General features: G+C 41.0%; 1 protein-coding gene across 2 annotated transcripts; it reads left to right on the forward strand.

The window, feature by feature from the left end:
• The first annotated feature begins 19,613 nt into the window (after window positions 1–19,613).
• mybl1 (v-myb avian myeloblastosis viral oncogene homolog-like 1) lies at window positions 19,614–82,379 on the forward strand. 2 transcript variants are annotated; one of them, XM_072254493.1, is made up of 16 exons: window positions 19,614–19,863; window positions 28,265–28,370; window positions 28,697–28,768; window positions 31,995–32,087; window positions 41,371–41,591; window positions 46,806–46,992; window positions 47,110–47,178; window positions 47,780–47,884; window positions 59,464–59,706; window positions 65,468–65,842; window positions 68,600–68,742; window positions 70,275–70,389; window positions 71,915–72,031; window positions 72,175–72,282; window positions 74,104–74,253; window positions 81,699–82,379. In XM_072254493.1, the coding sequence occupies exons 1-16, from the start codon at window positions 19,844–19,846 to the stop codon at window positions 81,822–81,824; spliced, it is 2,250 nt and encodes a 749-aa protein (XP_072110594.1). In that variant the 5' UTR covers window positions 19,614–19,843; the 3' UTR covers window positions 81,825–82,379. The 2 variants fall into 2 exon arrangements, with proteins under 2 accessions (XP_072110594.1, XP_072110668.1); XM_072254567.1 differs by lacking the exon at window positions 47,780–47,884.
• Window positions 82,380–144,179: the final 61,800 nt, after the last annotated feature.

The following is a 144,179-nucleotide window of genomic DNA, read 5'->3' on the forward strand; positions in this document are numbered from 1 at the left end:
ATCAAATGTTGAAAGGACTAGATAGGGTAGATGTGGAGAGAATGTTTCCTATGGTGGGGTATCCAGAACTAGAGGGCACAGCCTCAAAATTGAGGAACGAACCTTTCGAACAGAGGTAAGGAGGAATTTATTAAGCGAGAGAGTAGTACATATGTTGAATGCTCTGCCCCAGACTGTGGTAGAGGCCAAGTCCATGGGTATATTTAAGGTGCAAGTTCATCATTTCCTGATTGGTCAGAGCATCAAAGGATATGGCAAAAAGGTGGGTGTATGAGTGGGATCTGGCATCAGCCATGATGGAATGGCAGAGTAGATTTGATGGGCTGAAGAGCTTAATTCTGCTCCTATGCCTTATGGTCTTATCTCCTCAAACTCATAATGAAATAGAGCTGCTGATGTGCTGCCTTTGTGCATCAATTATATTGGGCTCAGGATAGATCTTCAAAGACGTTGACACCCAGGAACTTGAAACTGCTCACCCTTTCTACTGCTGACCCCTTGATGATGACTGGCATTCCCTTTCGACTTTCCCTTACTGAAGTCCACAAACAGTTCCTTGGTCCTACAGACAAGGTCCTGCACAGGAAGTTGGTCAAGAAGATTCAGTCACGCAGCATTCAAGATGAGGTAGTAAACTGGATTAGACAATGGCTGTGTGGGAGAAGCCAGAGAGTGGTAGTAGATGATTGCCTCTCTGACTGGAGGCCTGTGACTAGTGGAGTGTTGTGGGGATTGGTGTTGGGTCCGATGTTGTTTGTCATCTATATCAATGATCTGAATGATAATGTGGTTAACTGGATCAGCAAATTTGCAGATGACACCAAAATTGGGAGTATAGTGGACAGTGAGGAAAGCTATCATGGCTTGCAGAAGGATTTGGATCAGTTGGAAAAATGTGCAAAAAATAGCAGATGGAATTTAATGCAGACAAGTGTGAGGAATGATAAATCAGGGTAGGTCTTATACAGTGAATGTTAGGCCCCTGAGGAGTGTGGTAGAACAGGGATCTGGGAATACAGGTCCATAATTTGTTGAAAGTGGTGTCACAGGTAGATAGGGTCTAAAGAAAGCTGTTGGCACATTGGCCTTCATAAATTTATTGAGTACAGGAGGTGGGATGTTACGTTGAAGTTGTATAAGACTCTAGTGAGGCCTAATTTGGAGTATAGGCGGACTGGGAGACCACTTTGCTGAACACCTACGCTCTGTCCGCCAGAGAAAGCAGGATCTCCCAGTGGCCACACATTTTAATTCCACATCCCATTCCCATTCTGACATGTCTATCCACGGCCTCCTCTACTGTAAAGATGAAGCCACACTCAGGTTGGAGGAACAACACCTTATATTCAGTCTGGGTAGCCTCCAACCTGATGGCATGAACATCGACTTGTCTAACTTCCGTTAATGCCCCACCTCCCCCTCGTACCCCATCTGTTACTTATTTTTATACACACATTCTTTCTCTCACTCTCCCTTTTCTCCCTCTGTCCCTCTGAATATACCCCTTGCCCATCCTCTGGGTTCCCCCCCCCCCCTTGTCTTTCTTCCCGGACCTCCTGTCCCCTGATCCTCTCGTATCCCTTTTGCCTATCACCTGTCCAGCTCTTGGCTCTATCCCTCCCCCTCCTGTCTTCTCCTATCATTTTGGATCTCCCCCTCCCCCTCCCCCTCCAACTTTCAAATCTCTTACTTACTCTTCCTTCAGTTAGTCCTGACGAAGGGTCTCGGCTTGAAATGTCGACTGCACCTCTTCCTAGAGATGCTGCCTGGCCTGCTGCGTTCACCAGCAACTTTTATGTGTGTTGCTTGGAGTATAGTGTGCAGTTTTGGTCACCTACCTACAAGAAAGATGTAAATATAGTTGAAAGAGTGCAGGGAAAATTTACAAAAATGTTGCTGGGTCTGGAGGACCTGAATTATAAGGAAAGGTTAAATAGGTTAGGACTTTATTTCTTAGAATGTATAAGATTGAGAGGAGATTTGATAGAGGTAAACAGAATTGTGAAGAGTAAATGTAAGCAAACTTTTTCCACTGAGGTTGGGTGGGACTACAACCAGTGGTCATGGGTTAAGGGCAAAAGGTGAAATATTTGGAAGAAACATGAGGGGAAACTTCTTCACTCAGAGAGTCGTGAGAATGTGGAACAAGATGCTGGCACATGTGGTACATGCAAGCTCAATTTCAAAGTTTAAGTGAAGTTTAAATAGGTACATGGATGGTAGGGGTATGGAAGGCTATGGTCCCATGGAGGGCAGGTCGATGGGAGAAGGCAGTTTAAATGGTTTCAGGATGGGCTGAAGGGCCTGCTTCTGTGCTGTACCACCCGATCTATCTCACTCCTGTACGCCTCCTCATTACCATCTGAGATTCTGCCAACAACAACTGCGACATCAGCAAATTTATAGATGGCGTTTGAGCTGTGCCTAGCCACACAGTTGTGGGTGTAGAGCAGTGGGCTAAGCCCACGTTCTTGAGGTGCACCTGTGGTGATTGTCAATGCGATGTTGTTTCCAATCCACACTGACTGATGAGGAAGTCAAGGATCCAGTTGCAGAGGGAGTTTTGAAGCTTTTTCATTAGTACTGAGAAGGATGATGGTGTTGAATGCTGAGCTATAATCAATAAACAGCAGCCAGACATGGGTATTGCTGTTGTCCAGGTGGTCCAAGGCCACATGGAGAGCCAATGAGATGCTGTATGCATTTATTTTCCTTTGTACTTGCTGTTCTGTGCATAAGTGTGTTAGTTCTGGAGATGTTTTATCCAAAATATTCTTCAGAAGTTAAGAATGAGGCACCAATCTTAAGGTTACAGCTCTTTATAAGACGTTCATCAGAGTACAGGCAGTATCAGCAAGGAGTCCCTTTATACAATGAGCCAGTCTGAATCAGTGCGATAGGGAGGCTCAATAGTGATAACAGAGTACGTAGAACATTCCAGGCTTTGAGGCGAAGAAAAGTACAAAAATACACAGCTAACTATGCTAAAATTATACAACAAACAGGTAATCATAACACCATATAAGGAAAACTACAACTACAAGATAAATTATCTGGACCATAATCTATCAGTCTGCGCCCCACCCCACCCCATTCTAAATTCAATAACTTGAATCAATACCTCTGAAAATTCGGAGGATGAAAAATGTGCCAGCCTCAGTAATGAAGCTTAATCATGCCCAATGGCTAGCAACTTTGCTTAGCATCTTCCGGCTGGTGAGTGATATTTTCTCACTGCAGCCTAGTGGCATAGTCACTGAGTAAGAGTACTTGCTGTCTATGTATTGTCACGTACCCTGTGACGGGAATAAAGAATGAGCAGAAATAGAAAACACTTTGGAGTCCAGTATTGCTATTAACTAATATTATTTATTAGTAACAGTAATATAAATGTAGATAAATCAAACAGGTTAGCAATGATTATATATAAGTAAGTATATCAGTAAGTGTGGAAATATATAAAAAAACGAACTTCTTCAAGTCTAGGGGTAAAAAGATACAGTCTTACGATGATTAGTAAAGTTCAGTTCAGTTCGTAGTATTGAGTTGAGTAGTGATGGAGAGAGAGAGAGAGGGAGAGATCTTAGCCTTCAGTTGAGCTGACCCCGTCAATCTTCTCATTGTCCTCTGAAATCCTTTAAAAGTCATGACTGTGACTTCAACAAAGGGGACCAGTTTTCTGTGGTGGAGCTATCACCCAGGCAAGGGTGGACACATGAACAACTCCCCACTGATCACTGCCTTTTTCTTTTCACTGCAAGAGCCACTGATCGATCTGCCTGATCGATCCTCCAAAAACCCACTTTTTCTGTGGGTACACAAAGCTCATTCAGTGTCCAAAACATGTGTCTGAGGTCTATATCATCTGACCACCTATTTATCTCATCGTACTGGGTAGCAGCTGTCATTCAAATAACTCTTCCTTCCCTTCTCTGTGTAAGAAATGCACAAGCAGGCGAATGTCCTTGAGAAGTAGAAACACGCTGCCGGAAAATCATAACTTCGATCGTCATCAAATAACGCCGCCTTCGGTCACCATAGCAACTTACAAGCTGCTCGGTGCCATCTCCAACTCAGCAGGAATCCTAAAGTTAGCCAGTTCTTTCTTGTGCCTTAAAGTGACAGTCCAAAAGTTAATCTTTGTATCTCTCTCTCTCTTTCTTTCCAAAAGCACAGTTCATAGGGGTAATTCAGGACCTCGTCACAGTATTCACTTCATGGTGCCACCTTAGCTTGCTTGCATGTATCCACTTAGTTTTTCCTTCAGTCTTTACAGCTGGATTAATAATTAATGTCACTTGATAAGGTCCTTCTCACCAGGAACCAAGGTGTGTCCTTCTGCTCTAGGCAGCAGAAACCTGTTGAGAAGCAAATGGAACAGTTCGGAAAGGTTTCATACAATAATCAACTAAGCTGTCATCAGATCAGCTTCTCTGAAGTCAATAGCTACAGGCAATGACATAGATCTTCCTGTCACCACCTCTAATAGGCTCAGTTTAGTTTTTGTTTGGAGTTGCTCTGATTCTGCACAGGACCATGATGAGGGCCGTAGGCCATGGTAACACCCTATGCGTGATACATAAGTCATCTTGGCTATTAGTTCTATTTCATTTCTTCAATTTGGCCCTGACAATTCTGGATAATGTGAACAGTAGAAGGATTATTTAATATTCATCAGTCAACATAACTCCTGACATACATTTCCAGTGAAGTGTGTCCCTTGGTCAGAGTCCATGTGGCACAGCAATCCCTATGTAGGGATGCAATTCTTGACGAGAGTTTTTGCTATGGGTGTGGCAGTAGTTTTCCTTGCTGGAATAACTTTCACCAACCTTGAGAACTTGTCCACTGTTACCAGTACATCTGAGCATCCTTGACATCTTGGTAATGTAATGTAATCCACTTGTAGGTGCCAAAATGGTAGCAGATGGAGCTGGAACACTCAATTATTGTAGCATTCTTGTTGCTCCTGGGTTTGATTTCTGGCATGTCATGCATCATTCCAGCATTTGCCAGGTTTATGACATGAACTTGGATTCCATCACCATTAGGAGAATCTATTGGTCATTCTTTACACCCTGTATGTCCGAAGTGGCGTATCTGCTATGCCAGATAAGGAAACAACATGGGCTACCAGTTTGTGACTAGTGCCATACCTTCATGATCTGTCATGTAATTTCTCACCATTCTCCATCCAGGACCACTTCCCCATGAGAGAATTGAGCTTACAATTCTTGAATATCCTGTATGTTTCTGTGTTAGAGGGAGTTTAGGTTGATCATATGACTTTAGTACAAGGATTATTCCTTCTTATACTGCCCTTTTGGTTCTTTCCTCTGTCAGTGCACTACTATGTTTCAATTCTGTCTATTTTGGAATGGCTTCGACATTTCAATACAGCTAATTCTGATGGCAATTGTAAAACATCCCTTAATTCTAGCGGTAGTGTAATCACTCAAGTCGAGTGTAATGTTCTCCTAAGGGGTTGCTGATTGGCGGGTGTTCAGGGGGCTGTAGAGGCCGAACTGGAATCCACATATGCTGGTGCAGTGTTTATGGTGGATTCCCTCAAAGGAGAATGCCTGTGTTTAATGTGGTGAGGCTGCCCCATGGGTAGCTACCACACAGTCCTTGACAAGTCGGGGTCAGGGTCCAGAGGCATGAAGTGCAAGATGTCTGGGGACCTTTTATTGCTGCAGCCTTCCTCCACCTTTATTTCTGATATGATGTGCCTTAATTTTCCGTCAGCTGCACCGTTGAGGTCTTGGTTGGATTGCTGATTGTCTGGAACCTTCTCCTTTGACCTTATTAGCAGGAGCTATGCATCCAGTAGCTAAACTCCAGACAACATCACTCTTGGGATCTCAGGAACTCTCAGACCTCTTCGTCACGACAAGGTGATGATCTTTAGAGAAGAATTTTTGTACTAAGTGGCCATTGGTTAGTGATATTTTGCATTATTGGACAATTTTTTTTAAACAAGGGGGCATTCTCTATTTTGTTGGTGGCACAGTAGTGTAGTGGTTAGCACAATGCTACACAGTACAGGTGACCCAGGTCCATTTCCCACCACAGCTTGCAAGGTTTATACGTTCTCCCCGTGGGTTTCCTCTGGATACTCCGGTTTCTTCCCTCTTTGCCAAGATGTACCAGTTGGTAGGTTAATTGGTTATAGGAAATTGTCCCGTGGTTAGGATAGGATCAAATTGGGGAATTGCTGGGCGATGTGGCTCGAGGGCCAGAAGGGGCTACTTCATGCTGCATCTCAATAAATAAATAAATACATTTTACATGGCAGCCCAACCCCAGCACGTAATAGCTTCTTTAACTTACGTCAATCGATTATATACAATCAAAAATTTTAACAAAACATGCACAGCCATGCAGAGTAAAACAATGGATTGTACAGAGCAGTACAGTAGATTCATTTAAAAATAGAGGATCCCCAGATTTTAACCTCATTCTTAGACTTCTTTACATAGTATATTGAAGTAATAACTAGATCCTTCTCTGACAATTAGGAGATCGAGGAAGGTTTTCCCTCCTGTTGAATATACATGTTGAAATGTTTATCTCACACCGGATTCTTACCTCCTTAATCCTTTCAACTGCTGACTCCAACAAGTTTATAGATCTGGAGATGTTGTTATCCCGGAGGCTCTTCGGAAGTCGAGAATGAGTACAAATCTTATGTTCATCAAAGTACAAGCCAGGCAGCATCAGCAAGAAGCAGCAAGCAGCAAACACTACCTGCCCTCCTTATATTACAAGCCAGTCCAAACCAGTGTGAAAAGGAAACTCAGTAGAGATAACAGTATTGCAGAAAAGGTACTGAATTACATTGCTGTAACACTTGAGGCTTGCAAAAAAAAAAACAGCTAAATATACTAAATGTTTATAGAAAAGCAAATCATATTATGCAAGTCTGATTATAATGACAAACATAGATTTGGATCATAATCCAACAGGTACTTTGAGTTAGTTTTGCTAAATTTGACTCCCTTAGCTATACTAATTAGAACCATAGAACCATAGAAACTACAGCACAGAAACAGGCCCTTTGGCCCTTCTTGGCTGTGCCAAACCATTTTCTGCCTAGTCCCACTGACCTGCACAGGGACCATATCCCTCCATACAGCTCCCATCCATGTATCTGTATAATTCATTTTCTTCATTCCTTTTATTGGCATTTTAGCCTGGTTTCTTTTCAAGAAGCTGGCAATTTAACTTAATTTGCTTGATGCCCCTCCATCTTTAATTAGATTTTTTTTAAATTCCTATACTCTTGAGTTTTACCAGACTTCATTAATATATTTGCCTTTGTTTCACAGAATTATTTTATTCGGCTGTTCAAATAAACTATCTATAAATCCACATAATGCAAAATTCCATATTTATTTAGTTTAGTTTGAATATCATATTTATTCAAGATATATGTAATCAAAAATCTTGTATTCTTCCTTGCCACAATTTTTTATTCCTTTGTCATAAAATTTCACATTACTCTCTACAGAGTAGCATTCATAATAATTTTTGTTATGTAATGCTAATAAGTATGAAGTATTAAAGTTCTTTATCATGAATGTTTTTTTCATTACTGTTTGTGAATGAAGTAACCAAATTATTCATGTTTTCAAAATAAAACATGCATTTTTTCATAATTTTCATTCTTTATGTTCTAAATAAAATATAAAATGAATTTCCAAAATATATTTTACAGTAACATTAAAAACAGAAAAATAGGATCAATAGTCCATGTGGTACTTTGAACTTGTTCTCCCATTCATTGTGATCATGAATAATCCTCTATCTCAATACTGTATTTCCATTTCCTCTGCAATTTTCAATGCCCTGTGGCCAGAAATTTATCCATCTTTTTAAAATATATATGGTCACTTTGCGTCCACAATGTTCAGCAGTATAGAATTTTATAAGGTCACCACTCTCATGTTTTTTTCCTTCCTTATCTCAAATATTTTATCCTATATCCTCAAATGGCGACCCCTAATTCCAGAACCACCTTCCAGTGCCAGCCAGGGTAATCATTCTTTCTGCATCTATCCTATCGAGCCTTATCATAACATTTTGTTTTGATGAGAGCTGCTCTCATTTTTCTTAACCTTTGTGGGTGTAGTTGAGTAGACAGCAGAATTTCAACCAAAGGAAGAAGCAGCCCACTAAGGAGAGGACGAGACAACCTGGCTGACAAGTGAAATCAGGGACAGGATAAAAGCAAAGGGAAGGCATATAATATGGCAGAGATTTGAGGGAAATCGAAGGATTGAGAAGTATTTTAAAAAGCTAACAGAGGACAACTATGAACAGCTATGAGGGAAGAGAAGATGAAATACAGCAGTAAACCAGTCAATATAAGATTCCAAAAGTGTGTTTTCAAGATACATAAAAAGTAAGAGAGGCCAGAGCATTTGAAATGAATGGAGAAATCATATGAGGGAACCAGGAAAAGGCAAAGAGCTAACTAATTATTTTGCATCAGTCTTCACAGCGGAAGGCATAAATAATATGCCAGAGATTCAGGAGAGTCGGGGCACAGATGAGTGCAGTGACCATTACTAAAGAGAAGGTGCTGGGAAAGCTGAAAATCCTGAAGGTGGATAAATCACCTGGACCCGGTTGGTCTACTGTCCAGAGTTCTGAAAGAGGCAGAATAACTGATTTTTCAAGAACCACCTGGAGCCAAATAACAGCGGTGAATCAGAGATCAGGAGTGAGAGAAGGACTAATACACTCCAGTCAGAAAGTGTGCATTGAAAGGCAGTGCTTCGCAGGAGTTTTGACATTTGAACAGCAGCCAATCAGAGATAGGGATTAATTTGCAAGTACAAATTAAAATAAGGCAGGCACAGTAGAACGACCTTTGTTGGAGTGGACAGTGTTAGAGTGGGGATTTTGGAGCTTTAGCTCTTCGAGACTTCAACGAGGAGAGGCTTGACTAAGAGAAGGCGTAAAGCTGCAGGTAGGTTTTTTCAGCTTATTGTTTCCTTTTTTACAATTGCTCAGTTAGAGCAATAGGGATGATAGGCAGGAGAGTTGACTTCTCCTCTTACAAGATGGGGGATGCAGGCAGACTCTCCCTGACAACTTCACCTGCAAAAAGTGCAATCGGCTGCAGCTTGTAACACTCCGCGTTAAGGAGTTGGAGCTGGAACTCGATGACTATTGAACATTTGAAAGTCTGAGGGGCTGATAGACAGGACATATAGAGAGGTAGTTATACCCAAGGATCAGGACATAGGAGGGAGAAAGGGGTTAAACAGTCAGTGTGGAGTATCCCTGTGGCCAACCCCCTCAACAACAGGTATATCACTTTGGATACTGTTGGGAGTGGGGTGGATGACCTAGCAAAGGAAAGTCACAGTGGTCAGGTCTCTGACACTTAGCCTGGCTTTGTGGCTTAGAAGGGAAGTGGGGAGAAGAGGCGAGATGTGGTGATAGGGGATTTGTTAGTTAGGGCAACAGAATGAAGGTTCCGTGGACGAGAGCGAGATTCCCAGATGGCATATTGCCTCCTGGGTGCCAGGGTCTGGGACATCTCAGATTGAGTCCTCAGCATTCTCAAGTGTGAAGGTGAGCAGCCCAAGGTCATGGTCCATGTCGGTACCAGTGACGTAGAAAGAGGGAGGAGGTTCTGCAAAGTGAGTTCAGAGATTTCAGTGCTAAGTTAAAGCTCAGGACCTCCAGAGTTGTGATCTTAGGATTTCTACCCATGCCATAGCAGGTATAGGCAGGTAGGAACAAACGAGGTATATATGGAATATAAGAAATGCAAGTGAACACTTAAGAAATAAATCAGGAGGGCTAAAAGAAGGTATGAGGTTGCTCTGGCAGGCAAGGTGAAAGAGAATCCCAGGGACTTCTACAGATATGTTTAGAGTAGAAGGATTGCCAAGGATAAAATTGGCTCTCTGGAAGATTGGAATGGTAATCTATGCATAGGGCCAAAAAGATGGGGAAATCTTAAATGGAATTTTTTCATCTGTATTTACTCGGGAGATGGACACAGAGTCTACAGAAGTGAGGCAAAGCAGCAGCAAGGTAATGGACCCTATACTGATTACAAAGGAGCAGGTGTTTGCTGTCTTGAGGAAAAATAGGGCGGATAAATCCCCTTGGACCCTGTGGGAGGTAAACACAGAAGTTGCAGGGACCCCAGCAGAGATATTTAAATCCTGCTTAGTGACAGGTGACATACCGGAGGACTGGAGGATAGCTAATCATGTTCCGCTGTTTAAGAAAGACTGTAAGAATAAAACAGGAAAATATAGGCTGGTGAGCCTGACATCAGTAGTGTGAAAGTTATTGGAAGGTATTCTAAGCAACTGGATATATGAGTATTTGGATAGACAGGGATTGATTAGGGATAGTCAGCATGGCTTTGTGTACAGTAGGTTGTGTTAAACCAATCTTATAGAGTTTTTCAAGCAAGTTACCATGAAAGTGGATGAAGGCAAGGCAGTGGATATTGTCTGCATGGACTCTAGCAAGACATTTGACAAGGTCCCACATGGGAGATTGGTCAAGAAGATTCAGTTGCTTGGCATTCAAGATGAGGTAACAAAGTGAATTTGTACTTTGGCTTTGTGGGAGAAGCCAGAGAGTGGTAGTAGATGGTTGCATCTGACTGGACAACTGTGACTAGTGGAGTGCCGTATGGATTGGTGCTGGGTCCATTGTTGTTTGTCATCTGTATCAATGATCTGGATGAAAATGTGGTTAACTGGATGAGCAAATTTGTGGATGAGACCAAGATTACAGGTGTAGTAGACAGGTAAGAAGACAATTAATGCTTGCTGTGGGATCTAGACCAGCTGGTAAAATGGGCTGAAAAATGGCAGATGGAATTTAATGCAGACAAGTGTGAGGTGTTGCACTTTGGGAGGACCAGCCAGAGTAGGTCTTCCACAGTAAGTGGTGGGGCACAAAGTATTGTGGAAGAACAAGGGGATCTGGGAATACAGGTCCATAATTTATTGAAAGTGGAGTAAAGCATGTAATATTAGTCACACACCTGCAGGAAAGATGTAAATAAGATTGAAAGAGTACAGGGAAAATTACAAGGATGTTGGTGGGACTGGAGGACTTGAATTATAAGGAAAGATTGAATAGGCTGGAATTTTATTCCCTAGAAAGTAGAAGAGTGAGGGAAGATTTGTTATAAGTATACAAAATTATGAGGGATATAGATAGGGTAATTGCAAGCAGGCTTTTTCCACTGAGGTTGGGTGAGACTACAACTAGAGCTCATAGGTTAAGACTGGAAGATGAGATGTTTAAGGGGAACATAAGGGGAAACTTCTTCCCTCATAGGGCTGTGAGAATGTGGAACAAGCTGCCAATGGAAGTGATAGATGTGACTTGGATTTCAATGTTTAAGAGACTTTTGGATAGGTATGCGGATGGGAGAGGTCTGGAGGGGCTACAGTCTGGGTGGAGGTCGATGCGACTAGACAGTGTAAATGATTGGACTCGGACTGAATAGGCTGAAGAGCCTGTTTCTGTGCTGTATTTTTCTATGACTCTAAATGTGTCACCACTGTTTATGAAAGGAAGGGAGCAAAGAGCCTGTTGATGGTTGGTAAGATTTTAAAATCCATTCTTAAGAATGAAAATTCTGAGTACTTGGAAGAACATGACGCAATAGGATGAAGTCAGCACAGTTTCGTTACAGAGAGATCTTTTTTTATTATTAATTTTTTATTGCAACACCAACAAATTACATTCAATACAACCAATTGCCAATTACATTTTGATTGTTTAACCCAGCCACCCCCCAACCTTCATCACCATCCCCCCTCCACCTCTCCCCCCCCATCCCTCTGCCCTCCACCAACCAACTGAATAGTAGTACATACATAGACAAAGCATTCCTATTTTAACAAAAGATCTTTTAAGTTAGATATCAAATTTGTCCACATTAAGATTGTGTTTGGTCGTGCGTCATTTACTCTTGCTGATGAAAGTTCCAGGTAAGAAATGTCCAAAAAGCTCCGAAGCCAGTGAATATATGAAATATCATGGGGAGGCTTACAACGCTTGGACTACAATCTTCTTAGCTGCAGTCAGGCCTGTCAGCCAGATTTTGCGTGTTTTTTCCGTAAGGGAAAGGTGGGAGTCATCATTTAGAAGATGTACAGTGGGGTCCATTGGTAATTGTACCCCTGTTAGTTACAGAGGGATCTTGACTAACTGTTAAAATTCTTTGGGGAGGTTCAAAATGAACTTATTATCAAAGTACATATACGTCACCATATACAACGCTGAGTTTAATTTTCTTGCAGGCATACTCAATAAATCCATAATATCCTGCCTCAGTGACTATTGTCCAGTTGCACTTACATACACAGTGATGAAGTGTTTTGAGAGGTTGGTGATGAAACATTTCAGCTCCTGCCTGAGAGGCAACTTGGATCCAATCCAATTTCCCTACTGGTGCAACAGGTCCACAGCAGATACCATCTCTTCAGCTTTTCACACAGCATTTAATACCATCTTCCCCTCAAAACTAATAAATAAGCTTCAAGACCTTGGCCTCAATTCCTTCTTGTGCAATTGAATTCTGGATTTCCTCACTTGTAGACCCCAGTCAGTTCAGGTTGGCAAAAACATCTCCACAATCTCAATCAGCACAGGTGCACCACAAGGCTGTGTGCGTAGCCCCCTGCTCTACCTGTTTTACAGCTATGACTGTGTGGCTAAGCACAGTTCCAAAACTATATTCAAGTTTGCTGATGACACCGCTGTTGTAGGCTGTATCAAAGGTGGTGATGAATCGGCCTACAGGAGAATGAAAATTTGGCTGAGTGATGTCATAACAACAACCTCTCTCTTAACGTCAGCAGGACCAAGGAACTGACTGTGGACTTCAGCAGAGGAAAACCAGAGGTCCATGAGCCAGTCCTCATTGAAGGGTGGAGAGGGTTAGCAATTTTAAATTCCTGTGTATTACTATGTCAGAGGACCTGTTCTAGACCCAGCATGTAAATGCAATTGTGAAGTAAGCACCACAGCACCTCTGTTTCCTCAGGAGTCTGCAGAGATTCAGCATGACAGCAAAAACTTCGACAAACTTCTGACCCTCTTCACCTCTGATGAGGGCTGGCTCATGGTCTTCTTCCTCCTGGTCAATATTCAGCTCTTTGGTTTTGCCAACATTGAGTAAGAGCTTGTTGTGGCACCACTCAGCCAGATTTTCAATCTCCCTCCTGTATGCTGATTTGTCACCATCTTTGATTCAGTACTTGAGGAGTTCAGAAGGATGAAAGGGAATTTCATTGAAACCATCTGGATACTTAAAGGTCGGGATAGTCAGAATCAGAATCAGGTTTATTATTGCAGGCAAGTCGTGAAATTTGTTTTGCAGTAATAGTGTAATGCAAAATGCAATAATTTCTATAGGTTTAAATAGCACAAAAGAGGAATATGAGGTAGTGTTCATGGGCTATTCAGAAATCTGATGGCAGAAGGGAATAAGTTATTCTTAAAATGTTGAGTATAGATCTTCAGGCTCTTGCACCACCTCCTGAAGATGAAGAAAGCATGTCCAAGATGATGAGGGTCTTTAATGATAGGTGCTGCCATTTTGCTTATGTTCTCAATGGCAGGGAGGGTTATGCCCATGATGGAACTGGATGGAACTACAACTCTCTATAGCCTCGTGTGATCCTATGCAATGGAGGCTCCATGTCTAGTCAAAATAAGGTAGATAAGCTTATACCATAACTAGAAATTGGGAAGTATGATGTTGTGGGCATCACAAAAGTCATGGCTGAAAGTAGATCACAGCTGGGAGCTTAATATCCAAGGATACACATCCTTTGGAAAAGACAGGCAGGTGAGATGGATGGCACTGTTTGTTAAAAAAAAGAAATCATTTCCTTAAGTGATGTAGTATCAGAAGATGTAGAATCCGTATAGATAGAGTTAAGAAACTGCAAAGGTAAAACGTGCCCCAATGGGGAATTATATACAAGCTTCTGAATAGTAGCCAGGATGAGGGATACAAATTAGAACAGCAATTAGAAAAGACATGTAAAAAGGGCGAGGTTATGATGGATTTCAATATGCAGGTAGATTGGGAAAATCAGATTGGTATGGGATCCCAAGAAGAGGAAAATGCCTATGAGATGGTTTTTAGAGCAGCCCTTAAGGGAAAATGAATTATGGGTTAGGTGTTATGGAATGAACCAGATTAGGGAACTTAAGGTAAAGGACCCCTTATGAGACAGCAATCATAAATATGATAGACTTTATCATAATATGTTAGTTTGGGGGGGTAGCTAAAATTAGATTATCAGGTATCGCAGATGAGTAAAGCAAACTACAGAGGCATGAAAGATGAGCTAGGTAAAGTTGATTTGAAAGGGACCACTACCAGGAATGACAGTAGAACAGCAATTGCAGGAGGTTTTAGGAGCAATTTGGAAAACGTGGATTGGTTCATCCCAAAGAAGAAACATTCTAAAGGAAGATGAGGCAACTGTGTCTGACAAGGGAAGTCAAAGCAGCATAAAAGCAAAAGAGATTATACAATACAGCACAAATTAGTAGAAAAATTGAAGATTGGGAAACTTTTAAAAACCAACAGAAGGCAAATGAAAAATCAATAAGGAGAAGATGAAATATGAAGATAAGCTAGCCAATAAAAGAGGATAAAAAACTTTTTTCGAATACAGTATTGTCATGGTCCGGTCCATGAAGTCCGTATTCCGGTTCATGGTCTGGTCCATCGACCCTTGCTCCAGGTTTTCCTGTCTACCCTGTTTCTGTTCCTGTTGAGCACTAATTGAGGCAGCTGATTCTCGTTGGGGCTGGCTGCATAAATACCTCCAGAGACCAGGGCACAGCTGCTGGATTGTTCTTGTCCTTATTCCTTCCCCTGCCTTCTGTTTCCTTGCCTTGTCTTGCCGGTAACTCTTGCCTCACCTGAAGTTCTTGTCTCGCTTGCATTGCCTTGTCTTGTCAGTAACTCTTGCCTTGCCTCTGGCCTCCAGCCTCGCCTCGCCTCTGGTCTCCAGCCAAGCCTGGCCTCAGGTCTTTAGCCAAGCCTGAAGACTCCAGCTTCGTCCTGCCTGCCAGCCAAGTCACGTTTTTGCCTAGTTCTGGGGTCTGAGCCAGAGGCAAGACCCAGGTTCTGGGTTCTTGTCCAGTCCCTGGCTCAGAGTCCAAGCCTGGGCTCCTAGCTCTCTTGTCCAGTCCTGTTCCGGGTTCCCGGTTTTCGTGTCCATGCCCTAGCCCTCACCCTGTACCCTAGTCCTGTCCCTAGTACTTCAGTGTCTGTGTCTTGCACTTGGGTCCGTTCCCAGCCATCACCCTATGACAGAACAATCCAGCCAACCATGGACCCAGTGACACAGACACTGTCATTTTCCTCTTGACACACGGGGTTCCCTCCTGTTAAATACCCTCCCACCTACCCGGGTCGTCCATAGTCTGGATAGCCTGTTTGGTCGCCAGGAGGCTCCCATGGGGGGTGGGGGGGCGGTGCGCGGGCACTGTCATGGTCCAGTCCGTGAAGTCCGCATTCCGGTTCACAGTCCGGTCCATCGACTCTTGCTGCTCCAGATTTTCCTGTCTACCCTGTTTCTGTTCCTGTTGAGCACTAATTGAGACAGCTGATTCTCATTGGGGCTGGCTGCATAAATACCTCCAGAGACCAGGGTGTGGCTGCTGGATTGTTCTTGTCCTTACTTCTTGTGTCCCTTCCCCTGCCTTCTGTTTCCTTGCCTGGTCTTGCCGGTAACTCTCGCCTCACCTCACCTCACCTCACCTCACCTGACCTGAAGTTCTTGTCTCGCCTTGCATTGCCGGAAGTCTTGCCCTGTCTTGCCGGTAACTCTTGCCTCGCCTGGCCTCAAGCCTGAAGACTCCAGCCTCATCCTGCCTGCCAGCCAAGTCATGTCCTTGCCTAGTTCTGGGGTCCGAGCCAGAGGCAAGACCCAGGTTCTGGGTCCTTGTCCAGTCCCTGGCTTTGAGTCCAAGCCCAGGCTCCTAGTTTTCTTGTCCAGTCCTGTTCCAGGTTCCTGGTTTTTGTGTCCATGTCCTAGCCCTCACCCTGTATCCTAGTCCTGTCCCTAGTACTTCAGTGTCTGTGTCTTTCACTGCACTTGGGTCCGTTCCCAGCCACCACCTTATGACAAGTATATAGAGTAAAGGGCAGGCAAAAGTGAACATTGGACTGGTGGAAAATGATGCTGGAGCAGTAGCAATGGAGAACAAAGAAATAGTGAATGAACCGAATAAGTATTTTGCATCGGTTTTCAGTATGGAAGACATCAGCAACATACTAGAAATTTGAGTGTCAAGGGGCAGAAGTGAGTGTATTTGTTATTACTAAAGAGAAAGCGATTGGGCAGCTGAAAAGTCTGAAAGTTGATAAGTCACCTGGACCAGATAGTTTATGCCCCAGAGTTCTGAAAGGAATTGTGGAGGCATTAGTACTGATCTTTCAAGCATTGCTAGATTCTGGAGTGACTGGAAAATTACAAATGTTATTGCACTCATTAAGAAGAGAGGGAGAAAAAAGGAAAGAAATTATAGGCCAGTTGGCCTGACTTGTGTTTTGTAAGATATTAAGAGTCCATTATTAAAGATGAGATTTTGGGGTACGTGGAGACACATGATAAAATAGGCTGAACTTAGTATTACTTTAAGGAAAAATTCTGCCTCAAAAATCTGTTGAAATTCTTCGAGGAAATTAGAAACAGGATAGACAATGGAAAGTCAGTGAATGTTGGATGTCCAGTCCTTATATACTTCCATCCCCCATCAGGAAGGTCTCAAAGCTCTACGCTTCTTTTTGGATTCCAGACCTAATCAGTTCCCCTCTACCACCACTCTGCTCCGTCTAGCGGAATTAGTCCTTACTCTTAATAATTTCTCCTTTGGCTCCTCCCACTTCCTCCAAACTAAAGGTGTAGCTATGGGCCCCTGTATGGGTCCTAGCTATGCCTGCCTTTTTGTTGGGTTTGTGTAACAATCTATGTTCCATGCCTATTCTGGTATCTGTCCCCCACTTTTCCTTCGCTACATCGACGACTGCATTGGCGCTGCTTCCTGCACGCATGCAGAACTCGTTGACTTTATTAACTTTGCCTCCAACTTTCACCCTGCCCTCAAATTTACCTGGTCCATTTCTGACACCTCCCTCCCCTTTCTAGACCTTTCTGTCTCTGTCTCTGGAGACAGCTTATCCACTGATGTCTACTATAAGCCTACTGACTCTCACAGCTATCTGGACTATTCCTCTTCTCACCTTGTCTCTTGCAAAAACGCCATCCCCTTCTCGCAATTCCTCCGTCTCCGCTGCATCTGCTCTCAGGATGAGGCTTTTCATTCTAGGATGAGGGAGATGTCTTCATTTTTTAAAGAAAGGGGCTTCCCTTCCTCCACTATCAACTCTGCTCTTAAACGCATCTCCCCCATTTCACGTACATATGCTCTCACTCCATCCTCCCACCACCCCACTAGGAATAGGGTTCCCCTGGTCCTCACCTACCACCCCACCAGCCTCCGGGTCCAACATATTATTCTCCGTAACTTCCGCCACCTCCAACGGGATCCCACCACTAAGCACATCTTTCCCTCCCCCCCCCTCTCTGCATTCCCTACACAACTCCCTTGTCCATTCGTCCCCCCCCATCCCTCCCCACTGATCTCCCTCCTGGCACTTATCTGTGTAAGCGGAACAAGTGCTACACATGCCCTTACACTTCCTCCCTTACCACCATTCAGGGCCCCAAACAGTCCTTCCAGGTGAGGCAACACTTCACCTGTGAGTTGACTGGGGGGATATACTGCATCCGGTGCTCCCGATGTGGCCTTTTATATATTGGCGAGACCCGACGCAGACTGGGAGACCGCTTTGCTGAACATCTACGCTCTGTCCGCCAGAGAAAGGAGGATCTCCCAGTGGCCACACATTTTAATTCCACATCCCATTCCCATTCTGACATGTCTATCCACGGCCTCCTCTACTGTAAAGATGAAGCCACACTCAGGTTGGAGGAACAACACCTTATATTCCGTCTGGGTAGCCTCCAACCTGATGGCATGAACATTGACTTCTCTATCTTCCGCTAGGCCCCACCTCCCCCTCGTACCCCATCTGTTACTTATTTTTATGCACACATTCTTTCTCTCTCATTCCTTTTTCTCCCTCTGTCCCTCTGAATATACCTCTTGCCCATCCTCTGGGTCCCCCCCCCCCTTGTCTTTCTTCCCAGACCTCCTGTCCCATGATCCTCTTGTATCCCCTTTTGCCTATCACCTGTCCAGCTCTTGGCTCCATCCCTCCCCCTCCTGTCTTCTCCTATCATTTTGGATCTCCCCCTCCCCCTCCCCCTCCAACTTTCAAATCCCTTACTCACTCTTCCTTCAGTTAGTCCTGACGAAGGGTCTCGGCCTGAAACGTCGACTGTACCTCTTCCTAGAGATGCTGCCTGGCCTGCTGCGTTCACCAGCAACTTTGATGTGTGTTGCTTGAATTTCCAGCATCTGCAGAATTCCTGTTGTTTGAATGTTGTTTACTTTGATTTTCAGAAGGCATCTGACAAGGTGTCACATATGAGGCTGCTAAATAAGAAAGGAGCTCTTATCCTATTAGATACCTTCCTCTGAGCCCTTTACCCCTTTTATCCATCCACTCCCAGCCACAACCACCCACCTCCCCATTCACCTGGTCGCACCTATCAAATCCCAGCTTGCTCTCCTTCTCTTGTCCTCACCTTCCGCCACCAACCTTTCCTGTCTTGATGAAGGGTCTCGGCTCAACCCTTCCAGCCAGTCCTCCGCTTTTTCGCTGCTTTTCCTGAACAGTGTTAGTTAGTTCCTGAGGCATCTCTTTAGTTCCTTTTCCTGCAAATTTACCATTACGCCTCAGGCCCAGTGAATGGAACTGAATGAAATAGTGTGAAAGCAGCAGAACTGATGGTTTGGAACTAGATGGCCGTGGATTGTCGTGTATGAGCATTAGTATTTCCGGAAGATGAGAAGGAAATTGCTAAAAGTTAATTCCTTCACGATCTCATCACTGAAGCAGCTCTCTGCAACTGAGTACAGCTCCAAACATCGCTCACTTGGTAGGACGGAAAATAAAAGAAGCAACAGGATGAGAGATGTTTCGCGGGGTGGGGGGGTTATATTTTATGGAGACACAAGAGACTGGCGAATGCTGAAGCAACAAATAGCCTGACTAACACACACAAAAAACAATCTGGGGGAACTCAGTAGGTCGAGCATCTGAGGAAGGAATGAGCGGTCGACGTTGCGGTGGAAACCTTGCATTCGGAACGTATTCAATTTATGGAAAAACTTGCCCAAGTGCCGAGGACTATACGGGCAGCAGCCCACAAGATGGCACTGCTGCCGATCATTTCGCGCCCCGACAAGCAAAAGTGTGCCAAGGCGCGAATGGAACTACAATGACCAAGATGCACCGCGGCCGCAGCGCCGCTCGGTACCGCCTCCCGCCATTCACGCTCCAGTTCCTGCGAACACCCGCCCACCCGGCTGGTTTCAAGCCTATGAACGGCCGGGACGCGTGCGCACATTCAAATGCTGTTGGCGAATGTTTGAGAGGGAGGCTGGCGCGAGATTTGGCGGGACATAGAAACGGAGCCGGAGCGTGAGAGTGTCTACGGGGAGGGCTGGCGGAGACACGGCGCCCGGGAATATGTTGACTCCACTCTTGGCACTGAGTCAGCAAGCAGTGACCCTTGGCCAGCCGGTGTCCAGCGCCACAGCGAAGTGATTATTAAGCGCCGACTTCGCCGGAGACCCGGCGTGAGTGACTGTAGGTACCGGGGAGAAGTGCTTACTGACAGTGATGGCCAAGCGAGCTCGGAGGTGAGTGCGTAGCCGGCGGCTTCTCTGTGATCGGGGAGGAGTCCCTACTCCTACACCCAACGTCTCCTCTTCATTTTTATGCCAAAGGAGTTGCGCCTGCTGCCAGCTGTCTTCGGCAAGTTTTAGTGACGCTGCGACGTCTGCACAGTCAGAAAAAAAACGCAGGATTGTTTTTTGATTCTTATACCTGCTGTATTTTTTATTGCCAAAGGGGATTTTGCATTCAAAACAAATCGTTCAAGGACGCTAACCTTTGCCAGGAAAACCGCTGAAGTCAAAGGGCACTAGGTGTAACGCGCCAATTTGGTTAAATGTACTTCTGTAAACACTTTAATCTGTCACCCATATGTCCTTGTACATAAGAGTTTGCCACATCATACATGACTGGGCGTGCTGTATTACATCGTTTTGAAACCGATCAGCGGACTCCGCCAAAGTAAAATCGGGGAGAGCTGCCATTCTTCAGGGTTAGTTGAAATTGTTTCAGTTTTTAGCTTTCTGGTATATAGTCGGGTTGAACGATCGGACGTTTGCGACAAAATTAGATTAGTGGATTGGAATGAGACCAAGAGCAACTAGATGGACCATTTTCCAAGAGAAATCTCGGTGCATCCCTCTTCAGAGTTGTATCAAATGTATTTTTGAAGTTCGTTGTTTTAATAAACAACAGTTAAGTGGGATACAGTATTGCAAAATAAGTCGCAGAAATTCCATCTATTTTGATTCGCGGATGTTTGTTATCCCTCCTAAGTGATTAACTGTCCTCAGTCAAAGTTATTTATGTGAACAGTTTATACGAAATTCGCCCCAGCCCCTTCTCCATATATCCAAAGTACATAATCAATATCTGAATAAGTATGGAAACAATTGATTTTCAAAGAAATCCTTGCAAAGTCATCTTCCAAAAAGTTCATATTTTTTAACGATGAATAATCTTTTTGTTTTGTTACTAAGACGGCAATGTGATCACATGATTTTTGGTTTAAGGTTCGCTGAATTAAAATTATTTGTGTGTAATTGGCACCAAACTGTAAAGTGAGGAATCTTAAGAATTTGCCTTAAATCCACTGATTGTTTATTAAATTAAACATTAAATTATACAGTTTTTACAAGAAATAACTTTAGAACAAGGTGATCATAGTGTTGCTTAACCATAGCGATTAGGGTTTTGCTGGTTAGTTCAACAATCAAATGTTTGAAAGGAAGTAGTTGTTCTTGAACCTGATATTGGACTTAAGATACCTCCTGTCTGCTGGTAGTTCTGAAAAAAAATGGCGTGGCATGGGGATCTTTGAAAGTTGTTACTTTCTTGAGGGAGCATCTTCTGTAGACACTGTCAGTGATAGTGAGTGATGTGCCTGTGATACATTAAGCAGTGTCCACTACTCTGTAGCTTCTTACGTTTCTGTGCGTTCAAATTGCCATGCCGGATCATGATGCAACCTGTCGGTATACTTTGTATTTTTTTTCTCTCAGTGTTGCTTTTTGTGTTTACTCTGATAATATCACTTATTTTAAAACCATGTATAGAATTAAATATTTGCACTTTGTGAGCAATAGTTCTGGAAGTTCATCTCGATGGTGTAAAATGTCCGAAAAGTTGGTGTGTGGCGTAAATGTCAAGCACCTTTCAAGTACCAAATTGCGCTCTACTATTAAAATTAAAAGCGGTGTAATAACATATGTTTTCAAACTAGTTTTAAAGCTCATTGCTAAAACAGCTTGCTGGATGAACAGGTTCTATAAGTTAATTTGATCTATCAAAGCTTCGTATTAAAATTCTATTTTTTTGCACATTTTTTGAAAAGTGAATGTCTATGTATACTAATCATATATATTCATAAATTATATTAAGTCAGATGGCTTGTGTTATATTTTGTAACTCCAAGACACAAAACCATTGAAAGAAAAACACGGACCTGGGGATAAATAGTGTAAGTCGTTTCTTTTGTGAGGTGCGCAGTTATGATGTGGTAATGACATATGACATTCGTGTACTTTCACATATGAATTATATAAACAAGAACGAATATTTAATCAAACAATATTTACAATATTACTCATATTACTGAAATGTTAAATACATACACTCCTCCTTGCTTAGCTTGATTTTGAAAATGTTCCTGGTTATCCACACCAGTAACAATGATGTCATCCAGGTAACGCTGAGTAGGCAACCTTGGAGCACATGGTCCATAGCTTTCTGTCAGAGTGCAGGTACAGAGACTACTCCAAAAATCAGCCGATTATAGTGGCTTTGTGAGCATTTATCATGGGAAATGCTTCCATCTCCATCTATAGGTAGGCCTCAGCTAGTTACACTTTGCTGTAGCGTTTTTATCTATATAGATTTACAAGGATATTCTCTTTCCTGGACAGAGGGTATTGATCTACTTTCAGTACTGGGTTGATGGTGCCCTTAAAATCATCACAGATCCTGACAGACCCATTTTTCTAGGTTCCTGGGACTACTGTTGTTGCCCATGGGCTCCACTAAGCCTTGGAAAAAGTTCTTTTAACATCCATGTGATCTAGCTCACTGGCTACCTTATTATAGATCATATGAGGAACTGGACAGGTTTTGTAGATCTTGAGTGTGGCATTTTCATTGAAAACTATTTTACCCGTAATATATTTGAGTTTTGCAATGTCATTTTTGAACATTGCTGTGGCATTACTTTTATTAAATTGACTTTCACTTAACTATTGCAGGAGATGTGGGATGGATCTTCAATCAAGTCGTAGTTGTCTCAGTTAATCATGACCCCACAATACTGGCCTTTTTGTTTAATCACATACAAGCCCAATGTGGCCTGTTAGTTGTTATATTTCACCGTTACATTGTCATTCCCACAAGAGTTATATTTTCTCCGGTATAAGTTCTTAGTTGGATATCTGCAGGCTTCTGTTCAGTATCTTTGAAATGGCATTAAAATTCATTTTGTGGAATGACTGAAATTGCTGAGCCAGGGTCTAATTCCATTTTAATTAATTTGCTGTTCTCTTCTCGTGTAAGCCGAATTGCTTGTCTATTGTTAGTTTTCGCATTGTAAATCTCTTACTCCGTACTGTGTCACTCCTACCATTATCAAAATTTTCATCAACAGCATGTAGATTGTTGCTCTTTTTGAAACTGCAACTTGGCTTTTTAGATTTTTCTCTTCCCTATGCAATCCAATTATTTTTTTTCTAACCAATATGCTCTTTGTATGTGCCCTACTTCGTTGCATTTTCTGCAAGTTTTGACTTTAAACCTGCATTGATCTGGATGTGAGCCCCTGCCACAATGGCAACACAGTTTGTTCTGCCAGGCCAGTTTCTGTTTGGATGTTGCAATTTTGTTCACTTTCATTGCTGAATGCAACTCAATTTCGTCTCTGCTGGTTCCATTGATACAGCAATTTCAACTGTTCTTTTAAATGTGAGTTGTGCTTCAGTTAGGAGCCATTTTTGAATGTTTTCTTGTAAGATTCCACCAACTTAGAACTACCTAGGCTTTACCCATAGCCCTCTGCTCTTCTAAGCTCCATGTAGCCATCCAGGAGTCTCTTAGAAGACCCTTTCGTTTCCGCTTCCACCACTCCTCCGGCAGCCCATTCCACGCACTCACCACTCTCTGCGTTTTTAAAAAAAACTTACTGCTGACATCTCCTCTGTGCCTACTTCCAAGCACCTTAAAACTATGCCCTCTCATGCTAACCATTTCAGCCCTAGGGAAAAGCCTCTGACTATCCACACAATCAATGCCTGTCATCATCTTGTACACCTTTGTCAAGTCACCTCTCATCCTCCATCGTTCCAAGGAGAAAAGGCCGAGTTCACTCAACCTATTTTCATAAGGCATGCTCCCCAATCCAGGCAACATCCTTGTAAATCTGTAAAGCTTTCCGTAGCTTCTTTCGATCATATGCAGTAGATCTCCTCCCTCACCTCCCCACTTCCCACCCCCATACCAGGGTGCGGTACATCTGTAGAATTTTTCAAGTGTTTTAGGTGACAAACCAAAGCTCAAACTCCTAATGAAGTATAACCGCTGTTTTGCCTTCTTATTGATATATTGGGACCAGGTTAGGTCCTTGGAGATCTTGACACCCAGGAACTTGAAATTGCTTACTCTCTCCACTTCTGATACCTCTATGCGGATTTATTTGTGATCCCTAGGCTTGCCCTTCCTGAAGTCCACAAACAGCTCTTTGGTCTTACTGAAGTCGAGTGCAAGGTTCTTGCTGTGACATCACTTAGCTAGCTGGCAAATTTATAGATGGCATTTGAGCTATATCTAGCCACACAATCATCGGTATAGAGAGAGTAGAGCAGTGGGCTAAGCACACATCCCTGAGGTGCGTCAGTGTTGATCGTCAATGAGGAGGAGATATTATTACCAATTTGCACAGATTGTGATTTTCCGGTTAGGATGAAGAAGCTCCAATTGAAGAAAGAGATACAGGGGCCCAGGTTCTGTAGCTTATTGATCAGGATTGTAGAAATGGTGCTGAACGCTGAACTGTAGTCAATGAATAGCATCCTGACATGGCTGTTTGTATTGTCCAGGTGATCTAGAGCTGTGTGAAGAGCAATTGAAATTCTGTTTACCACAGACCTATTGTTATGATAAGCAAGTTGTTGTTATAGTGGTTAAGATGGCCTATGGGATACTTGTCTTTAATAGCCAGGGAACAGAATGTAAAAGAAAAGTTTTACATGGTGATAGTTTATGAAACATTAGTTGGATTACTGCCAGGGCACAGTGCATAGTTCTGGTTATCACATTATAAGAAAGATGGATGTGATTGCAGTGGAGGTTCACCAGGGTGTTGCCTGGTGTGGAGCATTCAGGTATGAGATGGAACTGGATAGGCTTCTTTTTCCTTAGAGTTGATGGGGCTGACAGAGGCCTCTCTTACTGTTCCTTCTCTGTGTTCTCTGCTGCTCTCCGACTCTTCAACCATGTGCTCATCTGGTCCTGCCACGATGTACTCCTTCCCCTCCCTTCATTCTGGCTTCTTCCCCCTTCCTTTCCAGTCCTGATAAAGGGACCCAGTCTGAAACATTGACTGTTTCTTCCTCTCCATTGATACACTCTAACCTGCAGAGTTCCTCCAGCATTTTGTGTGTGTTATTCTATATAACTAAAGTGACTAGGTTTGATGTCAGGTGAAGGTGACTTAAAGAAGTTTGGCAGTAGGGGGTGGGGGGATTTTTCAACCAGAAGGTTGTGAAATATGGAAAGTTAATCACTGATGTATAAAGAACATATGCTGTAATTGTTATTTGGAAGAAATGCAGTTGTGTTTTAAATCACTTTGTTCCACTTTCCTTTGCCCATTTTCACTGTTCCATTTTCCACAGGCTGTGGAAGATGAAGAAGTGAATTGATGAGAGAAATGGGGAAAGTTCAGTAAATGATTATAGAGGGATGGTTACTGTCATGGGCAGTGTGCAGTTGGAACCAGGTTATGATTATTTATAGTATGATTACATCTGTCCATCGGTGATAATTAAGTAGGAAATTGTCAGGATTCACTGATTTGCTTTTCAAGCGATCTATAATCTGTTTAAGGTTGTTACAGATTGGGAATAGACTTCTTTTGGTTCATTGGATTGTGACTGTATTGAACTCATTAAAGGAAGTTTATTTTTATATGTAATATGAATTCAAATATCTTCAGTATTTCTGGGTGTGTCTCTTGAGTGCTGTGGATCAACTTATTTCCTTAACCTCTTTTTAGATTTCAATGATACTAGGATAATAATCATGAGGGTGCTTTATGTGCTCTGCTCTTATATAAATTATCAGTGTATTTGACTTAAATCTCTCAGTCATAAATCTAGGGAATACATAAACTAAGAGCTGTCTGGTAGTCTTTCAGTTTCAACCTCTTTGCCCATCTACATCTCTTAAATTTTACAAAGATGCATTTTTTTGTGTATGATGGCTGAGATATTCTTATAAATAATCATGAAGATTGGAAACTGAATTTGTCAATATTGTTATTGGAATCATTTTAGTTGCTATAATCGGAGGAGTTCTGATTCCTAATGTTTTCAACCTTTGTATCTGTTGTCAATTTATTCCCCCTTGATTACTCCCTTTTGATGTTTTAATTTTGTTTCATTTTAATTTACTTTTGGTTTTAAATCACTCATAGACTGCTGTACTTAATTGGGGGTCTTGAGTGTATTAAATAGAACAATCTGTTTAGCAGATGAGAGAACATTTGCATCTGTCAACAGGATTAGTGTCCTGCCTGAGCAGCAAAGCAAGAGGAATTTTAAAATTGAAAAGGTGAGTTGTGCTTATATAAATTAAAACAGTAGGTCCCTGACTACTTTAATCAGGAAATCAACAGGGCTCCTCTTAAAGTCAGCTTGACTGCTAAGAGCAGAGCTTCAGTATGGAAAGTGACCTCTTTGGAAGGATCATCTGCAACTCAGTTTCAATTAACTTGATACTAATGAAAAATTTATGGACCATTGGATATTGTTGTTGCTTCTTGCAGACTTTCTGATAACCTGAGTTGCAGGTATTGAACGTTATTTTAGTCTCCTGGAGAGCTTCTTAAAAATTTAGAAATACTGAGCTTTAATAGGCCATTCCAATAGTGGAATCCTGCACAGCGCGGTGAGCCCTGCCCGCAGCAACACTGATTAACTACAGTACTAAATGTACTATGTGCAAAGTGGAAGAACTGCAGATCATTCTGCAATCTCAGAACTAATGGATCAGATCAAACCTATGCAATGCCTCTTCAAGCCATTTAAGAACTGATACGTAATGTACCAAAGAGCCTCTCAATACAATTACCCATGGTCATACGAATGATGGTGCAAGCTGTACAGGCTAAATGGCTTGCCCTTCTCCTACTTTCTGTGCAACTGTATCTTCATTGATGGGAAGGTTCAGTGAATGTCAAATGTAGTGAATCTTCAACCTAATAACTACTTGTCCACAACACTAAATCCAAATTAGCTTGAAAATGCATTTTTAAAAAAAAATGCAACTTAATAATTGTACTCACTTCTTTTCTCCCTTTACTATGCTTCCATCACTGAAGGTGATGGCAAATTTCATCATTGGGGCTACCTTTGCTCTAAGGCACCTCAGGATATAGTTCACATTTTCTAGGATAGTTTTAGGAAATGGTATGATGTGGGAATAGGTTGGAAGGGAGGCTTTTTTCCCCCATATGTTTATTGTAAACCTATTTCTCTTGTATGTTTCATTTAATAAATCACTGGCTCGGAGCTTAGCATGGACAGTCCTCAGCTTGACATATGGTTGGGTTAACCTTAGTTTTAGACAGGAAGTGGAGGCTGTACAGTTTCCAATTTGCCCTGCTGAGGTGCTCTCATCCATTGGAAATCTTGTTGGCTGTGAGGTGCAATATTGATTTTTAATAATAACTGCTTAAGTTAATGAGAAAAGACTGGGCATTTCAATGATGTAGATCACTAGGAATGATTGAAAAGATACGATCCAGAAGTTGCTCATTTGAGAAAGATTATATAGGAATGACATGTACTATAGCATATGCTAGTTTGGCCTAAAATGGTGAAGAAACTTTGTTTTTACATGCCTCTCACAATTCCATCACTTTTTCTACTCAGCTTTCAGTGATCTAAATTAAGCATTATAGTTAACAGGGAAGTAAGGTTGAAGTACATGTTCTCCCCATGTTTAAAATGCTCATGATTACGTATGTGCACTTGGGGGACTGGCAGGATGAGCTTTCTGATTGCCACTGGGTTGCAGGCATCCTCTGCCATGTGGAAGCTCAGTTCTGGCACAAGGTTGAGACCACAGTACAGTACAAGTTTTATTTTCATATAGCATGTATGAAACAGTTCAATCGTTTATTCCATTCAGAATACAGGCATTAATATGGATAATAGTTGGGTTGGCCACATTTCTGGCTTTGGAACTGTTTGGATTACAAATAGTTCTGGGGAACAGAACCTTGTCATAACCTGGGGAGGAACTCTACATAATAAGATCAGCTGGTAGTTTGAATTACGAGTAGATTATATGCGTTACTTGTTTTGTTGGGTTTTTTTTCTGTTTGAGTTTTGCATGCCTAAAGGGTTAACCTCATATTGGCAATTTTCTTGTGGATTAATTAAAGCACAATGGTATTGCTGACTTGAAATATTTGTAAATGGATGACAATTTCTATTTATACTTGGTTTGTAATTGGATTTCGACAAAAAAATACTGAGCTTGCTCTGTATAAGGACATCTTCAGAATTCTTTTTTTTTCCTGATGTACTTTCACTTCAAATGTTCTGAGGAGAGGAGGCAAAACTAAGTAAAATGGGTTTCTATTCAACACTTTTATCGTAACTTGTGCTAATTGATTTCAAGGTATAAAATAATATATCAACATCTGTCTTTTGGAAACAGTGAAGATGATGATGATGAACATCTGTTCCAAGATCGTGATTATGTCATCCCTCAACAGAAAGGTACAAAGAAGCTCTGTAAGAAAGTTAAATGGATACCTGATGAGGTAAATCTGTATATCCTAATAGAATGTGTGCATGGCTTTTTGATTTGTAACTTGTAAATTTAGTACTACATATTAAGCTCATAATATTCATTTATCATCAACTCACTACAGGAAATAATTTTATTATGAATCTAATTTGACCGCAGTGTTAAACTGTTGAAAGACTAAAGGTGTAACCTGGTTCCTTTTTGAATTATAATGTTTATCCCATTTTACAGATGCTTTTGCTGGATTTTTAAACAAATCTTGATTGTGCTAGTTTCTACCATAATCACTGTAGCTTTCATCTACTAATTGGAATTTTATTTTTACCTTGTGTTAAGCAGGATGAGAAGTTAAAGAAGTTGGTAGAAGAACATGGAACAGAAGATTGGAATTTCATTGCTAGTCATTTTCATGTAAGTGATTTTCCTCTGGAGTTGTGAGGCACCAGCTCGACTATTTATATTACTATGCAGCTAATGTGTGTTTTGTGAATTGATGTAAAAGATTAGGGATCTGGTTAAGTATTTCATGGGTGAAGGTATTTGGGGATTGGTGAGGGATAAGAAATCTTAATCAGGAGGAGGATCTGGGGCAATGTTTATTGGAATAAAAAAATATCTTTGCTTGCAATGCTTGGCATTTTAGAGTTTGGTTTTATTAAGGCTGCTGCACCTATGACCTCCTGAACAAACAAATTTTGCATCTGGAAGGCAAAAATAGATACAGTGCCTTGAAAAATTATTCAGCCCCACAAATATTTTCATATTTTCACTGTCTCAGTTTCTGAATGTAAAGTATATTGAAGTAGGAATTTTTGAGTTAATCTACAAAAACACTGCATCATGGTCAAAACAAAAAACAAATTCCAAAATCCAAAAAAAACCCAAAATTGTGAGGTTGAAAACGAATTTTATAATTCCTTTATAATTACTATGCAAACTTTCCTTGGGCACAATATATTATTACCTTATTAACTCACCCAATTTGTTGATGTAGAAAATTGGAGGATTACATGTTTTCAATGAATACATAAGAGTAAATGCCCCCTCTCTCTGTTCAACAGCATGATAGATTTCCAACAGACCAAACCAAAATGAAGAAATTATAATAGAGAAGCACAAATCTGGGGAAAGGTGTAGGACTATCTCAAGGGCGATGAGCATATCTTGGAGCTCAGTGTAGTCCATTGTGAAAAGGTGGGGAAAGGTGGGGAAAAAATATGAAGCCACATTCACACTGCCTAGGTCAGGCCATCCCTCTAATCTTAGTTGCTGGAGAAGATTGGCATTTGTAAGGGAGGCTACTGTAATGCCAACAACAGAAGTCAGTGGTTGCAACTGGAGATAAAGTTCATGGCTTTCTCAGGCAGGGGTTCACAAACTTTTTTATGCCATGAACCACTACCATTAAGCAAGGGGTCCATAGACCCCAGGTTAGGGACCCCTTCTTTAAGGCTTTGTACTAAAAGGGTTTTTATGGAGGAATGGCAAGGAAGAAGCCCTAGCCAAAAGAAAAGAAAGACATTGCAAAGTGTTGCTTAGAAGATACTGTAAAGATGTAGAAGGTCTTGTGGTCGGAAGAGACAAAAGCGAACTTTTTGGCCTCAACACTAAGTGGCATAAATCTAATACTGTGCATCAGCCAGGTTACACCAGAGCTACTGTAAAGTATGGTGGAGGTAGCAGCATGCTATGGGGATGCTTTTCAGCAGCACGACCTAGAAATCTGATCAAGATTGATGGGAAGATAAATGCTGCTAAATGTCAAGTGAAATTTATTGTCATTTAACTATATACATGTATACCAGTAAACAAGACGGCTCTCCAGACCAGGGTGTAAAGCACAGTACTACACACAGCATTTGTAATACAATAACTTGAGAAAGTAAGAATTAAAAACTGCAAATGAATTAGATAATAGATAAACGAAGTAAAGTGCATAAATTAAATATTATCAAGCACAGTACAAGTTATCCAGTGATACTTTGAATGTGGTGCAGCAGGGAGCTCAGAAGCCTAATGGTCTCAGGGAAGATGCTGTTTCCTATTCTGACTGTTCTTGTCTTTATGCAACAGAGTCTCCTGCCTGATGGTAGAATGTTAAAGAGGATGCTGGATGGATGGATGGGTGGGATCCTTGATAATGCTAAGGGCCCTGTGCATGCAGCGTTTCTGATAAATGTTCCCAATGGATGACCCTATAATTCTCTTGGCTGTTTTTAGGGACTTTCAGTTCAATTTCTGCTGCTCCCATTCCAGATGGAGATGCGGCTTGTCAGGATGCTCTCAATGGTGCTCCTGTAAAATTCAGTTAATCTGGGGGTTGGTACCTAACTTGCCTCAATCTCCTCAGGAAGTGGAGGTGCTGCTGTGCCTTCTTATTCAAGGAGGTAATATTGAGAGATCAGGTGAGGCTTGTCCGTGATCTGAACTGCCAGGAACTTGGTGCACTTAACTTTCTGTACAGAGGACCCATATATGTGCAGAGGGAGATAGTTCTTCTGCACCTTCCTAAAGTCCACAATCATTTCCTTGGTCTTCTCCCCTTTCAGACTTGCATTGTTGTTTTCACACCAGGCCACCAGATGCTCCACTTTCTCTCTGTACTCGGACGTATCATCGTTGTTGATCAGACCAACCACTGTTGTGTCATCTGCAAGTATGATTTGAGCTGAATCCTGTGACACAGTCACGCGTCAGCATTGTGCGCAGCAGCGGCTGAGCACACAGCCCTGGAGAATGTCTGTCCTCAGCATAATAGGAGAGATCCTGAATAAAAACTTACTAGCCTCTGCCAGAAAGCTTAAACTGAGGAGGAAACTCATATTTCAGCAGGGCACCAACCCAAAGCACACTGCCAGAGCAACTATTGAGTGACTTCAAATCAAGTCACTTGATGTCCTCAAGTGGCTCAGCCAGAGTCCAGACCTTAACCCGAATGAACATCTCTGGCAAGACCTCGTGATTGCTGTTCACCATCGCTTCCAACTAACTTGGTACAGCTTAAATAATTTTGGAATGGGCAAATCTTGCTCCAACACGTTGTGCAAAACTAATGGAGAGGTATCCAAAAAGACGACTGGCTGTAATAGCTGGTTCAACTAAGTAATGAGCAAAAGGGGATGAATACTTTTGAACTGCTGACATTTCAGTTTTTTAATTTTTACTTTTTCTTGCTTTACAATTTTCCCCTATTTTGTGTGTGTGTGGGGGGGGGTGAGTGGAGCATATAATCCACAAATAAAAACTCTCAGTTAAATTGAGTTTAGTAACGCTCAGTAATACTCACTTATGTGAATAAAGAGTTGGGTGCTGAATAATTTTACAAGTCACTGTATTAGCCATACAGGCAGTGTAACATCTACATCATTGGTTGGAATGACAGTGTTTGTTGCTTGCATTTATCCAGAATGGTGGTACACCTGGCTGGAAGTTATTGTGTGCATCTCTTAAGGGCATACGTCCTGCCTTAGCCCTTATATTTTCCAATTCAGGTGGTAACTAAATGGAAGATCCTCTTTTGTGCTATTAAATCCTTTGATTCTTTATTGAACTTATTTACAGATATAATCCTGAAAACTTGATTTGATTAATGAAACTACCTTTACCTATCTAATCAAGAATTTGTAAAATATTATAGAACCGAACAGATGTGCAATGTCAGCATCGATGGCAGAAAGTTTTGAATCCAGAATTAATAAAAGGACCATGGACCAAAGAAGAAGATCAAAAGGTAAGAAGAATTTAAACCTGAATTATCAGTCAACAATCAGGATGGTAATGTGGTAAACTGGATCAGCAAATTTGTGGATGACACCAAAACTGAGGGTGTAGTGGACAATGATGAAGACTATCAAAGCTTGCAGTGGCATATGGACCAGCTAGAAAAATGGGTTGAAAAATGGCAAATGGAATTTAATAGAACATAGAACAGCACAGTACAGGCCCTTTGGCCCACATTGTTGTGCCGACCCTCAAACCCTGCCTCCCATATAAGTCCCCACCTTAGATTCCTCCATATACCTGTCCAGTAGTCTCTTAAACTTCACTAGTGTATCTGCCTCCACCACTGATTCAGGCAGTGCATTCCACGCACCAACCACTCTGAGTAAAAAACCTTCCTCTAATGTCCCCCTTGAACTTCCCACCCCTTACCTTAAAGCCATGTCCTCTTGTATTGAGCAGTGGTGCCCTGGGGAAGAGGCGCTGGCTATCCACTCTATCTATTCCTCTTATTATCTTGTACACCTCTATCATGTCTCCTCTCATCCTCCTTCTCTCCAAAGAGTAAAGCCCTAGCTCCCTTAATCTCTGATCATAATGCATACTTTCTAAACCAAGCAGCATCCTGGTAAGTCTCCTCTGTACCCTTTCCAATGCTTCCACATCCTTCCTGTAGTGAGGTGACCAGAACTGGACACAATACTCCAAGTGTGGCCTAACCAGAGTTTTATAGAGCTGCATCATTACACCGCGACTCTTAAACTCTATCCCTCGACTTACGAAAGCTAACACCCCATAAGCTTTCTTAACTACCCTATCCACCTGTGAGGCAACTTTCAGGGATCTGTGGACATGTACCCCGAGATCCCTCTGCTCCTCCACACTACCAAGTATCCTGCCATTTACTTTGTACTCTGCCTTGGAGTTTGTCCTTCTAAAGTGTACCACCTCACACTTCTCCGGGTTGAACTCCATCTGCCACTTCTCAGCCCACTTCTGCATCCTATCAATGTCTCTGCAATCTTTGACAATCCTCTACACTATCTACAACACCACCAATCTTTGTGTCGTCTGCAAACTTGCCAACCCACCCTTCTACCCCCACATCCAGGTTGTTAATAAAAATCACGAAAAGTAGAGGTCCCAGAACAGATCCTTGTGGGACACCACTAGTCACAATCCTCCAATCTGAATATACTCCCTCCACCACCACCACCCTCTGCCTTCTGCAGGCAAGCCAATTCTGAATCCACCTGGCCAAACTTCCCTGGATCCCATGCCTTCTAACTTTCTGAATAAGCCTACCGTGTGGAACTTTGTCAAATGCCTTATTAAAATCCATATAGATCACATCCACTGCACTACCCTCATCTATATGCCTGGTCACCTCCTCAAAGAACTCTTTCAGGCTTGTAGACAGAGTGAGGTGTTGTACTTTGGGAGGACCAACCAGGTTAGATCTTGGGTGGTAAGTGGCAGGGCACTAAGGATTGCAGTAGAACAGAGGAATTTAGAAATACAGATCCATACTTTGAAAGTGGTGCCACTGTTTTTGGAACGTTGGCCTTCACAAGTCAATGTATTGAGTTCAGGAGCTGGGATGTTATGTTGAAATTACATAACAAGTTGGTGATGCATAATTTGGAGTATTATAACAATTTTGGTCATCAATTTACAAGGATGTCACTGGGACTTGAGGACCTGAGTTATAAAGTTGAATAGCTTAGGACTCTCTTCCCTAGAACATAGAAGATTGAGGGGAGATTTGATAGAGGTATACAAAATTATGAGGGGTATAGATAGGGTAAATGCAAGCAAATTTTTTTCACTGATGTTGGGTGAGACTACAACTAGAGGTCATGAAGGGTGAAAGGTGAAATATTTAAGGGGAACATAAGGAACTTCTTCACTCTGAGGGTGGAGGGACTGTAGAACGACCTGCCAGTGCAAATGGTGGTGCAGGGTCAATTTCAATAGTTAAGAGAAATTTGGGCAGGTATATGGATGGGTATGGAAAGTGCAGGTCGATGGGTCTAGGCAAATTAATGGTTTGGCACAGACTAGATAGGCCGAAGGGCCTATTTCTATGATGTAGTGTTCTATGACTCTATGAAACTACCATAGGTATATCATAGTTTATCAGACCAGTCAATTTGTTTCAATCTCAAATCTTTTGTACATATTTTGCCATAAGACATAGAGGCAGAATTAGGCCATTTAGCACATCACATCTGCTCTGCCATTCAATCATGGTTGATTTGCTTTCCCTCTCATCTCCATCGTCCTGTCTCCTCCGTGTAACCTTTGATGCCCATACTAATCAAACTAATCAAGAATCTATCAACCTTTACTTTAAATGTACCCAGTGACTTGCCCTCTGCTGCCGTCTGTGGTAATGAATTCCACAGATTCATCACCTTTTGGCTAAATAAATTCTCTCTCATCTCTGTAAGAGGACATTATTCCATTCTGAGGGTGTACCCTCTGGTCCTAAACAGTCTTGCTATTGGAAGCACCCTCTCCATGTCTGCTTTTCAATATTTGATTGGTAGCAGTGAGATGCTTCCTCATTCTTCTAAATTCCAGTGAGTACACACTCCATGTTCCACATACATTAACCCTTTCATTCCAAGGATCAAACTCATGAACCTCTTCTGTAACACCTCCAACACTTCCTTTCTTAGATATGGGCACAAAACTGCTCTCAATACTCCATATGCAGCCTGGCCAATGCCTTATAAAGCTTCAGCATTACATTCTCGTTTTTATATTTTAGTCCTGAAATTAATGCTAACAATGCATTTGCCTTCCTTATTACAGACTTGATATGCAAATGAACCCTTAGGGAATTGTGCACTAGGACTCCCAATTCCCTTTGCACCTCCAATTTCTGAATTCCCCTCCATGTACAAAATTATCTATGTCTTTTTCCTTCTACCAAAGTGCATAACCATACAATTCCCTGCACTGTATTTAATCTGTTCTTCCTTTCACCATTCTCCTAATCTTTCCATGTCCTTCTACAGATACTGCTGCTTCCTGAGCATTACCTGCCCCTCTACCTGTCTTTGTATCATCTGCAAGCTTGGCCACAAGCCATCAATTTTGTCATCTAGATCATTAATGTATAATGTGAAAAGCAGCAAACTCAATACTGACCCCTGTGGAACACCATTGTTATTGGCAGCCAGCCAGAAAAGGCTCCATTTATTCCCACTTTGCTTTCTGCCTATCAGCCAATCTTGTGTCCATGCTAGTATCTTTGCTGTAATACCATGGGCTCTTGTTTAGCAGTAGGTTTTGTACAACATCCACTGACACTCTTCTTGTCTATCCTGCCTGTTAAACTTACTCAAAGAATTTCAACATGCTTGTAAGGCAAGATTTCATCTTAAGGAAGCCATGCTGACTTTGGCCTATTTTATCATGTACCTAAGTGGTCTATAATTTCTTGTCTTTTGCCTCCTTCTGTGTAAAAGTGGACCCATGCCTATCTTTTTAAAAATGATGTCTCTTCTTTCCGGAAGAAGTTTTAAATATGTGAAGAAAAATATACACTTAATACTGTAGAGATTTTTCAATAATGTATCCCTGATTTCTGTATTTTTGACTAGACATACAGGTCGACACCATGTTATTTTTTATGTAAAGTTTCTAAGGGTAAATGTTACAATTTTTCATTATTATTGCAAGCTATCATTATAAAAGATAGAGGTTATTCCTTCCCTGGAAAAGAATATGCAAGCCATTTCTTCTTTTGTGCAGCTAAATTTATAGCTACATAGAGATGTAGCTCTATCCTGTATATCATGATTGTACTGGGAAAGCAGGGCTCATTAGTGCAATGCTGTTCTCTTTGGAGTGTGACCTAGCAATTGGAAGTGGTAGAACCTACTTGGGTTTGGATAGGAAGTGTATTGTAACACAGTTAAGTTTGAAACCGGTCTGAGTGCTATGCTGGTAAGTCTTGGCAATTTATCCCTGTAGGAAGATTTTTTTGTAATATTGCTGTATGTACTTTGTTTCTGTTCAATATTTTGTGTTTTGTCCTTGTCCAGATTAATAGCATGTTTGAGAATGTTATGTTTATAGAAATGATTGGATATGGGGGAAAAAGAATAATCACTTGCATTCCTTTTGAGTTTAGATTGTTTTTTTTTAATCCAATTATACATAATTGGATACGTGGCTCTGGATTCTGTCTGTAATAATAGGGTTGAAAGAAACTAATCGATGTTCATCTTTGTTACATTGTTGCAGATCAGGTATTTTCAGGATTGTGTGCATGTGTATTTCATTGTGGAGTTTCTGAAGCTGCTGCTTCTGGCTCTGCTATTTTGTATCCTACACTTCCACATTTCAGGGAAAAGAAATAAACCAATGAGAATATCAAATACTGACAAAGCAGATTTACTGTGAAATACTCTGAAAATGAATTCTTAATGGTTTTCTAAGTTACGATCACTGTAAACTGCCTGGCCATAAACAAGCTTTTCTTGGTGGTCTACAAATTCTGTAGGATAAATGTTCCAAGATATAGTATTTTATTTTCTCTCTCAATTTAAGCTTCCATCTTAATTGTGTGTATTTTCAAATGTTGATTTAATAGTATGAAATGTTTTTGTATTATAATAGCTGTTAATGAAAAATTTTCAATGTGATTGGCAGCTCAGTCAGCATGTTGACATTAGTATTGTTGAATAGCACAGGTCTTCTTAATTAATATCTGCAGTAACTTTGTTAGAAAAAAGATTCCAAAATCTTTTTGATTCAATTTTCTTCAAGGTCAGTGATGAGTGTTGTCTGTTTGCTGTCAATAGTAAAATTCAGACTGGTTAAATTGAGCTGGATTCAACTTGCTGTCTGCAGTGGCTATTTGCTTGTAATGACCTGGTCTGTATTCTAGAGCAGGGGTCCCCAACCTTTTCTGCACCGCGGACCGGCCGACTTGGTGGGGGGGGGGTTAATCACGACCAGAATATAGGTGATAAGTCAACTATAAGTCACTTACAAGTGGCTAATAGTCATAGTCATACTTTATTGATCCCGGGGGAAATTGGAAATATACTCAATTTTGTTTTTAAAAGGGTTTATCTAATGAATTTAATATTAAACACACAGCGCATATTTTCCTCGCGTGAATATAGTGATAAGTCAATAGCATCATAACATTTTAAGTAACGTTTGGATATTAAACACACAGCGCATGTTTTCCTTGTATGAACATATAAAATCATTGCAACACACCAATATCGCTGAATCAGTGGGAGCCCTGGGCTTGTTTTCCTGAAACAAGACAGACCCATCGAGGGGTGATGGGAGACAGCAATACTCGAAGGGGGTTCCTTATGTCCAGTCTATTCCGCAATTTAGTTTTTGTTGCATTCATGACAGAAAACCCCACTTCACAGAGATATGATGTTGGAAATGGAGGCAACGTTTTCAGTGCTTTTGTGGCTATCTCAGGATATTCAGCCTTGACTTTGATCCAGAATGCTGGCAGAGATCTTATGTCAAACATACTTTTCAGCCCACCGTCATTAGCTAACTTGAGGAATTTATCTTCTTCCCATGCTGACATGGATGATTCACTAGGGACATGCACAAATGGGTCACAGACCCATTCCTTTGCACGTCTTGGGTCATTTGCAGTTGGGAAGTAATGCTCGAATTCTGTCGACAGCGAAGATAGGTGATCGCGCACCAGCTGTGAGAAGGACGGTGCAGCCTCAGTCTCTCCCAAAATCCCGGCGAATGTTGGGAATATGTCAAATATGCCCCTGTCCACTCGCCGTCCCCACAGTTCCAGTTTGGCTTTGAGAGCAGACACTTTATCTGCCAACTTGAAGACAGGTGTCATTCTCCCCTGAGGTGACAAATTGAGTTCATTGAGCAAATTGAAGATGTCACACAGATAAGCGAGTTTTGCTATCCACTCCTCGTCACTGAAGTGTGCTGCCAATAGTGACTTTTTTCCTGAAAGAAATCTCTGTAGCTGCTCTCTTATCTCAAAAACCCTGGTTAGGGCTCTCCTCCTAGATAGCTACCTGACTTCAGTGTGTTTGAGAAAGCGTTTGTGCTCTGCATCCATTTCCTCGCAAAGATGCTCAAACAGACATGAGTTAAGGGGTTTTGCTTTGGTGTGATTGATAAATTCAACAACGTCACTCAATATGCTGTTAAGATCAGGTGATATTTTTTGGCTAGCCAGCATTTTCCTGTGTATGACACAGTGTGTAGGCTGGCATTCAGGAGCAACCTCTTTGACTTGGGTAGTGAAACCAGACAGCCGACCAGTCAAAGCTGCAGCCCAGTCTGTGCATATTCCAACACAGAATGACCAGTCCAGTTTGCCTGACATGTAGTCATTCAAAGACTTGAATAGTTCTGCCCCAGTTATGTTAGTTGGCAGCGGCAGTGCACACAACGTATCCTCGTGCGTGTCGTCTTGAGATATATATCGCACATAAACCAGCAGTATTGCCTTGTTGTCGACATCGGTAGACTCGCCGACCTGGATAGCATACCACGGTGACTCGTTAAGCCGTTCCAACAGCTGTGCTTCGATGTCCTCCGTTGTATCATCGATTCTCCTTGAAACTGTGGAAACTGAAAGAGAAACCTGTACCATCTTGTTAGTTGCAGCTTCTACCAGCAGTTCACGGCACATGTCCTTGGCAGCAGACAGAATCAATTCTTCACCAACAGTGAAAGGCTTCTTGGCCTTACCAATACGGCTAGCCACTAAGTACGATGCTCTCAGGGCAGCAGCATTTGTGGAGGTGGTGACTCTTGTCATGTGTGACGCCAAGCAGAGGTACCGGACGGATGATGCTAATGAGAGAGATAAGAAAGACAACGGAGAAACATTCAAAATGCTAATAAGAGAGAAGAGAGGGATTAACGGGAAAGAAACACAATTCAGATATTGACAGACCGGTTGCTTTGAACCTGAACTGTTTGAAGTTTGATGGACAGGTGATACCCCAGCAGGGGGATAAAAGGAGCAGGTTTGCTAAGGCACGAGACACACCATGAGACCCTGGAAAGAGCAGTGTGCCCCCACAAGTGGGTGGGAGTTTGGAGGACTGGTTGGCAGGAACCGACCAGGGGCTCACAGGGTGTAAAGGTACGATCGGTGGAACCTGGGGTGTGTGTTCGCCCTTGCCTGGGTGCCGGGTTCACCACAGAAGAACGATCGTATCCAGAACGGAAGGGTCACAGTCGGTGACCACAGCGGGATTAGAAGACGTCAAACGGTCTGCCCGAAACCAACTGCGAAGACATCAAAAGGTCTGCCTGAAACCAAATTGCATATCTCTCTCTCTCTTGCATATCTCTCTCTCTCTCTCTCTCTCCCCCTCCCCCAACGGTACGACAACAGCGATTACCGCGAACTGCACTAAACTGAACTGAACTGAACTCTGCTTCACTTAAGACTGATCATGTTACCCCTAGACTGCGATAGAGCTTGGTTGATTCCTATTACCCTAGTTCTGTGCATATGTGTGTATTATCATTGCCTTCCTGTTACATTTATATCCTTACGATTAGTGTACTGTATTACTTATTTTTTAATAAAACTTTATTAGTTCCTAGTAATCCAGACTCCGACGAGCATTCCATTTCTGCTAGTTTGGCAACCCAGTTACAGGGTACGTAACACTCTCAGCACTTGCTTCTGTCCCGCTTGCTCACATTTTTTCCGCTCAAAAAACTCGACGGGTTTGTCTTTAAGTGCTGGGTGCTTGGACTCAAGGTGCCGAAGCAGTTTTGAGGCCTTCATTGCCTCATTAGACAGCTTGTCTCCACATATCACACACAGGGGGCTTGGAGCGTGTGAGTCACCGTTTGCAATAAAGCCAAGTTTTATGTATGACTTGTCGTAGTTTCTGTTGAAGGAAGCTTTCTTTTTTTTTTTTTGCAGTCTTGACCTCAGCTGTCATTAGGCCTTTTATGTCCCCTACCACCTCTTCCAAAGAAACTCTCAAGCGACATTTGTTTTTTTACTCATTGAGTAGTTGTAAGTTAATGACCGACTGATGACCTCGCGTGCATTCAAGTTCAACAGTGGGCGTGACAGGGAATGAGGAAAGGTGCAGCTGACTCATATCGTTTCATATTGCCAAATCAGATTGTTTCCTCGCGGCCTGGTAGCACATGCTTTGTGGCCTGGTGGTTGGGGACCACTGTTCTAGAGGACAGGCTGGTGACTTCTGCCCAGAGGCAAGATGTGGGTTGTGACCAGGCCTCTGATGGCATACCATTGAGACCTAGAACCAAAATACCATAACTGGAGCTAAGGGGTGAAGACTTAATTTCATTTTAAAATATCCCTAGAAGCTAGAAACACTTTAAAAAAAATTATGAATTTTTTTTTAAATAATTAAGTAATCAAACTGCTTGAAAAATTGAGAATAGAGTTAATGAAGCAAATTAAAACATTTAAAGTAACCAGAAATAGTAAGAATATTCTTCATTAAAACGATGGACTGAAATAACCTTTACCAATCTTTCACGGGACAGCTGCATTGGATCCCCCAGAATAATGCCTTGAGAATCTTGGCATGTCCAATCTTCATGGCAAGGCCTGCTCTAGTCTGCACCTATCTAGGACAGCTGAAAGTTGGCAATTCCCTTAAGTTCTGATGTATACATCAACAGTTAGCATTCAATATGATCTATGTGGCAATGCTAATCCAGATGTGTATGTTTTAAGGATAAATTTAAGCTTTTGAGAAACTATTTGCATGGAATTTCCATTTAAAATTTTGAAATAACACAGAATTTAACTTGTCTTGTTTTGTGAACTGGAGAGGAAATCACATAGAAACATACGAGTAATTCATATTAATTGATCATTTGACTAAGTAAATGAGAAGCTAGACCATATAGATAAGGTATTCTCTCATTCCCATGAGACGACTAAATTTAGCTGCATTGGTAGATATTTGAATTGAGGATAGGTTTCTGAAAGTAAATTTTTCATAATTTTCTCACCTAAGCTTATAAGAAAAGAATATGTATTTGTGTAAGAGGATACCAACATTTATAGGCTGTACCTCGGGAGAGTTAATGCATTAAGGATGGAAGAAATTTGAGGATGATGAAAAAGAAAATATTCTATATATCACAAAATCTAAATGAAAATTTACATAAGATCTCCTGTTTGGGATTATCAGATAATTTTTCTTTTGCTAATCAGGCTAATTTTATTTCAAACAGTACAATGTATGGAATTGGATACTTGTGGTATAATATTTCAACTTTACTTTTGTTCTGCCTTATCACAGGTAATTGAATTAGTGCAGAAATATGGTCCAAAAAGATGGTCACTAATTGCTAAATACCTAAAAGGCAGGATTGGAAAACAGTGTCGGGAAAGGTGGCACAATCATTTAAATCCTGAAGTCAAAAAGTCTTCTTGGACAGAAGAAGAAGATAAAATAATATATGAAGCACATAAGCGTCTTGGAAATCGTTGGGCAGAGATAGCAAAATTGCTTCCTGGAAGGTATGTTAAGTGATTTATTGCAAGGTAAACAACAGGAATTCTGCAGATGCTGGAAATTCAAGCAACACACGTCAAAGTTGCTGGTGAATGCAGCAGGCCAGGCAGCATCTCTAGGAAGAGGTACAGTCGACGTTTCAGGCCGAGACCCTTCGTCAGGACGAAGGGTCTCGGCCTGAAACGTCGACTGTACCTCTTTCTAGAGATGTTGCCTGACCTGCTGTGTTCACCAGCAACTTTGATGTGTATTGCAAGGTAAATTATTTTTGATAGAAAATGTTCCAGGAAATTAGTATTTTTCTGTTGCTGTATTCAATACAAGGTCAAAAAGTTCTAAATTATTACTAATTGCATACTTTTTAATTTCTCTGAGCAGCTCCAGTGATGTGCTTTTTTAATAATATAGCAGGGCACCCCACTGGATTGCTTTTTTAGGCTTCTCAACTTTTTCAGCATCTGGGTTACATTGGCTATTTCAGAGGTTATTTAAGAATTTACTGTACGTTGGCATGTTTGAAGTCACAGACATAATAGATTTCATCCTATGAAGGGTATTAATGAACCAGATGGATTTATAAAATCAGACTGTTTTGAAGTCATTACTTTTTCTTTCCAAAATTCTAGATTATTGAATAATTCCAGTATCACAGCAGCCAGGACAGTTTTTGAATTCTATTTTATAAATTGTTAATTCAGACCTCTGAACTGCTAATCGAGAAATTTAACCATTGCAACCCATAGGTTGTTCCTTACTCTTCTTCATTATCACATCAAAAGTGTCAGTGATCACTGTTCTACAAGTTTTCTGCAACCAATATTAAGCCCACCTCTTATCTCACATCAAGCAACATCTTCACTGGGCTAAAAGACACACTGTTCAAAAGAATTCTGCATACATTTCAGATATTGTATTTCAAAGTTCAAAGTAAATTTATTATCAAAGTACATATATGTCATCATATACTGCACAACCCTGAGATTAATTTTCCTGTGGGCATACTCAATAAATCCATAATAAAATAATAACCCTAATAGAATCGATGAAAGACTGAACCAAGAGGGCAGACAAACAGTGTGCAAAAGACAACAAACTATGCAAATGCAAAAAGAAAAAAAAAGTAAAAAATAAATAAATAAGCAATAAATATCGAGAACAACGCCCTTGAAGGTTATGGGAAGTTCATTGATGGGGCGAATGAAGCTGAAATTAACTCCTCTGGTTCAAGAGCCTGATAGTTGAGGGGTAATGACTGTTCCTGAACCTGGTGGTGTGAGTCCTGAGGCTCCTGTACCCTCTGTATGACGGCAGCAGCAAGAAGAGAGAATGACCTGGATGGTGGAGGTGATCCCTGATGATGGGTGCTGCTTTCCTGTGACAGTGCTCCATGTAGATGTGCCCATTGGTAGGGAGGGTTTTGCCTATGATGGTCTAGGCTGTGTCCACTACTTTTTGTAGGTGTTTCCATACCAGGCGGCAATGCAGCTAGTCAATACTCTCCAACATACATCTACAGAAGTTTGTCAAAGTCATGTCGCATTTTCGTAAACTTGTAGAGGTGCTGCCATGCTTTCTTCATTATGGCACTTACATGCTAGGCCCAGGGCAGGTACTCGGAAACACTGAATTTAAAGTTACTGACTGTTTCCGCCTCTGATCCCTTGATGAGGACTGGCTCGTGGACCTCCGATTTCCTCTTCCTGAAGTCTAAAATCAGCTCCTCAGTCTTGCTGACATTGAGTAAGAGCTTGTTGTGGCACCACTCAGCCAGGTTTTCAATCTTCCTCCTATATGCTGATCTGTCACCACCTTTGATCCAGCCCTATTCTAACCAATATAAGGGAAGCTGATGTTCCATCCACCCCACTCAGCAATATCAAATCTCCAGGTTCTCCAATCAATCTTTATAACTGTAGTCCGTTACCCCAGGAGCTATTCTTGTAAGTCTTTTCTTGATCCTCTCTCGTGTGCATGTTCTTTCTGCAAAATAGCAATCAGAATTTACACCACACTCAGTTGAGGCCAGGCCAGTATTTTATAATATTTATAGAACATAGAATAGTACAGCACAGTACAGGCCCTTCGGCCCACAATGTTGTGCCGACCGTCAAACCCTGCCTCCCATATAACCCCCCCCCCCTTAAATTTCTCCATATACCTGTCTAGTAGTCTCCTAAATTTCACTAGTGTATCTGCCTCCACCACTGACTCAGGCAGTGCATTCCACGCACCAACTCTCTGAGTAAAAAAACTTCCTCTAATATCCCCCTTGAACTTCCCACCCCTTACCTTAAAGCCATGTCCTCTTGTATTGAGCAGTGGTGCCCTGGGGAAGAGGTGCAGGCTGTCCGCTCTATCTATTCCTCTTAATATCTTGTACACCGCTATCATGTCTCCTCTCATCCTCCTTCTCTCCAAAGAGTAAAGCCCTAGCTCCCTTAATCTCTGATCATAATGCATACTCTCTAAACCAGGCAGCATCCTGGTAAGTCTCCTCTGTACCCTTTCCAATGCTTCCACATCCTTCCTATAGTGAGGTGACCAGAACTGGACACAATACTCCAAGTGTGGCCTAACCAGAGTTTTATAGAGCTGCATCATTACCTCGCGACTGTTGAACTCTGTCCCTCAACTTATGGAGGCTAACACCCCATAAGCTTTCTTAACTACCTTATCTACCTGTGAGGCAACTTTCAGGGATCTGTGGACATGTACCCCCAGATCCCTCTGCTCCTCCACACTACCAAGTATCCTGCCATTTCCTGCATCCGGTGCTCCCGATGTGGCCTTTTATATATTGGCGAGACCCGACGCAGACTGGGAGACCGCTTTGCTGAACATCTACGCTCTGTCCGCCAGAGAAAGCAGGATCTCCCAGTGGCCACACATTTTAATTCCACATCCCATTCCCATTCTGACATGTCTATCCACGGCCTCCTCTACTGTAAAGATGAAGCCACACTCAGGTTGGAGAAACAACACCTTATATTCCGTCTGGGTAGCCTCCAACCTGATGGCATGAACCTTGACTTCTCTAACTTCCGCTAAGGCCCCACCTCCCCCTCGTACCCCATCTGTTACTCATTTTTATGCACACATTCTTTCTCTCACTCTCTTTTTTCTCCCTCTGTCCCTCTGAATATACCTCTTGCCCATCCTCTGGGTCCCCCCCCCCCGTCTTTCTTCCCGGACCTCCTGTCCCATGATCCTCTCGTATCCCCTTTTGCCTATCACCTGTCCAGCTCTTGGCTCTATCCCTCCCCCTCCTGTCTTCTCCTATCATTTTGGATCTCCCCCTCCCCCTCCAACTTTCAAATCCCTTACTCACTCTTCCTTCAGTTAGTCCTGACGAAGGGTCTCGGCCTGAAACGTCGACTGCACCTCTTCCTACAGATGCTGCTTGGCCTGCTGCGTTCACCAGCAACTTTGATGTGTGTATCCTGCCATTTACTTTGTTCTCTGCCTTGGAGTTTGTCCTTCCAAAGTGTACCACCTCGCACTTCTCTGGGTTGAACCCATCTGCCACTTCTTAGCCCATTTCTGCATCATTTCAATGTCTCTCTCTGTAATCTTCGACAATCCTCTACACTATCCACAACACCACCAACCTTTGTGTCGTCTGCAAACTTGCCAACCCACCCTTCTACCCCCACATCCAGGTTGTTAATAAATTTGAGCATAATTTCCCTGCTTTTATTAACAATGGCACAGAAAATAAAGTTCAAAATTATATATGCTTTAATTACTGCTTTCTCATCCTGCCATCCTGCATCCAGTGATACTGGCACCCATATTCTTCAGATTTTTCTGCTCCTCTTCTTTATTAGAACAGTATCCTTTATTTTATATTGTTTCCTCATTCTTATCAAAATGAGAAACCTTACATTTCTTTTTATTAACCTTTTATCTGCAATGCATTTTCCACCAACCTCTCATCATCCTGCTGCAGCCTATCAATAACTTCCTTGAAGTTCAAAATATGGCCAAGTGTTGTCATCTGAAACTTTAGAAATAGTATTTTGCACCTCCAAGTTTAGGTCAATAATATGGATCAATGAAAAAACATAGCCAGCATAATTCCCTTAAGGAACATCATTGTTTATTTTCTTCCACTCCAAAAAAAAAACTGTTCACTGTAATTCCACACAAATTGCTGGAGGAACTCAGCAGGCCAGGCAGCACCCGTGGAAAAGAGTAAGCAGTTGAAGTTTCAGGCTGAGACCCTTCATCAGGATTGGTTCTCTTGCTCACTGTAATTATCTAGTTTCTGTTACTTAGCTATTTTCATGTTAATTCGATCAATGTTCCTTTTATGTCTTGCTTTTCAGTTTACTAAGTCTATTTTGTAATACTTTATCAAAAATCTCCTAGAAGTCTATGTATGTCACGTGTTCTGAGTTGATCCATTTTTCTCTAGGTAACTATTAATACTTATAAAAGTTTTCCCACTACTGAGGTTAAGCTGACTGGCTTATCCTTGTGACCTTGTTCATAAGAGGGAGTAATATTTGCTGCTTTCTAGTCCTGTAACTCCAGCCTTTATCCAAGGAGCAAGTTTATGTGCAATGTTCTTCATTTTCTCCTGTACCTCACTCAAATCCTAGGATACACCCCACCTGGTCTGACTGACTTGCCTACTTTTTCAACTAACTTTTCTAATGCCTCCATGCTATCACTTTTTAACCTCCCTCATTTCTTGGCTATCTCTTCCTTCATCATTATTTTGAAGCACCTTGCTGAAGACAGATGGAAAGTACTTATTTAGTGCCCTGATCATTCCCATTTTTATCCTTTAATAGGCACCACTCATCCTTTTATTGTTTATATTCTTATAGAATAGAGCTCTTAGTTCTACAGTAATATTGGAAATCTGTTATAGATTCTCATTATACCTATTTACTTGTGTTGCTAACTTTATTAGATTTCACCCCTACTATTGCAATCTTCACCATCCTTTAGATGTTAGGGTAATATGAATATGGATAGAATGTTTTAATGGAACAGTTTGAATTAAATTCTATCAATACCTATGTTTAAATGGATGTATTTTAAGCTGTTGTTCATAATAAAACAATTTGATATGAATACTAGAAATTGTTCTATGAAAAGCAATGTTCTTATCCAAGTATCTAGTATTTTGTCTGCTTCTGTGTAATAATAATGTACAGAGCTTTAAGTTTATTTTTAATGCAAATACCTGTCAAATTAAATTTGTATAGAACAGATAATTCAATCAAGAACCACTGGAATTCCACAATGAAAAGGAAGGTTGAGCAAGAAGGATATCTTCAAGAGGCATCCAAGTGTGATCTGCTTCCAAGTATGCAGCAGCAGAAAGTACCACCTCGGACTCCTGTAAACCCAGTGCAGTTCCAGAATCAGCTTTTCATTCCTGTGTCTACTCAAGTAAAATATGCACTTTTTCTTGAGTAATTCATGTGCAGCAGCTTTATTGATGCTGAGTTTTGAATAGACGTTTTAATAATTATGAAATAAAATTGAGTTATCTTATTTTTTTAAAAGGGCCTGAGACATACATACTTGGCTTCAGAAGCACCTTGCATAGATAATTCCACAACAGGATTAACACAAGTAAGAACAATATTTTCTTTTGAATTAATTTACTACTTGTCAGTAAATATACAGTACTAGTCAGACATTTTTAATATCTTGCCAGGTTTCGGATGAGATACTGTTGAAAGGTTTCTGGCATTTTTATGTGATGTTACTCTGCTTTACCTATTTTCTGCTTGGGTTATCCATGATACAACATATGTCTGAATCCAGATACAGGCATTATTTTGAAAATAATTGTGACAACTTCTCATTCAACTTTATTTCAAATTATATTCCATCAATATACAGAACATCCAGCCTCTTAGATTTGTGATCCACTTCAAAGCTTTTGCTCCTTTACATTGCAGTTTAGTACTTAATCTGTTTTTAAAAATACAGTAAAAGCAGAAAAACATTTTTCTGGCCCATTCATTTGATGCTTTCATTTCATGATTCATTAATCCTGTTAAAGGATTATATTTTTTCACAGTGCCAAATTTTAAAAGTTTGTAGCATTGATAACCTTGTAAGTTTATGCACTTGAATGAAAGAGTGAACAACATATCTTCATCTCTTTGTCTGTCACTCCATTTTTGTTCTTTCTCTCTTTTTTTCTCTTGTTACATGTTCATTTCAGCAACCACATATTGATGATGATCCTGATAAAGAGAAAAGAATAAAGGAACTTGAACTACTCTTAATGTCAGCAGAGAATGAAGTCAGAAGGAAACGAGTAGGAGCTGTAAGGATTCTGTGCACTCACCCTTTAGAATTGCTTAGCCTTTTCATCTTGGACTTGCTCTTTTATCCATGCTTTTTTCTTATTTTAGCTTTAGTTGTGTTTCCACTAACCTAGATAATTAAATTTTATTGCAAATTAATATCATTTGAGCAATGGCAGTTTTGTTTTGATGCAGTTAAAGCTATTTGTTTTAATAGGATTGTCCTTTGGAATTTTTGATTTGTGTTTATTTTTGAGCTGCTTTGATTGGATACCTTAATGTGTTTTACAAGTCTAATTGTTTATTTCCGCTGAAGAAAGTGTACATATTTTAAAAGTCAATTATATATTTTAATCACATGGTGCTTTTATGCATTGCTAAAAACAAATTTCTTCAGGGTGGGCTGGGGGCTATGCCCAAGTTGAGCACACTACAGATTTTGAGGATAAGGAAATTTGTCCTGAGCCTCTAAATTTAATCTGGGTCAAAGAATTGGATGGGACCAAGGCAGGGGTGGTTACTGTTGCAGCTGTGATGTAAGAAATAATTCAAAATGTGTGATCCAAATTCTGACATGTGACCAAAATGAGAAAAAGATAATTTTGCATTTTGATCATAAAATCAGAGACCGTCTATTTACATGTACAGTGTCGTTAGGCAACCAAACATTTTGGGAACAGTTAATTAACTGTTGATGAAGGTTTTGCACAGAATAAATCACAACAGAATGTAACTTCAACTGACTACTGAAATAGCAAATTTAGTCAGCTTGGGAAAATTTTGCTTAATATTTTGTGCTCTTAATCGTTGTGGAGGTTTAGCTCAGATGAAAAGCTTGAGTTATCATGCTTGACTGATCTGATTTGAATACTTTTACTGAGAAGGATTGGGGGTTTTGCAATGATGTCATTTATCTGGATTTTCAGAATGAATTTAATAAAATGTCTACATTAGAGGTTTATAGAAGTTGAAGCCCACAGAATAGGGGTCGCTGAGTTTAAAAAAATCAGGATGGGACCAGAAAATTTGAAGTCTTGATAAATACAGTATTTTTACCAAACTGGTGATGGACAATATGCAGTATTATCTGAGAGTTGGTATTTTTAACCTATACTTCTATTTATCTATCCTGTCTATTTTTATCTTTTTATTTCTGGAGCTGCTTTTGTCAGTCTTTTAATGAGGTAGAAGTTATCGCATACTTAAGACTAAATAGATATTTGGAGAATTAAGTATTATGGTGAAAAGGCAGGTGGGTGGCACTGAGTCCACAGGCAGATCAGCCATGATCTTATTTAATGGTAGAGCAGGCTTGACAGCCAGATGGCCACCTCTTGCTCCGAATTCTTGTTTTCTCACAGCCAATAGTACGGTATTCGGAATTCTTTGCATAGTCTATCTGGACTATCCCATGTTTTGACTTTGTCTTTTTCGTGTGTGTGTGTATATAAGACATAGGAGCAGAATTTGGCCATTTGGCCCATCAAGTCTGCTGTACCATTTCTGATTTATTATCCCTCTCAACCCCATCTTCGTGCCTTCTCAACATAACCTTTAATACCCTGACTAACCAAGAACCTATCAACCTCTGCTTAAAATGTACTCCACTTGGCCTCCACAGCTGTTCTTGGCAATAAACTCTACAGGTTCGCCATCCTCTGGCTAAATGAGTGTTCCTGTATTTGAGACTGTGCTCTTTGGTCCTAGATTTCTAGGCCTTTAAACATTCAATAGGTTTCAATGAGATGAGTCTACATGAGGATTGGAGTTCCATATGCTTTATTAATCGCTTTCTCAGCTAACTCAAGCACTGTAGAAGATTTGTGTATATTTCCATCTTAGTTTCTTTCATTCTGCAGCTATTTTAAAATTGTACCATTTAGCCTATATTACTTTGTTCTCTGCAAAAATATGCCACTTGCACTTCAGTGCATTAAACATCCTTGGTGCATGTTTGCTGATTCCACCAGCCAGTGTAATTGAAGTCTTTCTTCTACCATTCTTTTCACTGGTTATTTCTAAGCTTTGTCATCTGTAAGTTTGGAAATAGTTTACAGCAAGCATGTCTGTAGTCCTTAATATATATAGTAATAAATTAAACTTGCTTAAAGCACAAAGCTGACTTATGTTTTTAGCACTGAGGAGAATAGGAGCAGACTTTGTACATTGGAGGAATGAACAGATATAAATTCTCATACATTGAAGTGAGAAGTGACAAGAAGAACAAAAGAAGCTAATAGGGACTAAATGTTACAACAGTAACTTGGCTGCAAAGTGGAAAGATTGAGATGTAAACAATCAGTGGCCACTTTACCAGGCTCCTTTACAGGAGGTATCTAATAAAGTGGCTACTGAGTACATTTGGATAGAGCATATGGTAAAATATGGTAACCAGATTTGGAAGCAATATTCCAGTTGTAGCTCAAAACTCTTTCTATAAAAGATTCAAAATGCTTTGATGGTCTTTAATTGAAATTCAAGACCATCAAAGCATTTTGAATCTTTTATAGAAACAGTTTTGAGCTACAACTGGAATATTGCTTCCAAATCTGGTTACCATATTTTAGGAAGGCTATGAAGAGAAGCTAGGATAATTCCAGGAATGAGAGATTTCAGTTATAAGGATACTTGGAGAAGCTGGTTTTGTTCTCTTTTGACAGGTAGATTGAAAAAGTGTGTTCAGAATTGTGACCTGCTAAATAGGATAAACTACTTCCCTTCAGTAGAGGGACGAGATTCAAATTAGTAAAAATTTCAGGAGTGACATTTGGGTGGAAAACTAGTGTGTCTCCAGTTAAGATATAGGAAGAAGACTGCAGATGCTGGGATTGGGTAAAGAGACAAACTGCTGAAGGAATTCAGTGGGGGAGGGGTGATAGCACACAGGGCCTTTTTGGGTTAAGGCTCTACATCAGGACGTTGGAGAGGACAGATAGGCATTATGAAGAAGAGGGGGGTAGTGGTAAAATAGAGACCCATATGTTATGGGAGGGGTGAAGGATGATAGACTGATGCCAGATGAGGAAGGTGTGGAGGGGGAAGTAGAGGCAAGTGAGTTGTACGTGGAAGCAGATGTTTTTTCTAAAAAAATAAAAAAGGCAAGTTGAGGCTGCACAAAGTATTTTCTTAAGTTTTGCTTGCCCTGTGATGGAAACATCTCTCCATGTCCGCTTGTTACAGGCCTTGCAGTTTCTGGTAGGTGTCACTGAAATCCCCCTTCATCCTTCTGAACTCCACCAGGTCCAGGCTCAGAAGCATCAAGTGCTCCTGATGTTAAGCCTTTCATTCCTGGGATTATTCTTGTGAACTTGGCTTATTTTGTGCATTGAATCTTAATGGAGCAATCAAAAGTCTAATTTCTTTTCTTTTTCACCTAATGTAGCTTCATAAGTTTATTCCCTCTCAATTGCTTATCCAGTAGTTTTTTTTTTTGAAGACACTGATCACCTTCTAGCAGTGAATTCCAAATCATAACTTCTGTAATGTTATTTAAAAGAAAACCTGTAATCCTCTTTTATCTTTGGTTAACCTATGTTTAACAAAAAGAGCTAGGAATCCATGGAGGGTGAAGCATTACTTGAATTCTCACCTCGCATCTTCTGTTCACAGATGCTGCTGGATCAGGTGATTATTTACAGCATTGTTCAATGCTTAATTCAGATTTACAGCATTGGTTTTTGGATAGTTTTCTACAGTAACTCAATCCTTGAACGGTATTCTACCACTCTCCACTGTAAAATAAAACTTACCTGGGACTTTGGTTATTTTAGACCGACAGATTTTCCAGGTTATTGAATATTATTCATTCTCCAAAACACTTTTAATGTGTGTTTGGAGAAGATATTATACGGCAACATTTTGGGGAAGCTAATAAATTTAAGGAAAACAGGGGAGATAAAACTATGTAGATTTCAAGGGAAGACTGAACCAGATAGGTTTAAAAGAAGCACAGGAGCTGGGGGCCCAATAAGTTTCCAAGGAGTGCAGGAATTGGTGCTCCAGTGAGTATTCAGGGAGCATGGGAACTAGTGCTCCAATATGTAGTTGGGGAACACAGAAACAGAAAACGTTTCTGCATTCCAATGTGTGTCAGAGAGTGTGGGAATTGGAGACCCTACAAATAGAAATTAATCTGGTGACCCAGGATCTGAAACAGCAGAATTTCCTAATGGTTATCAGAGTTTTACCGCAGAAAGAAGAGATGTCTCCTACCTATCTTATGTAAACCATTCTTGATCATAAATAACAAAGAAATGAGAAGGAGAAAAAGAGTGCTCTTTTGCTTATAAGTGCAATTAAAATTGCATTAACTTGTATTTAAATGCATCACATCCCTAATTTTGAGTTTTTTTTTAGAAAAACGAAATTAAAGGACTGGAGGGAAAGTGTAGGGAAGTTATGAAGGAGTATGAGGTTGTGTGCAATGATAACTCTGATTCTTTGCCTCCTTTTGGAATCACCAGTGTCTCTTGGTTATGCAACTAAAACAACTTCATATGCTATCATTTGAATATAATAACAAAATGCAGAGCAAGTCAGGTGATGCATGTTTCAAACATTCATAGGAGTTAAGAAGACATAGCATTTGTGTTACTAAATGTACCCCAAGTGAGGCTAAGGAAATCACTAGGAATGCGGTGCTGCTTAAAAATTTATTTTGTTGTACAGCTCAACTTTGTCAAACACTTGTGGTAATTATTGATCCCATATATTTGGTAGCAGCATCCAGGCATACTGTTATGTTGAGACTCACACATATAATATTGTTTGCTCAGAAGTGAAATGCTTAGCATTACACAAAATAGTTTACAGAAAGTCAGACTGGAGAAATTAATACTTTATAATCAATATATTTGAAGACTAGAATTATAGTAGTGAAGTACATAAATAAACAAATTAGGAACAAGTGTAGGCTACTTAGCCTCTTCAAGCTTGTGATGTCATTTATGAGGTAATGGCTAATATTAAGGCGACCTCAACTCCTCTCTACACACAGTAATCTTTCACCCTGTTGCTTTTCAATTATCTGTCTATCTCTGCTTTAAAAATAGTCATTGACTCTGCCTCCAAATAAGACTATAAGATATAGGAGCAGAATTAGGTCATTTGGCACATCGAGCCCGCTCTGCCATTTCACCATGGCTGATCCAATTTTCTTCTCAGCCCCAATCTTTTCCCTTCTCACCATATCACTTCATGCCCTGACTAAACAAGAATCTATCAACCTCTCCCTTAAATGTACATAAAGACTTTGCCTCCACAGCTGCCTGTGCAACAAATTCCACACATTCATCACTCTGGCGAAAGGAATTCCTCCATCTCTGTTCTAAAAGGACACCCCTCTACACTGAGGCTGTGTCCTCTGGTCTTAGACTCTCCCACCATAGGAAACATCCACTCCTCATCTACTTTATCAAGGCCTTTCACCATTCAATTTGTTTCAATGACGTCACCCTTGGAATTCTAGTGAATACAGGCCTGGTGTCATCAAATGCTTTTCATGTGACAAGCCATTCAATCCTGGAATCATTTTTATGAACCTCCTTTGAACCCTCTCCAGTTTCAACACATTCTTTCTAAGGTAAAGGGCCCAAAACTGCTCATAATACTCTGAGTGAGGACTCATCAGTGCTTTATAAAGTCTCAACATTACATCCTTGCTTTTAAATTCTAGTCCTCTTGAAATGAATGCTAACATTGCATTTGCCTTCCTCACCACAGACTCAACCTGCAAATTAACCTTCAGGATATCCTGCACGAGGACTCGCAAGTCCCTTTGTGCCTCTCTTTCATTTGCTCAACCAAAGTGCATGACCAGACACTTCTCGACACTGTATTCCATCTGCCAATTCTTTGCCCATTCTTCTAATCTGTCTAAGTCCTTCTGTAGCCTCTCTACTTCCTCAAAAATACCTGCCCCTCCACCTATCTTCGTATCATCTGCAAACTTTGCAGCAAAGCCATCAATTCCATCATCGAAATTAAATGACATATAACATGAAAAGTATTGGTCCCAACACAGAACCCTGTGGAACACCATTATTCACTGGCAGCCAACCAGGAAAGGCTCTCTTTATTCTCACTCTTTACCTCCTGCCAATCAGCTACTGCTTCATCCATGCTAGAATCTTTCCTTTAATACCATGGGATTGTAACTTAAGGAACCTCATGTGTGGCAACTTGTTAAAGGGCTTCTGAAAATCCAAGTACACAAATTCAGCCGTTTCTCCTTTCTCTATCCTGCTTGTTATTTCTTCAAAGAACTCCAAAAGATTTGTCAGGCAAGATTTTCCCTTGAGGAAACCATGCTGTCTACAGCCTATTTTATCATGTGCTTCCAAGTACCCTGAGACCTCATCCTTAATAATCGACTCTAACTCAATCACTGAGGTCAGACTAACTGGCCTATAGTTTCCTTTCTTCTGCTTCTCTCCCTTCTTGAAGAGTGGAGTGACATTTTTAATTTTCTAGTTTTCCAGACATTCCAGAATCTAGTGATTCTTGAAAGATTATTTCTAATGCCTCCGTATTCTCTTCAGCCACCTCTTTCAGAACCCTGGAGTGTACACCATCTGGTTCACATGAATTGTCTACCTTCAGACCTTAGTTTCCCAAGAACCTTCTCTAGTAATGTTAACTTTACACACTTCATGACCCCTGACACCTGGAACTTTCACCATACTGCTATTGTCTTCCACAGTGAAGAGTGATGCAAAATATGTCTGCCATTTCGTTATCCCCCATTCCTACCTTTTCAGCATTGTTTTCCGATGGTCTGATATCAACTCGTGCCTCTCTTTTTTACATTTTAAGTATCTGAAGAAACTTTTGGTATCCTCTTTACCATTATTGGCTAGCTTACTTTTGTAGCCCATCTTTACCTTCTTAATAATGTTTTTAGTTGCCTTCTGTTGGTTTCTAAAAGCTTCCCAATCCTCTAACTTGTCACTAATTCTTGCTCTATTATATGCTCTCTTTGTCTTTTATGTTGGCTCTGACTTCTCTTGTTAGCCACGGTTCTGTCAGCTTTCCTTTAGAGTATTTCTTCCTCTTTGATATGTATATAATCCTGTGTCTTCCAAATTGCTTCCAGAAATTCCAGCCATTGCTGCTCTGCCGTCATCCCTGCCAGCGTTCTTTTCTATTCAATTTTGGCCAGCTCCTCCCTCATGCCTCTATAATTCTATTTACTGCACTGTAATGCTGATATATCTGACTTTAGCTTATCCTTCTCAAATTTCAAGGTGAATTTGATCATATTATGATCACTTTCCCCTAAGAGTTTTTTTCCTTTAAGCTCTCTAATTAATTCTGGTTCACTGCACAACAACACCCAATCTAGAATAGCTGATCCCCTAGTGGGCTCAAGCACAAGCTGATCTAAAAGGCCATCTGGAAGGCTGTCCAGAAATTCATCCTGGAACCCAGCACCAACTTCATTTTCCCAATTTAGCTGCATATTGAAATCCCCCATGACTAATATAACATTGCCCTTTTAGCATGCATTTTCTTTCTCTCATTGTAATTTATAGATCACATTCTTACTTCTGTTTGTGGGTCCATGTACAACTTGCATCAGCGTCTCTTTACCCTTGCAGTTCCTTACCTCTATCCACAGTGATTCAACACTTTCCAACCCTATGTCACCTCTTTCTAATAATTTGATTTCATTTTTTACCAACAGAGTAACACTGCCTCCTCTGCCTTCCTGCCTGTCCTTTCGATACAATGTGAATCCTTGGACATTGAGCTCCCAGCTATAATCTTATTTCAACCATGATTCAGTGATGCATACAACATCATACCTGCCAATCTGCAACTGTGCTACAAGTTCATTTATCTTATTCAGCATATAGTGCACATTCAAATATAATACCTTCAGTCCTGTATTCGCCCTTTTTAATTTTGTCTGCTTTTTATGTTGCAACTCATCCTGTTTGCTGCAATTTTGCCCTATCAACAGCCTCTTTTCACTACACATTGCCTCTGTAAACCGGCTGCCTCATCTTCAGCACTATCATATATCTTTCCTACAATATTTCTTGCATTGAAATATACCCAGCTCAGGACATTAGTCACACCATGCTCAACCTTTTGGTTCCTAACTTTGTCTGAGGTTTTACCAACATCTGCCTCCACAATCTCTCCACTAACTGTTTTGGCATTCTGGTTCCCAACCCCCTGCAACTATAGTTTAGTTAAACCCCACCATGCAGCATTAGCAAACCTTCCCGTTAGAATATTAGTCCTCCCCAGTGCAGGTGCAAACCGTCCCTTCTGTACAGGTCTCACCTTCCCTGGAAGAGAGCCCGATGATCCAAAAATCTTTTGCCCTTCCTCCTACACCAACTCCTTAGCCAAGTATTAAACTGTATAATCTTCCTAGTTCCATATGCCTTTGTGAAAGAGTATTTCAAAGACTCAGGGAAATTTTGCTTCATTTCTGTCTTAAATGGGTGACCCTTTTTTTTTAATCATAGAGCACTGCAGCACAGCAACAAACCATCTGGCTCTTTTATGTGCCGAACTATTATTTTGCCGAGTCCTTTCCACCTGGATCATAGCCCTTCGTAACCTCCTGTTCATGTACTTATCTCTTAAATGTTGAAATCAAACCCGCATCCACCACTTTTGCTGGCAGCTTGTTCCACACTCTCATCACCCTCTGAATGAAGAAGTTCCCTCTCATGTTCCCCTCAACATTCACACTTAACCCATGACTGCTAGTTCTAGTCTCAGCCAACGTCAGTGGAAAATGCCTGCTTACTCTATCTATGCTTTTAATAATTTTGTATATTTCTATCAAATCTCCTCTCATTCTCTAAGCTCCAGGGAATAAAGTTCTAACCCTTTTTTCAGCCTTTCCTTATAACTCTCATTCCGGGTAACATCATTGTAAATTTTGTCTGTCCTCTTTCAATGTTATTCCTGCCTTTCCTGTATGTTGGTGACCAGAACCGCACACAGTATTCTAAATTAGGCCTCACCAACATCTTGTACAACTTCAACAAGCATCACAACTGCTGTACTCAGTACTTTGATCGATGAAAACCAATGTGCCAAAAGTTCTGTTTGCCACCCTGTCTACCTGTGACATCACTTTCAAGGAACTATGGATCTGCATTCCCAGATCCCTCTGTTCTGCTGCACTAACCCTTCACTGTGTAAGTCCTATCGTGGACTGTCCTCCCAAAGTGCAACACCTCGCACTTAAATTCCATCCTGCCATTTTTCAGCCCACTTTCCTGGCTGGTCCTGTCCCTGCTGCAAGCTTTCATCGTCTTCCTTGCTGTCCATTACATCCCCACATTGATTGTCCACTCCACATTTTCCCTTTCATGGCCCACAGGATCTTTTCTGTCTCAATGATCCCTTCTTGTATATTCTTCGGAACTCCTGTGGATTCAACCTTTCCTCATGTCTACCCACTTCTGAATTGTTTTCAATGCCTTAAGTTGGCCAATACTGTACACAGTACTGCATATCTGATCTTTAAATGCTTTATATAGCAAGTATAGCTTTCTCCATCTTTAGTTTCTCATTCCCTCTATGGTTAATAATAACATTTATGTTAGTTTTCCTACTTCCTGTGTCAGCATACTTTTTACCTTTTGCACATCATGCCACAAAGCACTCAGATCCTTGTTGCATCCTGGGACTCTGCAGTCTCTCACCACTTAGATCATCTTTATTATTTTACTGCCAAATTGTTAATTTCACATTTTTACCAAATATATTCCCTTGGTCATTTCTTTGTCTATTCACTTAATCTTATCTCTTTCTTGCTTTATGGCCTCTTCACAACTTTCTTTCCAACCTGTCACTCCTACCACTAAATTTCCTACCTGCCTTTGTATACTGTTAACTTAATTACAAGTTCTTGGAGCTGTACATGTTGCAGAATGGCCATAACAGTAGCATTCAAAAGTATAAAAGCCTCAATTTTTTCAGTAATGAAACTTAAGTTATAAATATTGAGTATTTAAGTTATTAATTGCTCTATTGAGTTAGACAGGCAATACTGTTTAATGAACACACAAGAAAGTTGCTGGTGAACGCAGCAGGCCAAGCAGCATCTCTAGGAAGAGGTACAGTCGACGTTTCGTGCCGAGATCCTTCATCAGGACTAACTGAAAGAAGAGCTAGTAAGAGATTTGAAAGTGGGAGGGGGAGGGGTGATCCGAAATGATAGGAGAAGACAAGAGGGGGAGGGATGGAGCCAAGAGCTGGACAGTTGATTGGCAAAAGGGATATGAGAGGATCATGGGACAGGAGGCCTAGGGGGAAAGAAAAGGGGAGGGGGGGAACCCAGAGGATGGGCAAGGGGTATAGTGAGAGGGACAGAGGGAGAAAAAGGAGAGAGAAAAAGAATGTGTGTGTATATAGATAAATAATGGATGGGGTACAAGGGGGGCGGTGGGGCATTAGCAGAAATTAAAGAAGTCAATGTTCATGCCATCAGGTTGGAGGCTACCCAGACAGAATATAAGGTGTTGTTTCTCCAACCTGAGTGTGGCTTCATCTTTACAGTAGAGGAGGCCGTGGATAGACACATCAGAATGGGAATGGGGCGTGGAATTACAATGTGTGGCCACTGGGAGATCCTGCTTTCTCTGGCGGACAGAGCATAGGTATTCAGCGAAACGATCTCCCAGTCTGCGTCAGGTCTCGCCAATATATAGAAGGCTACATTGGGTGCACCGGACGCAGTATACCACCTCAGCTGACTCACAGGTGAAGTGTCGCCTCACCTGGAAGGACTCAAACTTCCACTAACGAACATTGACTTCTCAAACTTCCGCCTATGCCTCACCTCCCCCTCATACCCCATCCATTATTTATTTATATACACATTCTTTTTCTCCCTCTGTCCCTCTCACTATACCCCTTGCTCATCCTCTGGGTTCCCCCCTCCCCACCTCCCCCTTTTCCTTCTCCCTGGGCCTCCTGTCCCATGATCCTCTCATATCTCTTTCGCCAATCAACTGTCCAGCTCTTGGCTCCATCCCTCCCCCTCCTGCCTTCTATCATTTTGGATCTCCCCTCCCCCTCCCACTTTCAAATCTCTTACTATCTCTTCTTTCAGTTAGGGTCTCAGCCCGAAACGTTGACTGTACCTCTTCCCAGAGATGCTGCCTGGCCTGCTGCATTAACCAGCAACTTTTTTGTGGGTTGCTTGAAATTCCAGCATCTGCAGATTTCCTGGTGTTTACTGTTTAATGAAAATAGTTTATGACAACAATTGTTCAGAAATTAAAACATTTGGTTTCAACTGTGGCATTCAGCCTCATTTGCAGGAAATTTATTTGCAGTGTCGCTGAATATTAGAACCAAAAAATTAAAGATTTTAAATATAAATCTAGGTGTAAATCTAGGATTTATAGAAAGTCTAAAGGATCTAGACTTTAAATATAAATTTAGGATTTGAATTGTTCAATACTTTTTAATCAATTGTGGAGTTTGATACCTAGTCTTTTAAATTTCTTCATAGTAGAATGCATTGGATCATTTCTTCAACCAACACTAGAAGAAAATTATAACGTTTATTGCCGTCATATTTATTTTGGATTAAGTCTCTTTTTTTGTACACTGTTTTTAGTCTCAAGACACTGCTGACTTCATCTGGTCAAGAAGTCTTTTTGGTGATGAAAGTTTATCCAGTACCTTGAGTAGCTTGGAAGATAAGGCAAGTGAAATTTGTACGAAGGAGTCTCTTCAGGGAGCAAGCACACCAGTACACCAGACTTGTCTCAACTGTTTCCTTTCACAGGAGGAGAGTTCAGTCCTTGGCACATTGCAGTCGATTCCTGATTTTAGTAAGACATTTGAGCTCATTGAAACTGTAAGTTTCTCATTTGCTATCATTAAGTGTGGTAATCTAATACCTAGTTGGTTAACGTGTAACTGAATATAGCACTCGTCAATAGTATGCAAATTAATGATGTCTTATACAGTCAGTGGTCACTTTATTAGGTACACCTCATTAATCCAAATATCTAATCAACCAATCATTTTGCAGCAACTGAGTGCATAAAAGCACGCAGACATAGACAAAAGGTTCAGTTGTTATTCAGACCAAATGTTAAAATGGAGAAGAAATGTGATATAAGTGACTTTGACCATGAAATGATTGTTGGTTTGATGGCTTGAGTATCTCAAAACTGCTGATCTCCTGGGATTTTCACTCACAGCAATCTCTAGAATTTACAGAGAATAGTGTGAAAAACAAAAAAAAAATCTAGTGAAGGACAGTTCTGTGAGCAAAAACGTCTTGTTAATGATAGAGATTAGGAGAGCATGGCCGGACTGGTTCATGCTGACAGAAAGGTGACAGTAACTCAAGTGACCACATGTTGAAGTGGATGGGCTACAGCAGTGGAAAACTACACAGTCTTCCATTCCTGCATCTAATAAAGTGGCCATTGTGTATGTTGTGTGCTTAAAAATAGCACGTGTATTATTTGTATGTACTGTAGCAAAAATTTAATTTAAAATGTCTTTTTTTTGTTTTGAGGTAGGTTTTTTTTTTGCTTTTATTACCTTTGAATTTTGAAACCTAATTTCCATAATATGCCCTTAACACCAGAGATGTGGTTTTAGTCTTGACATTGAGAGCGATCCGTATGGAGTTAGTATATTCTCCTTGAGACCATCTGGTTTTCCAATGGTTTTTTTGATATTTTTTCCCTCATCTCAAAGGGATGCAGGCTGGTGGTTTAACTGCCCACTTTAAATTGCTCCTTGGGAATGAAGACTCCGGAGGAGTTGATACGAATATAAGGAGAATAAAAGGCAGGGGATTCGTGTAGAATTAGTGTAAATGAATGGCTGTTGGTCAATATCAACTCAGTGGGCTGGAAAGCTTGTTTTTATGCTGCAGGTCTCTGTGACTCAATGAGGCAATAATTGGGTTAAATTAAAAATGGTGCCCTAAACCCAGTTCAAAGTGCAAAGCAAATTTATTATCAAAGTATATGTATGAGACCAAAGACATGGGAGCAGAATTAGGCCATTTGGCCCATTGAATCGACTCCTTCATTCAATCATGGCTGATCCTTTTTTTCCATCCTCAGCCTTACTCCCCGGCTTCTCCCCATAACCTTTGATGCCATGTCCGATCAAGAACCTGTCAAGCTCTGCCTTAAATATACCCAATGACCTGGCCTCCACAGCTGCCTATAGTAATAAATTACACAAATTCACCACCCTCTGGCTAAAGAAATTTCTCTGCATCTGTTTTAAATTCTCGGCTCTCTTTCCTGAGGCTGTGCCCTCTTATCCTAGACGCCTCCTTTATGGGAAACATCCTTTCCACATCTACTGTCTAGGCCTTTCAACATTCAAAAGGTTTCAAAGAGATCCCACCCCCATATTTCTAAATTCCACAGACCCAGGACCATCAAACATTCCTGTATGATGACCCTTTCAATTCCAGGACCATCCTTGTCAACCTCCTCTGAACCCTCCCCAATGCCAGTACATCTTTTCTTAGATGAGGAGACCAAAACTGTTCACAATATTTAAAGGGAGGCCTCATCAGTGCCTTATAAATCCTCAGCATCACATTCCACGCCCTCACCACCCTCTGCGATTATATAAAAAAAAACTTGCCCCTAACATCTCCTCTGTACCTACTTCCAAGCACCTTAAAACTGTGCCATCTTGTGTTAGCCATTTCAGCCCTGGGAAAAAGCCTCTTGACTATCCACACAATCAATGCCTCTCATTATCTTGTACACCTAATTTTGCTATTTGCTGTGCCCAAACTCCTGCAAATAGGGAGAATGTTTTTAACTATCACCTGGACAAGGGTTTTCTTCATTCAACATTTATTAACTGCTGTGCATGACAACTAGAAGGAGCAGCAAGTATAGCCAAAGAGGTATTATTAAGGCAGTAGCAACTACCTTTGAGTGAAGAACGGAAGTGTGATGATGACTATAATCATGGCCTCAACAAACAAATACTACCTGATCTTGAATGCCGAGCGACTGAACCTTTTTGACCGACCTCCCATGCAGGGCCTTGTCAGGTGTCTTGCTCAAGTGCATGTAGACAATATTCACTGTCTTGCATTCATCAACTTTCCTGGTAACTTCCTTGAAAAACTTTATAAGATTGGTTAGTGTCAATCTACCACGCACAAAGCCATGCTGACTATCCCTAATCAGTCCTTGTCAATCCAAATACTCATATATCTGGTCCCTTGGAATATCTTCCAATAACTTTCTCCCTACTGATGTCAGGCTCACCAGCCTATAATTTCCTTATTTATTCTTAAAGTTTTCTTAAACAGCAGAACACCATTAGCTATCCTCCAGTTGTCTGGTACCTCACCTGTTGCTAAGAATAATTTAAATATCTCTGCTAGGGCCCCTGCAATTTCTGCACTTGCCCTCCATAGGGTCTGAGGGAACACCTTATCAGGCCCAGAAAATTTATCCACACCAGCACAGCAAACGCCATCTCCTCTGTTTAGAGTCCATAAAGTTGATGCTGCTTTGCCTCACTTCTATAGAATCTATGTCCTTCTCCCGAGTAAATACAGATGCAAAAAATCCATTTAAGATCTCGCCCATCTCTTTTGACTCCATGTATAGAGTACCATTCTGATCTTCCAGAGGATCAATTTATTCCCTGCAATCCTTTTTATTTTAACATAGCTGTAGAATCCCTTGGGGTTCTCCTTCACTTTACCTGCCAGAGCAACCTTGTGCCTTATTTTAGCCCTCCTGATTTCTTTCTTAAGTGTTCTCAGCTTCAACAGCTTCTCTGGAAAAGAGTACCGTCGACGTTTCTGGCCAAGAAAAAGTGCGGAGGAGTAGATTTAAAAGGTGGGGGGGAGGGGAAAGAGAAACACAAGATGATAGGTGAAACCTGAAGGGGGAGGGTTGAAGTAAAGAACCTGGAATTTGATAGGTGAAAGAGACAGAAGACTGTTGAAGAAAGAAAAGGGAGGAGCACCAGAGGGAGTCGATGAGGTGAGAGAGGGAAAAGGGGATGGGAAATGGTGGAGGAGAGTGAGGTGTGGGAGGCATTACTGGAAGTTTGAGACATCAGTGTTCACACCATCAGGTTGGATGCTACCGAAACGGAATATAAGGTGTTGTTCCTCCAACCTAAGTGTGGCCTCATCATGACAGTGGAGGAAGCCATGGGTAGACGTATTGGAATGGGAATGAGAAGTGGAATTAAAATGAGTGGCCACTGGAAGTTCCCACTTTTTCTGGCGGAATGAGTGTAGGTGCTCGGCAAAGTGGTCTCCCAATCTATGTCAGGTTCACTGATATACAGGAGGCCATACCAGGAGCACCAGATACAATATGACCCCAACAGACTCAGCTAAGTGCCGCCTCACCTGGAAGTACTGTTTATGGCCCTGAATGGTAGTGAGGGAGGAGGAGTAGGGGCAGGTGTAGCTTGCAAGGATAAATGGCAGGAGGGAGGTCAGTGGGGAAGGACGAATTGACAAGGGAGTCGCGTAGGGATCGATCCCTGCAGAAAGTGGAGGGGTGAGAAAGATGTTTGGTGGTGGGATCCCATTGGAGGTGGCGGACGTAATCTTGTTTGTGATTCTCTTTTGTTCCTGCCTACACCTGTTATGCACCTTTTTGTTTTCTTAACCAGGGCCTTAATATCTGTTGAAAACCAAGGTTCCCTAAACCTATTTTCCTTGTCTTTTATTTTGACAGGCACATACAAGCTTTGTACTCTTAGAATTTCACTTTTGAAGGCCTCTCTTTTACCAAATACACATTTGCAAAAAAAAAAAAAAGCCTGTTCCAATCCATATTTTCCAGATCCTTTCTGATACCATCAAAACTGGCATTTCTCCAATTTAGAATCTCATCCGAGGACCAGACCTATCTTTTTCCATATTTACTTTGGAAGCTATTGGCATTATGATCACTAGATGCAAAGTGTTCCCCTACACAAACTTCTGTCACCTGCCCTGTCTCATTCTTTAATAGCAGATCAAGTATTATGCACTCTCTTGTTGGGATTTCTATGTACTGATTAAGGAAACTTTCCTGAACACATTTGGCAAACTCTATCCCATCTAGTCCTTTTATAGTATGGGAGACCCAGTCAATATGTGGAAAGTTAAAATCATCTTCTATAACAATCTTGTCTTTCTTGTAATATTTTTCTCTACAAATTTGTTGCTGTAAAGCCCATGGACCGTTGGGTGGTCTTTAAAATAGCCCCATTAACGTGGTCATACCTTTCTTATTCCTCAGTTCCATGCATAAACCCTCGCTAGACAAATTCTCCAGACTGAGTACTACTGTGACATTTTCCCTGACTAGTGACGCCAATCCGCCCTCCCCCCACTCCAACAAATCCTTCTTGACCTGTCACGTCCAAAACAATGGAACCCCAGAATACTGAGCTGCCAGTCCTGCCCCTCCTGCAACCAAGGCTACAGTATATAATTCTATGTGTTGATCCATGCCCTGAACTCATCTGCCTTTCCTACTTCTACAGTGAAATATGCACAGTTCAGACCATTAGTCGCACCATGTTCAACCTTTTGATTTCTGACTTGGAAGTTTTAACATCTGTCTCCACAACCTCTCCACTGTCTGTTCTGGCAGTGTGATTCCTATCCCCTGCAACTCTAGTTTAAACCCTAATGAAATGGAATATAAATTACCTTGACAATAGGAAATAAAGGGTGATGGATACTTCGACTGGATACCTGTGACTAATGGCGTGCCCCAGGGTTGAACCTCATTCATTATTTATGTAAATGATTTGGATATGAAAATATATGGCATGATTAGCATGTTTTGTTTAGATCTTGTTGATAGTGAAGCAGGTTACAACGAATTACAAACAGTTTTAACCAGTTAGGGAGATGGACTGAGGAATAGGCAGGGTATTGATGAGTATTGTGAAACAGGGATAAGTAACACAAAAAATTCTGGAGGAATTCTGCAGGTCTGGAGGCATCTATGGAAATGAATAGATAGCCAACATTTTGGGCTGAGATCCTTCTTCAAGACTGAGGAGAAAGGGGAAGATGCCAGAATAAAAAGGTTGGGGAGGGGAAGGAGGCTAGCTGGAAAGTGAAAGATGAAGCCAGATGTGTGTGAAAGGTCAGGGGTTGGCAAAAGAGGAGTCTGATGGGAGAGGAGGGTGGACCATAGGAGAAAGGGAAGGAAACTGAGGATACAGAAATATTTTAACTGCAGATACATTATTCTTAAAAGAACTAGTGCTTTCTACTTGCATTTCCTTTATTGTGTTATTGTATGAATATTACCTTCCTAGCTTTGAATTTAGGCTTTCTGGTTTTATCAGAGATAGGTTTTATCTCTTCAACATGTAGAACGAAACCACTGGAACCATAACAATAGAATATGATGACAGGCACATACAAGTTTTGTACACTCATCCATCTAATTGTATTCAAACTGCAACAACCTTTTTGTTTTCATTTCTCATCTGAAGTAGATTTTTAGAATGCAAGATTCAAGATACATTTCATTTAAGTTTTTTTTATGATCTCAATATTGGCTCCAAATGTAACTTAAAATTGTGCACTCTGCTTTTAGGTTTTGTGGTTTGAGTTTAAATTAATTTCATTTGTTTTCTAGGATTCTGTAGTTTGGAATGAACTAACTAACTTCGACCTTTCTGAAGTTGACGAAAAAACACCTCCTAAACAGACTCCTGTTAAATTTGAACGTTTGCAGCACAAAGGTGGAATAGGTTATCGCTTTGATGGCCATGCCATTTCAGATCTGAGCAGAACTACCTGCAGTAATAGCAGTGGGCATGGTGAGCTCATTCCTATAACATCTCCTGTTGTTGCTAAGTTCAGCACACCGCCAACCATTTTAAGAAGAAAAAGAAGATTGCGTCTTGGTCCATCTCCATCCAGTGACTGCAACAGTCTTTCTTTCATGGATAACAGCACTACAAGTCCAAAAAGTACTCCAGTTAAAGTACTGCCATTTTCACCTTCCCAGGTAGAACTTGCAGAACCTTTGAAATATGTGTTTATATATTAATTCAGTCTTCATTATCTGTTGATTTGCTACCTGTGATTCCTCACATTTGAGTGGTTGTCCCCATGCCCCACCATTTCCTTTTTGAAACGTGTTTACAGTAAATATTTATGATCTGGAATCCCTGAACTTATTCTAAAGTACTGAAAATCTGTCAATGTGACAATTATCGTTAACAATAGCCCAACATATTATTAATTAACTTCTGTTAGATATCACATAGCAGTATAATATTTTTTTTAATGAACCGGCAAGTGTTGGAAACGGGCCAGGTATGTTTAAAATGAGCATGGGAAGAAGCATTATTGAGTATCAGGACCTCTGAACAAAGGAATAGCAGATTACCTGAGTTTTACTGCTTGTGTATGTACATGATGAGTGACCTATCATTCTGTACAAATATGGTGATGAATTTCCAGAGTACATGTCAAGTGGCTGCCTAATGTGCACTGTACCTAAGGAAAGCAGTTTGTGTTTATACAGCTGCACCTTATAATCTCAAAACCTATCACAACTTGTACATTTCAGTCTCTTCAATGAAAGTGATTTGTTAGCTTGTATGCTTTTATGTCTATGCTTTAATGTGTTTATTGATAAGTGTTAATACTTTTAGAACATTGAGCATTTTAATCTTTATTTGGGGAGTAGACTTGGTACAAGGGAGAGAGACTTGTTTTTCGTTATTTGCCGGAGTCCATGCCTCGATCTCAAGGTGGATAAAGAGGACTTGTTTAACACTTTTGTAGTTTAGGAAAAATGTGAAAAGTTGACAAGTCTACTTTAAAACTGCCAAGACTATTTCTAAGATCTATAAAACCATTAGCCAGTTATGTATAACCAACTTCCCACATGTACTTACGAGTACACCAATGATGTTTAGATTCATTTAAAATAAAATGGGGTCCGAGTTGTGAGCAAGGAGCTCAAGAATGAGATACAGTAGGTATGGCTTATAAAGATTAAACATTCTTAATGATCCAAGAAATAGCAGCACTCATATGCCATGCTTTGCCTTTTAATAAGATCACCTCTGATTGAGCCATTGCTTTTAATTCCATCTTTCTGCCTAATTCCCATAATTATTGATTCCTTTATGATTTAAAAATTACTGATCTGTCTTTTACAGCCTTGAATATACACTCAGCGGCCACTTTATTGGGTACACCTGAACTCCTGCTCATTAATGCAAATATCTAATCAGTCAATCATTTGGCAACAACTCAATGCATCAAAGCATTGCAGACATAGTCAAGAGGTTCAGTTGTTCAGACCAAACATCAGAATGGGGAAGAAATGTAATCTTTGTCAAGAAAAGTCACTTTGACTGTGGAATGCCAGATGGGATGGTTTGAGTATCTTAGAAACTGCTGATTTTCTGGGATTTTCACACATAATGACCTCCATAGGTTACAGAGAATAGTGCAATAAACAAAAAACATCAAATGTTTTTGATGTTTGTCCTGTGGGCAAAAATGCTTTGTTAATGATAGAGGTCAAAGGAGAATGGCCAGACTGGTTCAGGGTGACAGTAGCTCAAATAACCATGTGTTATAACAGTGAGCAGAAAAGCATTTTTGAATGCACAACACGTCAAACCTTGAAGTGGATGGGCTGCAGTACAGAAGACCACAAACATACGCTCAGTGGCCACTTTATTAGGTACAAGAGATAAAGTGGCCACTGAGTACGTTTTTAACAACTTTATCCACATCTTTCTGACTTAGAGAATTCTGGATTGGTAATACTTTGAGAGGTTGTGCTGCTTGTCCTGCCTTAACTAAAAGTACTTTTTTATCTTTATATTTGGATGAGGGGTGGAGGAGTCACCCAGTTCTTTATTCCTCCACCAAGTGAATCATCCTCATGGCGTCTAACCTATGAAGCCCACTCAGAATCTTGTATTTATCATCCAGATGTGTAGAACGCCATTCAGCCATCAATCCTCTTCCTCTGAGTTTCTCAGTAAACTATTTTACTCACAAACCTGTTAACAACCTCTTGAATTTTTTCCTCTACTACCCACTAGAAGCAATTTACAATAGCCAATTAACTCACAGGCACAACCTAGCAATGTGAAAGGAAACTGGAGTACCTGGGATAACCTATACACTCAGAGGGAGAAATGTAAACTTCATACTGGTATTGTTGAAGCTGGGATAAATTCAGGTTGCTTGAAGTTGTGAAGTAGCAGCACTGCCTACTATGTTACAATGCCATTCCTGTTCTTATAAATTCTTAGGGATCATGAGCCCAGTGTACTCAGGACTTTCTTGGTTGGGGAATATTTTCAATGAAGGAATTTGATTGTAGTCTTTAATACTACAAGAAGGAGATAAGTGAAGTGACCTTAACTGGGGAAAAAAATAAAGTAATACAGAAAAAGTAAATAAAGTTCCTGAACATTTCAAACTACATTTCTCAGAATGTGTAGGGATGAAAGATAGATAGAAAACAAAATAGACTGGCGTTTTGCCAGTAAACTTTGCAATAGGAGCTGTTGTGGTAAAATTAATTTATATGATCTTTTATCTTTTTCGGATGTTGGCTGAATGTTTGTGTGCTATTAGCATTATATCTTATTTACAATAGCTTCATTTTTCTTATTGGTTACTATTAGCTTGTTGAAGTATTTTATAATAAACATAATCATCTGTACATTCTGAAAGATTACTAAAATTTAACTATTCTTCATTCATATTCTATTTCCCCTGCACCCAGTTTTTTAATATCTGTTCTGGTAACGATCACCTGAACATTGATAATGCAGCACTTACTTCGACTCCAGTCTGTGGGCAGAAAGTTCTAGTTACAACTCCACTGCGAAAAGACCAAACACCTAGAGTTCAAAAAGAAAACGTAGGGTGAGTAGTTTTATTTTTCCTCTTTGCCTCTTTACAGAAGAAATTATTTCTGTATGATTTTGTCCAAAATTCCCTATTTGCTATATTACTTACTGACAATATAGGAAAAGATGAACAATGCTTGAATAATCTTGTTATGATGAATTTCTGTAAAAGCATTGAACATAATTATATTTGGTTGCTATAACACACTATTGAATCATTTTACGTTTTCTTATGTTTTTAATCTTCGGCAAGTGGATCCAAATTCAGATCATGACAAACTTAATGGTAAATGTAACAATTCTCTCTTCCTTGTTTCTAGCACCTTACACCCTACTTTTGGCTGCAGAGTGAGAAAGACTAGCGTTCCCTTCTGAGTTATCATGTGATTTGATTTGAGATCACAAATGTTTTTGTACATCCTTAAAACTGACTGCCTTGTATCTCTGTGTACTCCCTCAATAAATAAATTGTCAGTTTGTTTGTGGTTACTCACAGGCTTTCTGCCATATTTAAATGTTGATATGGTGCCCCATTCTCCTATTCTCCTATATCCACTTTTCACTATATCAGTAACAATAAGGAATGCTATGTCATTTTTGTGGTCTACATGGAGCAGTCTATAACTTGGTTTCTCCCTGTTGCCTCCTTTAAAGAAAAGAACAACATTGGCTATTCTTCAATTTTCTGGAACCTCATCAAAAGATTCGATCAAAGATCTTTGTGAAGGCCCCAGTAATCATTTGCCTACTTCATTATCCTGAGATAGATTAAAATACCTTGACAGGATGTTTAAGTCTTTACAACCAGGATGAGGTACCAGATAATTGGAGGACAGCTAATAAGGAAGGGCAACAGGGTCTGGGTAATCACAGGTCAATTAATCTAACGCCAGTGGTAAGAGTGTGATGATAAAAAATTTGAGGGATAGGTTTAATATTTACATGGAAAGGTTGGGGTTGATCAAAGATTATCAACATAGCATTGTAAGGTACCGATTTAACTTGAATTTTGTGACGAGATGACAAATGTATTAATAAGGGCAATGCAGCTGATATAATCTACACAAACTGAGTATTGGTCATGGATTGGTCCAGAAGATTAGAACGGGTGGGATCCCAGGCAAGTTGGCAAACTTGTTTCAAAATTGGCTGGTAATGCAATGGATTGTGATAGAGCATTGTTTCTGGTGAGATCAGTCGAGCTCTGAATCAATATATTTAGGGTATTTTGATCTTGACTGATTTTACTAGGCTAGGTTGAATCAACACATTCATTACTAGCAAATATTCTAATGTATTTGTGGTTCCCAAACTTGTCAACAAATGGGGTATCCAAATCATTGAAATTACATTCAGCTGCATATATCTATCTTTAAATATTTCCCTTTTGAATAGTTGGCGACCCAAGAGCAGCTCACTCTCAATTTCATTGGCTCAATGAATAATTTCCATTTATATATTGCAATTTGGTCCTTTCATTAGAAACTGTTGATTTTGTTTTTCATTTCTTTTGCTGTATTTTCATAAAATAACATCTGTATTTTGTAGTTTCAGGACCCCCACAATAAGACGAACGGTTTTAGACAGCACTCCGAGGACACCTACCCCTTTCAAGAATGCACTTGCTGCCCAAGAAAAGAAATATGGGCCTCTTAGAATGGTGGTAAGAGTAGTATTGTAGTAATATGTTATGATTTAGTTCTGATTAGCATATATCTGCTTATCTTAGTTTTTTGCATGATCCATATATTGTTCTGTTCTGCTATTTTGATGCCCCCTTTAAAAGTTGGTTTAGTGTTCACTGGAATGTGCAGTGAAACTGTCCAGCAATAAAAAGAAACTTAACAGTAGCAGCCAAGCAATCCTGCTGAGATGTGGTACTTAAATCTACTGGAGTTTGCCTTGAGCGGAAAAATTAAATTTTAAAAGGCGGTCTGCAGCAAATAGGCTTTTTGTTATTTGCTTTCTGATTTATTTATCATTCTTTCAGGCGTTATCATTGTTACACATGGTATATTAGTTTTGTGTTGATAATTTAACAATCTCAGGTATTTAAAATATTTTGCCTTTTGATTTGTATTTTTGCAGCTACTACTGATAAAATAGTTAAAATTTGAAAGACCCCTAATTATGAAGCAAAAGCAAAATACTCAGATGTTGGAAATCTGAAATGCAAATGAGTATTGCAATTGTGAAGAGAGAAAACACTTTAATATTTGCAATCAATGATCTTTCATCGGGAATTCAGAAGTTAAAGATAAATTAAGTTTTAAGATGCAGAGAATGTTAGGGTGGGAGGAAGAGCCAAAGAGGGGTGTCCGGAGTAGAAGGCTGGAGAGATTCGACAACAAAAGATTTGACAGTACAAGTTAAGATTGCTGGAAATGTGAAATGATACTGTATTATGTACACGTATCAAACTGCTGCCTCACAGCTCCAACGACTCGGATTCAATCCTCATCTCCAGTGCAGTCTGTGTGGAATTTTTATATTCTCACTGTCACTGTCTGGGTTTCAGTGCTCCACTTTCCTCCCACATCCCAGGCAGGTAATGTGTCCTAGTAAAACAAAAAGATTGCCCCAGTTGTTTAGGTGAGTGGTAGAATCTGGGGAGGGCTAACTTAATGGGAATGAGGGGAGAATAAGATTAAGTGCTGGTAGTCGGTGCAGACTCATAGAGCCAAAGAGCCCCATATGCTGTACCTCTTGACTGAAGGAAACTACTGATTATCTAAAATTGTGAAGGTAGATCAAATGGGTGCTTTGTCAGTAGACAGAAAGTTACTTGTCAAATTTATGTGAGATTGGTTGGTGTCAAAGTGAGATGGAAAATTTAAAATGGCAGATAGCTGGAAACTCGGTTGGGGGTGCGGGGGGCTTAGTTCCGGACTGAACAAAAGTTTCTTTAAAGTCAGGTTGAATTTATTGTCAAATTATGCTTAAAAGTTTTTATCTCTAATATTTCCCAACTTTGATAAATAATTGCTGACCTGAAACAACTGTTTCTTTCTTGATAAAAGGTACTTAACTGAGGGTTTACTTGAGCTAATTTGTAAAGAAACCATTGAATTTTAACATCTAGAGGACATTTTACAAATGTGATTCGATACTAATATTAAAATATGACCAGTTTAAAACAATACCATGTGTTTAAGTAAAACTAAGGAGTTACTCCATTGACTACCTAGCCTCAATCACTTGCACATTTAGAAGAGGATATTCGCGAGGTCTTGAAGAAGGAGACTGGGACTGACATATTACTTGGAGAAGGAATGGATCCATTTTTCAAAGTCTGTGAACAAGAGGTAGTAGTATAGCTTCTCACTTCTGCCTTGATGATCTGTAAACAAAATAAAAACTGATCTCTAATTTTCATCTTTACTCCTTGACTTTACTTTCCTCTGCTTTGGACTCCCCCCCCCCCCCCCCCCCAAAAAAAAATTCACAGCGTACGACTCCTCTCAAGAAAGTACGAAAATCTCTTGCTTTAGATACTTGGAACAAGGATGACTTTGGTACGCAAAGGTTCACACAGACCTTTGTTTCAGATGTAGAGGTGAGTGTGTTATTTCTAGAAACTTGGCAATGTAGGAAAGTTAATTATATATATCAGAGTGATCTAGTATTAGTACCTACTTCACTTCACTAGAAGATGTAACTTGTCATTCATTTTCATTATTCAACAAGATAGTTTTTGACTCTAGATTCCAAAAGGCTGATGAATAGTTTCTTTAGAATCTGAGTTCCGTTTAGTTGTATTAGCATTAACCTTCATACTATGTGCCACTGTGGGAAATATGTATGAACCAATGAGAATGGATATTAACAATGTTCCGATTAAATTTTATTATTGGAATATATGTTGCATTTAAAATGATTTATTTCTAGTAATCTATTTTCTAGTCTTGCTCTCAAGTGCTCATCCAGCTACAATTTGCTGTTTCTATTCTTGAGCTGAGCTACCAGTAGATGAACCTCCTGCATGAATGATGGTTTCAGTGGTAAATGATGGTTTCAGTGGATATGGCCATGGAAGTGAAAAGTCTTAAGGAACTTAAAATAATGTTAGATAGGAAGCTGTTGATTTGGGTTTGGAGACCATCGTGTGGATTGAGAGTAGTCTGCTTGGTCCCCTGACCCTGCTCTACCTTTTACTAAAATGGTGACTGATACAGGTGTAGCCTCATCTTTTCCTGCCCATCTCCGATCCAATTTGAATCACTTGCTTTTTCAGAAGCTGTCTTAAAAATATTCAGAGGCGAAGTGTCACCTCACCTGGAAGGACTGTCTGGGGCCGTGAATGGTGGTAAGGGAGGAAGTGTAAGGGCATGTGTAGCACTTGTTCCGCTTACAAGGATAAGTGCCAGGAGGGAGATCAGTGACAGGCGACACTTCACCTGTGAGTCGGTTGGGGTGATATACTGCGTCTGGTGCTCCCGGTGCAGCCTTCTATATATTGACGAGACCCGACGCAGACTGGGAGATCGTTTTGCTGAACACCTACACTCTGTCCACCAAAGAAAGCAGGATCTCCCAGTGGCCACACATTTTAATTCCACATCCCATTCCCATTCTGATATGTCTATCCACGGCCTCCTCTACTGTCAAGATGAAGCCACACTCAGGTTGGAGGAACAACACCTTATATTCCGTCTGGGTAGCCTCCAACCTGATGGTATGAACATCGACTTCTCTAACTTCCGCTAATGCCCCACCTCCCCCTTGTACCCCATCCGTTATTTATTTATATACACACATTCTCTCTCTCTCTCTCTCCTTTTTCCCCCTTTGTCCCCCTGACTATACCCCTTGCCCATCCTCTGGGTTTTTATCCCCCCTCCCCCTTTTCCTTCTCCCTGGGCCTCCTGTCCCATGATCCTCTCATATCCCTTTTGCCAATCACCTGTCCAGCTCTTGGCTCCATCCCTCCCCTTCCTGTCTTCTCCTATCATTTTGGATCTCCCCCTCCCCCTCCCCCTCCCACTTTCAAATCTCTTACTAGCTCTTCCTTCAGTTAGTCCTGACGAAGGGTCTCGGCCGGAAACATCGACTGTACCTCTTCCTAGAGATGCTGCCTGGCCTGCTGCGTTCACCAGCAACTTTGATGTGTATTGCTTGAATTTCCAGCATCTGCAGAATTCCTCATGTTTGCATTAGTTTGGTAAAAATTGTGTTCTGAAGAAAGGTTTTTTTTTAAGATGCTTGTTTTCCACAAGGAGGTAAGGTGAGTGGGCTAGGAATAGACTTGTTTACTGGTAGCCACCTTAAGTAATTTGTTAAAACTTAGAACCTTGCATGCTCCTCATTTGGAAGTACAGTAAATGTGGAAATCAGAAAAATAATTGACTTGGAAAAACAAATTACCTCTCCTTTACAGTCTGAAAACCAGTTGAACACTTCATTACTGAAAACACTTTTACCAGAAAAATCAGACATCACCACAAGTACTTGGAGCAGAAATGTTATCTTGTCTGAAATAAAGCAGCAAAATACTTCAAAAACTGTCCGATTTGAGATACCTTTGCAGGTAAGCTTGTGGCATTGTTTATAATGTGCATTCATTAATTTTAAAAATGCTACTTCGTTTAACATCTTTCACAAAGCGATCAAACCCAAAAATCTTTTGATTTGGGAAATTTTAGTTTTAGTCAATAGAATTTAGTCTTTAGTCTTGTAATTCCCTTGAAAATTTTGTTTATAATTGGTACCTATAACCTTGTATGAAAGGGCAAATCAGAAATACAATAGGGCCTTTTAAGAGACTCCTGGATACATGGTACAAGTACATGGAGCTTAGAAAAATAGAGGGCTATGGGTAACCCGAGATAATTTCTAAATTAAGTGCATGTTCGGCACAGCATTGTGGGCCGAAGAGTCTGTATTGTGCTGTAGGTTTTCTATGTATCTACATAATTTGTTTGGTAGCAAACCCTTCTGGAGAATCTACAAATATAATTTGTACTTGGGCTGCTTTCAGGAACTTGAGCAATGTCTAGTTAGATCTGAAAATATAAAAAATATTGCTCAGCTGGGACAAACAATGTTTTCTTAAAGTTCCCGGACCTGAGGAAAGCTGCATCAACATTAATACTGACAAAATCTAAGAGGGTAGGACAAACAGCGTGAGGAAAGGTGTCAACATTTAATTCAAAGGATAAATTCAACTGGAAGCTATTTATTTTCTTTCGTGCAAATTTTGAAGCCTTGAAGTTATGTTCACAAGCTATTTGATACAACCCACTAATAACATAGTAAAAATACTAGTTGTATTAGTTGCCTTCAATCAAAAATGCAAATATTTCCCTATTAGTGACTGAATGGAGGGCAAGAAGAGATTCATTTTGGATTGAATAGGGCCATTCCCCATGTCCAGAATCAGATTTAATATCACTGACATATAGAATATGAAATGTGTTCTTTTGTGGCAGCAGTATAGTGAAAAGACATAAAATTATTTTAAGTTACAAAAATAGTGCTGAAAGAGTAACGAGGTAGTGTTAATGGAATATCCAGAAATCTGATGGCAAAGGCAAAGAGCAGCACACACAAAATGCTGGAGGAACTCAGCAGGCCAGGCAGCATCTAGGAAAAGAGTATAGTCAACATTTTGGGCCAAAATATTGTTATTGCATCACCATTCAACCAGTTGATCTATCTCACTCCTGTATGCCTCTTCACTGCATTCTGAGATTCTACCATAATAATGGTGTCTTTGGCAAACTTATTAAAGGTGTTTGAGCTGTACTTCGCTGTACAATCATGAGTGCAGAGAGAGCAGATCAGTTGGCTAAGCACACATCCTTGAGCTGTGCCTTTGTCGGTGAGATGTTACCAATCTGCACTGACTGTGGTCTCATGTTTGAAGTAATCTTCAGTTGAGATATCTTAGGAAGTTTTTTTTGAAGTGATCCTGAACTTGGCACCTGCTGAGCTTCCATCAGCCAAGCAGATTTTGCCTTAAAAATGCTGGCTAGGTTTGTAGCCAAACTCTAAGTGAATTTCTAGTGTTTCTGTTTATAAAGGAAATCAAACAAGAAATTGATCTTTTGTTGGCTCCCTGTCTGTCCCTGTGAGTATTGATCACTGAAAGTGTTCACCTCCTTGCGTATATTCACTTTCAATGAAAATGAAAGGCTAAATCCACCATACCCATGATTTGTAGTTCACTTGAATAAAAATTTTCTAAGGAAAGGATGTATCATATGGCGAATACTCGGGTATAACTGTCATGCAAGTGCTGTATTTGCGGGACCTGCTTCTTTCTATATTAACAAGGTGATTGCCTTATTAGTGATGTGACCCATTCTGCTAAATTAGAGAAATAGGGTCACCTTTAAACTGCTATGTATTAATGTACTAAACCAGATACAAGACCAAGTTCTGGACTGCCTGTGAATAATATAATGAATCACTTTTTTGTTTAAATGATCAGGATCTTGATATGAGACAGAAAATTGTTAGTTTAATCTTGCAAGTCAAGTAACATTGGTATACTTGATCTTTGCTGTAAATTTCTAAGGTGATTTTTGAAAATTGATTATAGATTATCACTGCACTTTTGTTTTATTAGCCTCCCAGAAATATCGGGAACTTTACAGTTTCACTGTGTGACAGCAATCATGGAGTTACTCCCTCCGATGTAGATAAAACAAAACAAATACCCAAAGGAGTTACAAAAGTTGCATAGAATAGCAATTGTTAAATATCAAACATATTAAATGTTGTTGCAGCTTCTATGGAATAGTTGCCTTGAAGTAAATTTGTAAATTTTCCACTAGATTGCGAGTACAAGTCATACCAATGTTTCATAATCGTATGGGACAGAATGAACTCTATCTATGTATCTTTTTTTTAAATCTAAGGTACTTCAAGTATAAATAATGGATTAGAAAATAAAACAGGATTTCAAGTTTGACTGTGGAAGCAACAAATTTGTGCTGATAATTAATTGGAAACATTAACAGCAGGTCAGGTCAAAGCCACAGTACTTTGGAGTAGCTCTAATCAATAGAAACAGTGCATTGGAAATAACTGCACTCACATTCTGGAAATTGGAAGCTGAGGTGAAAGGTAGAACAAGAAATTTGAAGATCTGGCCTATGATGAATGATGTGATCATATTTAATTAGAACAAATCTCTAACAGCTGGACTCTAGCTCTAATGAAGAAGTTCATACCATTATAAAAATGCACAGCTCAGAAGAGGGCCATTCAATTATGTCCATGCTGGCCAAAAAGATGTTTTATCTGTAGGTGCCATATATCTATTTTCTATCTGTCTGTATTGTATTTTGTGCTGTGTGTTTATTATGGGCAATTTGTCACCTGAACTGAGCAACTGAGTATAGTCATGTATACTCTTTGTCCTAGTTAACCAGTTTAGTTGAGAGGGCTTGAGTCAGGCGAGTTTTTTTTTTGTTGACTGCTAATGGGAACACATTTTTTTGTTAATAAGCTTATTTTGCTAATTTAGTTCCATTAGTTTTTTATTGCTATAAGATCGTTCATCTTTGGTTTCGTAATGAAGAATCAAACTTTTTTTGACTTGGAACTCAGTTATTTTGGAAGCATGTCATACAGTGTCAACTCCCGTACTCAGTCTCTCAGCACTTTGGTTTGTTTTCAAGTAACTGCTACATTATCCTTGGTATCCTTTTAATAAGTCTCTTCAGCACCTTTTGCCTTTCTGTCCTCCTGAATACCTGCCTGGAAATGAGTACCATATTCCAGCTGAGATTTAATCACTATTTCATCTAGCTTTTGTGAACATACATTTGTGAAACCAAAGATTCCATTTACTGTTTCTCTGTTCTTCTCAGCATCCTGCTATCTTCACACTTCTGTACATAAACTGCAGTCTACACCCATTTGACAGTCATTTTTCTTTGCCTTGTCCTTTGTAACAAAAAGAATTTCCTTATATTTATGGGCATTTGCTATGGATGCAAGTGTCATAAGAGGTTTCTCCTGATGCCTTCACTGTTATACCCCCTTATCACTTCAGAATTAGGTTCATTAACACTGACCCATATCGTGAAATGTGTAATTTTGTGGCAGCAGTAGAATGCAGAACATAAAAATTCCTGTAAGTTACAAAAACAAATAAATTGTGTGAAAAAGAGGAATCGCTAGGTAGTGTTCATAGATCATTCATAAATATAATGGCAGACCCTGGAGAGACTTGTTCTGGAGCTGCTCCGGCCTATGGTCAGGCCACACTTAGATCCCCTCCAGTTCGCCTACCAGCCCTGACAAGGAGTTGAGGATGCCATCGTCTACCTGCTGAACCGTGTCTACGCCCACCTGGACAAGCCAGCGAACACTGTGAGGGTCATGTTTTTTGACTTCTCCAGTGCGTTCAACACCATCCGCCCTGCTCTGCTGGGAGAGAAGCTGACAGTGATGCAGGTGGGTGCTTCCCTGGTATCATGGATTCTTGATTACCTGACTGGCAGATCACAGTACGTGTGCTTGCAACACTGTGTGTCCGACAGAGTGATCAGCAGCACTGGGGCTCCACAGGGGACTGTCTTGTCTCCCTTTCTCTTCACCATTTACACCTCGGACTTCAACTACTGCACAGAGTCTTGTCATCTTCAGAAGTTTTCGGATGACTCTGCCATAGTTAGATGCATCAGCAAGGGAGATGAGGCTGAGTACAGGGCTACGGTAGGAAACTTTGTCGCATGGTGTGAGCAGAATTATCTGCAGTTTAATGTGAAAAAGACTAAGGAGCTGGTGGTAGACCTGAGGAGTGCTAAGGTACCGGTGAACCCTGTTTCCATCCGGGGGTCAGTGTGGACATGGCGGAGGATTACAAATACTTGGGGATACGAATTGACAATAAACTGGACTGGTCAAAGAACACTGAGGCTGTCTACAAGAAGGGTCAGAGCCGTCTCTATTTCCTGAGGAGACTGAGGTCCTTTAACATCTGCCGGACGATGCTGAGGATGTTCTACGAGTCTGTGGTGGCCAGTGCTATCATGTTTGCTGTTGTGTGCTGGGGCAGCAGGCTGAGGGTAGCAGACACCAACAGAATCAACAAACTCATTCGTAAGGCCAGTGATGTTGTGGGGATGGAACTGGACTCTCTCACGGTGGTGTCTGAAAAGAGGATGCTGTCTAAGTTGCATGCCATCTTGGTCAATGTCTTCCATCCACTACATAACGTACTGGGTGGGCACAGGAGCACATTCAGCCAGAGACTCATTCCACCGAGATGCAGCACAGAGCGTCATAGGAAGTCATTCCTGCCTGTGGTCGTCAAACTTTACAACTCCTCCCTTGGAGGGTCAGACACCCTGAGCCAATAGGCTGGTCCTGGACTTATTTCATAATTTACTGGCATAATTTACATAATACTATTTAACTATTTATGGTTCTATTACTATTTATTATTTATGGTGCAACTGTAATTATGAGAGAAAACTGGCAGGGAACATAAAAACTGACTGTAAAAGCTTTTATAGATATGTAAAAAGGAAAAGACTGGTAAAGGCAAATTTAGGTCCCCTACAGACAGAAACAGGTGAATTGATTATGGGGAGCAAGGACATGGCAGACCAATTGAATAATTACTTTGGTTCTGTCTTCACTAAGGAGGACATAAATAATCTTCCAGAAATAGTAGGGGACAGAGGGTCCAGTGAGATGGAGGAACTGAGCGAAATACATGTTAGTAGGGAAGTGGTGTTGGGTAAATTGAAGGGATTAAAGGCAGATAAATCCCCAGGGCCAGATGGTCTGCATCCCAGAGTGCTTAAGGAAGTAGCCCAAGAAATAGTAGATGCATTAGTGATAATTTTTCAAAACTCGTTAGATTCTGGACAAGTTCCTGAGGATTGGAGGGTGGCTAATGTAACCCCACTTTTTAAAAAAGGAGGGAGAGAGAAACCGGGGAATTATAGACCGGTTAGCCTAACGTCGGTGGTGGGGAAACTGCTGGAGTCAGTTATCAAAGATGTGATAACAGCACATTTGGAAAGCGGTGAAATCATTGGACAAAGTCAGCATGGATTTGTGAAAGGAAAATCATGTCTGACAAATCTCATAGAATTTTTTGAGGATGTAACTAGTAGAGTGGATAGGGGAGAACCAGTGGATGTGGTATATTTGGATTTTCAGAAGGCTTTTGACAAGGTCTCACACAGGAGATTAGTGTGCAAACTTAAAGCACACGGTATTGGGGGTAAGGTATTGATGTGGATAGAGAATTGGTTAGCAGACAGGAAGCAAAGAGTGGGAATAAACGGGACCTTTTCAGAATGGCAGGCAGTGACTAGTGGGGTACCGCAAGGCTCAGTGCTGGGACCCCAGTTGTTTACAATATATATTAATGACTTGGATGAGGGAATTAAATGCAGCATCTCCAAGTTTGCGGATGACACGAAGCTGGGTGGCAGTGTTAGCTGTGAGGAAGATGCTAAGAGGATGCAGGGTGACTTGGATAGGTTGGGTGAGTGGGCAAATTCATGGCAGATGCAATTTAATGTGGATAAATGTGAAGTTATCCACTTTGGTGGCAAAAATAGGAAAACAGATTATTATCTGAATGGTGGCTGATTAGGAAAAGGGGAGGTGCAACGAGACCTGGGTGTCATTATACACCAGTCATTGAAAGTGGGCATGCAGGTACAGCAGGTGGTGAAAAAGGCGAATCGTATGTTGGCATTTATAGCGAGAGGATTCAAGTACAGGAGCAGGGAGGTACTACTGCAGTTGTACAAGGCCTTGGTGAGACCACACCTGGAGTATTGTGTGCAGTTTTGGTCCCCTAATCTGAGGAAAGACATCCTTGCCATAGAGGGAGTACAAAGAAGGTTCACCAGATTGATTCCTGGGATGGCAGGACTTTCATATGAAGAAAGACTGGATGAACTGGGCTTGTACTCATTGGAATTTAGAAGATTGAGGGGGGATCTGATTGAAACGTATAAAATCCTAAAGGGATTGGACAGGCTAGATGCAGGAAGATTGTTCCCGATGTTGGGGAAGTCCAGAACAAGAGGTCACAGTTTGAGGATAAAGGGGAAGCCTTTTAGGACCGAGATTAGGAAAAACTTCTTCACACAGAGAGTGGTGAATCTGTGGAATTCTCTGCCACAGGAAACAGTTGAGGCCAGTTCATTGGCTATATTTAAGAGGGAGTTAGATATGGCCCTTGTGGCTACGGGGATCAGGGGGTATGGTGTGAAGGCTGGTGCAGGGTTCTGAGTTGGATGATCAGCCATGATCCTAATAAACGGTGGTGCAGGCTCGAAGGGCCGAATGGCCTACTCCTGCACCTATTTTCTATGTTTCTATGTTTTCTATGTAATGAAAACCAATTTCCCCCGGGATCAATAAAGTATGACTATGACTATGACCAAGCGGGAAAGAAGCAGTCCCTGAAATGTTGCATTTGGGTCTTCAGGTTCCTGTAACCCCTCCATGATGCTAGTAATGAGAAGAAAACATATCCTGGATGGAAAGGATCCTTAATGATGCTGCCACCTTCTTGAGCACTGTTTTTTGATGATATCATTGATGGTGGGGAGAATTGTGCCCATGATGGAGCTGACTGAATTTACAACCCTTTGCAGCCTCTTGCACTCACAACATTCTGTTCTTGGTAATTTCGTGCCCCATCTTAATTCATTGTATTTTCTTGAATCCATGCAAACCTATATTCTTTCTCATTTTCTTATGATATAGGACACCATTTAGCCCGTGTTGGCTCTCAGAGTAAGCTGATCAATCCCATTCCCCCACTTGCATATTGTAACCTTCTCTGTCATGTACCCAGCGATACCATCCTGATTCTCCTACACCCTCCTACAGCAGGGTAATTTACTGTAATCAAATTCAGTATGTTTTAAAATTATAGATACTGTCAGGAAGCTTTGGATTGCTTTTCAAGACCCTGTAGGTCACTGATGTCATTTTATAGAAGTTTTCTATAACTTGTTTTCTGTTTTGTATTATACACAGATGACCAGTGAATGGGAAGCAGTTGCTTGTGGAAAGACGGAGGATCAGCTAATAATGACTGAACAAGCTCGGAGGTATCTTAATGCCTATAATGGCAGCAGCACTAGCAGGGCACTGATCCTGTAGCTGGCCATTGCTTAAGGAGCCAATAAATATACACTAAAACTGAGAGCTGATGATTTATGTCATAAGCTTAGCTCCTGATCTACCTAGATGTGATTTTTCTGGAGGGTTGAATCTCTTTAATATTCTGATACGTAATAGACAAACTTAACCAAAACTAAAAGCTGCTTTTGCTAAGTGTAATATGTGCTAATAAGATAGCTTTTATTTAAAATATATGAAACACATGGATGGAGAGGCAGAAACAAGTACTGTCTGAGTTGCACTCTTTTGTCTTTGATATGCTGTAAAAAGAACAGACTAAATGCTTTTGATGGATATTATGGGTAATTGTCACATAGTTGTATTTTTAACCCAGTCCATAATTGTTAACTAAACACTGACACATTAGGATTGGCTGCTTGGAATCAAGCTTGAAAATTTAAAGCAGCTAATATCAGATATGTGACAATTGATAAAACCAAGATAACTTCATACTGTATGGTATGCTTTATTGTGAACATATGTCAATATGATCAAATGTGTGTTAAGCACAAAGCTGTGTTTTTATAATGTAAGTAAAAAGATGAAGTTTTTTTATTCCACAATATTGAAATACCAGTATTTAACACAAATCTCTGAAATGTGAGATGGTGTTTTGAATGTATTGTAGAAGCAGGGAAAAGTTGTAAATTGAGAGGAAAGGGTACATTTTCTTTAAATTATTTTCAGCTCTAATGCTTAATAGTATTTATGTGTGAATATCGAGAGCCTAGAAGCCGCTGTTAATTCCTGTTGATCAGAAGTGATGATAGTTATGTCACACATTCCGAAATATGCATATCTTTTTAAATATTTAGATACTTTATCAGAAAACCTTAACTTATAACCTTTAAGTCTACTAGCAATTGGGAGCAGGAGTGTGTGTTCATTTTCAGTCATCTCCATATTGTATGATTTACAAGCAGAAGGGAGAAACATTTCCTAATCTCCTTTTGTACAGAATAGCACCCCTGTTTTGAACTGCTTCTTTCCTTATCACTATATTTTCTGAAAGAAAATAGGTGAAGAAACTGAATGAGAACTGCACACTCACTTATAACCTAAGCTATCTACCGTAACCTAAGCTATCTGTAAATACAGATGAATTAATCCATTTCCTCTTCCAAACCTAGTTAATCTCACAAACCTATAATACTTTGCACTTAAATGTCTAACCAGTAATGGATATGCATGTGTTTGCCTTAAGTTATAAATTGATTAAATAATATGTTAGTCCTGTAGTCCTCATTTTAAAGCAAGTTATCACATGCAAATCCATTATTAGCCAGTTGCACCTTAAGATCACAAATCACAATTATTATTTTTTCATGTATTTCCAAATGTATTCTGTAAACAAATGTTCTATTCAACATGGTAAGCATTAACATCACAGTTACAATCCATTTTTGTGAAAAGTGATAGTTTTGGAAGTGGGTAAAAATCAAGGAAATGTCTGTCATTTTTATTTTTAATGACATTACATCTGACTGATATCATTTTCCTAGCATTATGACATCGGTCATTCTGGTTACTTTTATAAGTAGTGTGGGGAGCAAACTTTAGCAGCAACTTTGGAGCAGTAGGAAAATTACGTACATTGTGATACAACTTTAAGCTGATTGAGTTTATGCGACCTATTAGCAGTTTAATTTGATTTTGGTTATTTCATGCAAACTTGAGTAGACAAATCTATTTAGTATCTGGGGTTAATTTCTCAACAAATTTGTTCCTATTACCTTGTCTTGTTATGTATGTTTCAAGCTATAACATCTATCTTTATACACTAAAACTTCCTCAACTCAACTTACACCAAATCGGAGGGGAATAAACATTGCCCTATGGTCTTTTTTTTTAATATAAATCAATTTGTTTACTTTCTAGATATGTTGTTTACTTTGTAAAAGTATCTGAAGTTGAAATTAAATTGTGTGAGTCTCAGAATGTGGAAGAATTATTTCCCTGATTTAAAATGATCCATTGTTTCATGCACAGGCAAAACATTGGGTTAAAGTTGCCTGAACTTAGATATTTGCACTAAATATGTGTTTACTTTTCCTTCTCCCCCTTAGAAAGATTTTAATTAGATGGATCTACAGAACATGGAGTGTATGTGGAGATATAGCACTGATGTATTTAGGGGGAAAAAGCAAAATAGTACATGGTTATTAAATAGCAATAAAATATTTAGACACTCTTTCCTCTCCTGAATTGTACTGCTATGCACAATAGCAGGATATGCTTGCTGCTATTGAGAGATGGAAAAGGGAGCATCTGATGCACTGTGTATAGAATGTACATAGTTTGTATGATGGAAACAGTGATTCTGTAACATTTAACAACTATTCTATGTGTGAAGGTTCTATCTTGCATGCTGTGTTCACTAAGCACATATTAATTGGACACTTTTTGAAAAGTTGTGTTTTTGTTTTCATTTTGTCTTTTTTTTAAGGTGGTTTTGTTTCTGCAGGATTGAAGTTTTGAATGTCATGCATGTAGCAGTTATTTGTATCCGGCATCTGCTCTGATTACATAATCTCTGGATCTGTGCAACAGCATTATTGATTTATATCATTTTTACATAATTCACAGATGCTGTATAAATAGTGAAGGATTGTTTAGTTGTACCAATATACTGCCATATGGGTTAAGATTTCCTGCTGTAATCTGTCAAGTGTGTGTTTTGGTATACTGGTGCATGTTCTTTGCCATGATCACAAAATGGTACACCAACTGCCTATGTAGAGCATATGTATGTTGTGTCAAAATAAATTGCTATGTGCTAACCTGTAGTTGTGTAATGTTTTCAAAAGATTTTCCAAATTCTGATTATTTAAAAACAAAGGGGTATGAAAGGAAATAGCTGAAATGAGAACCTAAATATTGGTCATTTAGTACCTATGACACCGTACTAATTCATTGTATTGGTGAATGATACATTTTTTCTCCACTTGTCATACAATATGAATTCCAATAGTGATGGAATTGTCTCAACCTTGTCAGGTGGTTTCAGTAAAATTATCCCACAGAGGTTCTGGCAATTCGTTCATACTAGGCACAAGATCTAGAATACATTTTAATGTTTGAAATTAACTTCTAGGCCCAATAGTTTTTGGTTCATTTTGTGGCCTGTGCAATTTGGTATGTAGTAAGAACACAACTGATCTTTGCACTCCTGGTCTGGGGAGCAATGAGCTAATTCACCTTTCATAAACCCCTAATGTCCATCCCAGGAGATGTTTTCATACAGGTCATTGGGCAAGGCCAAGTGGACACAGGAGTCACGTAGAGAGTGAGCCCTGTGGAGTGGGGTGTGGGGGTGATAGGTGTGTTTCGTAGTAGGATCCCGTTGAAGATGGTGGAAATGAAGGGGAATCGTGTGGCGGATGCTGAGGCTTCTGGAGAGGTAGGTCAGCATGAGGGGAACTGCATCACTGGTGGAGGAAGGGAATTGCAGTTCTCTGAAGAAGGAGGGCATTTCAAAGGTACATTTAATGTCAGAGAAATGTATACAACATACATCCTGAAATGCTTTTTCTTCACAACCATCCATGAAAGTAGAGGAGTGCCCCCAAAGAATGAATGACAGTTAAATGTTAGAACCCCAAAGTACCCCCCTAGCTCTTCTCCTTCACGTGCGTAAGCGGCAGCAAGCAACGATTCTCTTCCCCCCCCCCCCACTGGCAAAAAAAAACACCTGCCACTGAGCACTCGAGCATGAGCAAGGCAACAACAAAAACACAGACTTGCAGTAGTCCAAAGACTACATTGTTCACCCGGCATTTGACATACCACAGTCTGTATCTGTATCTCCATCTCCATCTCCATCTCCATCTCCATCTCCATCTCCATCTCCATCTCCATCTCCATCTCCATCTCCATCTCCATCTCCATCTCCATCTCCATCTCCATCTCCATCTCCATCTCCATCTCCATCTCCATCTCCATCTCCATCTCCATCTCCATCTCCATCTCCATCTCCATCTCCATCTCCATCTCCATCTCCATCTCCATCTCCATCTCCATCTCCATCTCCATCTCCATCTCCATCTCCATCTCCATCTCCATCTCCATCTCCATCTCCATCTCCATCTCCATCTCCATCTCCATCTCCATCTCCATCTCCATCTCCACCTCCACCTCCACCTCCACCTCCACCTCCACCTCCACCTCCACCTCCACCTCCACCTCCACCTCCACCTCCACCTCCACCTCCACCTCCACCTCCACCTCCACCTCCACCTCCACCTCCACCTCCACCTCCACCTCCACCTCCACCTCCACCTCCACCTCCACCTCCACCTCCACCTCCACCTCCACCTCCACCTCCACCTCCACCTCCACCTCCACCTCCACCTCCACCTCCACCTCCACCTCCACCTCCACCTCCACCTCACAACAAGAGGGGAGGCATAACAAGCAACTCACTGGTTTACGATGTTAAAAGTACGTTGCATCGCTTTTTCCGAGCTCTGATCTCTGGGCACACAGCCTTGGATCCTCAGATATTGTGGAATGGAAAACCTCTTCTTGAGAACAGATGTGGAAACTAGGGAACTGAGAAAAGGAATAGCATTTTTGCAAATGACAGGTGGGAAGAGGTAGAGGGTCAGGAGGTTTATAAAATATATCAGTACACAGTCTGTCTCAGAGACAAAGGGAAAGATTGAGAAAGGGGAGTGAAGTGTCAAAAATTCTGTCATCTAGATCATTAACATGCATATAATGTGCAAAGTTGTGTACATAACCTAATAATCACTGACAGCCAACTAGCAAATACTTAATTCCTCGCTCTTTGCCTTGTGCCAGTCAGCCAATCTTCTGTCCATGCCAATATCTTTCCTGTCCTGTAATTCGTGGAATCTTGTCTTGTTTAGCAGCCTTGTGTACAGCTCCTTGTCGAAGGCCTGCAGAAAATCAAAATAAACAACATCCACTGACTCTCCTTTATAAATCCTACTTTTATTTTCCTCAAAGATTTATTAGGCATGATTTCACCCTCAGGAAACCATGTTGACTAGCCTATTTATCATGTCTTCAAGTACAGCTGAGTGTTGACCTGAGATGTTGGGCATTCAGTTTGTAAAGAACAAATGGGGTGGGGATATGATACCACCTATCAGCTACTTACAATTACCTCTATGACTCTTTAACAACCCTCATATAATTGTTATAGTTTTAAACAACTCAGTTTGCAACCCACCATGGATCAGAACTGAAGAAGCCTCTCAGAAGTGTGGTGAAATGTCTTCTTGACAACACAGCAAATCTAGTTGCCTGGATTTATTACTGCGTGATATACAATGACTTGAATGAGAACCTTCATAGACATAGGGATATGAAGATATTCTGGATGTTTTTGGTACCACCATGCTAAGGGTGAAGATTTTTAAATCCAGCTGTTTGTCATGGAATACAAGAGAAATGCTTAAATTGAGTTTTGTGCTTGTTAGGTTTGGACTTGGTGAAACTTAAAGGTTACATAAAGTAGGACAAGGTAAGTCAGCCAACAGTGGAATAGTGAAGTCTAGGAGTAACAAAGACAAGGATGAGTGTTTGAGTTGTAAATGTGATAATGTACAGATGGAATTGGGTAGTTGTGGAGGAGGAGATTGGTGATGGTTCTGATTATGTTGGTCTGAACTTAACTTAGGGTCAGATAAGACATTAAAGCTCCAAAGAGTCTTATTCAGCCTTACTTAGGTTTGAGAGAGAGGTGTAGTTAATGGTAGGGTGGCCAAGCATTGGGGTTTGTGACCATTGAGAGATGATGTTCATTCTGCAAAAGAAGAGTTTGAACATGTAGATCTCAAAACTAAAAACAAATAAAAGTGATTATTACCCACGAGTATACTGTATGGACAATTATAAAAAGGTGTTTAAAAAAACTGGAGAGGTAACATCAATGAAATATTCCACATTTACCAGCAGTTTAAGTTAAGTTCTTTGCCAGGCCAACATCTCCAAAATTGTGTCTCCAATCAACCAGCTTTATTCAGTGGTCTACATTATCTATATACATGACACCATAAACCCAAACCAATAAAAGAACATAGAAATATGTTGCAAAGAAAAAGCATTTCAGGATGTATATTGTATACATTTCTCTGACATTAAATATACCTTTTAAAATATATGATTCGTTATTTATCTAAAAACCTACATAATATCTGAAAAAAAGCCCTGTCCTGGCCTGATAGGCTATTAATTTCTAAACAAATGTGAAAATGATCAGTTATTTAAAATATTACCCTGACAGGTTAATTAGATTAAGTTATGCGTAAAGTATTGAAGAGGTGCATTCAAGTTTATGGAACTGACAGTGTCACCAGGTCTATCCTGATCACATACTTGTATTCATAAGCTAACACATTAAAAGAAGAGGCTGAATGTTTCAAAACTAGTTGGCCCTTCCTTCGGTATGTCAATTGTGTCCTTTTGAATGAGATCACGAAGGTCATTTGCAAATGTTGAAGGTAGCAAATGTACCATAAAGTGATGCATCTGTGACCTATTGTTCAAATAATCTGCTACATTGAGCTGCTAAAAAGAAATTTTGCAGATGCTGGAAATCCAAGCAACACACACAAAATGCTGGAGGAACTCAGCAGGCCAGGCAGCATCTATGGAAAAGAGTACATTTAAGGGTCCTGCCAAAGCGTTTCGGCCCAAAACGTTGACTGTACTCTTTTCCATAGATTTTGCTGGCCTGTTGAGTTCCTCCAGCATTTTGTGTGTGTTATATTAGGCTGTTGTTTGTCCTTGTGCCCAGCACTATGTTGTGAGTTAAATCTATTCAACATTAATTTCAAAAATATTTATATTTTTATAGAAATTATTAGTTCACTTCACCTCAATGAAGTGTGTTTAGTGTTCCAAAAAACAAACATCTGAGCTGATTTACCTCCAGAGAAAAACTAAATGGATGATATTGTTTGCAAAGTACCCCATTTTCCCTTATTGGTTCTGTATTACATTCTCTCAGTGTAGAAAACAAACAGGTAGCTGCTTTCCAGAATTCTACCCATAGAGCTTGATAGTTGTAGAATAATTAGGATATGTGATAGATATTTTTCAATTTTAATGTATTTCTCAATAATTGAGTGAAAATAATTATTGATAGAGATTGATCAGATGATATGAATAGGTGGATACCTACGCGTGGGTTTCATGAGGAGGATTGAGCAATCCTCCCACATTTCCCATCTTATTGTTTGCACATTGCAATGGAGACACAACATAAAGATTTTTATTCCCTTGGATGTAAGAAATAAAATAAATACAAATACAATTCTTATAGAGAATTCATGTTTTTATATGGGTAACAATGTTATTTTCAGAATGTCAAAATGATACAAAATTATCAAAAATCTTTGAGGGCAGACCAGCTGCATTTTCAAATTTGCCACTGATATTTTTCCCTTACTGAAAGAATGATGGTTTATTTTACAAAGAGAAAATCACTGTTTATTTTACAGTTTAATTTTCCAAAATGTCATTGTTTGGGATCCTGATAAATCTGTGTCCATGATTACTTCACCCATAGAAGTGCACCCAGTTGCAGCTCCTGGCTGACTATGTGAAGGAACTGGAGCTGGAATTGGACTTACTTAGGATTGTCTGGGATGCCAAGAGCATCATAGACAAGAATTTTAATGAGATGGTCACACATAAGGTATAGTTGAGGACCATAGCTGAGGTAAGGGGAAGAGACAATGTAGATACCTTTTCGGTATGCCTATGAGCAACGAGCATGTCCCTTTGGAAACAGCTGGGTGGGATGACCTATCAGGGTACAGCAGCAGTGGCCAGTCAGTGGTGCTGTGGCAGGATTTGAGGCTCAGCAGAATTAGGTAAATTCAAGCAGAGTTATAATGATAGCACACTCAGTAGTTGGAGGGACAGACAGGAAATTCTGTGGCCACTAGAGTGACTCCAGGGTGGTGTTTTGCTTCCTGGTTGCTAGGGTTGAGGATGTCTCAGAGTGGCTGCAGAAAATTCTCAAGAGAGAGGGTGAACATCTGGAGGTCATGGTGTACAGTACATTGGTACCAATGACAGGTAGAAGTGGGGAAGAGGTCCTGCTCAGTGAATATAAGGAATTAAGAAAGAGCCTGAAAAGCAGAACTCAAAAGTAGTGTGGTGCAGGGGGCAATGTTTCAGGTTCTTGGATCACTGGACAGGGGTTACATTTAGAAGAGGGACAGGTTGCACCTTAACTAAAGAGGAATCAATATCCTGGCCAGAAAGTTTGCCATTGCTAGTCAGGAGGGTTTAAGCTAGTCTGGTAGGGGTTGGGAACCAGAGAATCAGGTTAGAAAGTATTGGGATTCGGAGGAAGGTAGATATCATGACCAGTAAGAAAGGGCAGGAGCAAGATATTAGACATAATGGAGTGGACAGGTTGAAGAGTGTATTTTGATGCTAGGAGTATTATGGCTAAGGACAATGAACTTAGAGTGTGGATCAGTACATGGAACTATGATGCTTTAGCCATTACAGCAACTTGGTTGAAAGAGGGACTGAAATGGATGCCTAATGTTTCAGGATTCCAATGTCTTAGAAAAGAAAGATGAAGTAAGGGTGGGGAGGAATTGTGTTATTAATCAGGGACAGATGCACTCAGAGGAGACAATGGAAGGCTCAACCACTGAATCTATATGGATAGAACTCAGAAGTAAGAAAGATGCAATCACTCAATATCCTGGCCAGAAGGTTTGTTAGAGTAATCCCATTACTTTGATGGGATTAAACTACATACTGGGACATGGAAGAACAGGTTAGCAGGTGTATTAGGGAAAGGTGTAAAAACAACAGTGTTATTGTTGTGGGTGTCTTCAATTTCCTGAATATAGACGGAGACCTCCTTAGTGCAAAAGGTTTAGATGGAGCAGATGTTGGGTACATCCAGAAACATTTCTTAAATATGTAGATAGTCCAACAGTCCAAGAGGAGAGACATACTGGACCTGCCTGTGGGCAATGAGCCTGGCCAGGTGACAGAACTTCTAGTGGGAGAACAGTCAGGAAACAATAATCACAACTCCTTAAGTTTTAAAATAGCTATAGATAAGGATAAGTATGGAGTTTGCAGGAGAGTATTAAATGGAGCAGGTCAAATTACAGGAGTATTAGGCTGGAACTGGGAAAGAGTTGATTGGGAACAGCTGTTTTTGGGCAAGTACACATCTGAAATGTGGATGGTGTTTAAAGACCAACTGCATAGAGTAGAGGACAAATATGTCTGAGTAAAATGTATGGCAAGGTAAAGGAAACATCAGATGTCAAAATAGGTGGTGAATTTAGTCAAGAAGAAAAAGCAATTATATGTAAAGTTTAGAAAGCTAAAATCAGAACAGAGCACTTGAGGATTATAAAGGAGAGCCAGGAGACCATGCAGAATCCTTGGCAGGTAGGATTAATGAGAATCCTAAGGCATTCTATACATACAACAAGATCAAGAGGACCAGATTATGTACACCCCAGGGGTCCAAAAGAGGTGGCTGAAGAGATTGTGGAGGCATTAGTAATTATTTTTCAAGAAACATTAGATTCTGGAATGGTTCTGGAAGATTGGAAAATTGCAAATGTCACTCCACTCTTCAAGAGGGGAGAGAGACAGAAGAAAGGAAATTGTAGGCCTGTTAGTATGACTTGGAAAGATGTTGGAGTTGATTGATAAGGATGAGGTCTCAGGGTACTTGGAACACACACAGGTAAATAGATCATAATCAACATGGTTTCCTCAAGGGAAAATCTTGCCTGACAAATCTGTTGGAATTATTTCAATAAATTACAAGCAGGGAAAGGAGAATCAGTTGATGTTGTGTACTTGGATTTTCAGAAGGCCTTTGACAAGGTACCAGACATGAGTCTGCTTAGCTAACTACGAGCCCATATTAATACAGGAAAGAGACTAGCTTGGATAAAGCAGTGGCTGGTTGGGAGGAGGCAAAGTGTGGGAATAAAGGGACCTTCCTTTGGTTGGCTGCCGATGACTAGTGGTGTTCCACAGGGGTCTGTGTTGGGACCAATTCTTTTTGCATTAAATGTCAATGCTTTGGATGATAGAATTGATGGCTTTGTTGCAAAGTTTGCAGATGATATGAAGATAGGAGGAGGGACAGGTAGCTTTGAGTAAGTAGAGAGGCTGCAGAAGGACTTAGATTATGAAAATAGGAAAAGAAATAACATGGATTACAGTATTTGGAAGTGTATGGTCATGTACTTTGGTAAAAGAAATGAAGGGTTGAATATTTTGTAAATGGAGAGGAAATACAAAAAACTGAGGCACAAATGGACTTGGGAGTCCTTGTGCAGGATTCCTTAAAGGTTAATTTGCAGGTTAAATCTGTGGTGAGGAAGGCAAATGTGATATTAGCATTCATTTCAAGAAGGCTAGAATTTAAAAGCAAGGATGTAATGTTCAATGGGTACATTCAATACATTTAATGTCAGAGAAATGTATGCAATATTCATCCTGAAATAATTTTTCTTCGCAATCATCCACAAAAACCGAGGAGTGCCCCAAAGAATGGATGATAGTTAGACGTTAAAACCCCTAAGCCCTCCTCAGCTCCCCCTCCCATGCACATGCAGCAGCAAAGCAACGACTCCCCTCCCTCCCCACCAGCAAAAAAGCATCAGCACCCTCCACCGAGCACTCACGTGTGCAGAAATGCATCAATAAAGGCAGACTTGCAGTACCCCAAAGACTGCTCGTTCACCTGGCAATTTGACATTACCACAGACTCTCTCTTCCTAATAAGGGAAAAAGAGATGTCCCCATTTCACTGCGAGAGAGGAGACATAACAAACAACTTGCTGATTTAAGATATTAATATTCTGTTGTGTCGTTTTTTCAAGCTCCGGAAAGGCTCTGGTCTCTGAGCCAGTAGCTAGCCAGCTGCTCCCGATGTTCCGTGTTCTCCTGCGATGCCTCAGTCAGGGGCACTGGCCTTGAATCAGCCCGTCTCCAGAGCCACGAATATCCGGCACCCTGAAGGTGCGCTAGTCTTCCAGGCAGCGTCCTTGGGATATCAAAAAGCGGCTGGTCGTGAGGCCCTGAGAGTGGGACTATTCCTGCAAAGAACCAAAGCCAGAGTGTAACTCCAGGTCAGAGTCTTCAAAAGAACCTTGAAAAGGAAAGAAAAGAGATATCAAAATAGAAATAGTGCTGTTTCTGAAGATGCAAGCAAAGGTGTCGCCGTTTAGCGCCATCTTGACTTTGCTCCCCCCCCCCACCCCCCGATATGTTGAGGCTTTATAAAGCACTGGTGAAGCTTAACTTGGAATATTGTGAGCAGTTTTGGGGCCCTTATCGTAGAAAGAATGTGCTGAAACTGAAGAGGGTTCAAAGGAGGTTCCCAAAAATGATTCCAGGATTGAATGGCTTGTCATATGAAGAGTGTTTGATAGCTCTGGACCTGTAGAATTTTGAAGAATGAGGGGTGTCCTAATTAAAACCTATCAAATGGTGAAAGAGCTTGATAGAGTGGATGTGGAGAGGATGGTTCCTATAGCGGGAGAGTCTAAGACCAGCGGACACAACCTCAGAATAGAGAGGCATCCTTTTAGAACTGAGGTGAGGAAGAATTCCTTTAGTCAGAAAGTGTTAATTCTGTGGAAGCCAAGTCTTGATGTATATTTAGAACAGAGATTGATAGATTATTGATTGGTCAGTGCATGAAGGGTGATGGGTGGAAGGCAAGAGATTGGTCCGAGAGGAAACTTGCATCAGCCATGATGAACTGGCAGAGCAGACTTGATGGGCTAAATGGCCTACTTCTGCTCTTCTATGGTCTAGGGAGTGCATAGGAACACTCAAGGTTAAAGGAGTGAACATACTTGATGCAGAGATGAGGTGAGGCTCTACATGAGTAATTTGCATCAGTGTTTACCAAGGAGAAGGATATGGAGGATAAGGAGATCATGTTAATAGGGTACAGCATTTTGAGATAAAGAAGGAGGTTGTGTTGGGTCCCTTAAAGAAGATTAAAGTGAATAAGCCCGTAGGGCAGGACTGTACATACCCAGGTTACTGAGCAAGGCAAGAGATGAGATTGCTGGGGCCTTGACCAATCACAGACATGGTTCCCAGAGGACTGGTGAGTAGCTGACATTGTTTCATTACTGAAGAAAAGAAATAGAGATAATATTGGAAACTGTTGACTGGTGAGTCTCACATCAGTAAAGGGGAGTTACTGGAGAGGATTCTTAGTGATCAGATTTATGATCATTTGGAAAACTATGGCCTAATTAAGGACACTCAGCATGGCTTTGTGCGGAGCAAGTCAGGTCTTACTAACTCAATTGAATTTTTCAAGGAGGTGGCAAAACATGATTGATAAATGTAAAGCCATGAATGTTATTCCATAGATTTTAGTAGTATGTGTGACAAGGTCCCTCATGGAAGGCTCATCCTGAAGATTAAGATGCATGGGATTCATGGTGAATTGGCATTTTAGATTCAGATTTGGCTTGCCCATAGAAGATAGAGGGTAGTAGTCAATTGGACCTACTCTAGCTGGAAGTCTGTGACTAGTGGTATTCCACAGGGACCTGTAATGGAATATCAGCTGTTTGCGATATCTCAGAATCAAGTTTATTATCGTTGACTTAGATAATGTGAATTTTTTTGTTTTGTGGCAACAGTACAGTGCTGACATAGAACTACTATTAATTACAGAGTAAATGAATCAGAAATGGGCACCATGGTGGCGTAGCATTGAGCACGATGCTATTATAGCTCAGGACGTTGCAGTTCAGAGTTCAGTCCTGGTGTCTTCTGTTTGTACTTAGAGGCATGAGCAGGTTTTCTCCAGGTGCTCCAGTTTCCACCTATAGTCCAAAGGTGTACCAGTTAGTAGCTTAATTGGTCATCGTAAATTGTCCTGGTATTAGGCTAGGGTTAAATCGGAGTAGCTGGGCTGTTCGGCTCAAAGGGTTGGAAGGGCAGTATCTCTAAGTAAATAAATAAACAAACAGATAAATAGATAGATAACCTGGATGAAAATGTAGATGGGTGGGTTAATGCATTTACAGAAAATTTGAAGATTGGTGGTGGTGTGGATTGTGAAGAAGACTGCCAAAGAATCACACCAGGATGTAGATAAGTTGCAGGAAGGAGGTTAGCTAGAAGGTGAGATGTGAAGTCAGGTAGTTCAGAGAAATAAAAGGCTGGAGAAGAAGAAATATGACAGGAAAAGAGAGTGGACCATAAAAGAAAGGGAATGAGGAGGGGACCCAGGAAGAGGCAATAGGCAGATGAGAAAAGTTTAGTAGCCAGAGTGAGGAATAGAAGAGTGGAGGGGGAGGGAATTTTTTAACCTAAAGGAGAAATTGATGTTCATGCCATCGGGTTGGAGGCTACCCAGACAGAATATAAGGTGCTGTTCCTTCACCTTGCACGAGGAGGACATGGACCGATATGTCAGAATGGGAGTGGGAATGGGAATTAAAATGTTTGTCCGCTGGGAAGTTCTGCTTTTGGTGGATGAAATGGAGGTGCTCGATGAAGCGGTCCCCCAGTTTTACGATGGGTCTCACCAGTATGGAGGATGCCACATTGGGAGAACTGGACACAATAGACAACCTCAGCAGATTCACAGGTAAAGTGTTGCTTCATCTGAAAGGGGGTGAGGGAGAGGGGAATGGGCAGGTGTAGCACCTTAGCTGCTTGCAGAGGTAAATACTGGGAGGGAGATGAGTGGGGAGGGACAAATGAACAAGGGACTCACAGAGGGAGAAATCCCTGTGGAAAGCGGAGGGGGGAGGTAAAGATATGTTTGACAGTAGGAGCCCTTTGGAGGTGGTTGAAGAGAATGATATGTTAGATGCAGAGGCTCATGGGGTGCTAGGTAAGGACAAGAGGAACTCTCACTGTTAGGGCGGTGGAAAAATGGTGTGAGTGCGGGTGTTCGGGAAATGCAGGAGATGCAGGTGAGAGCAGCATTAGTGGTGGAGGAAGGGAAGCCCTGTTCCTAGGAACAGACGTGGCTGTGATGAAGGAACTGTGAAAAGGGAATAGCATTTTTACAGGAGACGGTGGGAAGAGGTATAGTCAATTAACTGTGGGAAGCTGTAGGTTTATAAAAAATGTCAGTCGACAGTTTGACGCCAGAGATGGGGACAGGAAAGAGGAAGGAAGTGTCAGAAATGGACCAAGTGAATTGAAGGGCAGAGTGGAAGTTTGAGGCAAAGTTGGTGAAATTGACAAACTCAGCATGGGTGTATGAAGCAGTTGTCAATTTAGCAGAGGAAGACATTACCAGGGAAAGTTTGGAACATGGACTGTTCTATGTAGCCAATGAAAAGGAAGGCATAGTTAGGGCCCCTGTGATTGACCGTGGCTATCCCTCGAGTCTGGAAAAAGTGGCAAGAGCCATAGGAAAAGTTGTTGAAGGTGAGGGCCAGTTCTGCCAGGTGGAAGAGGGTGGTGGAGGAAGGGTACTGCTTGGTTCCTTATTGAGAAAGAAGCAGAAAGTTTTAAGGCCTTGTTGATGGGGGATGGAAGTGTATAGGGACTGGACATCCATGGTGAAAATAAGGGAGTCGGGGGGGGGGCAGCAAATTGAAAGTTACTGAGGAGATCGAGAGCATGAGAAATGTCGCAGTTGTAGGTGGGAAGGGACTGTACCAAGGGGGATAGAATGGATTCGAGGTATGAGGACATGAGTTCAGTGGAGCAGGAGCAGGCAGAGACAATGGGCCAACATGGACAGTCAGGTTTCTGAACGTTGGGTGGGAGGTAGAAGCGAGCCATGCAGGGTAAGAGAACTATGAGTTTGGTGGAAGTAGATGGAGGTTCTCCAGAGTTGGTGAAGTCAGTGATAGTGTTGGAGGTAGTTTTCTGATGGTCCGGAGTGGGATCCTCTTCAAGGGGTAGGTATGAGGAGGCTGAGGTGCCTGGTCAAACCTGCCCAAGTGGGAAATGTTGCACATTGGTTGATCAAATGTAAAGGGACAGTACAGTGTTGATATGCAGAAGGGTCTTGAGCTTCAAGTCCTAAGCTCCCTCAGAATGGCCACACCAGTTAACTGGGTAATAAAGAAGGCATATAGTATGCTTGCTTTTATGAGTTGGGAAGTTATACTGCAAATTTGTAACACTCTAGTTGGACCAAATCTGGAGAATTGCATTCAATTCTGGTCATCTCCTTATAGAAAGGATGAAGTGAATGCAAGAGAAGTTTACCAGGATGCTTCCTCGATTAAAGGACATGTTCTTTACGGAGAGGTTGGACAAAATGGAGTTTTTTTTTCCCTGTAGGATTGAAGACTGGGAGGGATCCAATAGAGGCTTATAAGATTATGATAGGCATAGACCATCAGGCCAAGACCATCAGGATCATGCCCAAAATGTCAACTGTCTATTCTCCTCCATAGGTACTACCTGACTTGCTGAATTCCTCCAACATTTTATGTGAAAAACATTCAGAGGGATCATAGGTAGGCACACGAATGTGCAGGAAATGGAAGGATATAGACATTGTGTGGCAGGAGGGATTAGTTTAGTTGGGCATTTGATTTCTAATTTAATTGGTTTGCACAACATTGTGGGAAGAAGAGCCTGTTTCTGTGTGCTGTACAGTCTTGTGTTCTCTTCTATTTACAGAAAGATTTGGGTGGCAGTTAGCATAACACAATTACAGCACTAATAACCCAGGTTCAATTCCACTGCTGTCTGTTAGGAGTTTGTACGTTCTCCCCATGACCTTGCGGGTTTCCTCTGCATGCTCTGATTTCCTCCCACATTCCAACGACGTAAGGGTTAGTAGGTTAATTGGTCACATGCTTGTTATTGGGCAGCACAGGCTCAATGACTGGAAGGGCTTTTTACCACGCTGTATTTCCAAACAAGTAAAGTTAATATCAGGTAATGAGCTAAGAGTAGGTTAAATTATAATTTTATTGGATTAATGATGATATTTGAGATGTTAACTAAGAAGGAAAATCAAAGTAATAAGTACCAGAATCAGAATCAAGTTTAATGTCACTGGCATATGTAAACGAAAATTATCTTAAAATTCATTATGTGTTCTCTTCTGGTTCAGCTCAGGGTGTTCGCATACGCATTCGCAAAGAAAGGAGGTGCCACATATGTTCAAGGCCACAAGAAAACACTTTAGAACTAGCGCAAATGCTAGTTCTAAAAGGAAAATCAAATCTCTGCAACAGCAAGCAGAGCAATACAGTAATCAAAATAATACTTATCACCCTCTGAATAAGCTGATCTGTGGATGCCAACAGACTTGCATGCAGCCTCTTTCCCCGCTCTCTCTCCAAGTCTAACTCTGGCTCATATACTATCTTCCTAGCACTTCACCAACTGTGAACTAGCCTAAGACGAAACTCTCTTCCCCTTTGTACCAAGAAGGTGCTCCTTCAAAACCCCTCACACTAGTACTTTTCCATGCATTTGGTACCTGCACCTGCACAATGACCTCGCCTTACCCAGAAAAACATGTTTTTCACCATTTTCCACTATCAAGGCTGTAGACTTGTACTCCCTTAACTTTATCTAAACATTGCTGCGGACTTGTTCTCTTGCACTTTCTAAAACAATTCCTCTCCAAGCTAACAGCACTTTGTCTTCCAGATTTCCAATTTATTTGAGCATATACCAAGGAGGAATCACATTTAATTCTTTCCTTATGGCATATGTCGTGAAATATGTTGTTCTGCTGTATATTGCAATACCTTATTTTTAAAAACCATAGATTACAATAAGATATATATACACAGTGAATTGCGGTTAGTTTGCAATCACTGAATTGGAGCAGCTGCCTATTTGGGACAACTCTTAAAGAACAAAAATAAATTGAGAAAATAGCTGGGATTCCCTGAACAACAGGAATTCTGCAGATGCTGGAAATTCAAGCAACACACATCAAAGATGCTGGTGAACGCAGCAGGCCAGGCAGCATCTCTAGGAAGAGGTACAGTCGACGTTTCAGGCCGAGTCCTGACGAAGCATGGAAGTAAGGATCTAGATGTTGAAGAGGGTTTCAGTCAATGATTTTCCATTCTAAATGGACAAGTTGTGTGCATCAGTGGATCAATGTTAAAAAAACAAGTCGGAAGAGCTGGCTAAGAAGCTGGGTCACAAAGATTTTAAAGCAATAGATGGTTGGTTAACTTGATGGAAATGTAGGCACCACATTAAATTCAAGAGAGCACAGGAAGAGAAAGGTAGTGCTGATGCTGTGTGCAGAAACATGGAAATCTACAAAACTCCCTGACTTGCTTCAAAACTTTTGTACAGATGGTTGTGTTTGCTACAAACACGCAACCCTATCAGGTTCAAAGAAAGTGATGGATCACATAACTGTTGTGCGGTGCAAATATGTGAGGAACTGATAAAAATAAATTGATGGTTCTTGGGAAACGTGTTAAACTACGAGGCTTTAAGGGGCTAAGAATGAATAGTTTGCTAGTTGATCATGATGCTAATAAGAATGTGTGGATGGCTTCTGAAATTTTTAAGAAATGGCTGATGAGTTGGGATATATAGCTACAGCAGAAATCAAGCAGAATTCTTCTGCTTGCTGACAATTGTGCTGCACACCCTAATGTAGAATGTTTGAGGAACATCCAGCTGGAATTTCTGCCTGCCAATACAACATCCTTGGTGCAACTAATGGATATGGGAAACCTAAAATAATTAAAGGCGTTTTCTCGCAGAAAGTTGGTGATCCACATTCTCAAAGCAATAGAAGAAAATCCACTGACATCTTCTTCAATAGACAAAGAAGTGAGTGCAAGGGTTAACCTTTTACTGGCAGTACAGTTTGACAGTGATAGCTGGCGAGAAATAAACAGCAAGACAATTCAGAAACAAGAAAAATCTGCAGAATCTAGAAATGCATACAAAATGCTGGACGGACTCAGCAGCATCTATGGAAAAGAGTAAACAGTGGATGTTGCAGGCTGAGACACTTCATCAGAATTGTTTTGCTCACCATGGTTTCAAACTTTCAGGCTTAGAGAAACAACTGGGAGTGAAAATGAAACAATTTCATTACTTCAACAAGTTAGGAACTATGCAGACTGAAGTTACTGACAATCATCTTGAATGTTGCAATGAAAATGATGATTTGGGCAATGCAAGCATTGTATCAAAGCACTAAGGTGAGGAATATGAAGACGAGGAAAGTGATGAGGATGACCTGAACCTGAACTAGTGACTACACAGGATGCCAGGAAATTTATTGTTGGATTATGACATTACTTCATGCGGGAAGGAAATGAAGAAAGCCCATTATTCACACTAGGTGTCTGCACTGATTTTGTTCTTTTACAGTCATTTAAAAGAACACGCCACCATACACTAGATGAATTCCTCAAGTTGTAGCTATTATGAACTAATACACAGTTTTATAATACTGTAATAATCTTGGTAGTGTTCCAATTTGTTCTACATTTCATTTAAATACATAATTTGTTACTCAGTGTAATGCCCTGGGAAAGATTTCCATGCTATACTGTGAGGTATTTTTATTTTAGCAGTTTGCTGCAAAATCAGTGTGCCCTGCTGGTAAGGGTGTTTTGACTTCATTTAAAGACAAGGAGCCACGTTGTTCAACTTAGGAATGTTGTGTCAGCCAGTCAGGTTTATCATGGTACGTGATGCAACTTTCTGCCCAGTGGGATCTGAGGGAAGATTCCAGACAGCTGGGTGGGATCAGATTTCTGAAGGATATTAGTCTGGTTTGGGGTCTTTTGGTGAAAGTTGCAGAGCGGGGAACAAGGGAAGTACGTCATTCAAAGGAGAGACATTGTTGTAAGAAGTGCTTTGTGCAGGTGAATGGCTCCACGGAGGAAGTGCCAATACTCCTGAGTCAGCCAGTTCATTCAAGATGGTCTTTGAGGGAAGTTCGAATTGTGGCTGGTGTCTTGCACACACAACATGGGTTCAACGCGTGAGTAAAGCAATACATCTGATTACTCCAGAAATGAGCTTCAACGTTTATGTGCACATTCGGCTGGTTGAACTGTAATGAGCCCTTTTCTTTCTCTGTAACTGTTAAAGTTGAAAATTTGGTAAGTATGTAATTTTGTGCTGGAGTACAATCTCATTTTCTGGCGAACAATAACCATGCATAAGGCAGTATTTACACAGCATTTGCTACAATCAGTGTTCCTCAATCGGAATAGCCCAACTTCTATTTGGTGGAACCCCAAATCATACTGACCCTAGATGTATATTGCACATGAAAGGTGGCCTTCTCACTGCTGTATCAGTGCGGTTGTTAGCAGGGTTGCTAATGAGCCAAGTTTGTAAACAAGTCCCAGTGAGAGGGTTGCATCAATTAAATAGTAGGTTGTCTTCAGCTAATTGGGCAAAAATGTACTAATGTGTCCCAATGTGTCTCAATTAACTAGAATCCTAATAATACAAAAAGAGAGCACAAGAAGAAAAAAATAATGAGGCCGTGTACAGTGTGTCCACTGTTCATTCAGAAATCGGAAGGAAAAGGGGAAGAACCTGTTCCTAAAACATTGAGTGTGTGTCTTCATGCTCCTGTACCTCCTCCTTGATGGTAGCAATGAGAAGAGGGCATGTCCCATGTGATGGGGGAGGGGGTTGATCCTTAATGACTGATGGCAGATATGAACACCCAGGCACAGATCTGTGATTCTGTGCATAGTAATTTCTTGATTTCCATCATACTGATTTCTCCATAACCTCTCAGATGTCTCCCATATGTGCTTGATTAATCAAAGCAGCAACTTTCCAGCACAAGGTAGACCTTTATGGCCTCATGTGGGGAAATATTTTGTGGCAACGGGCAGTGCTGCAGCTTCTGAGATACACAAACCACCCCATCTGGTCCAGAGGGAAGAGAAACAGATGGAAAGCCACTTAGAACAGAGACGAGGAGCAATTTCTTTAGCTAGACTCCATTATTAGGGGATACTTGGAGGCATGTGATAAAGTAGGCCAAAGTCAACATGGTTTCCTTAAGGTAAAATCTTGCCTGACAAATCTTTTGGAATTCTTTGATGAAATAACAGGCAGGATTGACAAAAGAGAGTCAGTGAATGTTGTTTACTTAGATTTTCAGAAGGCCTTTGACAAGGTGCTACTCATGAGGCTTCTAAATAAGATAAGAGCTTCTGGTATTACAGGAAGTATACCAGAATGGATAGAAGATTGGCAGACTAGCAGGATGCACAAAGTTGGAAAAAAAGGAGGACCATTCTGGTTGGCTGCCAGTGACAAGTGGTTTTCCACAGGGTTCGGTATTTGGACTGCTTCTTTTCACATTATATGTCAAGGATTTGGATGATGGAATTGGTGGTTTTGTGGCCAAGTTTGCAGACAATATGAAGATAGGTGGAAGGGCAGATAATGTTGAGGAGGCAGGGTGTCTGCAGAAGGACCTAGACAGATTGGGAGAATGGGCAAGGAAGTGGCAGATGGAATATAGTGTAGGGACATGACTGATCATGTATTTTAGTAGATGGAATAAGGGCATTGACTATTTTCTAAATGGGAACAAAATTCAAAAATCAGAGGTGCAAAGGGATTTGGGAGCCCCTGCGCAGGATTTCCTAAATGTTAACTTGCAACTTGAGTCAGAGGTAAGAAAGGCAAATGCAATGTAAGCATTCATTTCGACAGGACAAGAATATAAGAGCTGAGGCTTTATGAGATATTGGTCAGACTGCATTTGGAGTATTGTGAGCAGCTTTGGGCCTTTTATCTAAGAAAAGATGTACTGGCATTGGAGGCGGTCCAGAGGAGGTTCGCAAGAATGATTCTGGGGATGAAAAGATTAACATACGTGTAGCATTTGATGGCTCTGGGCCTGTACTCGCTGGAGTTCAGAAGAATGTGAGGGTATCTCACGGAAACCTATTGAATATGAAAGACTTAGATATAGTGGATGTGGAGAGGATATTTCCTACAGTGGGTGAGTCTAGGATGAGAGAGCAGAACCTCAGAATAAATGGATTTCTATTTAGAACAAAAATGAGGAGGAATTTCTTTAGTCTGAGGGTGGTGAATCTGTGGAATTCTTTGCCATGGGCAGCTATAGGGCCAAGTTGTTGAGTATATTTAAAGCAGAGATTGATAGGTTCTTAGTTAGTCAGGTCGTCAAAGATTACAGGGAGAAGGCTGGAGAATGGGGTTGAAAGAAATAATAAATCAGCCAAAATAGAATGGGAGAACAGATGCGATGGGCCAAATGGCCTAATTTTGTTCCTATGTCTTATGGTCTTACATGATTAGCTGATTAGGGATTTGCATTAACAAGAAGGACTAACTTATAAAATGGCCACCAAGTGTATGTTGGTAGGTTAATTTGCTGCTGTAAATTACCCAGTGCAAGTGGGTTCAGGAGAATCAGAGTAGTTATTAGGCATGTGAAAGGGAATAGGTTACAGGGAAGCAAGCAAGTGATGGGAATGCTGTCAGAGCCAGCATTGAATCAATGAGTTGTATGGTCCCCTTCTATGCTATAAGGAAACAAAAAATACAGGTTGAGTACCCCTTATCCAAAAGTCCAACATCTGAAAAGCTCTGAAATCTGAAATATTTTTGAGCCTTGATGTGACTTCACAAATGGAAAATTCCACAAGGCACTGGAATTGTTCCCAGGTCTCTGCGCACTACAGACCATTTTGAACAAGCGTCCTCACGTATGTAATGAACAGAAGTTACTGAAAACTCGAAGATCTTGAGCGTGTATTGAGAGAATGGATTCATTAGCATCGGAGTGAACATATGCTGCTTAGTGGTATGCTGATCATGAAACAAACAAAGATCTATCACGACCAACTGAAAATTAAAGGTAACGTGAATATTCAGCAGGCTGGTTGCTGAAATTTAAGAAAAGGCACAGCATTACGTTTTTAAATACTTGTGGTGATAAAGCAACTGTTGATCATGAAGCAGCGGAGAAATTCATTGATGAGTTTGTCAAGATTGTTGCTGACACCAGAATAAGTCTACAATGCTGATTGTTTTTATACCTTATACAAAACAAAACAAAATGTCAAATACAAATACAGTGTACTGTAACCTTTTAATCAAAAGACAGCATTGTAGGTGGAGACTGAAAACTTGTCGTTGCTGTTGTTGTTCGACAGTTGATTCAGGTATTCTCCCGATGCTGCTGAGCTGCTTCTGTTACCGTGCACGCATTAAATTTTATTTATTTATTGAGAGACAGCACAGTGTAGTCCTTTCAAGCTGTTTGAGCCGGCCACCCAGCAACCCCCGATCTAATCCTAGCCTAATCACGGGACAATTTACAGTGACCAATTAACTTACCAACCGATACATCTTTGGACTGTGGGAGAAAACCAGAGTACCCGGAGGAAACCCACACGGTCATGGGGTGAAAGTACAAACTCCTTACAGGCAGCGATGGGAATTATATTAATGGTATGTAATAATTTTTACTGTTAAATATCATTTGTGTGATGAACAAGTGTAAGACAAAGACTGCTTACCAGTAGCACATAAATTCAGTCAGAAATGATGGCGATCTCAAGCTATCTCATTATATATTTCAAATTCTGAAAAAATCTAAAATCTGAAACACTTTTGGCCCCAAGCAGTTTGGGTAAGGGGTGCTCAACCTGTATTAATTTATCAGTTTGGGTTGCACAGCTGGAAAAATTGGATATGCAGATAGGTGCTTAAAATCAGAAAAACAAATTGCAAAAATGTTAATAATGGTACTAACATTTGTAAGAGCTACATTCTTCAAAAGTCAGCGCACAGGCCGGAGTTGAGTCATAGCATCATAACTCAATGTTGCTTCGGAACAAACCGCGATGGTGATGAACTGTTGTAACTATGAATAGAAGATTGTTCTGGAAACATAATTTATAAAGTACATTTAGGCATGGGGAGCAGTGAAAGTGGTTGGCTTGAGAGGAAGTTAGGTCACATCAGAAAAATGCATCTTCTCTGTGATATTAATGAACCAGACAGCTTGCTTCAGGCCAGGAAATGACCAAATGCACTGGTAGCAAGTGAGTTAAACAATAGGCTTTTATTGTTGACCCACTTGCAGGCAAACTGTTGTGCAGGTAAAATCATGAAATAAAGTTTGCTATGTTACTTGGGTATATGAATAAAGGGACTAGAGGACAAAGTGTCAGTCGAGCAGGAGTATAAATTCTTAGCTTGAGTATCTACAAATTAATGAAATCAATACTAAGGGCCAGAACAGCATGTGGTAGGGCAGTTCTATAAATGGGTTTTGCTCGAATGCCTCCTGTTTCTGGTACACCACCAGCTTTTGTGTATGTCAGACACCAGATGGGAATCAATTACCAAGGTGACAAGAGGGACACTCGTAAAAGTCTGCTCCTATCTTTTATTTGGCGGGAAAGCAAAAATTCCTGATTAATTTTTTGAACGAGTATACTGTTCCCTCTTAGCTTTAGGCAGTTCATTCATTTCAGCTGCAGTAAACTCTGGGTGAAGTCAGAGAAACGAGACAAAATAGGATTCATCTTTTGGGAAAGCTTTTTGAATCAGGGCTTAGGTAGTGGTTAGGGTGACTTCATCCAAGTTTGTGGTTTGTTGCTATGTAAATATGAACGTCTGAAAGGCAGGTTGAGTTTGAAGTGACTTCACCACTGAATTGAAATTGTTTTCTAAGCATATTTAAAATAAGTTCATCAATTGGATGAACAATAGCTAAACTCCCTAACATATTAAAACCTTATTCTCTGTAACTGGGTTTTGTCAATAAGTTAAGGAATTGCATTTACAATTAAAACCAGACTGGTATGATTTGACTGATAAGTTTGTTATTTAATTTTCATACTGTATTATCACTGCGTCAATTTTGACACAATTTAGAAAGTAGAAAGACTTAATATTGTAGCAGGAAATAATTCCTGCATTTCCACAACAAAATGCAAATATAAATGCCAATCAACACACATAGAAGTTGCTGGTGAACGCAGCAGGCCAGGCAGCTTCTCTAGGAAGAGGTACAGTCAACGTTTCAGGCCGAGACCCTTCGTCAGGACTAACTGAAACGTTTCATGCCAATGGAGTGTTTATGGACATACTGATGCCACAACACGTTCTTTGATATGAAATTCTTGTCATGAGCTCATTTTTAAATATCACCTTGATGAAAAATATCTTCTTTCTGTATCTTTTCACACAGATGTAAATTTTACTATTTTCATGCAAGCCACCCATCTTTCCACTTCTGTTAGCGCAAGACTGACCTTAAATGCACTGTCGTTTCTATCTCATTGCTTCATTCCTAACTTCTTCCATGCTATTCCCTCATGGCCTTTTACTTCCTTTCCATTTCCCTGCTGAATTCTTTAATATCAATCTCTGTCATTTACAGAGCCTCCACAAATTTCTTTGGTAGAGGGTTTTGAAGATTCTCTACTAATCCCTTATTTTGAGACTGACTCTATTTAGTTCAGCCAAGTGCAACATTATCCCAGCATTTACTTTGTCAACCCTTTTCAGAATCAACCACCACAATCCAACTTGCTATCATCCATTTTTGTTTTCCTTTCTTCTTTAAGCAATTCCTCTTTGTAACATTGTCTGCCAGAGTTTCAGATTTTAAAATGGCCAATTTCAAAATGTTGATCTCTTCAGCTACTGCTCAGTCCTGCTGAAGTTTCATGATTACTTTGCGCGATTCAACCTCATAGATTTACTGTCTGGTCCCCTCCGGTTGTTCCTCTCCAATTTAGCACAGGGCCTCCCCTGCCAAAGTCAGCAACAATATTACGTGTGACCTCAGCTATGAAGCTCTGCTTCTCTTCAGTGTTTGATACAGTCAATTTTCCATCCTTCTATGCCACTTACTGTATGCTTTGTGTTCCATCTGTGTGGCCTCTGGCCAAGCTGCATTCTCATCTCTGTCTCTAATGGCTGTTCCTTCATGCTTGCATACACTTGTTGGATATTACAAGGATTCTAAGCTTTCTCATCTGAATTCATATGATATCACAAAAGGGAAGCCAGGGCAGGTTAAAACATGACCTTATGAACATCCAAAAGCATTTCACACACAAAGAAATGCTGTGATGTAATTGTAATGTAGATGAATTCATGCAAACAGTTTCTGTTGTAGCTATGTTGAAAATGCAATCTCTAATTATCAGCCGATATATAATAAGTAGTGCTGCTGCTGCTGGAGCTGTAATACATGGGTCTTTTTCTTACTGAAAGAGGGTAACCAGCAGAGTACCAGAGGGATTAGTTCTTAGCTGGCAGTTGATCACTACTTACATTAATGACCTGGAGGAAGGAACAGGATGTAAGGTTTCTAAATTTGCCGATGATTTGAAAATAGTTGCAAGGGTGTGTTGTAATAAGGACACTGTGGTTCTGCAGGTTGAGTGAGGAGGCAAAAGACTGACAAATGAGGTCATGCAATTTGGTAAGAGAAATCCAAAATGGAGAAAGATTGCAAGTGAGGGAAGTACAGAGGGATCAAGGTGTACTAGTGCATGAATCACAGAAAGCCAGTTGGCAGGTCTAACAGGTAATTAAGAAGGCAAATGGCATGTTGGGCTTCATTGAAACAATGTTGGAGTTTACAAATCAGAAGCTTTTGTTCAATTGTATAAAGTGCTGCAATACTGTGTACTGGGTTGGTCCCCTACCTTAAAAAGAATACCATCGGTGGAAGCAGAATAAAGATGTTCTAAATAATTCCTGGGATGGGGGCTTGTCTTACAAAGAGAGACTAAATAGCTCCCTCTAGTCCTGATGAAGGGTCTTGGCCTGAAAAGTCAACTCTTTATTCCTCTCCATAGATGCTGCCTGACCTGCTGAGTTCATGTTCTTTGGATTGCCAGCACCTGTAGAATCTCTGTGTCCCAGTTTAGGTCTGTAATCTTTGGGGCTTGGAAGAATGAGGGTGACATTACTGAAACATAAAAGATCCAAAGGTGGCTTGACAGGATAGGTGATCAGATGGTTCCACTAGTGGGAGAGTCTCGAACAAGGGACATAACTACCAGATAAGGGGCTGGTCATTTAAAGCTGAAGTTTTAAATGTCTGGAATTCACTACCCTGATGGATGGTGGAAGTTGGATCATTAGAAGTATTTAAAGTTAAACTGGACAAATTGTTGACAGATCAATGAACAAGAGTATATGGAGAAGTAGCACAGAAGAGGAGTTGAGGCCTGCATTGATCAGCCATAGTCATATTAAATGGCAGAGCAGGCTTGGACTCCTCAAAGTCAAAGTCAACTTTATTGTCGTTAACCAGATGAAGGGTCTCGGCCCAATACGTCGACTGTACTCTTTTCCATAGATGCTGCCTGACCTGCAGAGTTCCTCCTGTATTTTGTGTATGTTGCTTGGATTTCCAGCTTCTGCAGATTTTCTCTTGTTTGTGGTGTCCAATGTTATGCCTTTGTAATTGCATCAATATAATCAATGTAATTGCCCAGGATAGATCTTCAGAGATGTTGATTCGCAGTAACTTGAAACTGCTCATCTTTTCCACAGCTGATCCCTTGATGAGGACTCTTGTGTGTTCCCTCAACTTCCCCTTCTTGCAGTCCACAATCAGTTCCTCGGTCTTACTGAAGTTGATTGCAAGGCTGCTGCTGTGATTCCACTAGCTGATCTACCTTACTCCTGTACGCCTTCTTGTCACTATGTGAAATTCTACTAACAATAGTTGTGTCATCAGCAAATTTATAGATGGTGTTTGAGCTGTGCCTAGCCACACAGTCGTGGGTGTAGAGAGAGTAGAGCAGTGGGCTAAGCACACATCCTTGAAGTGCACCAGTGCTGATTGTGAGCAAGGAGATGTTATTTCTGATCTGCACTGACTGTGGTTTCCCTATGAGCCCGTCAAGGATCCAGTTGCAAAGGGAGGTACAGAGGCCCAGGTGTAGGAGCCTGTTAGAACTGAGGATGACATGGTGTTGAACGCTGAGCTTCAATCAATAACCAGCAGCCTGATATAGGTAGTAGTATTGTCCAGCTGATCCAAGGCCAAGTGGAGAGCTAATAAGATTGCATCTGCTGTAGACCTATTGTGGTGATAGGCAAGTTGCTGTGGGTCCAGGTCCTTGCTTAGGCAAGAATTGATTCTGGCCATGACCAACCTCTCAAAGCGCTTCATCACAGTAGATGTGAGTGCAGCTAGATGATAGTCATTAAGCTCACTCACCCTGCTCTTCTTGGGCACCATTGTGATCATTGATTGTTTGAAGCAGGTGGGAACCTCTGACTGCAGCAGTGAGAGATTGAAGATGTCCTTGAACACTCCGGCCAGCTGGTTGGCACAGAGCCCTCCAAGATACACCATCAGGGCCTAACAGTTTGTGAGGGTTCACCCTCAGGAATGATGTTCTCATGTTGGCCTCTCAGACAGAGATTTCAAAGACTTATTTGGGTGTAGCTTTATTCTCCCTTGCAAAGCGCGCTTAAAAGCTGCTGAGCTAACCTGGGAGTTCATCACAGCCATTCATAATGTTAAGTTTCTCCTTGTAGGAAATAACGACCTGCAAACCCTGCCAGAGCTGCTGTGCAGCCAATTCCATCTCTAACTTCAAATGAAATTGTTTCTTTGCTCTTCAAATGGCTTTCTGTAGGACGTAACTGGAATTCTTGTATCGTTCTGGATAATGGGTCTTGAATGCCACAGATCTAGTCCTCATGGGACAACGAATAGCTTGATTTATCTATAGCTTTTGGTTTGGGTACAGTCAGTTTGTTCTCAAAGGCACACACTCACCCACAAAGGTCTTGATGAAGTCTGTGCTGTACTCATTCAGATTTGAAGACGAGTCCCTGAATCTTGTCCAGTCTACTGACTCAAAGCAGTCCTGTAAGCGCTCCTCTGCCTTCCTTGACCCTCTTCTTGGTCCTCACCACTGCTGTTGCAGTCTCTGCCTGTACACTAGGAGTTGAAGTACAGCCAGATGACCGGACTTTCCAAGGTGTGGGTGTGGGATGGCACGGTACGCGTTCCTGATGGTGATTTAACAGCGGCCAAGTGTGTTGGCTCCTTGGGTTACCTCAGGCGATATGTTGGTGATAGTTACTCAGAGATTTCTTCAAGCTGGCCTGGCTGGAATACCCTGCAATGATAGGGAAAACATCATGGAGCACAGTTTCCTGCCTGCTGATCACGTTGCTCAGATCCTCCAGTGCCTTCCTGACGTCGGCCTGAGGTGGAATATACACCGCCACCAGGATGATGGCAAAAAACTCCCTCGCCAGGTAAAATGAATGACATTTAAACACTAGATATTCTAGATCAGGCGAGCTTGGCTGAGACGGACTGTCATGTCTGTGCACCATAGTGAGTTAATCATGAAGCATACTCCCCCTTCTCTACCTTTAAAAGACTCAACTAATGGTGAGTGGTGAAGCCATGAGGCTACAGTACTGCCTCCAAAATGTGGGAGGGTTAGCCATGTTTCCATGAAGTAAAGTACACAGGAGTCCCTGATTTCCTTCTGGTACTACAGCCTTGCTCTGAGGTCTTCAGTTTTGTTTTCTAGAGACTGAACGTTCGCCAGCAGGATAGTAGTAGGAGTGGGGGTCTCAGGGCTCTGTATTTCAAGTGTACATGCAGACAGGCGCCTTCCTCGCTTCTGTTTTCTGAAAGGGGAACTGCACTTGTGATCTGAGTCTGCTGTCCAGGGTCCGCTGATGTTGAGGATCGATAGGTTTTTTAAAAACATCTTTAAACAATGTTGCTTACTGAAGTACCCATGGTTGTAACTGTGGACTTGAGCTGTAGTCATCCTGAACAGGAATATCTGATGATTCCTGTCGGAGCTGCGCGCAAAGAGTCGCCACTTAACGGTGCCATCATGAGTTTTTGAGTAGTGCTGCTGGGGAGTGCAGAGGGGTGGGTTAGTCAGTGGAGGTGTTGATCAGCCTCACTACTTGGGGAAGTAACTGATTTTGAGTTTGGTGGTCTTGGTGTAGATGTTACATACTCTCCTCCCTGATAGGAGTGAGACACACAGTCCATGAGCAGGGTAGGTGAGATCCTTCTTGGTGTTACTGGCCCTCTTCTGGCAGCTTTCTGTATGTATGTCCTTAATGGTGGGTAGGCTGGTGTCGGTGATGTACTGGGCAGTTTTGACTACCCGTTATAGAGCCTTCCTGTACAGCTTCTGTATCATGCAGTGGTGCAGTTTGTTAGGATCCTTTCTACTCCACATCCGTGAGCATGGATGTGTCTCGTCCAGCTTCCTCAGAAAGTAGAGGCATTGGTGAGCTTTATGATTGTGTAGGATATGTTCTGGAAGATTAGCATAAGAGACACAACATTCTCAAGAAGGAGATAAATTATGCAAAACGATACAAGAACGAACACAATCAGAACAAAGGCCCATTGTCGTGGTTATAGTGGTTATGGTGTTGCCATACTGAGGCAGTGATTAGGGTTGTACAGGTTGGTTTGCGAAATGAATGGTTGAAAGCTAGTATCTGTTCTTGACCCTGGTGGTGTGGGACATCAGGGTTCTCTGCCTGCTGCCTGATGGTAATTGCAAGAAGAGGGTGAGGATCTTTGCTGATAGATGCTGCCTTCTTGAGGCAGTACCTGTTATAGATATGATTTTGATGGTTCAAAGTTCAAATTTCAAAGTAAATTTATTATTGGTACATATATGCTATTATGTATATACGTACATGTATATGAGATTAATTTTTGCACACATTCACAGCAGAACAAAGCAATACAATAGAATCAATGAAAAATTACGCACCAACAAATACTGACAAACAACCAATGTGCAAAAGAAAACAAACAGAGTAAATTAAAACAAAACAAGTAAGTAAGTAAATAAATAATACTGAGAACATGAGTTGTTGGGTCCTCGAAAGTGAGTCCGTAGGTTGTGGGATCACCTCAGTGTCAAGGTGAGTGAAGTTATCAATGCTAGTTCAGGAGCCTGATGGTTGAGCTGCTCCTGAATCTGGTGGTGTGGGACCTAAAGCTCCTGTACCTTCTTGCTGTTGGTGGCAGTGAGAAGAGAGCATGGCCTGGGTGGAGGGGTAAGAATGCGCCTATGATGCACTGGGCTGAGTCCACTGCTGTCTGCGGCTTCTTACTGTGCATTTGAATTGCTCTACTAGACCATGAAGCAGTCAGGACACTTTCAACAGTACATCTGGAGAAGTTCGTTGCAGTGCTTGGAGACATGCCGAACATCCACAATCTACATAGAAAATGAAAACATTGGAAGGCCTTCCGTGTAATTGTGTGTATGTTCTGGGCCAAGGACTGCTCGTACAATATGTTGTCCAGGAACTTAAAACTGTTCACCCTCTCACTACTGTTCCATTGGTGCACGTTTGCTCCACTTACTTTCTCGACAACCATTGTTTCCATTTTCCTGCTCCTGTGTTTTTGAAGTGCTTTTGTGCTAAATGACTGGGAATGCTACGGGAGGTTGGGACTGTTCTTTGTTAAGAAAAGTAACTGTGAGCAATCATCTTAAATGGTTCTGATTGTTTACTCAATCACATGCAAAGCAGGGTGCAATAAATCTAAAACACGTCAGTTGCATATCTTGGAACAGACTATCAGACTAGCTTTGTTCCGCACATAGCTATTGTAGCTTTTGAATGATGATTGCTATTCCCAAATTACAGTCTTGTTCTCAAATAACCATGCCTGGTGGTAGGGCTGCTCTCAGTCTCTGGGGGTAGGATTAGATTGGCAGCTTCTTTCACCGGCACAGGGCTTGCTTGTTTGACAGCCCTTTCCCAATTCAATGCTTGCCCTGAATTTATCAAGGTGGAATTAACCACTATTCTCACTGGTATGAAAGCCCTGAATATAAACTTTACATAATTTGGTTGCAATTTTTGATCATATGGAGAATTAGTAAAATTTATACCTGAGAAAGATCGCAGTAAAGTATTTGTAATCAAATGGAATCTGTTGTTCTAATTGTTTTGAGAGTTAAAGGGCAAAAGTTTAGGGGTAACATGAGGGGGAACTTCTTTACTCAGAGAGTGGTAGCTGTGTGGAACGAGCTTCCAGCAGAAGTGGTTGAGGCAGGTTCGATGTTGTCGTTTAAAGTTAAATTGGACAGCTATATGGACAGGAAGGGAATGTAGGGTTATGGACCGAGTGCAGGTCGATGGGACTAAATGAGGGTAGGAGTTCGGCACAGACGAGAAGGGCTGAGGTGGCCTGTTTCTGTGCTGTAATTGTTATATGGTTTGTTATATGGTTTTGGAGACACAAAAGATTGCAGATACAGGAATCTGGATCAACACACAAAAGGCTGCAGGAACTCAGCAGTCAGGGTGCACCTCAGGAGAGAAATGGGCAGTCCCTTCATCTGGACTGGTTCATAGATGATATTTGTGTTAATTCTAATTAACTAAACACAGAGCAGGGTTTCTATTTAGCTAATGAGTAATTGCATATTTCTTGAAACTTTGAGTATAAAGCCACATTTTAAAAGTGTATTCAGTTAGGGTTTTGAGGGTACCGGTAACAAGTACAGCATTTATTAATAATAGTAACATTTATAGAGCACGTCATACAAGCAACATTGTTCAAATTGTTTAAAATGGAATAAAGTGCAAACATGAAAATAAAAGACAAAAAGATGTTACTTAAAAGCAAAACTAAACAAATAAATTTTGAGCTGACATTTAAAAGTGTCAACTGTCTGCATCCATTATAGCTTTAGGTATTGAGCTCCATTGCTTAGGAGCGTAATTTAAAAAAAGTTGAACTGCCGAATACCTTTTGAGGGAGATTGGTTAAATTTAAGAGAAAATGGTGAATGAAAACCTAACAGTTCCAGAACAAAAGCGATTCTGTATGTACTCTGATCCCAGACCATTTAAAAACATGTAAGAGAATTTTAAAATTAATTCTAGAAGATACAGGAAGACAATGCAGAGTAGTTAGTATGGAGTGATAAGTTCATTCATCCTGGTTTAGGTTAAACTCTACCAGCAGTGTTCTGAATGAGTTGAAGTTCACCAATAGATTGTTTTGGAAGGCCTGTAAAAACTGCATTGCACTAATCCAGTCTATTCAAAATAAAGGTGTGAATTAGATTTTCAGCATCATTACATGACAGAAATGCCCATTTCTTTCTGCCTTTGGAAGGTCATGTTGAGCAGCCTGTTTGAACTCTTGCAGTCTTGGTAAAAATGTTTTCAGGGATAAGGGTGAAAGAAATGTGTAAGAGCATTTAATGGCTCTTGGGATGTAGTTATCCCAATTTAAAGTATGAGAGGGAATCTATCAAATATTGAAAGATTTAGATAGGGAAGACATGGAGAAGATGCTTCTGGTAATGGGAGAGTATAGGACTAGAGGGAACAGCCTCAGAATAGACGGATGTCCATTTACAACAGAGATTATGAGGAATTTCTTCAGCCAAAGGGTGGTGAAACTGTGGAATTCATTACCACAGACGTCTGTGGAGGCCAAGTCATTGGGTATATTTAAAGCAGAAGTTGATAGTGTCAGGAAATGTAGAGGAGGCCTAACCCAAACGCAGGGCAGCAGAAATAATTTAGCAATGAGTGATCATTTTAATAATAAACTACAAAATAACAAGAAAGAATGGACGCTTAACCGAATAACGCAACAAGGTAACTGAAGGCTAGGATCAATTGGTTGAGGCTGGCTGGTTTGGTAGTCATAGTCATAGTCATAGTCATACTTTATTGATCCCAGGGGAAATTGGTTTTCATTACAGTTGCTCCATAAATAATAAATAGTAATAAAACCATAAATAGTTAAATAGTAATATGTAATAATCTTCCAGAAATATTAGGGGACAGAGGGTGCAGTGAGATGGAGGAACTGAGCGAAATACATGTTAGTAGGGAAGTGGTGTTAGGTAAATTGAAGGGATTGAAGGCAGATAAATCCCCAGGGCCAGATGGTCTGCATCCCAGGGTGCTTAAGGAAGTAGCCCAAGAAATAGTGGATGCATTAGTGATAATTTTTCAAAACTCGTTAGATTCTGGACTAGTTCCTGAGGATTGGAGGGTGGCTAATGTAACCCCACTTTTTAAAAAAGGAGGGAGAGAGAAACCGGGGAATTATAGACCGGTTAGCCTAACGTCGGTGGTGGGGAAACTGCTGGAGTCAGTTATCAAGGATGTGATAACAGCACATTTGGAAAGCGGTGAAATGATCGGACAAAGTCAGCATGGATTTGTGAAAGGAAAATCATGTCTGACGAATCTCATAGAATTTTTTGAGGATGTAACTAGTAGAGTGGATAGGGGAGAACCAGTGGATGTGGTATATTTGGATTTTCAGAAGGCTTTTGACAAGGTCCCACACAGGAGATTAGTGTGCAAACTTAAAGCACACGGTATTGGGGGTAAGGTATTGGTGTGGGTGGAGAGTTGGTTAGCAGACAGGAAGCAAAGAGTGGGAATAAACAGGACCTTTTCAGAATGGCAGGCAGTGACTAGTGGGGTACCACAAGGATCAGTGCTGGGACCCCAGTTGTTTACAATATATATTAATGAGTTGGATGAGGGAATTAAATGCAGCATCTCCAAGTTTGCGGATGACACGAAGCTGGGTGGCACTGTTAGCTGTGAGGAGGATGCTAAGAGGATGCAGGGTGACTTGGATAGGTTGGGTGAGTGGGCAAATTCATGGCAGATGCAATTTAATGTGGATAAATGTGAAGTTATCCACTTTGGTGGCAAAAATAGGAAAACGGATTATTATCTGAATGGTGGCCGATTAGGAAAAGGGGAGGTGCAACGAGACCTGGGTGTCATTATACAGCAGTCATTGAAAGTGGGCATGCAGGTACAGCAGGTGGTGAAAAAGGCGAATGGTATGCTGGCATTCATAGCGAGAGGATTCGAGTACAGGAGCAGGGAGGTACTACTGCAGTTGTATAAGGCCTTGGTGAGACCACACCTGGAGTATTGTGTGCAGTTTTGGTCCCCTAATCTGAGGAAAGACATCCTTGCCATAGAGGGAGTACAAAGAAGGTTCACCAGATTGATTCCTGGGATGGCAGGACTTTCATATGAAGAAAGACTGGATGAACTGGGCTTGTACTCGTTGGAATTTAGAAGATTGAGGGGGGATCTGATTGAAATGTATAAGATCCTAAAGGGATTGGACAGGCTAGATGCAGGAAGATTGTTCCCGATGTTGGGGAAGTCCAGAACGAGGGGCCACAGTTTGAGGATAGAGGGGAAGCCTTTTAGGACCGAGATTAGGAAAAACTTCTTCACACAGAGAGTGGTGAATCTGTGGAATTCTCTGCCACAGGAAACAGTTGAGGCCAGTTCATTGGCTATATTTAAGAGGGAGTTAGATATGGCCCTTGTGGCTACGGGGGTCAGGGGGTATGGAGGGAAGGCTGGGGCGGGGTTCTGAGTTGGATGATCAGCCATGATCATAATAAATGGCGGTGCAGGCTCGAAGGGCCGAATGGCCTACTCCTGCACCTATTTTCTATGTTTCTATGTTTCTATGTAATTGATGGGTGAACAAGGACTGTGGATGAGAGCACGGTTTAAATAGGCTGCAGGTGATGAGATGGAAATGTGTGGCAGGTGACTCCTGTTACCTAGGTAGAGACTGGGAGGTGCCTGACAGGACCCCCTCCTCTCCTATGGCAGGCACCCAATAGCCCAAGATGATCCAGATAGGTCCGATGGAATTCATCAATGATTAATATTCCAACATGAAACCAGATGGCACCCAAGACCTCTCCTCTAGGCAGTACCTTCCCAGTTGATCAGGTACTGTACACCCCATCCACGATGGAAGTCAATCCATCAACTGGCAAACCATGTACACTGGATCACCTTCCGCCATTCTAGGTTCCGGAGGTGCAAATTCAGGTGTGTTCAGCGGTCCATGGACAATGGTCTTGAGGCAGGACATGTTGAAGGTAGGTATGACCCAGAGGGACAGTGACAGCTGGAGATGGTAAGTGACTGGATTGATATGATGGGTGACCTTGAAGGGAAAGATGAATCAGGGCAGTAGCTTGTGGGAGATTGTGTGCAGAGGCACATTTGGGTGGACAGCCAGACATGACCTCCAGGCTGGAGGAGTCTGGCTGGGTCCTGCCCACAGCTGGCCTGGCAGCAGTAAGCACTATCGGCAGCTATGATAGCCTTCAAAGTTTAAAGTACAGTATGTAAATTATCAAGTGTGTGTGTGTGAGACCATATACAACCCTAAGATTCATTTTTTGCCCATATAATAAATCCAATAACCATAATAGAATCAATGAAAGACCGCACCAACAGGGCAGACAGCCAGGCAATGAAGAGTGATGCAGACAAACTGCAACAATAATAATAATAATAATAACGAATAAATAAGCAATTAATATTGAGAACATGAGATAAAGAGTCCTTCAAAGTGAGTCCATAGGTTATGGGAACAGTTCAGTGATGGGGCGAGTGAAGTTGAGTGAAATTATCCCCTCTGGTTCAAGGGCTACAACTGTTCCTGAACTTGAGTCCTGAGGCTCCTGTACCTCCTGATGGCAGCAGTGAGAAAAGAGCATGTCCTGGGTGTTGGGGGTCCTGATGGTGGGTGCTGCATTAGCTGTGATGGACTGGGCCGTATCCATGACTTTTTGTGGGATTTTTCGTTCAAGGACACTGGTGTTTTCACACCCGGCACTGACGCAGCCTGCCAATATATTCTCCACCACACAGTTTGTCAAAGTTTTAGACGTCATGATGACTCTTTGCAAACTTCTAAGGAAGTAGCCTTCGTAATTGCACGTACATGCCTTCCATACCCTCTTCCAAACATTCTGGCAGTGGTGGACCAAGGCCCTGGTAGACAGGATCTCCATTGTTGGCTCGTTGGTTGGGAACGATGGGAACTGGCAGCCATGAAGCACTTTAAAGAGTGACAGACCCATGGCAGAGGAGGTGTGTGAATTGTGGGACAGTTCAACCCAAAGCAGATAGTTCTTCCATGTGGAAGGGTTAGAGGCAGGGAAGCATCACAGTATCTTTTCCACTCACTGACTGGTTCTTTCTGACTGACTGTTCGTCTGCAGATGATAGCCATAGGACAAGCTGAGTGGGGTGCAGAGAAGGCTCACCAGAAGTGGATGACAAGTTGTGGGGCCCAGTCCGATACAGTGTCCTGAGAAGAATTCTGGGGCCTGGTCCGACACAGTGTCCATGTTGGAGAGCCAGGTCCACTGTCTCAGAGGCTGATGGAAGTTTGGGGAGGCCAGAGAAGTGGACCACCTTGGAGAACTGGTCCACTACTGTCATAGTCACATCGGAAGGTGGCAAACCTGTGATGAAATCCATGGCGATGTGGGACCATGGGCAATGAGGGACTGGTAAACCACAGGAACCCAACCCAGACGGCAGCTGGTTGGAGAAGTTGGACTGAGCACATTGAGGGAAGGCAGTGACAAGCTGACGTACATTTACAGTCATGGTGGGCCTCCAGAACCAGTGTTACAGAAAATCCAGGGTCCGTCATGAGCTTGGATGGCTGGGAGGGGTGAGGAATGTGCCCATGGGAGAGCCTCAGAGCACACGGCTGTTGGCACATACATGCAGTTGTCAGGTGTATCAGCCAGAGCATGCTTGTGCTGTCGGGCCTGGCGGATCTGGTTCCCAAGATCTCAAATGATCAGGGCGAAGATCTGGGACGGTGGAAAGAAGGGCTGATGGTTGGTCTCCATTACAGCTGGGTTGAACTGTCATGACAGGGTGTCCACCTTGGTTTTCTTGGAGCCTGGTCGATAGGAGGTGAGGAAGTTGAATTACTTGAAGAAGAGGGCCTAGCGACTCTGACATGGTTTGAACCGGCAGTCTTCTAAATGGATATGAGGTTCTGGTGGTCAGTTCAGATCAGGAAGTGCTCGGTGTTCCCATCAGCCAATGTCTCCATTCCGCCAAGGTGAAATTAATGGTGAGTAACTCCCTGTTATCAATTCTATAACGGCACTGTGTAGAGTTCAACTTGCTTGAGGAGAAGGCACAAGGGTGTGTCTTTCCATCTGGTCCTTGAAGATGGCCCCGGCAAATTTGTTAGATGTGTCCACCTCTACCACAAGAGGTTCGGAGAGGTTTGGTTGGCAGAGAATAGGAGAAGTGGTGAAACATTTCCGAAGCTCCTGGAATGTGTGGGCCATGGCAGCAGACCAGGTTATCCGCGAGGTAGGTGAGAGGTGTTGCTATTTGGCTGTAGTTCCTGATGAAATGGTGGCAGAAGTTGGAGAAGCCCAAGAAGTGTTGTAACTGCTTGAGGGAGTGTGGTTGGCACCATTCACAGGCCAGTGATTATGCTTTGGGGTGAAAGGACATATCCCAGTAAGGAAATGACTGGGATGTGAAACTGGCATTTCTCTAACTTACAGTACATTTTGATTTTGAGGAGATGCTGAAGGACTGAATGGATGAGATAGATGTGTTCTTGGAAGTCCTTGGAGAAGATGAGGATGTCACCAAGGTAAACAAACACAGACCTGTGTAACTTACCTTGGAGGATCTTGTGAATGAAGGCTTGGAAAACAGCAGGACTGTTGGAAAGTCTGAAAGGTATCCTCAAATGTTTGTAGTGGCCAATGAGTGTTAGGAACCTGTTTTCCACTCATTCCCAATTGGCATATATGGACCAGGTTGAATGCACTCCATAGATATAGTTTGGTGACAATCTGGGTCTCGCAAAATGTGCATTTCATCAATGGTTTTTAATGGCAATTTTGTTGAGTCCATGGTATTCAATGCAGGGAAGGGATACCTGTCCTGAATGTTGTGTAACATCTTGAGATTTCTAGGAGCTGTGGGCATCCAGGCAAGTGGAGAGTCCTCCGTTGCACTTCGGGTCTGTGCTTCTTAGACAGTAGAAATGTTCTGGGTTACTTACCATAAGATATCTCCCACTAATTTACTCTTGCTGACATGGTAGTTATGTGCTAGGTCTAGTTAATTTTCTGGTCAGCTGTGACCCTATGGATTACCAGTGGTGGGACATGCATTTGAGAGGGAATAACCACCATTTTACAAAATACTCTTTGGCACCAAGTAAGAGCAAAGTATCTGAGAAAACCTGAATAGCCAGCATTCTCCCAAAAAATCTATATACTCAGCACATACTGTGGTTATTTTTGGAATCCAGTTTGTTGACAATGCACTATTCAACAAAAAGAAGCAGATTTGCTAAAGATGGTAGGTGGGAGTGGTGGGAACATTTTTGCTTCATGTTTGGCTGAATGCTTTCTCATTGTTTATGTAATTCAGTTTATTAATGAATACTAATGATACCATAAAACTATCGCTCACATTACTACCATGGTACTACACCTTGACCAAAGAATTTACTCAGTCTATAAGCAATCCATTTCAGGTCTGCTGAGGGAATGTGGAGAGGAAGCAAGAAGGTTAGAGCTCAAGGAAGGAAATCTATATTCTCTTCTTAGTTACTGAGCTTGAATTGTTAAGTATTAAAATTTCCTGCCAAAGACTTTAAGAAATATTTTATGGGATATATGCATCCTTAATAAAGTGAGATTGTGAGATTTTAATTGGAGAAGTGAAGCTGTGTATTCACTGTTTAAATTCATATGGAAATATGTACCACAACATTGATTGAACTGCTTTGGAATAGATCAGAGGATACATCCGGGACTTTTGTTTTTGTCCCTTCTAAGCTCAATCATTGGCCTTCTTAGGTCAATGCACAGACTACCATTTACAAATAAGTTCCATCACTTTAACATTGTTTCAGGTATTACTCATCTATATATTTTCTGATTTACTTGCTTCTTTGTTCTTATTCTAAAGACTTTTATGTCCCTGTTCTCACTATGACATTCTGTAACTCAATGACTTCTTCCGTGATCAAAGTTCATTGTTTGTGTCTTCATGTGAATGCTTCTCCACTCACCCTAAATAGAGGCAGAACCTGAAAGGTTTGCACCTTAAACACTGAATTATTATGTAGAAGGTGGAGACAATTATTAAAGTGCGTGTTGCATGTGTGTGTGTGTGTGTGTGTATGTCCGTGTGTGTGTCCATGTGTGTGTTTTGAATGGCTGATAAAGTTTTGACTCAAATTTTCACTTAATCCGTGGCCACTTCTCTTTAAGTTATCAGGGGATGATTTTGTAGAAAATTATTCAAATAGTTATTAATGTTCACTAAAATAAAAACTGAAAATACTGGAAAAACTCGAGGTCAGTCCTTGAGTGATCCTGGGTGTCATGTCCCTTTACATCCCTCTACAATCTTCTTCTGTCTGCTTCCCAGTTCTGAAGGATCTTGAACCTGAAACATTAGCTCTGTTTCTCTTCCCACAGGTGTATCCATTCCCAGCATTTCCTGTTAGTATTTTAGATTTCCAAAATCTGCATTTAAAAAAAAATCACTCATTATTGTTCAGATTGGATTTATAATGTTTGTTCTTAAGAACTCCCTTAAGTTCACTTTCGTCATCTGATGGCAGGAGAATGGAGTTGAGAGGGATAATAATTCAGCCCTGATGGAATGGCGGAACAGACATAATGTGCCAAATGGCCTAATTCTGTTCCTATATGTTATGGTCTTACCTATGGAAAGGTATAAAAATGGACTGGGACATTCCTCCAAGTTTTAAGCTTACTCCATCTTGTGTTCAGTTTGAAGCAAATGCATTCTTAATTGTTTTCTACTGGCCAAGATGCATGAACTGCATATATACAATCCAGTATTTTTAATTTAATATAATAAGGATGGCTGCAGTGAATATGACATTTAATAATAAGTTATTATGCCCAAGCATAATTAAATGGTGTCTAATTTCTCTAGCAACATCTACTGTATCACTAAAGTTCATTAGCATGAGCATCTGTTCACTTTATTTCAGTCCTCTGAAATAAGATTGTGTAAAACATTAATACAGAATCTCTTGATTATCATTGATGCCCAAATAATATCACTTCATAGGCTCTGAACAATAGTTCAGAAATTATTGATGAACTTGATTAAGTACAAAAAAATCATATATATAACTTCATTCACTTTAATTTATTCTTTTCTCCAAAGATGCTGCTTGATCTACTGGATATTTTTAGCATTCCCCTTTATTTCACATTTCCAGCAAATGCTGTATTTCTGCCTCTTATGGTTCTAGCAATTCCTTTATTTTTTAACCTCCCACCACTCTCATTCATCTTTAAACTTAGTAGCACCAAGAGCAATGTGTCACATAGATAACTATGGTCTCCATCCTGTCATACATTTTCTCCCTCTGTTCCTCTCCGTCTCTGAAAAGTATAACCCATTTGTTTTCTCATTTAGCAAGCTTTGAAGTGTCATTGACCTGAAAGGTTAGCTGTTCTGAAATCTCAGGGATAGTGTCTCTGAAGGAATGGAGCCAGTGCCCAAGGCCTGAAGTGCACAAGAGCAGTCTCTGTCTTGCATTGACTGGAGAAATAGGGTGTGAAGAGGAACCCAAGGATCCTCCTGCCAACGAATAAAAATATTCTGTTTTTGCCAATCCAAGAGAATTTTATAAGGAATTTGTTGAAGACCATAAGACATAGGAGCAGAATTAGGCCATCTGGCCCATTGAGTCTGCTCTGCCATTCAATCATGGCTGATCCTTTTTTATTTCTCCTCCTCCACCCCAGTTTCTGACCTTCTCCCCGTAATCTTTGATGCTATGTCCAATCAACCTATCAATCCCTGCCTTAAATACACCCAATGACCTGGCATCCACAGCTGCATGTGGCAACAGATTCCAGAAATTCACCACCTTTTGGCTAAAGAAATTTCTCTGCATCTCTGGTTTGAAAGGGCACACCTCTATCCTGAGGCTGTGTCCTCTTGTCTTAGACTCTCCCACCATGGAAAACATTCTTTCCACATCTACTGTCTGAACTTCCAATATTCGAAAGGTTTCAGTGAGATCCCCCCTCATCCTTCTGAATTCCAGTGAGTACAGGCCCAGGGCCATCAAACATTCCTCATATGATAACCCTTTCATTTCTGGAATCATCCTCATGAACCTCTTCTGGACCCTCTCCAATGCCAGTACATCTTTTCTAAGATGAGGGGCCCAAAACTGTTCACAATACTCAAGGTGAGACCTCACCAGTGCCTTATAAATCCTCAGCATCACATCCTTGCTCTTGTATTCTAGACCTCTTGAAATGAATGCTAACATGGCATTTGCCTTCCTCACCACTGACTCAACCTGCAAGTTAACCTTTAGGGTGTTCTGCACAAGGACTCCCAGGTCTCATTGCATCTCAGATTTTTGGATTTTCTCCCTGTTTAGAAAATAGTCTGCACATTTATTTCTACTACCAAAGAGCATGACCATCCATTTTCCAACATTGTATTTCATTTGCCACTTCCTTGCCCATTCTCCTAATCGGTCTAAGTCCTTCTGCATCCTACCTGTTTCCTCAACACTACCTGCCCCTCCACCAATCTTCGAATCATCTGCAAACCTGGCAAGAAAGCCATCATCTAAATCAATTATATACAGCATAAAAAGAAGTGGTCCCAAAACCGACCCCTGCGGAACACCACTAGTCACTGGCAGCCAATCAGAAAAGGGTCCCTTTATCCCCACTCGCTGCCTCCTACCAATCAGCCAATGCTCTAACCATGTTAGTAACTTTCCTGTAATACCATGGGCTCTTAACTTGGTAAGCAGCCTCATGTGTGGCACCTTGTCAAAGGCCTTCTGAAAGTCCAAATATACAACATCCACTGCATCCCCTTTACCTATCCTACTTGTAATCATCTCAAAGTATTCCAACAGATTCGACAGGCAGGATTTTTCCTGAAGGAAACCATGCTGACTTTGTGCTATCTTGTCCTGTGTCACCAACTACTCCATCACCTCATTCTTAACAATTGACTCTAAAATCTTCCCAACCATTGAGGTGAGGCTAACTGGTCTATAATTTCCTTTCTGCTGCCTTCCTCCTTTCTTAAAGAGTGGAGTGATATTTGCAATTTTCCAGTCCTCTGGTACCATGCCAGAGTCCAATGATTTTTGAAAGATAATTTCTAATGCCACCACAATCTCTAATGCTACCTCTTTCAGAACCCTAGGGTCAATTCATCTGGTCCGGGTGACTTATGTACCTTTAGGTCTTTCAGCTTTTTGAGCACCTTCTCCCTTGTAATAGTAACTGCACCGACTTCTCTTCCTTCACACACTACAACATCAGGCATACTGCCAGTGTCTTCCACAGTAAAGGCTGATGGAAAATACTCAATTAATTCATCAGCCATCTCCTTGTCCCCCATTATTATTTTTTTCTGCCTCATTTTCTAGTGGTCCTATATCCGCTTTCATTCCTCTTTTATTTTTAACATACTTGAAAAAACTTTTACTTTGATACTTTGATATTATTTGCTAGCTTGCTTTCATATTTCATCTTTTCTCTTCTAATGATTTTTTAGTTGCTCTCTATAGGTTTTCAAAAACTTCCTAATCCTCTGTCTTCCCACTAAGTTTTGCTTTGTTGTATGCCCTTTCTTTTGCTTTTACAATAGCTTTGACTTCCCTTGTCAGCCACGGTTGTACTATTTTATCATTTGAGTATTTCTTCATTTTTGGAATACATAGGTCCTGCACCTTCCTCATTTTTCCTAGAAACGCAAGCCATTGCTGCTCCGCTGACATCCCTGTCAGCAGCTCCTTCCAATTTACTTTGGCCAACTCCTCTCTCATACCACTGTAATTTCCCTTACTCCACTGAAATACTGCTACATCAGACTTTACTTTCTCCCTATCAAATTCCAAGTTGAACTCAATCATATTGTGATCACTGGTTCCTAAGGGCTCTTTTACCTTAAGCTCCTGAATTGCCTCTGGTTCATTACATAACACCCAATCCAGTATAGCTGATCCCCTAGTAGGCTCAACGAAATACTGCTCTAAAAAGCTATCTCTTAGGTGTTCAACAAACTTACTCTCTTGAGATCCATTACCAACCTGATTTTTCCAATTGACCTGCATGTTAAAGTCTCCAATGATTACCATAATATTGCCCTGAAGTGGTAATTAAGCTGAGAGCTTACTACCATTTGATTTTTAACAAGGTGCTGTTCCTCAAGCTTGCACTGAGTTTAGTTAGGATAAATATAGACACATCGAGTAGGTCTTGAAAAGGGTGGGATATTGTTATTTCTAGTTGTTTTTGTTGGCTGGGAAAAGCAATACACACTCCAACCATTTGGCATTTCCTATGGCATTAAGGAAGAATAATTTACAATCCCGGCACCATTCTGGAGGAATTCTACCCTCTTTGATGATGATTTTGCAGGTGTGTTGACCTTGGCAAAATCTGCACATCTCAATCATTGTTCCTTCTCTTCTTTTAGCCTCATTTCAATTCTTCATTCATACCCCACCATTAATATTCAAAGCAAACAGGAAATATTTAAAATGCAAATTATTTTTATTTTGTATTTCAAAGTGACCCCAACATTGTGATCTCAATGAAAGCAAGGACAACTTTCTTAAACTTAAAAAAAAATCTTAAACATTTTTAATATCAAATTGATGATCGATTGAATTCTGGGATGTTACAGCTTATCTTGACAGTTCATCTCAATTCTTGACTCAAACTAAAATGATGTGATATTCTTTTCGTTATTCCTGCTAAACCCCAGTCTGGCTCAAATGCCTTGTTAGTCATCCCAGAACACAGAGCCTTCTTGTTGCCTATTTTGGCAATTCTTCTCAAAATGCTGGGAAGTGTGTGTGACTTACTTCCTGTGAGGGAGTCACTGGCGGCTGAATGAAGAGTCAATGCTGGATGCATTCTGATGCATCCTGCTCTTCCTCTGCTCCTTGAAAATAAAAAGCTTATCAAATTTGTATTTGGGAAATGCCTCCTTAATCACCTGGAGTAGCTGGTGAAGAGCGAAATAGGTGTGGAAAAGCTGATTTAAGGTAACTGTATCTGCTAATAGTAAATCCGATGTGAGTGAGTTTAGTGCAAGGCTCAGAAAAGAAGAAATCAATGGGATCTCTTTAGTGGCTGGAGACTAGCCTAACACCAAGCATGGTGGCTGTGGCTGACAGAATAAACCTGAGCGAGAAATAGTCTGTGTGGTTTGAGGTGGATGGCTAGATTCCCTCTGAACATAGTGTCCAGAAACTGAACTAGACCAGTCATGTTAATGCTGTGGGATTTGCAAATAAAAGAAAGTGGGGCGTTTTATGGTTAATGAAACCGGTAACACATTTTATTGAACTCCAAAACCTGAACAGAAAAGTGTGCTGAAAAATCTTTACGTAACCACGTCATCACGTCAGACCAGCCTCTTAAAGCAAAACCCCAACTCAATGTCAGTGATTGTGAATTATGTACACTTCTCCCAATTACATTACCCTACACAGCACCCCCTCCGCCCCCCGCACAGAATTCACTAAAACTGACATTGTGAGACTGTCTGGAGCTCAGACAACCAGCTTGGCTCAGGTCCTGTGTTCCATAGGTGGAGGAACCGCAGGTGCCTCTGGCTTGCCCAGAGGTGCGCTAGCACGCTCATCGTTATGTCGTGATGCCAGGGCATGGCGGTGGAATACTCCAAATCCTGGTGGGTCAGTTTAAGGCAACCTACTGAAACATATTCAAGCTTACCCCTCTTATCTGTCATAAAAGCCTTTTCTCCCCATTCCAAAATGCGGAACAGGCCACTGTAAGGGGGCCTAAGGGGATGTTGGTGTGCCTCATGGCGGACAAAAACAAATGAGGCAGATTTAGGTCAACAGGAACCTGACAGTGCTGTACACCCTGCTGGGAGGTAGGAATAGGTGAAAAGGAATTGAGTTTACTGAGGAGGTTAGAATGCTGTTGGTCACGGCGTCAGGAATGAGATCACCCAGTATTCATAATGGCTGCCCACATACCAACTCAGCCACAGACGACTGCAGGGCCTCCTTTGGAGAGGTTCTGAGCTCCAGCAAGACCCATGAGAAACAATCATGCTCATTGGTCAGGGCAGCCTTGAAGGGGCGGTGAAACCACTTGCATAGGCCATTGGACTATGGGTGATGTATCCTAACGCCGAGGTGCTGGGCCATCGCAGCCCAGAGGTCTGAGATGAACTGGGGACTGTGATCTGAGGAACTATCAGATGGGATGTCAAACCGAGCAACCCAGCTGCTGATGAACGCCCGAGCTATGCCTGTGGCCATTGTCGACGCTAAAGGGATGACCTCTGGCCACCAAGTGGTACGGTCCACTGTGGTAAGAAGGTGCATGAAACCATGAGTTGGGAGAGGAGTACCAACAAGGTCTACATTGACATAAGCAAACTGTCACTCAGGGACCTCGAAAAGTGCCAATGGCACCCGAACTTGACAGCTAACTTTTGCCTGCTGGCACTCCACACAAGGTGCAGTCCAATCATATCGTCCTTTCTGTTGAAGGCTTGCTGACTGGGCTTATTGAGGTTGAGAACGGAGGAGGAATGATGTACTACTGCCTGGCTGAGTGTAGACGATCAGCTATTTTAGCAAACTCCCTATAGGGCATTGTGCATGGGTGCATTGGTGAGGGCTATGCGAACTTGATTAGGCATTTGCTGTAGGAAGAGTTCTTTTTAAAAAAAAGGATGGTGTTTTCCAAAGAAAGACAGCATGTGGTCCATTAACTCTGAGGCTTAGCAACACCGAGACTGGATGAGGAGAGCAACGGTTTGGCATGTTCCAACTCTGATAGTCCAAAAGTCTGTAAAAGGTGAGTCTTTAGCAATCAGTATTTATCGTGTTCAGACAGACCCACCAGTCTCCCAGCCCTGGAGCTGCTGAGCGACACTACCACGTAGTAGAATTTGGTGTCGTTGGTGGTGATTTCTCACAGAGCGAACTAAGCCTCAGTTTGTACAAAGCAAGCGACAGCATTTTGCTCTCAAAACTCACGCTGTTTTAAAGTGACTGTGTTGGCCGACATGTTCAATAATTCTGGAATGTCCTAGAGCATTGAGGTCACCAGTGTAGGTTTTTGCAAATAAAACAAAGTGAGGTGTTTTATGTTTAACGAAACCCGTAACACATTTTATTGAACTCCAAAAACCTAAGCAAAAATTGCGCTAAAAATCCTTACGTAATAATGTCATCACATCAGCCCAGCCTCCTCGAGCAAAACCCCAACTCAATGTTGGTGGTGATGAATTATGTACATTTCCCCAATTTACATTACCTAACAAAGCTATGACAAGGGCAGATACAGTTCAGGTGCACATGACATAATAGCTCAGCTCATAATCCTCAAAACCTTTCCACTCTCTAAAAATAGAATGCAGTGGAATCTCTGGGGAGCCGAGCTGCAACAACACCCATGAAGCTCCTAATCATCCAGGTCAAGTAATTTTCCTAATTTGTCCTTCCACTCCACATCACCCTCCCTCAGGGCCCAGTGTCCACCCCTTCCACTGGCCGCAGTATCCTTGGATCTACCATCTAAACCATTGTATACATCCTAAAACTACTTTAGGTTAATGGCAAGTGTATATTAATTTATTACATCTCAGCTGAGACAGAATAAAGACACAGGTTCCTGCTTCAGGTCACTATCCATCAAGCTTTGTTCTTTGCATGACAGTCTACATACTGAATAAGGCTAGGACTGGTTATCTCCTTGCAAGTAAATAACCTGCTTCATCCTCAGTATGGATTCATAAGCAATAGTTAGTTGAATGAAATAAACGGGAACGGACGGTGAAGGGGTGGAATGGAAAAAGAAAATTGGAAAGAAAAATTATTCCATTTAAGGACATTACTGATATTCAATTGACATATATTTATATGCAGAATTATGCAATATGTTTATAACACACCTGCATCTGAAATTTAATTAACCTTAAAACTACAAAATATAACACTAAAGTTGAGTACAACAGTATTTCCAATCTAATGACTCCTTTTTCTAAAAATTGCATGATTTTGTCTAATTCAAAATTGAATTACTAATTTGACAAAATGTAAATCAAATAATATTTGAGTGCTCCCTGATAAAAATGGGTCTTCAATATTCTTTACTTCTACAAATGAGGTTTGAGAATCAGTGCATCCAGCAGATTTCAGAATCATCTGACCTGTGATCCTAATTATCACAGCTTTGTATTTTCATAATTATCATAGGAAGCAGACATTCACAACAGACTTTCCAAACAGCAAAGAATTTTTTTTTAATTTCCGGAGTGTTTTACTCAGAGGACTGGTACAAGACTTCTAATGGATGTGTCTTATGCTGCCTAAATCTAGTTCAGTTCTCCAAAGGCGTTGCACGTTCTAATGCTGAAGAAACTCAACAGTATTCAGGAGAAAGTATCTCACTTTACTTACAATTCAGCCACTGATTAAAATATTCGTTCTCTTCTCTGATTGTGGACAATGGCTGCTGCAAGTGATATCTACACAATTCACTGCAGCTACTTGCTGAGGTAATTCTATTGGCACCTCTCAAATCTGTGACTCATAATATTAAGGGATACAAAGCCATTCAGTACATAGAATACCAGAATATTCGTTCTTTTCTTCCAGGAGAGTGGCCTTGTAACTGGGTCTAAATTCACAAAATCTGAACTCAACAGTGCTCTGAGTATACTTTCACCAGAGGACTTCAACTGTTCTAGAAGATGGTTCACCACCGGTTTCTCAAGAGCAGTTAGAGATGGGCAATAAGTGCCGACTATGTTTATAACACTCACATCCTGTCAACGGTTGAAAAGGATGTCATTATTTATGTTTACTTTTCCAGCAGATTTTATCAATAGAGAGCACAAATTCAAAAAATGATTCCAATATTTAACTAAACAACTGCATCAACTACAGTATGCAACTTATTTTCCCAACTAACGAGTCAGATTGTTATAGTAAAGTTTTCTGAGATAAACCCTTGGAGAATGACAAGGTTCTTTCCCATATACAGAATCAGAATGGCTTGTAGGCCCCTCAGCAGCTTGTTGCTAATCTTTGAGATACAACCCCAAAGACACATGCCAAACTCATTGGTCAAGGAAAGACATGAATATGTTTGTTATCACAAACAAGAGAAAATCTGCAGATAACAGGAATTCTGCAGAAGCTGGAAATTCAAGCAACACACACAAAATGCTAGAGGAACTCAGCAGGCCAGGCAGCATCAGTAGAAAAAAGTATAGTCGACGTTTCAGGACGAATATGTTTGTTGTTCCTTTTTTCTTCGACTTTTCAATTAATCTTTTTCTTCTCTGCTTGAGAGAGGCGATGTGGGAGGATACCTTATATAGATGTTGTTAACAAAATGTTTTGTTTATTGTTTGAATTGTTATTTCTTAATTGGTTTGAGGGTGCCTTGCAACATTTTTTTTAAGTCCCTGTGAGTCGTTAGGCACTGACTGAACTCTGAGAAGTTGTTTGAAGAGGTGCACTGTCCAGTGCAACTCGTGTTTTGTAAGCATGTTTTTTGATTTTGGCGATGTTGGCTTCCAAATGGACACCAAGATCCATGTAGTAATCTCGTTAAGGCAGTATGGTCAGACTATTCCAATCTCCTTCAATGTTTCTGGCACAAAATCTAGGTTTCACAGTTGCAAATCTGAGAACGGATCTCAAGTTTACGGCTGTTGAAAACATGATATATTAGCTATTCAGCAGCCGAACATCCAGACCTCACTTTCACACCAAAGCTCTGCGTGAATAGATGGTTCCTGGGAAAGAAAATGCCAGACAAAATAAAAGTGCTCCAAGACAAGCATCAGTCCTGATGCACCGTAGTGAAGTGGGCTGACCAAGGGTTAGTTCATGTATACCTTTCTTTGCAGTATTACTGCTGTATGCATCTGAAAAAAGTTTTCTGCTGGTCTGCATGTCTTTCTTTGCACAATGACACAGTTATCAACGTTCTCAATTTTAATTACCAATGTCATCTTGATTTTGGACTTGCCATGAAGAGATCGACAACTTGCCATCCATTTGGCACTCATTAGTAAAACCTGGAGGGAGAGATCACTGAAGAGGAATGAGATGACTCTCGGGGAACAAATGGGAAAATGAGTTGGGTGAGTATTCATCCACACTTGATTCCAATGCAGATGGAGAAAGGGTCTGTCTCTGAGCCATTGGACCATGCTGATCAACCTATTTATTTATTTGTTTGTTTGGCAACACAGTGCAGGGTTAACCCTTCTGGCCCTTTAAGTCACACCATCCCAGCACCCCCGACAAATCCAATTAACCCTAACCTAATAACGGGACAGTTTACAATGACCAATTAACCTACCTGGTATGTCTTTGGACTGTGGGAGGAAACTGGATAACCCAGAGAATACCTACACATTCCATGGGTTGGATGTACAGAGACTCCTTACAAAATGGCACCGGAGCTAAACTCTGAACTCCGGAATCCTCAAACTGTAATAGTGTTGTGCTAACCGCTACACCACCATGGATTATGCAGGTGGTCCACAATATGGATGAACAGAAGTTAAATATAAGCAGCATTTGCCACAGGATTCATGATTAATAGTGTCAAAGGGTTTTAGAGACTTCAGGGAAAGTGACAACAGCTCCTGATGGTGCTCTGAATATCTTTCTTGGGTCCTTTTGGCCACAATGTTCACATCAGAAGTCATGCCCACTAGTCCAAAGCCACCCTATGACTCCTGTGGGATATTATCACAAAATGGAGGACGTCAGTGCAAGAGAGTTCAGGAAAGGAGTTTCCCACTGGACTATGCTGACTGTTTTGGCATTCCTCCAATCAGTCGGAATTTCTTCATAATTTAGTTGTACATAATTCCATATCTTAACTATGAGTCTGTGGACCATACTAAACAAAGTCTTTCTTCCAGCTTGGAAAACATTTGCTGGAATTTCAGGACTAAAAATCTTGTGGTTTTCCATCACCTTGGTGACATATGAAAACTCACTGAGGCAGTGGGGTGTGATTGGGTACTGTGGAATGGACTCACTGGTGCTGTCAATGATACTTTGTGTTGGGATTTGATGTATCTGGTGTCTTTGAGGAGGATGGTACCTTACTGGGATCACCAGGGGATTTGACCACGAGAATATTGGCCATAAGTGGCTTTTGTTGCACAGGTCTGTAAACTGTTGCGTTTCCTCTACCTTTTCATTCCACATAGTCATTCTTGAATTCTCTGATCTTCTGTGCATGCACCTTGATTTGTGAATAGAATCAGTAACAGTAATAGTCATAGTCATAGTCATACTTGATTCAGGATTGTCTTCCCATTCACAAAAGGCTTTTCTCTTTTACTGAAATTAACTTCTTGGTCTGGGCATCATTTTCATCAAATCAGTATGGATGATGTTTGACAGACAGACAGACATACTTTATTGATCCCAAGGGAAATTGAGTTTCGTTACAGTTGCACCAACCAAAAATAGAGCATAGATATAGCAATACAAAAACCACAAACATTCAAACAACACTATGCAAACTATGCCAGATGGAAATAAGTCCAGGACCAGCCTATTGGCTCAGCGTGTCTGACCCTCCACGGGGAGGAGCTGCAAAGTTCAATGGCCACGGGCAGGAACAACCTCCCATGATGCCCAGTGTTGTACCTCGATGGAATATGGCCAGAGTCCAACAGCAAAACGTTCAATATCTGGGCTACAAACACATTCCTCGATCATAATATGCCCAGGATTGCACCATCCGTTGTAACCAGAACAGCAACCCCGCAACTCCTTTACACTTACCGCTCTCAGTGCACTTTCGGTCAGCCCGAATGGTCTGAAAGCCCTCAATGAAAAAGTTTTGGTCAGGTATGTCCTCGTGCAGCCACGTTTCAGTAAAACACATAACACTGCACTCCTGAAATGTTCTCTGACTCCTGGCTAGCGCCGTCAACTCATCCATTCTATTACCCACCAAACTCCTCTTCTCCGTAAGTTTCTGTTGTCTCAACCCGGTCATCCTCTTTCCTCGCTCTTTCTTCATCACTGATGATGAAGACTAAGGATTCTGTGCCTGCTTTATGGTTTTCATAGTCTTTTAGTTGTCCTCAATGTTGGAGTGTTCATTATTAATAGGGAGGACCAATATCCTTCACCATGCTTGTCTCCATGTATTTCCTGGGATATTCGATCATTACAGTATTATAACTCCTATGGACTCTGTTGATTGACATGTGGTGTATTAGACCCGGAAAAAGGTGACGAACCTTGCAGGCAAAGCAATCGTCAGCAATTTTCTGTTCTCCTCATTACCCTGCTGATGTGAATGTCCTACAGCCCCCACCTCCTCCTTACAATAAAGTGGTCTAGGAAGTGTTGGTGCTTTGAATGTGAGTATTTCCATGTGATCTAGTGTTTGTCATGCTGTCCATAAATTGTGTTGGCAATTTCAAGCTAATATTGGCTGGGGAGAACCAGGCTTCTGGAATTAATTATAGAGGTACATAAAATCATGAGGGGCATAGATAGGGGTGAAGTCAAGCAGTCTATCTCCCCAGGTTGGGGAATCAAGAACTAGTGGATATAGGTTTAACATGACAGGGGACAGACTTAAAAGGAATCTGAGAGGCAACGTTTTCATCAGAGAGTGATTTGTATATGGATTGAGCTGTCAGAGGAAGTGGTTGAGGCAGCTACAATAACAACATTTAAAAACATTTGGATAAGTACATAGATAGAAAAGGTTAGAGGGACATGGGTCAAACATGGGTAACTTAGAAGGGCATTTGGTCGGCACGGATGAGCTTTCTGTATGACTCTGCGATCTTTACTACTCTCTCTTTAGCAACACTGCTATCCAGAGGTCTTTACTCTTGCATTACAGTCTCTAAGAAGGATGTTTTTGTCTTCCTTGGAGATGGGAATGAGAACATTATCAAGACTGCCATAAAATTGCTCATTTTGTTCTGCTTCAGTGTGAAGAGTTGGAGCATGGGCAGTGGTAAGAGATGCAGATTGCCAATGAATTTATTTTATTTATTGAGATACAGCATGGAACAGACCCTTCTGGTCCTTTGAACCCAGCAACCTCCCACTTAATCCTAGCCTAATCAAGAGACAATTTACGATGACCAATTAACCTACCAACTGCTATGTCTTTTGACAGTGGGAGGAAACCCACTTGGACATGGGGTGAACGTACAAACTCCTTTCAGGCAGCGGTGGGAATTGAACCTGGGTCGATGGTATGCTACAGCTGCTTGAATTTAAGAGTTATGAAATATCTATTAAATCCAGTTGATAGTTAAAATCTGGTGATGAGTTTGTTCCTGGTGACTAAACTAGTTTTCTTTTCTAGTAAAATGAGTAACCATTGCTTCCTTTCATCAATTGTGTCTCATCAGTACACTTTTCTTAGCATATTGATATTATGCAAGTTCTGGCACAGTTATTGCTGTCCTTCATATGGGCCAATCACCACTAACATGATCCATCGGAGATGGAATATTCCAGGTTGCAAAGTTAAATATAATAAAATACTTTTCAATGATAAATGCAAAGGCTGTCCTTGCAGGTAGCTAACACTATATCCTCTTTTAGAAATATATTTCCAGCTAGCAATTATGGACTAATGTTGAAACTACAGAACCTTTCAAAGTCTGGATTAAGGTATACATCTTCCCGCTCCTTTGTGGAAGGATAAAGAAAATAAAGGGAGAAATATAAAGGAAAGTTTTTCTTAAAATTTAAAGGTTGTCTTGCTTTGAAAAAAAATCAGCACACAAATAGTTAAATAAATAATCTTATTTTAAAAATGTAGCTTTGTAGCATTGTCCTAGTTTCATCACAAACATTTGGCTGTTCAATAAAAGCTGGTACTTTGCCTTATGTCTAAACACAAAGAAGCAGACGTGTTTTGGAAAGAAATTGTTAAATGAGGGTTCGTTGTACAAAAAGGATAATTGCGGTTGACACTGCCATGTAATAAACAGATGACCTTTGACTTGTGCCACCTGCTGTTCTGCTGATGTCTGACAGAAAGCCGTCATCGGGCAACAGTCCTGCTTAGCTTAGTGACAGCTGGTTTCAAAAGCAGCACAGCTTCAATGGGTTGCAGGCGTAGAAAGCACATACCCTTTAGTAAACCTACTGCCATCTGGAGCTGGCTCGACAATCACCTCTGGTCTGAGGGAAGCTTGGATAATCAGCAACTCCAGAGAATTAGAAAATCAAGCTGTGTCAGAAATCTTAAAACACGTGTCTGGTCCATTTTTGAATTTAGGTTGTAGGGAAACAAAGATTTTTAGCTGATTCACTCACTTTTCATAAAAAAATGTTTTTTTTAAATAAATGGTTTCTTTTGTATCTGTGAAGTGAGTTGCATCTTATCTTATTACAGGCTTGCATTGGCAATACTTCACTGCCTTAGTTACAGGATGCACCTCCCTTCTAAATTTCTTGAAGGAGAAGAAAGTAGAGGAAATATTTTGCTTGGAAGTCATACTTTGAAAATCATTAATGGTGCTTTAAGCACTTCACGTTTCCTTTGAGTGCAGCATAGTTTTGTTTTAGCTTCCTCTTTCCATAGCATGATCTGACTTACAGTGTAATGCAGTGATTACAGTACAGAGCATCTACTAAACAATGATCCGGTAATAAGAAATAGAATTCATTGTGATCTCTATGGCCAAGTGCTACTACTGTATTTAATGTCAGTCAGTCAGTTTTAGATGAGCTTTGCTGATTGAAGTTGCATAATATTTTGATGTTTAGCATTTTATAATAAAGAAATTAGAACAAATAACGAGGGCTAATTTTATAAGTTGTTCCAGATCTTATATTTTGCTGGGATAAGGTTTTGGATTGGGAAAGTGGCTGAAGAGGCACAGAGCTCATTTTGCAGCACTTTTAATGCTTTGATGATTAAACTGGATTATTATAAGTTTGGGAATAGAGTCATAGTGTTGCACGGGGCAACTGAGGAGAACGCAAGCGCAGGACACCGGCACGTCGACTGAGTTAGGGATGCTGGCGTAGACGTGAACGTAGAACAGCAAACCGGAGGAATCTTGACAAGGAGACAGGATCTACAGGGACTATCTTGAAACTAGAGCAGAACTTGGAACTAAACTTAGAACTAACAGTTCTAAGCCAACGAGAGAACGAAGTATCACACAAGAATAGACCAACGAACTGGCGACCTGTGTAGTGACGCCATCGTACTTATTTCACAGTCTCTGATGTAATTAAGTAAACTAGCAGCAATTGGAAATCTGTAATTAGGGCATAATCAGGGAGAAAGGAGCATTAAAGGGAACAACCAAACGGAACCATGATACATAGAGCACAGAAACAGGCCCTTCAGCCCATCTAGTCCATGCTACACTATTAATATGCCTAGTCCCATCGATCTGCACCTGGACCATAGCCCTCATTGCTCCTCTCATTCATGTACCTACCCTAATTTCTCTTAAACATTGAAATCGAGCCTGAATCCACCTCTTCCACTGGCAGCTCGTTCCACATTCTCATTACCCTCTAACAGAATAAGTTTCCCACTATTTTCCCTTTATACATTTCTCCTTTCACCCTTAACCCATGCCCTTTAGTTGTAGTCTCATCCAACCTCAGTGGAAAAAAACCTGATTGCATTTACCCCATCTATACCCCTCATAATTTGTATACCTCTATTAAACCTCCTTTCAATTGTCTACATTCCAAGGAATAAAATCCTAACCTATTTAACCTTCCTCTATAACTCAGGTCCTCAAATCCCAGAAACTTTCTTGTAAATTTTTTCTGAACTCCTTCAATCTTTTATACATCTTTCCTGTAGGTAGGTGAAAAAAAAACAGCACACAATACTCCAAATTTGGCCTCACCATCGTCTTATACAACTTCAACATAACATCCCAACTCCTGTATTGAATACTTTGATTTATGAAGGCCAATAAACCAAACGTTTTCTTTAGTTTCATATCCACCTCTGATGCCATTTTCAAGGAATATTGGATCTTATTCTTAGATCCATGAATTCTACAGCCCCACTCGGTGCCTTACCGGCGCGAAAAAAATTATATTTTACAAGAAATTTCTTGGGAACCACCCCCCCATATACACCCAGTTATCCTCAAAAAACCCCTAAAATGAGGGTCAAAGTATACCTTTCTCATGTCACTATGTAAGTCCTACCATGGTTTATCCTCCTAAAGTGCAACAGCTTGTCTGAATTAAATTCCATCTGCCATTTTCCAGCCCATTTTTCCAACTAGTCTAGATCCTGCTGCAAGCTTTGATAGTCTTTGTCACCAGCTGCTACACTCCCAGTCTTGGAGTCATCCACAAATTTGTTGATCCAGTTTACCATATTATCATCCAGATCATTGATACAGATGACAAACAATAATGGAGTCAGCATTAATCCCTGTGGCACTCCACTAGTCACAGGCCTCCGGTCAGAAAGGCAACAATATGCTACCACTCTGGCTTCCCCCATGAAGCCAATGTCTAATCCAACTTCCTATCTCATCTTGAATGCCGAGCGACTGAACCTTCTTGGCCAACCACTCATGCAGGTCCTTGTCAAAGGCATTGCTGAAGTCCATGTAGCCAACATCCACTGCCTTGTTTTGATCAACTTTCTTGGTAACATCTTGAAAAACTCTATATGATTGATTAGACAAGACCTACAACACAAAAAAGAACCTCTTTGACTATACCTAATCAGTCCCTGCCTACCCAGATTTATGAGACTTTATAAAGCACTGGTGAGGCCTCGCTTGGTGTATTGTGAGCAGGTTTGGGCCCTTTATTTTAGAAAGGATAAGGGTTCAAAGGGGTTCACGAAAATGATTCCAGGATTGAACGGCTTTTCACATTGTAGAGTGTTTGATGGCTCTGGACCTGTATTCGCTGGAATTCAGAAGAATGAGGGTTGGCCTCATTGAAACCTATTGAATGGTGAAAGGCCTTGATTGGGTGGATGCGCAGAGGATGTTCCCTGTGGTGGAAGAGCCCAAGGCCAGAGGACACAGCCTCTGTGAGACATCCTTTTAGAGGGGCATCCTTTCCGAATGGAGATGAGGAGGAATCTCTTTAGCCAGAGAGTAGTGACTCTGTGGAATTCTTTGTGGAGACCAAGTCTTTATGTATATTTAAGCAGGGGTTACTAGATTCTTGATTGGTCATGGCATGAAGGGATACGGGAGAAGGCAGGAGTCTGGGGCTGAGAGGGACATTGGATCAGCCATGACGAAATGGCACAACAGACTCAATGGGCCAAATGGCCTAATTCTGTTCCTATATCTATGGTCAAATACTTACATAGAGATACCTTCGTATACCTTCCAATAATTTTCCCACTACTGATGTCAGGCTCACTGGCCCATAATTTCCTGGTTCATTCTTAAACAAATGAACAACATTAGCTATCCTCCAATCTTCTGGCACCTCACCCCTGGCTAAGGGTGTTTAAACATTTCTGCTAGGGGCCCTGCAATTTCTACACTAGCCTCTCACAGGATCTGAGGGAATACATCGTCAGGCCTGCAGATTTATCCACCCCAATTTGCCTCAAAACAGCAAATGCATTCTCCTCTGCTGCTCTGCCTCACTTGTATCGACTCTGTGTCCGTCTCCCAAATAAATACAAATGCAAAAAAATCTATTTGAGATCTCCCCCATCTCTTTCAGTTCCATGCAAAGATGACCAATCTGATCTTGCAGTGGACCAATTTTGTCCCTTGCTATCCTTTTGCTCTTAATAAATCTATAGAAGCCCTTGGGAATCTCCTTCGTTTTGTGTGCTAGAGCAACCTCATGCCTTCTTTTAGCCCTCTTGATTTCTTTATTGTGTTCTCTTGCATTTCTTATACTCCTCAAGTACCTCATTTGTTCCTGCCTTCCTATATCTGCTATGCACCTCCTTCCTTTTCTTCAAGTCACTTTTTATTGTCATTTCCACCATAACTGCTGGTACAGAACATAGTAAAAATGAGACAACGTTTTCCAGGACCATGGTGCTACATGAAACAATACAAAAACTACACCGAACTACGTAAGAAAAAACACAAAGCGATGCCAAGCTGTATCGGCCCTAGTGCCCTTCCCTTGGACAACACCTGTGGTGTGGAGAGGGGAGACGCAGCATGGGCAACTGCCGGTCTTCCATACAACCTTGCCCAGGCCTGCGCTCTGGAAACCTTCCAAGGCGCAAATTCATGGTCTCATGGGACTAACAGATGCCTATTATTATTATGAGCTGTCGGTCCCAAACCTCTTGAAACAAAGTCTCACTAATGGCTACATTGTCATAATTCCACAACCTGTTTCATTCTCTAAGCTCATCAGCCTTCCCCACAATTTCACTCCTTGCATTGAAATATTCACAACTCAGAACAGTCGTCCCACCATGCACAATCATTTGATTCCTGTCTTTGTATGTAGGTTCACCAACATACTTCCCCACAACCACTTCATAGATGCTGCCTGGCCTGCTGAGTTCCTCCAGCATTCTCTGTGTGTTACTCCACTCTCTGTTCTGTTGTTCTGGTTCCCATCCCCCTGCAACACTAGCAGGCAGTTTAAAAAGTTTTGACATGGACTAGATGGGCTGAAGGGCCTGTTTCTAAGCTGTACTTTTCTATGACTCTAGTTTAAAAGCCCTGCAATAAGCTTGAACCTAAAACTTACTGACCTACAGCCTAGCCATCAACCACAGCTTCCAAATGAGTGTTGAATGATCACATAGTATGCACAATATTAATCATATCAAACAATGCTTACTCTATTTGGATTGGATTTTAGACAAAATAATTCTCTTTGCCTTCTTTAGTCTGTCATCTACGGATAGAATTTTGATAAAATCTATTCATTATTTATTTTACTTGCAACAAATTCTAATATTCCTGAGCCACACACAGATTTCAGCAACTAATGTTAATAAATATAGGACACCAATTTATACATAGGTAAAAATGGCTAATAATGAATCTTCTTACAATAATATATACAGTGGATTCCTGTTAATTAGGACACATTTGGACCAATACCTTTTGGCCCAATTAACTGGCTGTCCCAATTAGCTGAAGTTTCATGAAAATAGTTAAAAAGCTATAAAAAAACAAACTGAATAACAAATTATGTATTTAAATGAAGTACAGAACAAGTTAAAACACTAGCAATAGGACTGCAGTATTATAAATCTGTGTTCCAAATATTTATATATTATTTCCCTATACTGTACTTAGCAACAGAGGAACTCATCCAGTATACGTGATGAATACGCGACGCAAAATCAGTGCAGACACCTAGCGCGGATAATGGACTGACTTCATACAATGCTATCAATGATTGCATCTTCCAAATCTTCATTTTCTTTGTAGCCTTCAAGATGATTGTCGAAACTTTCAGTAGATTCTAACTTGTTGAAGTAGTGAAGTTATTTCATTTTTATCTCCTGACTGTTTCTGGCATTCTCAAGCCTGAATGCTTGAAAGCACAGTGAGCAAAACGGTTCAGAATTATCTTGTTGCTTATTTCTTGTCAATTATCAGTGACAAATATCATTACTCTTTCAATCATTATTTTTTTGAAGTTTTAGATTTGATCAGAAAGTCTCCCTTTCTTTTTTTTTTGGTTGTATCCTCAAAATGGACTGCCCAGTCCCTTTTTTTTTGTTTTATTATAGTGTAGTGGGTTTTTTTCCTTTTCATTTAAAACCCAAAGTTTTTTTCTTTCTCTTCATAAACTGGTAAGAGGAGAATTGTTATTTTCATTTTTTTTTATGATTATGTATTTTATACTAGTTTAACAATATCTATGATTTTGACATTTGTCTTAATCTTGGTTTATATTGTTACTGATATATATATTTGAACTAATTCTGCTCTTGACTGTATTTATGCTTTTTTAAAAAACTCAATAAAAAGATTAATAAAGAAGAAGACAAATATCACTGCATTTTGAACCGATGCTATTTAAAAGCTGTATCCCTCTAAGCATGGTGTACAGGAAGGAAATAGCTTAGTGATGTGGTGTCATGACAACAACCTTTCCTTCAATGTCAACAAGACAAAAAAGCTAGTCATTGATTTCAGAAAGAGGGGGTGGGGTGCACAGGCTCCTGTTTACATCAACAGTGTTGAGGTTGAGAGGCTCGGGAGCTTCCAGTTCCTACGTGTGAACATCACCAATAACCTCTCCAAGTCAGACCGCATTAATGTCGAAGCTAAGAAAGTTCACCAATGTCTCTACTTCCTCAGGAGGCTTGCAATGTCCCTCCAACACTTACCATTTTTTATCGATGCAGATCCACAGTGATAAAGTGTTTTGAGAGGTTGGTCTTGAAACATATCTGCTCCTCTCTGAGTGGTGACTTGGATGTTATCCACTTTGCCTACCGGAGCAACAGGTCCACCAGGGATGCCATCTCATTAGCTCCTCACATAACACTGGAACATCTAGACAGCAAAGATGCATGTATCAGGATGCTCTTTATCGATTACAGTTCAGCATTTCATACCATCATCCCCTCAAAACCAATCAGTAAACTCCAACACCTGGGCCTCAATACCCCCTTGTACTGGATTTCCTCACTTATAGATCCCAGTCAGTTTGGATTGGCAAAAACATCTCCTCCACAATCTCTACCAGCACAGGAGCGCTGCAAGGATCAGCCATGTTTGAATGGCAGAGCAGACTTGATGGGTCTAATGGCCTAATTCTGCTCCTATGCCTTATGGTCCTATGGATGTTGACTTAGCCCCCTGCTTTACTTGCCTTAAACCTGTGACGTGTGGCTAAGTACAGCTCTAATACCATATTCAAGTTTGCTGATGACACCACTGTTGTAGACCATATCAAAATGGTGATGAATCAGCATACAGCAGCGAGATTGAAAATTTAGCTGATAATGTAGTTAGAACAACCTCTTGTTCAATGTCAGCAAGACTAAGGAGCCAATTGTAGACTTCAGGAGAGGGAAACCAGGGGTCTAAAAGCCAGTCCTCATCAGAGGATCAGAGATGGAGAGGTAATCTGTAGCTTTAAATTCCTGGGTATCACTATCTCAGAGGACCTGTCCTGGACCATCATATAAATATAATTGCAAAGAAAGCACGGCAGTGTCTCTACTTCCTTAGAAGGCTGCGGAGATTCGGCATGTCATAAAAACTTCGATAAACTTCTTTAGATGTGTAGTGGAGCGGGTAATGTCTGGCTGCATTATGGCCTCGTATAGAATACTAATACTTTTGGATGGAAATTCTGACAAAAGATATTGGATTTGGCCCAATACATAGCCTTCCCAAATCATTCAGCACATCGACATGAAACACTGCTGTAGGAAAGCAGCATCCATCATCCAAGATCCTCATCAACCAGGCCCTGCTCTTTTCTCACTGCTGCCATCAGGCAGAAGGTACAAGTGCCTCAGGATTCACACCACCTGGTTCAAGAACAGTTACTATCCCTCAGCCATCAGGGATAATCAACAACAGAGAATACTTACACTCATCTAATGAGATGTTCCCACAACCAATGATCTCACTTTAAGGACATTATCTTGTTATTTCATGCACTTGTTACTTATTGCTATTTATCATTGCATTTCAACAGTTTGTTGTCTCCTCTGCTCTTGTCCTTCCATTGATCCTGTTTACAGTTACTGTTCTAGATTTGCTGAGTATGCCTACAGTAAAAAGGATCTCAGGGTTGTACTGGGATGAACTCTGATAATAAATTTTACTTTGAACTTCGAAGGAAGCATTCTGTCTGGATGGATAACAGGTTGGTATGGCAACTACTCTACATGTGAATGCAAGGAACTGCACAGTGTTGTGGACACAGCTCAGCACATCACAAGAATCAGTCTCCCCTCTAAGGACTCTGCCTATACTTCTCATTGCTGAGTAAAGCGGCTAGCATAATCAAAGACCTCACCCACCCCACACATTCTCTCTTCTCTCCTCTCCCACTGGGCAGAAGATACAAAAGCCTGAAAGCACACAGCACTAGACTGAAGGACAGATTCTATCCCACTGTTATCAGACTCTTGAATGGACCTCTTGTACGATAAGATGGACTCTCATCTTCAAAATCTACCTCGTTGTGTCCTTGCACTTTATCGTTTAGCTACACTGCACTTTTTCAGTGGCTTTTACGCTTCATTCTGCATTGTTAATATATTACCTCATTATAGTTCAATACACTGTGTAATGATCTGATTTGTATGAACAGTAAGCAATCCAAGCCGTTCAGTGTAGCTTGGTACAGCTGACAGTAATAAACCAATATCAATAAACCAATACATTGTTATGTCTGACTGGCTTGGATAAGACTAACTTCAGAGCCTGATTGATCTGTAACCTTGGCAGCATATTCTCCATCCTTCATGTATATCATTTGCTCATTTTGTTTATCTATGAACAAAAGAGAATTTATTGCCTTATAGAACTTGATTACACAGTTACATTTCCACAATGTGGTACAAGATGCAGAAGCAGCAAAAACTCAGTGGCGGGGGGGTGGGGGGCAGCAGGGTAAGGATTGTTTGTCGGGATTGTTTGGTAAAATTCTGGACTCAAGCGAAAACTTAGCCTACATTCAGATGAGGTGCCCTTTCCTGGACAACCTGAAGGGCAGGAATATCTAAGGGACCGGGGAAGAAATTTGCCAATGATTTCCAGAGGTTTTTCAGGAAAGATCTAAGGGAGGCCAGGATTTGCTGTCACCCCTTCCCTATCCCAGCCTCTCTGGTCATCACAAGCATAGTTGGCCAGCCCTGTGTGATTTTAGTGTGACTGGTTTGCCAATGGTGCCTGGCATTTTACCATGGGAGGAGTCCATCTGCTGTGTTGAAGTCCTTTTAAATTTGAAACCAGTCAAATTTGTACCTACTCCTCTCCTTTTCAAGTTTCTGTTGGTCACCGATGAACCCTGTCTGGCTTTGTTCCGTCTTTAGTCCAGTACACTAAAGTCAAAGTCATTAGTCTTTTGCCATTCTGGCTGTAGCAACTGAATTCAGAGGCAAACAGGGCAACTTCCAACCTCATCTCATGATTTGAATCATTGGGAGAGTTGGCTTCATGTGGTCAGTTGTCACTTCTCTGATCGTTGGAATAATCGCTCACATCTCAGCATTTCCAAAAGAAACTGTGCCTAAATGAATGTTTTATTCACTACTAAATGGCTCAGAAAGAGGCTGTGCGAGATAAATGATGGTACAATTTACCGCAATAAAGGTTCATGCTATAAAGTCAAAAATTGCTGTTAAAACAGAAACAAAATTTAGTTTAGCCAATCATACACACAAGAGATTCTGCAAATGCTGGAAATCCAGAGCAACATACACAAAATGGGCTTAGTCTCGGTCTGAAATGTCAACTGTTTCTTCATTTCCATAGATGCTTCCTGAACTGCTGAGTTCCTCCAGCATTGCCTACCATCAGGCTCTTGAACCAAAGGGGTTAACTTCACTCAAATTCACTTGCCCCATCATTGAAATGTTCCCGCAAGCT

The sequence above is a fragment of the Mobula birostris genome, chromosome 1 (genome assembly GCF_030028105.1).
Source record: "Mobula birostris isolate sMobBir1 chromosome 1, sMobBir1.hap1, whole genome shotgun sequence".
NCBI classification, from domain to species: Eukaryota; Metazoa; Chordata; class Chondrichthyes; order Myliobatiformes; family Myliobatidae; genus Mobula; species Mobula birostris.

What these genes read in the sequence shown, in the direction of transcription:
- mybl1 (XM_072254493.1), top strand. Translation starts at nt 19,844, where the DNA reads ATGGCCAAGCGAGCTCGGAG. An exon ending in TCATTCCTGTGTCTACTCAA is followed by an intron (nt 46,993 to 47,109) that starts GTAAAATATGCA and finishes TTTTTTTAAAAG; the next exon opens with GGCCTGAGACATACATACTT. An exon ending in TCAAAGTCTGTGAACAAGAG is followed by an intron (nt 72,032 to 72,174) that starts GTAGTAGTATAG and finishes AAAAATTCACAG; the next exon opens with CGTACGACTCCTCTCAAGAA.